This window comes from Pieris brassicae, chromosome 2 (genome assembly GCF_905147105.1).
Source record: "Pieris brassicae chromosome 2, ilPieBrab1.1, whole genome shotgun sequence".
Classification (NCBI taxonomy): Eukaryota; Metazoa; Arthropoda; class Insecta; order Lepidoptera; family Pieridae; genus Pieris; species Pieris brassicae.
Window position 1 is genome coordinate 17,286,196 of NC_059666.1, and position 112,246 is coordinate 17,398,441.

The 112,246-nt window shown below is 32.7% G+C and overlaps 3 protein-coding genes across 4 annotated transcripts; 2 read left to right on the forward strand and 1 right to left on the reverse strand.

Moving 5' to 3' along the window:
- Positions 1–2,076: 2,076 nt before the first annotated feature.
- Positions 2,077–33,333, forward strand: LOC123720257. The gene is made up of 7 exons (XM_045676796.1): positions 2,077–2,087; positions 9,598–9,727; positions 11,303–11,398; positions 22,867–23,002; positions 25,627–25,760; positions 32,156–32,372; positions 32,584–33,333. The coding sequence occupies exons 1-7, from the start codon at positions 2,077–2,079 to the stop codon at positions 32,712–32,714; spliced, it is 855 nt and encodes a 284-aa protein (XP_045532752.1). The 3' UTR covers positions 32,715–33,333.
- A 25,980-nt stretch (positions 33,334–59,313) lies between these two features.
- LOC123719115 (neuroendocrine protein 7B2) lies at positions 59,314–74,030 on the forward strand. 2 transcript variants are annotated; one of them, XM_045676155.1, is made up of 6 exons: positions 59,314–59,430; positions 66,039–66,129; positions 66,386–66,609; positions 66,721–66,848; positions 67,188–67,366; positions 67,607–74,030. In XM_045676155.1, exons 2-6 carry the CDS (start codon positions 66,046–66,048, stop codon positions 67,679–67,681), a joined length of 690 nt encoding a protein of 229 aa, XP_045532111.1. In that variant the 5' UTR covers positions 59,314–59,430; positions 66,039–66,045; the 3' UTR covers positions 67,682–74,030. The 2 variants fall into 2 exon arrangements, with proteins under 2 accessions (XP_045532111.1, XP_045532110.1); XM_045676154.1 differs by having other exon boundaries at positions 67,188–74,030.
- Positions 74,031–74,453: 423 nt separating this feature from the next.
- LOC123720768 (gremlin-1-like) lies at positions 74,454–76,821 on the reverse strand. The gene is made up of 2 exons (XM_045677527.1): positions 76,733–76,821; positions 74,454–76,638 (listed from the first exon to the last, which is right to left on the reverse strand). The coding sequence occupies exons 1-2, from the start codon at positions 76,757–76,759 to the stop codon at positions 75,976–75,978; spliced, it is 690 nt and encodes a 229-aa protein (XP_045533483.1). The 5' UTR covers positions 76,760–76,821; the 3' UTR covers positions 74,454–75,975.
- Between the last annotated feature and the right edge of the window lie 35,425 nt (positions 76,822–112,246).

Sequence of the window (112,246 nt, forward strand, 5' to 3'; positions counted from 1 at the left end):
CGTTCAAATCCCGCCTTTAGTTTAAATTGCGTTCATCGGTTTGTAACCAACATGTCTTAATCAAGGACACGTACATATCAGTTAAAATTATTATCAACTCAACTGCAGTAATCTAAGGCAAACCAATTTTTTGATAAAGATTACGTAATCATCCACTGTGCTGGTCAAGTACGGGTAAAATATTTTTATTGAAAAATGGTTGTAATATAGATGCTTTAAGTATTCATCTCGTAGCCAGAGATAGCACAATGTATTGTGATGTTTTGCAAACTTTCTTTGTCCGTAAGGGTCGGAACCCTTTCAGGTTACGAATGATAAATGAGGCTTGATTACACCGTATTCTAAGTGATAGTACTATGTTAGCTGCCTTACACTGCGTTATTTAGAACATTTTTTCAATTCATATATGAGCTGTGAGGGCGTGATGCTATCGTTTACAAAACTACACGAGTCATGTTAACATAGGTTTTCTGAGACCACTTTTCATCGTAATTTTATGGACGAAACCATAATTACAACCACTTATATACATACCACTATAAAATATATCATTTTAATAAATATAATTTTCTATTAAAACTATTTGGTGATTTTCTATTTGGTGCCATTGTGCTACGGAAGCAGTGACGTCTACTCCCCAACCGAACCCAGTACCTCATTGTGATTTGCAAACAATGTGCGTTAACAACTAAACCTAAGGCACTAGCAATGCAGCTTAATGGCCGCAAAATGTTACATAATAATAAATCATTTGTTTCTTGACTCTATGGTAATGGTAGGACGGACCTATACGCATCTTATTCTTACAAGGAAATTTGTATGAAACGGTGTTAAAAATTATTACTATGAAAGGAGTTGTTGGCTCCAAGTCAGCAGCAGTCCTCCTAAAAATATATTGAAATCGTGCTTCGATAGTTCGTATTTTAATCCACTCAAATGCTTCGCTTTTGTCATAGATTGTCAGTTATGCAAATCGTATTCAAATTGGTATTCAAAAGCAATAACGATATAGTTTAAAGCGCAGACTACTACAGGATACTTAACATACACTATTGACCCAGAAATTAGATTGATTTTTTTTAAACTAAACCTGGACTGAATTAATAATTATAAACTACATAGTTGTACAAAAATATTAATTTCCTTGGACACCCAATTTGTAATTTTAAACTTTCAGCCCTGAGGTCGTCGGTTGGATCGACGGCTATGCACCAATAGACTTTCTTTCAATATGCGCATTAACATTAGCTCGAACGGTGAAGGAAAATATCGTGAGGAAACTGGTCTGATTTAGACCCAAATAGTCAACGCCGTCCGTCAGGTACAGAAGGCTGATCGCATACTTGCCTATTAGATTAACAAATGATCATGAAACAGATACAATAATAATATAAATCCGACGCCCAGACCTAAAAATGTTGAATTGATTTATTTATTTATTAAACGACTTTTTCCCGAAGTGGTAGGCAAAGACAACGGACTACATACCTCATCCGCCTTCATGACATTCACCGTACATGCTCTTGACCCTTTTCTAGTACTTCCTGGATTTGGTCCAAGTTTGTCCGTCAGGGGCTACCCAACCCGACTTCATCGTCTACGGTTGTCTTACATATAGCGTAGCCGTTTCTCATTCATCCATTCCACATGGTTATTATCATATAAAGACTTATCACATTGTAGCTTAGATAAACGGATTTTAATGCGGTAAAGCGGGTTTTAGTAGAAAACATTATAACAAAAAGTTAGGTTGAAGCAAAACTCTATACAGTAATTTGACAGAGAAACTTTTTGAAATGCCTCTAGGTAGTTAGGGACCTTGCCCATTTAATTGACGCTCACGCGCTGAGGCCCTTACTTTGTAGAGATTACCGCTTGTAATTAGATTTTAGACTTACTTTTGCTGCCTTTGAAGTTTTTTTTCTAAATTAAAACGAAAGACTTTGACAAAACTTTTGCTCGGATAAAGGGAGCATTTTTAAAAGACTCTTTCCATGAGGAATACAATTATTTCATTTTTTGCTGTCCCTTAGCATGAACTATACAATTAAATCTTAATGTTCGGTCATAGCAATGATGGCGGATAGGTAATCCTACCCTCACTTTGTTGCGAATCAATTGCTACCGAGACATCGTGGGCACTGGCGCGGTGAATCCGTGGGAAGGGAAGACTAACCGTATTATAAAACGTCACGTATACTTAAAGTTTAGTTTCAGGACTTACCAAACTGTTCTCTTCTATTTGCGTTTGGAATGCCTACGCCTAAGTCATTAATTATTGTACGTGACAATTTAGTACCCTGCCACCATGTGAGTAGTCGAATATTTAGAAAAGAGTTATGAATAGTAAGTGAAAAACTTTGTATTTAGGATAACGTACTTCTGGATTGTAGACTATATGGTATTATTTGTATATATTGTATTGTATATAAAATAATACAAACGCAACATATTAATCTATTTACATCAACTCCTCAACGAAAGGATATAAAAATTTGGACAGGGGTCTTGATTGCTGCTTTATTCCCGGATTTATTTTTTTTTAACTTTGAAAATTATAAATTTTAATAGAATGACAATATCACTAGCGTTTTTCTCCAGTAAATTATATTGGAGACCCCAATTTTGTACTTTAATGAAATTTTGTATTTAAAATGTTTTATAATATATACTTTATCATTGGGATGTTAAATTAATTTAATTACGTATTCTAATGACTATATATATGCTAAAAATTTGTAGTAAACAGTAAATATAAAAAAAAACAATATTGTAATTAAATACATATATATATATATATATCTGTAAGAGCTGGGAAACTAGACAGGTATTTTATACTTAATAGTGTACCCAAATTTTACACATTGTAATGCATATCTACTTATAATGATACACACAGATGCTGTTCATCACAATGCACAGGGCGCCGCGTCGTTTCGTCTCCTGTTATATAAATTCTCACCCTCACTTTTAATTATTGCTAATATTCGAAACTGAATTATTTACCATTCGTAACTTTAATGTGTGCCGCACGCGATAAAAAAGTCTAGACTATATTTCTAGTCCTAACCATAATTTTACACTAATCATGAAAACTCTAAATTTAACAAATAATAAAGAATGGTTATTGATGTATTCTTGACAGAAGCTTAGTAATCTAAAAATGACGTATAAAGTGTATTAAATCTACATAAAGCCTGCGTTGGAGGTCTTAAATGCTGATAAGATTTCATATCACTTATTCAACAGCGTGTCAGCTATGTAGGGAGGGCGTAATGTGCTTTATACACGCAACGACATAGAGTATATATCCCAGGTATTTTTTGTTGAGCATGAGGTTTTATAGAGCGCGGGAACGTAGTTGGAAAGTATTTTTTTAAACAAGTGCCGACATGCGAATTCTATATTCAATATATCAGTGTTAATTGTTACTATGAAACGTCAACACAATGACCCATTGAAATATTGATTGAATATATAAATTAAACGGAACAACAACATTTCTAACAGAATGTTAAAATCAAATCTCAAAAGTGGTAAATGGTAAAAGCATAATATATTTTATATACAATATGTTTTTATATACAAAGTGTTTAAGACGAAAATATCTCTTAAGATACTACGTAGCATTGCAGCTGGAATGGCATTTAATTACGATAAATCAAAATATAACATCACATTATTAAGTTTACTCTAATTTAGATGAATTTATTCTTATCGTTGTGTATTCCATTTTTGGGTATAAGTGTAATTGTTATTCGTTATATAAATTAAACATACTTACTATAAATTGCGCTCATTATTCAATATCAATATTATATAAAAGACACAAAAACGCCAATATTACATATTTCAATCCGTAAATTTGTCAGAATCCTATCCAAATATAAAAATTTAATAAAAAGATCACTCCATAGCGTATTGAGCTTGTTATGTCAACAATTTCCTTCCATGTTCCATTTATTTGCACACTTCATATGGTTTCGAGGCGTTATCCCATTTGAAAGAAATGTATTTCGTCAATCTCCTTTATTGCTTTGGTAAAAGCATTTTAATAATCATAACAAACCGCTTCTTTTATTTACGCATGCATTTTTATCTTAGTTTATATTCGAATAAATAAGTGACGTGTAATGCTGTGTATTTCACAGCATCCTTAGCTTTTTTTATTTGATTTAAAGTTGCGTTTGTGTTGATGAGCTTATAAGCTAAACAATTATGTTACACAGAAGGATGAAAACGCAAGGAAGGTGGCTATTTAATATCTTCCTCGTTCCTTGCATCCTTGTAGCTTGTTACATTAACAAAACTTGTTACAATACAAGTTTTTCAATTGTTATTAATTATATAAAGCAAGTGAAAACATTAATTTATCAAATGTTTGACGTCCAATATAACCTGGAGTTTCAGTTCACAGCATCCTTAGTTTGAAATATAGTGCGTGGATCACAGATTCGATTTTTGGCAAAAGTTATGTGTTTCAAGTTCTCAAACCTATGGCTGGGTATGGAGCTGTCCTAAATATAATCAATAAAAGCAAATACTTAATATAAATAATGCGAAAGAAATTGTACAAAGCCTGCAGGTCAATTACTATTACAATATATAATAGTAGTATAACTAGTAAATACTTTTGTGATAGAACCATATTTTGTTATTCACAATGCATATTCTTAAACTTATTTAGAAGTCGCGGATATCATCTAAAAATAAATATGATAACGTAATACGAACTCTGCTTTGCATTTAAAACTAAGAACAAAGTAGAAAACGAATTTCATGACTGAAAATCTACTAGTGCATCTTAGATAATGTTACCGTACAAATGTTTGATTCACTCACCAAAAAGGTTAAAAAGAATTACCTCCTATTCAAGGATAGGTCTCAAATTGAGTCCAACGTCTACATAGATTTCCTGCGATTTATCGAAATTCAATAGAATGTAGGTTCTATTGATTTGGGTACTCTCAGAAAATGCTATTAGCTAACACTGTTTGTTTGAAGGGGACAAAGAGGGTTGGGGAAAACCGATAGAGATGTAAATTTAAGACTACGGTTTCTTGTCTAGGGATACGGATTCACAGAGTATAATTTCGGGAATGTAGTCTAGTATGATAAATTAAGATCTGAGAATTTTATTTTTAAGAGAATAACTCCAACTCTAATAAAATTAATCAAAATATTTGTTGTACTTTAATCGTTTTGCTAATTGAATTGAATATTTGATTGGATTGTTACCAAAGTTAATAACAATAAATCAATGTTTGAGTCTATTTACTTAAACTTGTACATGTAATAAGTACCGGCGTACATTATAAATGCGTGTTTGACCATTAGCTTTAAAGAATATCATGTCAACCTGCCCTATGTTGATACAGAAAATATTGTTATTGTGCAAAAATAGTTTAAATAACGATTAAAAAAACATGTGATATTAGTAAATAAGTATAGGTTTCTTAAGGTGTACGGTGTTCCGCTTCGCTGCATCTTTGGAATCAAAAATTGTGTCCAAAGATGAATGAATTTTGCGAACAGAATATTTAAATTAAGAATCATTTTTCTGTTAAAGTCGGACACATTCAATAGGTTTTGTAAATGTGAATTAAATGATTGATTTGCTTCGAAAAAACGAACGAACGAATAAGTATCACAATACAGCGAGGAAATGCTGCCAGCATTAAAAGTACACAACTTTTTAAATATCTTTTAATTTTCTATTTATAAAATTTTAGTAATTTATTATTACTGAAGGTTAAGAATATTGTAAATACTGTGTTTTGTAAATGAATATGAATGACTCAATTAATAAATGATATAGGTAGTAGTCTGAAAGTATTTTAGTTCTTTGAAGGCATTACAAAAATATCTGAGAAGCCTATTAAATATTACATGCATTCTCGTTTCCACGTGATCATATACTCCTATATAAAAAGTATTATCTTTTACGTAGTTATTGTCCATTTCAATAACAAGATTCACGTAGATGCCATTTCTTAGAACGTAGATTGGATATTTTTAATGTTTTAAAGTAATGAAGTCACGTCCGCAACGTAATAAGCCTTTGAACTAAAATACAGTGTTGAGCTTTTAAACGGAAGCTTATTATAAGCTTAGAGATAATATTAACAAGTTTTACGTCTTATAAAAATTGTTACATTGCGATACATTCTCCTTGAGAAGGAAAAAAATACTATGAGGCGCACACATTAGATATAATTATCATAAAAAAGCAACATTAAGGAGTTCATGCAAGTTCATATTCTACGGTTGCGCGTTGAGGTGCTGAGTTCAAGCGAGAAAGAACTCATTAACGACGACCAACTCACGGGTCGCCCTACATTGTTTGTGACTGAAGAAATTATTAGCAAAGTTGAAAAAAATATCTTAGCGGATCTTTGTGACGGTAACAATATTCGATTGTTATATTGCAGAAGAAATGACAATTTCTATAATATAAATATAAAAGACTGAGAATTTCACAAAGCTGTCACTGCAGGATCTTGACCAACTATTGGCTCGATAAACAAATATAGACGAAACATGGAAACAATAAAACAGTCTGTAACATGGAAGACACTATCATCACCAAATCCGAAGAAACTTAAGGCGATTCCATCCGCCGGTAAGGTCATGGGCTGTTTTTTTGTTTTAATAATCGAATACCTACGCCTCTATTACGGAGCCTCTTTTTATCAAACACCCCTACTGCAACCGGCCTCTGGACTACAGATGTTTTCGATGACATGGCAACAATGTTTTTGTCCATTCATAGTAATATAACCCAACGTATTTTATACAACTAATAAAATCTATACTAATAATATAAAGTTAAAGAGTTTATTTTGTTCTCAGGAACTAATAGTTCGAAAAGAAAAGTTATTTTTGTCTTCAATCCACTTATCTAAATAGGCTATATAGCATTACGCTACCTCTAAACGCGAGTTTGTGTTAAAAATAAATTTCTAGTTAATTTGTATACTTACAAATTAATTTATGTTATACAATATTGTTTATATTAAGATAAACCTAAAGCACTCCTTAATAGCTAACACAGCATGGATTATGTACCTAGCTGTATTAAATATTTATTAAACGTTATTATTATTAAGGTTCTTTTGTATTTAAGATATAGTTTATATACTACATTATATTCCTTGAAACTCTGCACGTATATTCATAAATATATAACTATATCCAGATGTTCTCTAAGCGCAAAGTTATTGCAGCACGGAAGATTAACTCATAAAGCAAGCAACTGCTTCCTCAAGTGTCGCACGGTTTAATAACATTGTCAACTTCGGTTATATTATAACCATTAGTTGATTAAAGCTGTTTATCTATTTGTTAATAGGTTTGCTTTAAATACTAAGCTTTGTTTATACAAATCAATGAATCGGTAAGTTAAAATGCTGTAAAAATATCCAATCCAGAGAATAGGTGTCCATCAATATAGCAGAGCACTTGTAAAAAAATCATTATTTGTTAATTTAAGTAAAGAATTAAAATTGTATTAATTATGAAAGAATTATTTGTCCTGATAACCATGCGCCGCGCCTTGGAATTGTTAATTCGGTTGAAGCGGCCTATTTCTTACTACAAATGCACCATTTAACAAAATAAATATTTGTTCAATTTGAGTGACTAGTAAACTAATGACTGAAATTCGTTTTCTACCAAACGAACAAAGTCTTTGACATAGATCTAAATAATTGTTAAAACAGTTCAATGACCCTCATTTATTTTTTATAAATAAGGAGGACATTAATATATTTAAAATAGCTTTCCAAGCATATTTGTAATTTTTTAACCATGTTCCGGTATTAAACCTAAAATACGTGCATAGAACAATATATCAAATAACTAAAAAAGACAATTTAATTGATTTATTGTAACCCAATAATAAAAATAAATTCATAGAAAAAACATGTCATTTGTAGCCAAGTTTGAACGACTATTTAGACTTGTTAAACTTGTTATCATCAGATGATACGCAGACGCGTATGATATAATAATCCTTTTTACATAACGAACAAGCTTCGATATACAATTTATATAAAGCTTAATTATATTGTAATTTATATGGGATACATATGTCGTGACGAAGTCGAGTATTCAATTTTGCGATTCAACTCGCACTACTTTAGGGTTGAAAGTTTGACTCTCGAGGCATCACTGCTTATGCGACACTTTACGACGAAATGTATGCGCACGATGACTAGTAGCTACGGATTTCTTTTTTTTGCTCCGCTGAGGTTAAGTGCAGCCCTTGGACATTCAGGGCCAGAGGGCTTGCGTGTGTGTGCCTCTTAGGAATTAGAACGCTCTTTTTTTTGAAGGAGCCTAAGTCGAAATTGTTCGGAAATACTTCAGTGGGTAGCTGGTTCCACTAATAGAGCACAAACTGCCTTAAATAACGCTTAGTTTGGAATGACGGACATCGTGGTGTACGGGTGGAATTTCTTATTCTGCCTCAACGTCCGATCTGTTTGAAACTCTGCTGCAGGTACTAATACGCTGACAACTCTCCATTGTAAAGGCGGTAGAAGATACGGAGAGACCTTTTGAAATAAAATTCGCGAAACGTAACTCTCACTAATCGTAATCGATAGCTATACTTTCCTATAAAAATAAATTGTTATAATTAAAATACGCTGATTGCAAATACATAGCCTCTGCCCTTATTTAGGGCAATATGTGCCTTATCTGATAATTTATGGCAACCCTAAACCATTACGGCCCCGTCTTGTCCCTTGCTTAGTACGAATAATCGTAATGTCTTTACTTACGGGGTCCTCAATTTCTAAACGGGAACTTGGACTAAACTTTTTATATTACTAGATAATCATTTTCGACGTCGAAGTACTCATAATAAAAAAGCGAATCTTAAATTAAAAAAAAAATATTCATAATCAAGGTTAAGGTCCGTCGATCCTAATTACCGTAGATGACACGGGTAACAGATACACATATTACTTATTTTACATGAAAAAATATTATGTTGAAAATATTTTTTGCAATCAATCATGTTATAGACATTGTGGAAAGTGTTTTGTCCAATATTGAGCGAGGTATGAAATATTATGGGTGAATTTATATACGGGAAATATACCTTTTATTATTTTATACATATACTATCAGCCGTTGGGATTGCACTTTACCTTGATTTTACGTATACTATCAAGATAAGGTGCAACTAAACGCAATATGTCCAGCAGACTCAATGTGCTCATTGAGTCTGCTGGACATATTGCGTTTAGTTTGCCCTATGTAAGACAGTCGCAATCCAATTGGAGGCAGTGCATAAACATCTTAAACACTCGGGCTCACAACAAATTCCATAACTGCAAAGTCATACAAATAAAAAAGTTTGAAAAACTAGCACAGAACACCGATAGACACCTGTCAAACATCGCGTTCATTAGTTTAAATTTTTTTCTGTCTTTAATAATAACAAACAAATAAAAGTGTCCTCTTCTTTTAGTATAGCTCCGACAGGGTTAGGTTACTTTTATGCATTGTTAAATGGTAACTCTTATACTCTCTACAATATTTTATATATATACACATTTAATGCCTAAACTTTCTTACTAAACCAAGTTATTTTATTGTTATAGTAACAGGTATGTCCGAAGTGTGGGTCGAGCTTCGGGCGCCCCGATTTGTCGTACATGGACACAGCGCACAAGTCCGATGCGAGCATAATGTTGACCCAGGAACTATATACAAGGTATGTGAATTTATCAAGACATATTGCCGTGATCTATAAAATCTAGGAAGGTAAATATTAATGAAGCATAAAGAATCACTGTATGTTCTACTTCTAAAAGTCAAATGCTATTTAAAAAGTACAAGTTGGACCGTTGTTTAGTTATTGTGCTAATGTCTGAGATCCTAAAAATAGTTAATACAAATTATATAGTAATAATAATAATAGCCTTTATTAATGATTCAATTAATCGAACAAGTGCTTTTGACATGATGAGGGCCAGATCGAGCTCTCTTTCTACGCCTACTTCCTCTCATAAAAGACCATAGCAACTATATGTTGGTAAGCAAAGAAAGCAACTGAACCAGAAAACAAATAATATAGTAAAAATCATCTCCCGCAATACGCCTTGTCCCCGTGGGGGCAATAGACCACTAATCTACTTTTAAACATACGTGACGCTGACAACGGCTGGTAGACAATTTAAATTGCATCTAAATCAAATCTAATATAAGAAAAGTATATCAAAGGCGCATTTACAAATCCTATTTTAATTAATGTTTTGTCTTTCATAAACTGTAAAGCGGTCACATTTAGTTACACCTAGGCAAAGAATATAGAAAGATTAGAATATATATCAAAGTGACACAATGATTTTTGTATGCTTAGAATCTTTTAGGTCTGTTGCTCAGATTTGTGTATCTGTTTCGTAATATTTTTTTTCTCTAATAGGAAAGTAGGTGACCAGCCTTCTGTGCCTGACACTCGCAGTTGACTTACTGCCACAATGTAGCTAATAATAAATATATTAGAATATTGGTGGCGTGTTGTTTGATTAATTTTTCATTTAGGTATTCTTATGACGACTTTCTGTATTAATTTTAATACTATGCCATAAATGTATTGCCGCGTTTTTCGAGATAGATAATTTTGGTTGCCGAATTAAAATGTAAGTTGACTAAGAGTATTTTAAAATTTAATCAATGGATTTCTAAGGGTGATATTTATTCGTATCAAGTCACCATCTCGTCTTGAGCGTTGTCAAATATGTCAATCTTTTTATACTGAAAAATGATCTCTTGGAGATAGATTTAAAATCGATTGACGTTCAACTTAAATCGATCGGCCTTAGAGTTTTTATAAGTGAAAAACTGTTAAAACGACACGATTTTCAGTATATCTAAAGAAACTTATCATATATTTTGACATTAAACAAGTGGTACTGGCATACCGTCCACGTTTCCAGTTCACATTCCGATTTATTATATTACATTATATTCATTAAAATTATATATTTTGTTTTTATATATTGTCTTTTCACTGAGACATCATCAAACATGGCACTTTAGACTAATAAGTAGTTAAAGTTTAACTTAAGACTAATAAGTAGTCTAACTTAATTTACTAAAGATATTTAAGAAAGTGTCCAACACAAACAGTCTCTATTAAGACAGCCTGTTCTTGTGTTCCTTCACTTACCACTGTTTTGCACTTAAGGCCAACGTGCACAACATTAAAGTTTAAAAATTATAATACTATTAACGAGATTAAGTAGTCGCCAGACATCGTATATTAAAAATTAAAATTTTCCATTAGGTTGTCTTCTTCAAGAACAGCCATCGAATTATGCAGTACGTGCGAGGAAGAGATCCGCCGTACGAGTTCTATAATTTCTCTGGAGCTGATATAAATGTAAGTAAAAATTGTTAAAATTGATTATAACAATACAAAGTAGTAAGTACGTATTATTTTACGTTTTTGTTATAAGTTTGACATGTATGTATAGGATTTTATTGAAATTGGGAAATATTGAAGTATTATGCTTGTGAACTAAACTTTTTTTTGGGTGTTTATATGTCATACAAAAAATATTTTATTTTATTTAAGATAAGAATCTTAGAGAACAATCTAAGTTTCATAAAAATTAGTTGGGTACTTTTAGTTTCATGCTTTCTTGTTCAATGATATATTTTAAGAACATTAAATATGTTGACAGGTAGGTATCATTATATATCATCGAGTCATAAAAAATTCGGTGTTAAATTTTGGGCTAACATTTTAATACACCAAGCCGGCTAATGTCCTGACGCGAGACATGTCCTTAGCCAATATACACGATATAGAGCGTGAATTGTCTGATTTATATGGTATACTAAGCTATGTAACGTGTGCCATATATTGAGAAAATGTAATGGAAATCTAAGAGAAATATTGATAAGCAGTATCAGATTTTTCGAGCCGCAAAGTTAACCCCGTACCTGCTACACAAGCCAATATCCGCGAATGTTCGTTATCTTATTGTGTATGTCGTCGGCCGATCACAGACTTGCGCATAACAAACCTTGGCTAGGTAATAATTTTCAGTCTATATTTAACGACAGATTCATTTAACCATAGGTATTATTAATCGTATACCTATATATTGAGAGCAGTGTTGGTCTAGCGGCTTCAGCGTGCGACTCTCATCCCTGAGGTCGTAGGTTCTATCCCCGGCTGGGCACCAATGGACTTTTTTTCTATGTGCTCATTTAATATTAGCTCGAACGGTGAAGGAAAACATCGTAATGAAACCAGATTGCCTTAGACCCAAAAAGTCGACGGCGTGCGTCACTCACAGAATGCTGATCACCTACTTGCCTATTAGATTTACAAATGATCATGAAACAGATACAGAAATCTGAGGCCCAGACCTAAAAAGGTTGTAGCGCCATTGATTTTATATACCTATATACTAAAGAGATCCTAACACTGGTAAGGGTAGTTTTTTATAATCTCAGTCAAACTTCTGTGGCTACCGACCTGAAACAGTTATTGTTTCGCTGGGAATCAAACTTTGGACCGTTAAATTCTATACCACGAATCCATAAGTTACGGAGTCTGTAGTTTTTGAACTATATCTAGTTACTAAAAAATCATATCTCCTAGGCTTATTAAACTTTGTCTAATTTATTGTTGAACTACAACATTTACATTACAACTGAAGCTAGCGGGGTGTAAAATCTATTATAACTTGAAATTTTTCTGCTCAGAACTTTAATAACTATTAAAGTTAGTAGAATAATGTTACATAGAACGAATATTTACAGAGTTATTTTATGTTAATTTTCTTGGTGTCTCGCAATATCGTGTCTAAGTACAACTCCGGATTCTATGTTCAAACTATTTTATATTTATATAATAATAATCCAGTGGTGCTACACAACCCTACATGGGTATAGGATTCAGACGTCAGCAGTTCGTAAATTTTTAGATGCCGGTTATCACGATATTTTCCTTCATCGTACGTACGAGTGTTAGATGCACATAAAGACAATAAATACCATTAGGGCTCAGCCGGTCTTGTTACAAGCTCAAAAATAAGAGTCTCACGCTGAACTGGTGGCTTCAGCCAATACTGCCTTTACTAATGTTATGTAATGTTTTTGTAATTCATTCGTATTATAATGGTTTCTTTTAGATGGATGTTATTGTGTCGAACTATTGACTGTATGGCCAAAAATAATATATACGTATTTAAGACAACAAATAATAATAATACGTTATATTATCTTATAAATATCACTTTATTTATTGCTATATTATCTAAGTCTAACAGTGAGACTCACATACTTATGCAAATTTACATACAAATAATTAATTATGCATCGCATATTCGTGGCTTGCAACGTTTGAAATTGTTATCGTGGAGGACAATTTAAAACTTTTAATTGTGACGCTTGCTATATTCGCTAACGTTATTGTACAAGGTTAAGTTATGTATTTTTTGTTCGTAGTTGTATAGACCGCTATATATATTCAATACCTCCGTATATAATTTCGCACGGTTATATCCAGGAATCGGGGTTTGATTTTTGGGGATTAATTAGCCTATGTCACATAGGTTGATGTCGAATTATCATCCGTCCGTCTTCCATCATCTGAAATTATTCAGAACAAACAGTTTGTGTGGCAATTATCTTATATATAACTATATATATTATAACTACATTAAAAGAATTAAAATCATTTACCAAAAATATCAAAATATCTCCGAACTAGACTTTCAATGATTATTGGATTGAAACATTGTAATTGATATTAATTTAATAAAGTGTTGCCGTAGTAATAAAATAATTGATAATTTAATACGTAATTCAAAATTCAACCAAATTACCTAAAACATTGCAGACTGTGAATGTGCAAAGGAAATCAGATTATATTATCATATTTTTGTACGTGAACCATATTATTGCAAATGAAATATTATTATTATAAAGTTATACTGTATCTACTTATGTCAAAATCACGTCACGAGTCAGTCAACCAAGAACTACATTTTAAATATTTAGGAAATAATTCGTCTAAATTTTGGGTTTCAAAAATCAATGCCATAAAATAACATGTACGTTCAATATTGTTTAAGTTTAGTACACGCTTCGAAAACACCTGCAGTCTTTCGTAGATAACTTCCGGAAGTTATGTTCAAAAGTCGAACAGTATCGATTGAAAGTTATGCTGCGAGGCACTATGAAAATTACGGACCGTTATGTTATAAGCAATTTGAAAGTCTTGACCTACAAAGTCAATTATATTTGTTCACCTTACAGAAAAAGTTTTCATGTATTTCTGTAATAAGTGTCTAAATTATTTGTCTTAAAAATAGTCTATACGGATTCTTTCATTCTTAATTTAATACTATTACTAGTCGTGTCGGACGTCAGTCACATCGGAGTATGAGAGTACTTCACATACACTCGTGCGTGATGCATGGCCAGTTTTAATAGAGATTACACGCTGTCATGTCGACCTGGAAAACATAAAAATTTAAGGTTATCGTTTATTTCTAATAATTTCTTGATGAAGTTTATATTAATTTCAAACATAATCAAAGTTTATTGTTTAATTTCGGGGCTTATTAAACTAAAGCTAAAACTAAAGTTTCATTGCAAGCTTGTTGACTTTGAGACCAAAGCTTTTTAATCGATAAAACTTGCAGTTTGAATATTCGGCAGCACGCCGTTATAAAACAATTAGTAGCACGCAATTGCTATTTGCATAATTATTAATAACTTTACGTGAGTTTATTTTTGAGTTAATTCGTGGATAAGCATAGTTAATCGTTGGATGTTTTTATAAAAGTGTATTGCGCAATTCTTTTTTAATAAGGCAATTGATGATATACATGACCGTGATAAGAGTTATGACGATATTTGAACATATTGGAAATAATGCCATCATGACATTGTCTCGTCCTGGGGGTCGGCTCACTTTGGACCACTTTGCCAGTGGAGTCATTAACTAAGTTTTATTTGAATACAAAGATTTCCGTGTTATTTTTGTATTCTAGTATACGATAATTCAAAGTTTTTTAAACAAAGCCTACACTTTAACTTATCAAAATTCCTGTAAAATACAATTGGAAAATTAACATGCAGAAAGGGATATCTGTTTGTTATGCTGCATTATCATCTGTTTTTATTTTTCAAAAGTAATTGGCGTTTATTCTTCTTATAATAAGGGTAGGTATACATAATTATAGCTTATTTACATATCCTCTGATTGTTTGCCCACAGCTGAGGGTGCGAGGCTGTCTTGATTTTCCGTCGATGTTCAACTTAGTAAATGGCGTCCAATATATATTATGATACTTTGCGTTTGTGTTCCCTTCGTATTTTTCCATCTGTTATCATGATTATTATAACTTTTTCTAGGTGGTCATAAAGTTTCCGGGATTTTAACTACTATATATTAATAGTATAATACCGGAAACTATTGTTAGGTTAGTATTTCTACAAGTAGCAGGGGAAACAGAAGCTTAACTGGATAATAGTAATTACCATAATACAATAATTATTTTTGATTATTAAGAAAAACGTTACTACTCGTAATGGAAAGAAACCCACTAGTCCACAATAAAACTTAGTGTATACTTCACTGTAAAACCAGGACATTAACGTAATATTATGCAAACCCGATCCGAGGACTTACGATCCAGAAGTAAAGGTATTTTACAAAGGAAAAATACAAGTTTAAAACACAAAGCTGTTTGGTGGATAGTGGAGCATTCATTGACTTTTGACTGACTATTTTTATCTTATACTTAGAATAATCATTTTCCAAGAATTATTTCTTGCTTGATATTTTAAGGAAAATAAAGTTTACTTTTTAAAATACACATGTTCAAACTGAAAATGTATGCTTTAATTATGTATTACTGAAGGGAATATATAGAATACGCGATGGGCTTTTGACTAGATTTTAACAACTTTTTCAAATTATTCATAATGCCTATAGAAACAAGTTGCTCTTTGTCGTTTAAACATTTAAACAAACAAAGATTTTTACGTGTTGATTATCATTCGTAATTTACATGAACACACTATGTTTTTATTTAATCATAAACAGCCTCTAACGAAATTAAACTCTTAAGATTTAGAATACCATTAATTCGGATTAGACAGACAAAATCTTACATATTTATCCGTTCAAATTGATTTTGACGTTTTTTTCACGTGACTGACGTGATAATCTCTACAATACTATTTTTCGTATTGTCAAATTGACAATTCTAATACGTTTCTTTACATTTCTAATATTTTTTAATTATCCATTACGTGTCTTTTATACTGACTATTTATTTTTGACTGAATGTCGAATCATTAAGGCGACAATCTCATATAAACTGATACACAGCTGTTTAAAGAGTCAATTCTTACTTACGCCACTTAGTTTAAATAAATGCACCATAGATATTAGACGCAAGTTAAAAAACTTTTCTCACTGGCCTGCCTCCTAAAATCTGTCGTTATAATTTAGTCTATGGCTCGAAGGAGAGAGGTAAAACGAAGTAGGTACTTAAATAAAAGTTAAAATAAAAGTGATACAACTGGTGTCTTGTGGCGAGGACGATAATCATATAAAATGAAAGAAAAGAGACGTTTGTCCTCCGTTTTAAAATAATATTGTCGGATCGGGAGTGAAAATCATTCTAGCAATATATCTAGTTGTCACTTTGATAAATAGTTAAATAAAGTTTAACTCGTACAAAACACCCACGTCTCGTCTTGCGACAAATGAGAATGTATTATTTATTAGAATTATAAATATGTTCTTGCAAAGCAAAGGTTATCTTTGTAGCTTCAACAATCTTTTGACTTTTCCCGATATATAGAAATCGAGATAATAGTATAAAACACATTACAAACGGGATGTCAGTAAGAAATGTCTAGTAATGTATTAATAAATGTTACACAAATGCTATCGCAAACTTTTGGTGAGGTCTATGATTATAATATTCCCACCATACATTGAGACAATTGGCAAGTCATAAGTTTTGTGATATGTCAAAAGGCAACCATTGCTAAAAAAGCTAAATTACAGAAATTTGCTAAATAATTTAAAAAATGTAGGGTTAGGTATTTAAAAGAAATGCCACTACTGCTACTAGAAGATTATAGTATCAATATCAAGAATAAAAATGAGTTCAGTAATTCTAGAGGAACACACAAGCTTTCGCCTATTTGGATAGTTGATAACGCTTAAGTACCTACTGTTTTAAATAAAAAAGATAGATAGAAACAATACACGCCATAATATTGAACTGCCTTGACAAGATATTCAATAAATTATTTTTTAGTGCCATGTCATAATGTGATCAGCCGTTTATATAATTAAATGTTAACTATTTTATATATGGATGTTGACAGCGTATCGCACCTTCGCACTCTTTTGTTTCACGGGGAGGTTTCATTTATTCTCACCGCAATAAGGATAACACCTGCAGAGAGGTTTTGTTTATGGGTAAGGAACTGTCATATATACGGGCTTTAATAAAATATATTTTTGTGTAACTTAATGCATTGGTGTTAATATCTTACACCGTTTTTTCAATGAGCCCTCGTCTGCACACCATAAAGTACAGTTATAAATAAGAGGGTTACATTTTTTAAATTATGTTTGACAGGTTAGATAATATAACATTATTATAAATTTGTCATTTCATCATTTGAGACGAAGAGACACTTTCGATATTTGCAAGATATATACAATATAAATATAAATGTATTGAGGGTTTTTTTTTATTATTACAATATAATATATGCCTCATTATTGTCTAACGTTAATTACATTATAAATATGTACATAGAAATAGATAAATAAAAATAATGTATATTAATTAGATTACAATTTTTGTATGAATTTGAAAACCTCTGAAGGTTATCCATATGACGATGTTCTATGGTTTGATGCTGGTAATGATGCTGCATTAAAGGATGAATAGAATTAAGAGTATTTTACATATTAAAGCCCCCCGACCTTGTTTGGCAGGTATTTCTCAAGCAGATGTCGATGAATAACGGAACAAACAAAAGTGTCTAACGTCGAAACTCTACTATGTGGAGTCTCGGACTGGATAGACTAAATCTAGTCCAATTTAAACCCAATAAGATATCTAATAGCGCGTTTTCCGTTAAAAAAACAACCTTTGTCACTACACCTCATTTCGAAGACATTCTTCTTAAAGCCACTGCCAGCATCGGAATACTTGGCATTGGCACATCAAACGACGTTTAGTTTCGCGGTCATAAAGCGCAAATTCGGCCCCGCATGCAGTACTGTTCTCACCTCTATGCGGGAGCTCCCCAGTACCAGCTCCTCCGACTTGAATCACGTATTCAACGAAGAGCGGTTCGTAGCGTCAACGACTAATCGCTTTCCGAGCGGCTTGATCGTTTGGCGTTGCGTAGAGATGTGGGGTCACTTTGCATCTTCTACCGCATTTACCATGGAGTGTGTTCAGAGGAGTTGTTCGGATTAATATCTGCAGCTGAGTTTCATAATACGACGTCGAGGCGGAACACGAAATTCCACCTGCATCGCCTTGACGACCGTCGTTCCACAACTGAGCGCTTTTTAAGGCAATTTTTGTCGCGCACCACCACTATGTGAAACCAGCAGAAATACATGAGCTACACTGAAGTATTTCCGAATCAATTGGACTTAGGGTCCTTCGAGAAATAAGAGTACCAATTCTTAAATGGCAATGTACTCGCGAGTACTCTGGCATTGAGTGTTCTTGGGCGGCGGTGTAACTTAATGTCTGGTGAGCCTGCTGCCCTTTTGCCCCTATTCTAAAAAAATAATAATAATATTATGTTCACAACATTGTTCTTGCGTAATGTGAAACTCGAACGAGCAAACTTATAAGTAATAAGTCAAATAAACGGGATATTTTCTATGCAACATTCCGTTTATATCACATACATTTTCTTAGCGATGTGGATAGTTATTAATGACTTCAGAACCGAAATATATTTCGATAAATAATAAGTTGAAATGACTTTTGGCTAAAATATACGTATATTTATAAAATAGCAGCATTATACATCTTCATTTCCCATTTCTAATATTAGGTATTTAGTATCTAGTTATGAAATCATAGAAATTGTCCACAACGCAATATCGTTCCTAACAATATTCAACTACGCCGCAATGAGCGTTTGTGGAAGCCAAATTTAATTTTCAATAGTGCACGCTAACGTATCATTTTCACCTAATTATAAACTTCGAGAGGCTAAAATTAACCATTAAAATTTACTTTCACGGATGTAAATGTTTTATTTAAACATATAATAAAAATAATTTGGAGTTATGTACATGTCCGAGCAATGGAGCGATTCATTATATATAGGATATAAAATCAACATTCGGCATTCTAGATCACTACCGCTGCTAGTTGTGCTAACCGATAAGGAGGGGTGTCCTATGTCTTAATAACAGAGATAATGTTATTAAGACATCTAGACACACAAAAATTCCCTAATACGCAGAGAATGATTTCTCACCCCCTGAGAACTGGGATCATTAATTCAGTTGACGACTCAGATCATCAATTGTCTAAAGGAATTTAACAGTTAATATATATGGGCATTGATTTTTTTAAGTAAGACCTCATTTATGTTTCGTATTTCTTAAACGTTAATTGTGCATGTTGTTACAACTGTCGTCTTATTTTAACAAAGTGTAAATGTAAACTCTGTTACAGTAATAGAAGTAATATATTTTATAAATATTTTATTAATTTTTTGTTCACATTAAAATAATGAAACCTTTTTAATAAAGGCATTAAGACATTAAGCATAATGTTTTTTTTTAAATTTGAAAAAAAATCAATGGCGCTAAAACCCTTTTAGGTCTGGACCTCAGATTTCTGTATCTGTTTCATGATCGTTTGTGAATTGAATAGGCAAGTAGAACCTACGCAGTAGTACCTACGACCTCAGGGATGAGAGCCACACGCTGAAGCCACTAGGCCAACACTGCTATAAATTTGCTTTCTTTTAAATTAGTATATGTAGTAATATATATAATGGGAGTAAATTAATAAAATATTAATTAAGACCTGTCTTGTAAAGGCCATAATTATTTCTTCTTCTTTAAATCTTCTACTGCCTAATGAAAATTGAATATAATTATTAACAAACAAAAAGAGTTTATTGTTAACTAGCGAAGTGAGGAAAGTCACTTGTCTACCATACAGACGTGCATACGAAAAATACAATTTTGGTTTTTTTACCGATTGATTTTTACTAAATATTTTTTTTAAATCTTAGACACCTCCCAAATAAGTTCACTTTAAAAAAACTTCAGGTATATTAAAATTTTGACGTAATATGAATTACACAATAATAATATTCTTCATAATAAAGCTTCTTCGGTTTATTTATCTTGCGATCTAAAAAAAATAATATTTTAAAATCCATGATTTTGTAGAAAAAATATATTAAACAATGTTGGAATCAAATAGCACACAAAAACTTTTAAAGAAGAGAAGTTAATAATGTATTAATAATAAATACACGATATACATCCGTCAGATTTAAACTGAGGTTACAGACCGCTATTTAATCACTAAGAAACCGCAAACCATCACAGACCAGCTATTATTGGAACCAATAGATATTTCAATGAGTGCTTTCGAATAATTTGTTGATATGACCACTCCCTAACAAATAAAAAGGTCATTTAATGGAACCCGAGCTTGATGTAATCTTTTCAATTCAATACGATAAACTTGGAATTACGTGGTTCCAAACCCAATTAACGTAATAGACCAGCAGTGTTCGTCAAAACAATTAAAGTAAATAGACAAGCCATTGCTTCTATCTTAAGTGTCACACATTTCATATCATTATTATATTTGCGAGGTTACCACGATTGCTTTTAGCCGTCGTTGTTTAAAAATTGGCAACCTCGCCTAGGCGTGGTTAGGAAAGATTTTTAAAGCGATATCATGCGGTGGGTTTTTCAATTTTTTAAATAATTTGGTATGTGACATTCCTTATTTTGGACAGCTGGTTGCATTCAACGTTAAATTTTGTAATACCTAGGTAACACTGAAAATTTTTAGAAAATGAAAAAAGGGTTAGTTTAGACAGTTGCCAATACTTTTATTGTTTTTCAAAGAAATCTCCGTTCCTCTCTACACATCGTCGCATTCGATGGAACCATTGAGGAAAGCAGTGGGCCCATTCTTCCTTTGGGGTCATTAAAGCTTTGTTGTTGAGCGAAAGTCATAATAAAGCATTCAACGAAAATTTTCTGGCGTTGGTTGATTTTAACATGTAACAAGACTTTTAGATTTGCCGCCAATTCACAAAAACAAATGCAATATACTACTTTAGGTTACTAAAGAGTTCTAAAATTTAAATTCAAAAAAGTTTTCATTAGCAATGCTTCTAACTGGCCAGTTCTAAATATTTTCAGTGTTACCCACGTAACATCGAGAATTTACTTTAATTTTCTTTGGTTGTAGCAATACTGAAACGATCGGGACTCCACTATGTATGTATATATAAATATTGGGTACATGGATATTTTTGAAGGTGTATATTTTATATCTATTTCTCGAATATCTGTTTAATTGCCCATATTGCCATAAAAGTCGTTACCCCGCAGTCCCGACGTCTGCGACAGGTTAGAAAGTTAACACACTGTCAATAATATGTTTTATAAATATAATAAAGGAACGTTATACTACAAAATGGCTAAGCAAGGCAGCTAAAGTACAAATCTCAGTTCGCATATTTCCTATTTTCTTTGAAGTTCGCATACTCCAAAGCTTTGAATAGAAAGCTAATAAGATATGGGAGCCATTGTGCATTGCTCAATACATTATTGAGTTTATCGAAGATCGGAAATTCTCAAGAGTACAATATAAAGCTTCTGCTTTCGAAGATATCTTATGATTGTTTTATCTTTTGTTTCTTAATAAGTCTAGTAACAAGACTTAGTATAAAATGAATATATGGTAAATAATTGAAGTTGCAACTGGTCAATGTCAAAATGCTAATTAATGAATTCCTGGTAAAAAAACATCAAATCAATAAATCCTTAAACTACATTAATTTCCATTAAGTATCCTTTGACAATAATGATAGTGATAGTTCTGACATTAAGTTAATGTTATTTTACTGATATATCTATAATTATTGAAGCTTATATAAGGATTATTAGAGACTGGGTTTTTTATTTAGTGCAATTACGAACTATTCAGTATAGCTAATATTAATGTGAATATTTTTTAAATTAAACTTTTGTGGTGAACAGGACCATACTCAACCAAACTCGTTCCTGTATTAATTTTATTTAACGTAAATTAGACCCTAAGCCAGGGTTCTTAAAAGTTTAATTAAAGTTAATAATGTATTTGACTGTAATGAAGTCAACTAGAAAGCGTGCGTCACGTAACAGCCTTTTTACAAGGAGTTATTCTATTTAAAATACCAAGATAGGAATCTGCTATATTTAAAACTGCTTTATGGTAATTGAAGGTCTTATCTTTCGAAGGTTTCGTATAAGATTAGCCGTTTTAATAAACAAACTAAAATTAACAAGCAATATATTGTATAAAACATTCTACAAACATGTAGCAGTAGAACCTTTTGAAATACTGTGATGTACCGTTGTATTTAATGCAATTCCCTTCATGACGAATATATGGTACTGGTCAATTTCTGATGAATCCTAGTTATTTTTAATAAAAAATTACTTTAATACCCCAAATAGATTTGTTCCATGCCCTAAATAGCATTAGCGACCTAAAAAATATGCCATATTGTAATGTTTATTATTCTGTGGTTCTTTTATAAACAAAAACATGTAATTTTTCATTTTTTCAGTTAATAAAAGTGACACCGACATCGCTTACACTAGACAGAATGGATTTTAACGCTGCTGGGACCTACGCCTGTGAAATTGCGATGGAAATTCCTTTGTACTCGAAACTCTCAAAAATAAACGAAATCAATGTTATAGGTAAGTGATATAGACGATTTTCTGTATTATACATGTAGAGGATTGCATTCTCTGGCCTACTAAAAAAATATATACAGTTATTTGAGCTAAAGAAAAAATAATCCGATTTTTTTAACATAGTAATTAAGTTTGTTTCTAAATAACGGTCAGGGAATACAGGCTTTATTTATTATCTATGTTATTGGAGTCGTGTTAGCATAGCTTTCGAACCCTCGCTGAATTGACGGGATATTTTTCTACTTCTTTATTTTATTTTTTATTTTAACTCGACGTACCTACCAAACTTACTTAGATACAACCAAAACGTAGCTCCAGTAAGCAGTCAACTATTCTGTTTATAATATTAGTATAGATTACAATTATATTTTACATAACAATTATTAACAATGTATGTTTGTATTTAAGATAATATTTTAATCATTAAATTTTAATATTAAATTACTGAGGTCACTCTCACAAATTTAACTGTCAGTTTGACAGATATAAATCACTTTCAAATTGAACAATATTGACTGCAAAGCCTTTTAGTGCTAAAGTAAACTGACACTAGTGAGATCAAAGCCTTTTAGAGTAAAGTAATTAAGAGCGGGATTCGTTAACGTTCTGTTTGAATTTTTAATGCACATTGTATATACTGTATGTATAACATTATATACAGATAACATGAAAGAGCCGTAGAACTTTGCCTTGAACTGGGTAGAAAAGTGGAATCTGTAAATTCGTGACTGCGTTTGTGTGATAGAACTGCCGGCGGAGCTCGGAACTTAGCCATTGTTGGGCTATATTTTCTAGTAAAAGGGTAAATGTCGGAGTTCTAAGTATTAAAACTGAAAAAATATCGAATACACATTATCAGTCTTAGTAAAACGTGTTAATACATCTTTAAACGTTGCGTTTCCTAATTATTTTTGACCGTGTGGTATTATTATGCAATGAACTCTAAAATAAAAAAATAAAAAATTGACAATAACCACGGTCTTCTTAAAGATTATATATATATGTAGTCACTCTACAGCGATTCATTACCTAATAAAATTAGTTTAAGGACACCCAAAATCACTACTCTGTATTAATTTGACAGAGAGAAACAAATAAGATTTAGTTACTCTATGTTAGTTATAAATGTGAATTATTTACCATTCCAGATCTGTCTCAATTCTTTCCGTCATCTGTCTGTTACAAGGATTATATTCTACGGAATTATTTCTAAAGTACCGGTTGCTACCAATTTACAAACGGAATACAAATAATAATATAATATAAAATAAATAATAATAGAATAAAGATTGCGTGTTATCTTTACACTCAAGTAAATTTGACGTTCCATTACAAAACCACATTTCTATGATATGCGACGTGAACCTTTGGCCGTCTCAGTTTTGATTCCATTATAGCATAGTAAATAAACAGATGGAGCTCAAGATTTAATGTTTTTGTATTATCTCCTACCCGCGTTCGCAATCGTTATACTTTAATAATATCAAATATGATATATTTACGGAATAAATATTATTATATTTTTCTTTACAAACTTACTTTTCATTTATTAGACTACAAAGTCAACATTATTTATTCATATAGGTAACACAAGGTACACTTATGAACGTCAAAAAAGAAATACATAGTAAATGCTTTTAATTTTACTCCTAGTTCTCAAATCAAGGGCGAAGAACAGAAGAGAACTGTCAAGAAACTCTCTGCCACTCTTTTGAATCGCTTAAAATTAATTGTTTTTACATGACCCAGCATTCAAGTATTTTTTTTAAATTTATTAATTGAGTAGTCTTTATAATATTTACATTATTTCGTAAAATATTAAGTGCATTTCAATCACCTAGTTGCACTCTAAAAAATATATTTGTGCTGGAGAAATCTCCTACACTATCCTCTAACATTAGTAAGACGATATGTTTCCCATATCAATTTTCCTGATATAAGGAAACCTACACAACGCATTATCACAAAGAGAAAACATTACATCAGACAATATTATGATTCCTTTGATGTGTTTTGAAATAGGTTAGTATATGTTTTCGGTACGCGTGAATTTAAAAGAAAATATTGTACAAATTTAACGTCGACAAAAGTTGTAAGCCGTATAAAAGAATTATTGTTACATACAATTTACATTTAACTAATATACTCAAGTAATCTGTTACATCCTATCTATGAACATTTTCTCTAATAGAAATAGAGAATTTTCTGGAATGGGTACTATCTCTATTACACACACAAAAATGCAGATGTTAGGACGAAGATTGCCCGACTTGAAAATGTATATATGTTTTGTATTACCAAAAAAATACTTTAATTCTATGAATCACTGGAGCTATAACCAGATTGCAGCTGTCTGTAATCTATAATATTACCTGTGTACCTGACTTATGTCGATATTTGGGTCTAGATTATTGCGGTTAATTAGCGCGCGTATTAATATAAATTACTAGGGCACAGCGGGGATTCGAACTCATTGTCTTAGGGTTGACAGACCCACGCTTAAGCATCATGCTAACATTGCATTTCAGTTTCAACAAAAATGAAACTTGATAAGTTATTAAATACAATATTTTTAGATTTTTTGATTGAGATTTAATTAGTAAGACTAATTTTTATTGTATTTGCAGTTCGCCAAAAACACCGTCCAAAAATAAAGATTAGACAAGAGAAATTATCACCAAATGGTGACTTGGAGGCCACCTGTCACAGTTCAGCTGCCTATCCAGCACCACATCTCACATGGCTGGTGAATAATGTTAAGGTAAGTAAAAATAATCGCAAATAATAACATTTATTATTATCATGCATTGTAAAAATAATCATAAATACAGAATTTGTTATTATTTGTTGTTGGGAACGATTAAAAAATCATGTACAAAGGTACAAGAAAACTGATTGAAACTTTCCGTTTCCGCTCGAACGACGTCCCGAGGGCAACCGGCAGTAATTGATAAAATACAATATAATAATACCTCATACTTAACGGTGAAGGTCTCCTAAAGATACCTCTGTAGGTTTCATTTATAAGTATTTTCCAGGTCATTAAACTAATGCGATAATGCTATTTTTTACCCTTGTTTGAAGTAAGCAGTGCAATAATAGTGTGGTTTGGAAAAAGCTGTAGGAGGCCTTTACCCGAGATGGCTTCCCGATCAATAGGATTCTTCCGAAGGCAATTGTGACAACGAGTAATAAAAAAAACATATAACTATAATAAATGTAAATTATATATTTACGCGATTTAAGTTTGGTGGCGGATGTTGTATGTATATGTTTAAATAAAACACTTTGTTTGAAGCTGGGTAACAACAGGCTTTAATTGTTTAAAACATGAGCTTATAACGAATATAACATTAGGGGCATAACGGTGTTACTACGCTGAATGAAAAAAAACTAACTTATTGAAGAGTTCGTAAATCTAAGTGACACTTATGTTATAGGACATTATCGGAAACGAGAATGTTAAATTACAATTTATGAGTGTGGCTTCAAGTGTGTGAAATTCTTTACATTTTGTTAACGCTGTTAATTATTAACTGAAATATATATATCTATATCTAACTTAACGAATGTTAGGTTACATAACTCGCGACTTGCAAATAATGTGATAGCAATATTGGTATTAACCATTACACTATAGTAAGTATACAAAATATTTTTTTGGTTATTCGCCATAGTAAAACTCTTGGTCAATTTGACAGAAACAGCAACTGTGTTTAATAACGGCAGATTAAGCAACTGCAACAATGAAACTTCAACTTCAATATTATGTTTACAGATAAACAAATTGATTATGTAGTTATTGTAGATTTCAAATATTGCACAACTTTAAAATTGCTTTACCAAAAAGCATTATTAATAATCGTATGTGAAGCCAAATCTAAATAAAAATTTATCATGCGCACTTGGCTCTAGTAATTACGGTCTTATTAGCGATACTATTTATAATAGTCCAAACAGTCGTCAAATGTTCATAAATAAACCATTCAGTTGTTTTAAATGGATCGGTCCGAAGGCTATTTGCCAGTTTCATAGTTAATTAAACAGATGAATATCGATAATCCATTACTTTATCCCATACACCACGAATCCACAACTCGTGATTGCTAATGTTTGGAGTCATTATTTGAAGTGACAATAGACAAAACTACATAAATTACAAAAGTTGTTTATTTTTGTCCCAAATCACTTTAGTTTGTTTCGCTTTTGATTCTTTTATAATCTCAGAGCAAATCGATGGAGCTTTTCGTTTAATTTTGATCGATCCCGTGTATCACGTATCGTGATCACGTAACCTCTTAGGTCAACTGTTGTACACTTATCACAATGCGAAACGCGAATTGTCGCGTTTGTCTATTGTTTTAGATTTCTCCTAGATTAATCGTACGATATTTTTACTATCGACGATCGCACTCTACCGACCACTCCATTTATACTATTTATATATTTGTACTATTCATTAATATATGCTTACATGTTAAATAAAGTTAAGTTATTTCTCCGTAAATTAATAAGAACACAGTGAGTTTGTCACTTATATAAATATTTATTGCAATCGTGGTCATGTACTAGTCGAGCAAATCTTTATATAGAAATAATGGAAATTTTACTAAAATCTATGATAAATTAAAAAAAATAATAATACGCATTTTTCTTGCTATATGTGTGCCGTACGCTGATGAAAAATAGTACAGTTTCTAAAAAGAAAATATTTTTGTTTATATCGTTCAATAAAGAATTAGTTTAACAAAAAGGTTTTCCAATTAAAGTCTGTTCATAAAATCCTTTTAATACGCGGCAGTTGTGGTAAACCTTTTCATAAGCAAAACAGGAAGTTATAAAATTTTTACGTTCAGACCCACTGAGCATTGAGCAAACAAGGGATATTACAATTTTTTTTTGTTCAGTTCAATTATTTATTTAGAGTAGATACGTTCAAAGTACTACGTTATTCATAATATGTACATTTGCTATATAATAATAAATATGTTAATATCAGTAAGGTTTAATTACAAATTTTTTTCAATTTCTTTTTTTAAGAATTTATTGATTTTCTATCAATTCAATTTATTTTACTTATTCAGAAGGTTGTGTTATATCGTAGAATTTTGATTCTATTGTCACTATAGATCTTTTGTTGTTATTGTTCTACGTGTATTTTAGATTCTAATGATTGGGCATAAAAAATATACATTTTTTTTGGACTATAAGCTTTAGTACCTTGAATTGAATTCTAATTATCGCTTATCTTAATAACCCGATTGGTGAAAAATATATAACCTTTTTATTTAAACCTCTTTAGGTCTAAATATCAGCGGTCTACTATAATATACAAATTAATTTATCTCTTAACACAATTGTGCTTCGAAAACAATGAGAAATCGAGCGCTAAGTACTAACACAGAAATACAAGAACTTAAAGAGGAAAGAATTCACAAGCAAAATACATGCTTAAATAGTAAAGTAGCTCAGTCATTTTATACATCCCAAAATAGACTTTCAACATGAAGGTAACAAATACAATGTGCCAGAAAAAAATATATACACTATATATATTTTATAAAACACATACTCTATAAACAACATATTATAGTAATCAAATACCCACCGTGCACTTAGTCAAGGTACTTTTTAATTACTCTACAATAGTATTTTCTTACGAAAAAAACAGTTCGGTGTATAATCTCTGTTAGATTATACAGCTAAAACAAATTAAAATTTGGATCATTTTGTAAGCCGTTACGATGTAGCTCTACAAAACTACAAATAATGGCGAAACTGCTATAATCACCACATTTCATCATTTAAAATTACTACACTACTCTTTATATGGAATTTTCTATTAAAATTTCGACGTTTTATCAACATATGATATAGCATAATTTTAGGCTAAGGTATAACTAACCTAAAATTAGAAGCTATTTCAATAAAAGTAAAAATCCAGAACTGCACATTGTTTGTGCCCGATAAACATAATTAGAAATCGGATAGGTTGATAGAGATTGCTTTTCATTTTCAATAGATTTAATGTAAAATAGTGTTTTGATGTACATCATTATTATACCGATGTAGTAGTGTTAACCCAGTTGTTAAGCGTCCAAATCTCATCACGAATATCATGTTTGCGCAATTAATATGCAATAAAAGATATTATTTTGTTACTTGCACTTTGTTTACTTTTTTATGTAACGGGGGGCAATTGGTTCGGCTCTCTGATGTTAAGTGATACCGCCGCTCATGGACACTCTTAATGCCTCTGGCATTCTGGGTTTGCGAGTGCGTTGCCGGCTTTTTAAGAATTAACACGCTTAATTTTCTTGAAGGACCCTAAGTCTAATTGGTTGGAAATACTTTGGGTGGCAGTTGTTGGTGCGCGGTAAATCCGCCTTAGAAAACGCTCATTTGTGGAACGACGCAGGTCGAAGTAATACAGCTGGAATTTCGTATTCTTCCTCGACATCCGATCAGGAAACTCAGGTATACGACAATCCAATCAAATCGAAACAACTCCTCTGAACACTCTCCATAGAAAACCTGGTAAAAGACGTAGTGTCTCCACATCTCCGATCGTCGTCGACGATCCAAACCGCTCTTCGTATACGGTCAAGTATAAAGTGCTGAGAATAGGGAGCTACCGCCCGGAGGTGGGAACACTACTCTCAGTACAGTAGTGTGGGGCCGAATTTGCGCTTTATACAGCTGTGGCCCGGAGTGAAGTACCGTCTTACCTTGCTGAGCACACCAAGATTCCTGGAAGCAAATTTAGCATTTTCTTCCAAATAATCGCGAAACTGAACGCCGTTCAATTTATTCCGAGTATTTCGGTGTTGGCTGTGGCTTTAAGAAGAGTTTCTTCGAAAAGAGGAGTAGCGACAAAGGATAGCGGAAATCTCGCAAACTTGTGTCTTCTTCGTGTTAAATTGAACCAGTATGAGACTACATTATAGAGTTTGGACTTCAGTTCACAAATTTGTTCCAGTACTCATCGACAACTAGCCGAGAAAGATCTTCATGGCCAGTGTAAAAAGTATCCCCTGTGCTGGCGCCCGTTAAGATCAAGTTGCAACATGCCATTGATATGCAGAAGCAACAGGGTCGGCGATTATTACCCTTAGGTTACGTGGGACTACTTTTATCCATCCCCAAGGTGCCCCCAATAATCGCCCTCGCCGGCATGCGTTATGAGCAGAGCCTTATCCGTTTCTCGACACGATACCATGGTAACGACCGTCTCTCCACGAGACCACATCTTTAGCCCTACCCCTAATTAAAGAGATTTACACATTCTGTACTAGTACTTGTAAGTATATATCGTAAATTAAAAGGCAAGAAATATAAACTGTAAATCGTCCTACATAATCACCATAGCTTCAGGAAATCTGGATTTGAATATTTTACAATTTACTCAATACCTCTAGGTATAGTTACATTTCTCAGTAGATAATTAAATTCCGCAATATCAAACATGGTTCCAGTGGGGACACGGAGTGTTGTAATTGACTTGCCGTTCATGTGTAAACTGTTTGAGAGGAAAGCTAGGTTACTCGGTTAAATATTTAAACAACTTTATCGAATGTATTGGAATACTAAGGAAACGAATTTAATATTTTTCTTTTTTAGGCTCGTCCCAATTTACCTGTGTCAAAATCCATTTGTTTTGGTTGGTCTAGCTTGTCTTCCATACAATGATACATGCTACATAGCATTACACCCACTCTCAATAACGACAACAATTGAGTAATAAAAGACTTTTTAAGTTGCTAAAATTAGTAAAAACTACGCAGCTGTGTACGTTTTTTTGTCGCTTCAATATCATAGTTCGTAGGCATCATGTATACGAATTTTCTAAGAAATATTCGTTCGTTAAGAAGAATTCATTCATTCACAAATAGGAATTGCTTGCACGTGTAGATTGTTGTTGACCACTTATAAGTAGGAGTCATGGCTTATATATATACGTGTTTCTTCTCGATCACACGACTACTCTCTTTAACGCCATAAAGTCAATTCAGTGTCGTTACATAGAGTTGACACTGTATTTACAAAAGCGACTTTAAATTATAAACATAATTAGAGTACCTATTGGTAAAGTAATCACTTTATGGCACTAAATATCAAATGTTCCCCAACCATAATCTATAATTAGGAAGTATACGAATACTAGATTGGTGTACTGCGTCCGTAGTTGAGGAAGCTATGTATCTTCATTTACCCTGATTTTAATGGAGATGCATGGTAATAGTCTTGCTATAGTTAAACATTTATTTCAATATATTTATATCGATGTTTGTCATAGTATAACATAATTTAGGTTTGTGTTTAGAGATTATGGAATAATAATAACATACACAAACAAAACAAAGCCAAAGCGAATATTTTAACAATAAGTTTGCTAAAATATACGTAATATTGTATATTGACGTGTATTATTGTATATGTGAAGATGTATCACTTAGTCTTTTCGAAATATAAGACGATGGCTCACCATTACTTTGTATATTATTTAAACAACATGACTTGGAGTCGTACATTATTGCATTAGGAAATCGTTCCACCTGAAGCATTTGTTTTGTTTCAAATTTTAAATTTTATAGCAATTTTATGCAATATTAAACATAAATACATTTATGTTTAATATTGAATACCTTCGATGTATAATTCATCTAAGATATTTTTATAACATGAATTAAACAACGATACCTTCTGGACTGGTGAATGAATGACTGGTCTCCGTAAAATAAAATCGCATCAAATTTTGAGCCTCAGAAAAGCTGAAAGTGCCCATAATATGTTATTTCTTCGTTATATACTATTTTTGGATTTATAAGCAAAAACACGTAACAATAGAAGTAGATTGCACAGATTATAACTCTTGAAATAACAGCTGTCAAATGCAGTGGGTAAATCTTTTTGACAGCTGAAAATATTATTACAAAATATAACTTATCAAACTGTTTATTTAAAGGTAAAATTGTCGGAAATGTTCACGACTGTCATAATATCCATATTCTTTTAATATTTTCTTTAATCCATTAATTGACGAGTTTAATTATTTTATCAATTTTTCTCTTAATATTTCTCTTAGCGCTGACCTTTTATTTATTAGTTAAAACCTCACTTTGAAAGATGAAGTATAAGTTCCATGAATTATTTCAGGTCGATGAAAGGTTAACAATTCCTCATGGCACAGTCAATGTCCACCGATACCATCATGGAATGCCACTCTCCCTCACCAACTCGTCTTTGCGCTTCCCCCTTTCAAGCCTACAACTACGTCCGAACCAGACTGTCGATATCACATGCCTAAGCACCATACCTAGTTATCCAACAGTGGGGGAAGGTTATGCTGACTTACAGAATCAGACTATCACAGGTAAGATAATCCTGTGTATTGTTAATATAGTAAAACTATCGTTGGTAGTAAGTATAATGACTGGTCTTTTAGGTGTTATTTTTTATTACTGCTATACGATTTTTTAATTATTATTTGTTGTTTATAATATATCAAAGTTTCTATTTTACTCTTTGTTGAATTTAACTGAAAGATAATAGTTTGACTTATTAGATCATGTTTATCTTTGCAGTAAACCTAGTTCGATTGGAGCCGTCGCCCACTCAACTCCCTGTCAAAATATTAAGCAGCGAAGAGAATCAATCGGAACGACTTAAAATATACAATTATCTTATTTTTATTATGATATGCATAATATACTAGGCTATTGGGTGTTTAATGTATACTGAAAAAACATTTACGAATTCTGAACTCGAGTTCTGAAATAACGAAGTATTTCGTACGAAATCTAATTATTCATTTGTGATAAATTATATTATGCTGTACTTGAGTTTAATGAAGATAATTTACTTACAAAGTTGGCAAGTTAATGTCACCTCTTAAGTAGATAAATTATATAATATTAACTTTGTTAGTTATAACAACTTATTTAATTATTTTAGTCTCTATACACGTGTTCAAACAACTACGAAACAGTGGCAATTATATTGCCAGAAAATAACGGCTTAGTTTACAATATTTTAGAAATAAATTTTAATTTCATCTACGAATGTAGATAGCGCTTCTTTGAATGCTTTGTAACTTTTACAAACTTATGTACGCGAAAATATGAGACTGAATATAAATTAAAATTAGGCTTGTCCTAATTATGCCCCTTTGAATTTCCTATATCCGTTTCGCCTAACCCTTAACAATCTGAATGTATTCATAGATTTTTGTTGTTTAGGTCTTTGGTCTTCGTAAATTTAAATAGATTAGTAAATATATATATTATATTCGGTGTATTGTGTTCGGTGTTTATCCCTTTTTTACGTACGATATAACTAAAGCTTTTGGACATATTTATTATGTAATAGCGATCTATTAAACTTAATATAGTAAATTTCATATAATTGCAACAATCTATTCATGTTTTTTATATGTTACATATACATTTAAGGATATCTATCAGGTATCAGGGGTAGCAATCTCCATACTACAATTGCTTAATCGCGCGTCGAATAACTTTAAAGGCTATTCTTTATAATGTACGAGATTAATAATGATATACATTCCGATTCGGTTCATATATTTTATTTCATTTGCTCATTCTTAAGCTAATATTATTATACCGAAAACTATATATTTTAAATCTAGCAACTATTGCACCATTTAAAACGATAGGTACCAAATGCAACGGTACCAAATAAAACAAGAACTAGGAGACATTTTCTCAGTCTCTTTCAAGTAATATTCTAGCCACTTTTGATTAATTTGAATCATTAGCCGTTAGTCACGGTTTTAATGTTAACACTATCCTGTACTAACTATTATGATTTCTTTAATATTTGAAATTCGTATACTGCAGTACATTGTGTTTTATTTTATTCACTATGTAAATAAGTACCATAGCAGAGGAAATACTCTACCGTATCCGTAGTACGTTATATGCATAATAAATGTATTGGTGGGAAAATAAAGTTTGTGCAAGTTTGTGTAAGGAACAAGTTCGAAACAAAACATATCATGTTAGGGAGTGAGTATATATTTATATAAGTGTTGTGCATAGTTGGTTGTAAAGCTAAAAGCATTTGTGTACTTTTGCTTTTGACGTAGTAGATAAGTCCGAAATTGATACGCTTTTTTAGTTTCTGTACAACTAATGAATGTATTTTTATTCCCATTTTGATATTTAAAGTTTCTACAGCGATTAATAAAACGCAGTGCTTTTTTAGTTTCCATTTCAGAGCTATAAAAATCAATGAAGCTAAATGTATACGTAAACTAATGAATTCTTTAAGATTATGATTTAAAATATAAATATTGATTTACAAATATTTCCTGAAAACTTATATTTACAATTGCTTTCTTTTTTATTTTTATTTGTTTACAACAAATACAGTATAATCACAATATGTTACATAAGAAAACTGCTGTGGTTTATATTAATGTAAGCATAGTAGTCTTGTTAAGGAGCGCGACAATTGCATATAAAAGTAGTTTTTTTAATTTACTGTTTATGTTGGTTATCGTTAGGCTATCCAATATCTGATTGGGTAGACCATTTATTAGCCGTGATAGCAAATACCTCAACGTTCTAGCCACGTTGTTTGCTCTCAATGTTCAGAGCCGAATCTGAGTTACCGCTCGAGTCTGCACATCATGGCTCCACTGGCTTTTTTATGTCATCTCGGTAATTCTGATAAAATCTACTAATTGCCTCCTCGTAATTTAAACAGACTTGCGAAAGCAAATATCATTCAAATATTTTAAAGTTTTCTTGCATGATTTACTTTACCTTTACGCCAAAAATGATTTCTAGATACAACAATATACTAAAATACCAAATTCAGGTGAAATTTATATGCCCAAGCATGACTGTGTCTCAACATATCGTGAGAGAGGTTTGACAAATCATCAATTAAATAACAAATACTTCTGGTAAGAGTCTGGAGTCCGTGATTACCATCTTAGATACGTTCCGAGCGGGTTTAAATCAAATTAGTTAAGCATCCATACAAACGATGCTGATAAAATATTATTGTATAATGTATCGTTTTTAACTGTAGCCCATTTTATATAGATGCCTGCCTTTGTAAACCCCTTCTTATTTAATAGTAGAAACTAGTTTGAGGTTAAAACTGTCTCGATACTATGATTCGTAATATATTTTTGACTACAGTTATTTTACCTGTTACTGCATGACGGTTAACGTATTTCTGTTTGTCAATTCTGATTATTTATTTTTTCAATGAATGCGATAAATACTGATAATATATGAATTTATTACTTGTACGATTTATTTTCATAATTTTCTTAAAATTAATATAATCGGGATATATTCTAGATCAAAGACAGTTTTAACCAATTTCTTATGATTAATGTTTAGAGATGTTTATTGTAAAAAAGTCATCAACTATAATATTCTTTATAACGATAAAAATCATGCAGGCTATCAATGTCTTCCTTATTGCTATACACTCTTTTATACATTAAGTGTAAGGTAATTAAGTCAATGTAATGTAACAAATTTTCATCGCTTCATAGACGTATTCGATGTTAAGATGACCAGGTTATTCTAAGCAGTTGGGACAAACCAAAAACGTCTCAAAGACAGTGTGTCCAGAATAAAAAATATCAGTGCGTAATTTGTACTAATCGATGTAACAAAACTATTTTATATTACTGAAAAATTCAATAATATCAATATTTGCATCTATACTAAATGTTATTAAAAAGCGTACGAATTCTTTAACGGCACACGCGAGGGGTCGCGACATCAATTAGCTGCGGTACCCCTTAACAAACGAGAGCCACTTGCACTTTTGTCCTTTTCGATAAAAAAACTTATATTATTGTTTATATCTACATAGGATGACTAAATATTGTTATCATTACCTTGCCTGAAGTTGACCGGCTAGAACAAAGATTGATTGAAAACCAACTGGAATTAATTAACGCACATATCAACTATGTGTTAGAATATTTTCGATGACATCTGGAATTTAAATTAATATATCTACGTGTTATTATTTGGGGTATCTTAAATGTCTCAACTGCTGACAATAATCTGTGTATTTGTTGTTGTCAATTATGCATAAATCAATTGATATTGGCAAAATATGAATGTAACAAGGTTAACATTACTGTAAACTAAGAAAACTGTAAGCCATATTTTTTCATTTCGCTTGTAAAACTCCTGTAGAATACTCTTATGCCAAACAAATAATCGCGCGGTTTGCAATTAGTTTACAGGATCGAGACCAATCATATGTGACAGCGTCGATTTCATTTTCAAAAGTGTATTCTATTTTCAAAACAGTCGAACGTAGATAGATCCTCGTAACCGTTGGCATTATGTTTAAAAAAAATATATTAAGATCAATATAATTTTGTATTTATGTTTCAAAGCCTTGGGGTTCAGTCATCTAGGTTGACTGTTATTATGTTTGACTTAGTAGCTAATAGTCGTTACAACAGAGTAATTTTTTTCACAACAAATATTTAATATACATTAGATTTCAATTAAAATTATATAATTTATTAAAATTGTACCAAATTCTAAAATATGTTATTTATTTTTATTAGAATATGAAATGTTAATCAAAAAACAGAAAATATTTCAATTTATCAGTAGTCCATAAAATTATTTAAAATATGTCTTCAATGTGTCGGTAGCGAATATATAGGAAAATGTGTTTTATTGCGTATTGATGTACGCGGCTGCTGTGCTGAAATTGTATTAAAAATGTCTAATATTTACAAAATATGTGAAATTTTATCTCTTTATAAAATAAATGTATTACACGTTCAATTTACACAATACTATTGTTTTATTTTTCTCCTCTAATATCTTAGACATGTTTAAACCGCCAGTAATAATTATTATATAATGTTAGATGAAAAGTTTGACTTTAATTTTCTTGGAAAGCCCGAAATCGTTACTCAAAAGTCCAAAGCAAGGCACCTATACAAATGATTGTTTCGTTGTAGCGTTCAAATTGTGCCTCGTGATTTTGTAAGGTATTTTCAGGAAAGTCTGTTGACATATGACTCAGCTGTTCTCTCGAAATATAAGTGTTGAGGTTATAGAAGCTTCTGGCTAATTTAATATGACAGTTCCAGAAACTCTAACTATGTATTTAAAACGCAACAAAAAAGGAATAATACTCACATATATTAAATGCTTACTGCGTCAGCTGGCAAAACAACCGCTACCCGTCCAGCTAATTATTGTTTTCGTATATCTAAATATCAACGCTATCACCCAGTTGAATTTCTTCCGGCGTACAATACATTTATTTTGCATGTCTTTTTATGGACGTTGAACTTGACAAGTTGACTGACGCATAATATTAACTATGTTACTGTCAATTTTTTCCAACATTATGATAAATACATAATTTAAAGGCCGGCAACGTACTCGCGTGTCTCCTGGAAATGTGAATGTCGGACGACAGTATCACTTAACATCACCTGAGGCTCCTGCCTGGTATCTTGTCCTGCTATATAAAAACATCAAAAGCTTCCGCTGGCATAAGTCTTTTTTGTTCTACTACTGTCGTCATCTTTAATACCCACCGCGGGAGTTGAAGATGATGCAATTATTTATTCTCGTTTCCAAATCTTTTTGTTTTTTTTCTATCAGATGTGTTATTTAGTAGTAGTGATGATATTTTTGAATACTTGTTACTTTATTTTAGAACTTCAATAGTAATCAAACCAAATAATACTTAGGTATGCAATATTCATTTTGACTCTGTCACATTTTGATTTTGTTTAGTTTCACGTCACCAATTAACAAACGACAAATTACTGGAGCCTTTATCAAGGAGCCGTGCAAGTTTAATTTGAAACCAGACACGAGGACCGTAATGCTTCACTAGAAGTAAATACCAACTGAAGTGTTCCTTGTTATTTTAAACGTCTAATCCTTCGAGTAAAATGATTCACTAGTAAGTCAAATCTTTTCAATGTTCTGCCTAATTTAAATTTGCATCTGTAAGTGTATATATAAATTATCCTGTGGCTACGTTAATGAATCAAATCAATCAAAATATTATTTATTCATTTAACTTAATAAACAGTTACGAACGTCAGAAAACAATATATTTCTGAATTAACTTTCACTTTCAAATCAAGCGCGTAGAATGGACGAAATTAAATTTAAAACCACCCATTAGGATTTAATTCTTTTTATTTGCCAAATATTGCGACGGTAAAAAGATCAAAAGATAAAATTGTATTCAAAATTGGAATAGCAAAAACAGACAACGCTATGAACTATAAAGTTCGCTGTTTTTACGATAACAACAAATGAACGCGATCGCGTTCTGACAGAACGATATTTTATTTTTCCCTCAAATTGATTCTCTATATAGCGAGAATTCAACAAAATGCAGAGGTAAAACAACTCTATTTTCGCTAGCCACGTTACATCTGTTTCAATAAGAGATTTACACCCACTTTAACTATACATTAAAATTTTATTTAATTACAAAGACAACACCAAAACTTAAACGTATAATTTTCCTGTGATCTTTGTATGATATATAAATAGATATGTATTTTTTACGGGACTTTCAAAATGAGCCAAAAGGAGGAGGAGGTAGACACATAAGTGCGTCTGTTATGATCACTATCAATTCTTCCGTGTAAGATATTAAGTAATCAGCTGGTAACCCCTCGGTTTCATACGCACCTTAACTACTAGGCTTGCGTTGTAAAAAAGCTGGGTAAAACAAGCCAATGCTAATAAGTTTGTTGCAAAAAATTTATTAGTTAACAAAGCGGATAGATTAGATTTGTTTTGCTTAAAGAAATATCCAATTAAAAGTTTAATGTAAAAACTTTCAATTTTAAAAAGTAATTAGTAATTTTTAACTTTTAAATTGTTATTGGTTTCATATAAAATAACCGATCAATGAATTTTGTCTAGTTTACTTGGATATGCTATTTAAATTAATTATTTTCAGTAGTTGTAAGCTATAATTTTAAAAGTAATAAGTTTAATAAAAATCAACCTTTCCAATGTATTACCTTATTGAAATCACCTTACATTTACATATCCTAGAACCCATTTCAAAGTGTAAATTTTCAATATGACATAGGTAAGGCAAATCGATAACCTCTATAGAAACGAGCCGAGAGTGTCGAATTCATTCCCTGCACGCGGCCAATCTCGACGAACAGAACAACGTACAAACAGTCTTTGACGTGTTGTTTGTGTAGCCTGTACATTTATGACAGTTCACGCAGATGTAGCATTTATGATATTGTATTTCAGTAATTATACATACTGTGGATAAGACTCATAGTCGTTAAATAAATATTTGTAATCAAAAAATTAATTAAATATATAGGGTAAAGATTTTCGTATTGGTATTAACATGATTATGAAACTTTCATTCTGCTGTTTCATTCAGTGTCATATTAGTTAATTTTTTCGTACATTGTGACTAATAAATAAGTGCATATATGTGACTGCGCAGCTACTAAAATCCGTTTATTATTTCACTATTAATAGTTATCTATGAAGGCGGCACTGTGCAATGTCAACGTGTGTATGTCATGTTACCTGTGTTTCAGTTAACCTCAGTAAATTATCAAATAGTTCCAACAGCGGTTTATAAATTGACCCAGAACCTTCATAATAGCTATAGTACATACCAAGTTAAATTATTTCAAGAATATATCTCAATTTACCCCTTCAAACCATTTCTCATCATTCAACAGCAAAGTTGTCGATAAATTCTTAAAGCGGAGGATTGTTTATTATTTATAAAGCTCTCATTTGTCACAGACGAAAATATTTACTATCTCGGCTGCATTCAAAGGCTGTTTAAATTGCGATATTGAGCCAAAGCTGCACAAATGAAGTATTTGTTTAGCAAACACAAATTTAGTTTTATTATGAGAGAACGGTGTTGGCCAAGTCAATCGTGACTCTCATCACTGAGATCGTAAGTTCAATCCATGCCTTGTGTCTTTTTTTTCTGTCTTTGTCGGCATTGAACACGCTTTTTTACGGTGATGGAAAACATTCTTAGGAAACCGGCATTCTTTGCTTTGCCGGCCGACCAAACAATATCGACGGCGTGTGTCAGGCACAAGGCTGATATCACTCACTTGCATATCAGAAAACAATAGCCAAATACATACATAAATCTGAGGCCCAATTTTTTTCTTTGAGAAACTTATATGCTTGACATTTGAATACGAGTCCGTGACAACTCAAGCCACGAAGGCAGATCAGTATGGTAATATAAATATATGAAATACACAAGCACGATGAGCAGGTGTTGCGAGGACAGCTGTTGTAGAACAATGAAATATTGAAATTTACGCTTCACTAGAATATCTGAGCAAATTTTTCACCAAAAACATTGACTTTTTAATTGAGATATATGACAAACTATTTTTGGAGCTTTGGTAATAAAATATTCTGTATAGAGATTTGTTGAAATTAAATTATAAACTTCTTGTTGTTAAAATATACATATTCAAATGTGTATGTTTTACAGGTGTCTGAATGAAAAGCAACTTTAATAGTAGATGCGTTTTACTAAACATAAATCCACTATTAAAGGTCGCTCAAAAGCGATAAGGCCGCCAGTTGCCCTCCTTTTGATTTAATTATTTTCAATTAATGTAACGAAGTGTTAATAAATAAATAAATAAAATAAAACTAAATTTTAACGTGCACTTCTGTTTCCTCCAATTTTGTTTCCTTCGGCTACTGCTTTTCTTGCTCAACAAAATGTTGCAGTTCCACAGTTTATATTTATACATTTTTATATTAAATATTGTCTTGACTACCTGTTTGAACGAAACTTCTTCAGTTTTAAGGATTATATAACTTCCTTTTAAGCTGCCTTTGCATTATTTATTATAATTTCAGTTCTTTCACCATTCAAGAATGATTCCCAATTTTTGTAATTTTGTATTTAAAAACATTCGCTAAATCTCTGTTCTGTATGTAAAACAAAACATCGTTGTAATGTCTTCTTTGTCAAATAACAGTGGAATTTGCCAGTTACGTTGACATTACTCGGTGCAGGTGGAATCGAATGTGTGGAACAATGTTGAATAATGTTCATCGCTCAAATTCAGAATGCGCTGATGCAACCAACAATTTACGCCATGTAAATACTAAAATCCTGTTGAATTTGAATCAATATTTAGCACACTATGACTATAGTTTTATTCTTATCACTTAAATCACAATCACATAAATCTTAAAATCCCTTATTCATTAAAATAAACTTATTTTTATTAACAATTGTCTCTTTTCATTACAGCGAAAATACAATATGATAAGAAGGGACAAATGAGTGTTTTAGTATAAAATAGTATTACTTGACTTACTTGACTTAATGTCCTATAACCCCTAGGTGGGGCAGAGGGCGTCCACAGTGAGTCTCCATCGTGTTCGGTCTTGAGCCTCGTGTTTCACCTCACTCCAGGTCTTTCCGGCTCTCTTTGCCTCGTCCGCAACTGTTCGGCGCCAGGTTTGTTTGGGACGGCCACGCTTCCGCTTTCCTTGCGGATTCCAATCAAGCGCCTGCTTGGGAATATGATTGAGATCCCTTCGGAGTGTATGGCCTATCCAATTCCATTTGCGTCGCTTGATCTGCTGGCTGATCGGGGTTTCTCGACAGCGCTCCCAAAGTTGCTCGTTAGAGAACTTTTCAGGCCAGTAGATGTTCAGAATACGGCGAAGACAGCGGTTAACGAAGACTTGGAGTCGGTGCGAGATGTGTTTGGTGACCTTACACCCATAGAGCAGCACAGATTTGACGTTGGATCCGAATATTTTAACCTTGATTCGACGCGTCAACATCCGTGACTGCCATATAGGCTGAAGTTGTGCAAAGGTTGCTCTGGCCTTGGCAATGCGCGAAGTGATGTCCTCTTCTGTACCTCCAGTTTCAGACACGACGCTTCCGAGGTAAACAAATTGTTGAACGCTTTCTATGTCCTCTGCACCCACCCGCATTGGGGTGCGATTCTCAACTCCAACACGCATTTCTTTCGTTTTCCGGGTGTTGATTTTGAGTCCCGCAAATCCCGCCTCGCGTTCCAGGTCGTCCAACTTAGATTGCATGTCGCGGTGCGTGTGACTCAGCAGACAGAGGTCATCGGCGTAATCCAAATCTTCTAAGATGTTGGTTAATCCCCACTCTATTCCGCGACGCTGGTTCTGATGTATGCGATCCATAATCCCGTCGAGAACAACCAGGAAAAGTAGTGGCGAGAGTAAGCAGCCTTGCCGGACGCCTGCGTGCACTTGAATATCGTCTGAGACGAGACCATCGTAAATCACTCTACAAGAATAGTTCCTATAGCTGGCCTTAACTAGGTTAATTATCTTTGGCGGGACACCAATGTTAGAGAGTCGCGACCATATGCTGCTCCATCTCAACGTATCGAAAGCTTTTTCGAAGTCAACAAAAGTAAGATAAATCTCTCTCTGCCATTCTGATGCCTGTTCGAGAATGATACGAAGAGTGTTAATTTGGTCGGTACACGAGTGGTTAGGCCGGAAGCCAGCTTGTTCTATGCGAAGGATAGGTTCAACGGCTGCAGACAACCTGTCAAAGATAATTCTGCAGAAAACCTTGGAAGGGGCCGAGAGAAAGGTGATACCTCTCCAATTGCTGCATTGGCTTAGATCACCTTTTTTGGGCACAGTAATAAGAAGGCCCCTATTCCAGTCCTCCGGAAGCTTCTCGCTGGCCCAGATTTTCCCAATCAAAGGTGTCAGCGTGTCGACGGTAGTAGCCAAGTCCGCTTTTAACATTTCTGCGGCTATTAAATCAAGCCCTGGTGCTTTACCAGTCTTAAGACCCATGACCGCTCTCTCCACTTCATCACGTGTAGGTGGTTCGATATCGATGTCTAGTGGCCTGGGTGGTGGAAATGTGTCTTGCATGCCTCCATGCGTAGCTGTGGGACGAAAGGTTTCCTCGAAGTGTTCACGCCAGCGTCGTAGTTGCCCTTCTGCTGTTACGATAAGTTGACCGTCTTTTGATTTTAGAGGCTTTTTATGCTGACTTATCTTTCCTGCCAAGATTTTAGTCGCTTTATACAGTTCTCCCATGTTGCCGGTGTTAGCGGCAATTTGAGCGTGGTCAGCAATACCGTCAACCCACAACCTTCTGTCCTTTCGCGAGCTGCGATAGATCTTCTTACGAATCTCCCGATACTGCTGTCTGAGGTCGGCTTGTAGTAGTTCGTCGTTGGTTCCGAGCAGTTTTAGGTGGAGTTCCCTACGGTCGTTTATCAGCTGCCAAGTAGCTTGTGACATCCAATCCACGCGCGAGTGCTTAGTATGACCTAAGACAGAAGAGATGGTCTCTGTGTAGGCCACTTTGATGCGTTTCCACTCTCCGTCTATTGAGTCATCGTCGGCGTGAAGTCCGGTGAAGCGGTTACCAAGTTCAAGCCTGAACCTGTTCAAAATTTCAGGATCTCGCAGTTTAGTGACGTCAAACCTTCTTCCAGCTCTACCAGGGGCACCAGCTAGTCGCGCAACTGCAATCTTGAGTCGCATTTCGGCTACAACCAGATGGTGGTCGCTGTCAATATCAGCGCCTCTTCGGTTTCGGACATCGAGGAGTGACGAGCGGCACTTCGAACTGATCGCAAGGTGGTCAATTTGGTTTTTCGTGGAGCCATCAGGGGAGTTCCATGTGTACTTATGTACATCTCTATGAATAAAAAGTGTTCCACCGATGGTCAGGTCATGGTGTTGGCAAAACTCTATAAACCGTTCACCATTCTCGTTCCGTACTCCGAGTCCATGTTTGCCCATGTTGCGCTCACAGTTACTGTTTTCGCTTCCCACTTTTGCGTTAAGGTCTCCCATGACGATCACAATATCTTGTTTCTTAATACCTTTAAGTGTGGCATTTAGAGCGTTGTAAAAGTCATCCTTGATGTCCTCCGCAGACGTGTTGGTGGGAGCGCAACACTGCACAATGGAGATCTTCCGTGCTCTTGAGTTGAAGCGGGCCCAAATGATTCGGTCTGAGATCGGTTTCCAGTCCAAAAGACTTTTCTTTGCGGAGTTAGAGAGGAGGAAAGCGACGCCATATTCAAGGTCGTCATCCTCATTTTCCTTCCCGGAGTATAGAAGAGTTAGGCCTTTGGACGTTCTCAGTTCGCTAAAACCATTTCTACGCACTTCACTTAAACCAAGTATTTGTAGATTATATCTTATCATTTCAGCTTCTGCTTGTGCTAGTCGAGTGTCGTTACTTAGCGTTTTTATATTCCAAAAAGCAATTCGTGTCCGTGATTTAATGCCAAAGGTCGTCGGTAAAAGATCGGTCCGGTTTCTCACTGTTTCGGTTTCTTGAATCGTTGGTTTTTCAGGCAAGCAGGAGATTAACCCACTGTGCCCTAGTCTGATAGTGGGGCTGCCACTTTAGAGCATCTAGACATGCTCGGTTTTATACGGGTTACCTCCCTAGTGAGTGGATTCTGTTTTAAGGCGCAGAATATTCGCCTTCGGCCCTGCATCCTCAGCTCATCTGCAGCTCTAGGTAGTGGGCACGCGTGAGCGTGGCTGCAGTAGGTCCCAGGGTGGACGACTAGGACGTGGATGACTCGGACTGGTCGGGGTTCTGCTTATACTAGTGTTCCACTACGTAACACAGCAGAAGGTTTTTTTTGGCTTTTTCTAGGCAATGCTGACCTCACTCCATCAGCGATTCCCACCAACACCAACCCCAACTTCCCACCCCAAAATAGTATTACTTACGCCTGATTTATGCTATAGATTATCAATTATTACTTTCGTATGTCTTAATAAAATATTAAGTTGTTATTGTAGATGGCTGTTATTAAATAGTGAAAAATCGCATGGAAATAAAACTACAAGTTTTACATTTCGTACTGTAAACAACATACGTTGTAAACGTAAACTGTCATAAACTTACACAATATTTAAAGTACAGACATGTTTATTTTATCCCAACAAAAAGGTAAAAAGTAAAGAACTGGATTTGCAGCTACGAAAAACCATTCGTGGCTTTATAATTAAATACATTTTACGTCTAAGAATACGCCCGTTATACTTTCTAAAATATTCATCTCACAAAAATACCTATGGAATCACGAGTTCCTCAATTTTACGATAAAATTCCCCCATTTGCATTGCATATTTCCAGCTCATGGAAAGCAAATTGAATTTTATTCCCGTCCTTCACTTTCTCATAACAAAATTGTGATGAAAATAATCATTGATTGTATAATATCGGAGACCGGAGTGTCTTTGTAATTTTTTAACAATATAACTTTTTTATTAAGGCGTATAATGGTCAGGTATTGTGATAGTATAATTTGAAATTCATGTCATGTTCTAGAGAATTTAATAATGTATATCACTCAAATTGGGAGAAGTTTTTCATAACATAATTTAGTCGAGTTATAATTGTTGTAGTTTTTATAGATATGATAATATTACCTAGGATATAGAAAGCAAGGCAAAAGATGGAATGATACCGTGTCTAGGCGGTAAGATTAATTGGTTACTGTGATCAATCGCCATCTCAAGCTCGTAGAAGTCTTTTTATTAAATTCTTATCTTTTTAATCTAGCGGTACATTATATTAAGAAAATCTATTCCTTGTTAGTAATGAGACCAACAAGTCTGTGTATAAAACGTTCGATGTGTTAGCAAACCTACCTATATGGCAATAAAATTATTAATAAAACATTTTGTGTAATGAGGTTTCAGGATTGCGTATTTAAGCGATGAAGCGCCACGAAATGTATATATTAAACATCATGACACCTCGTGTCGTGACAATCGTGTTGTCAAACCAAACCATTCTGACATTATGGTATGTCAAAATGTAAAATTTTTTTGACAAACGGGATTCATCGTTAGCGTTTACACGTCACAGTCACTTAAATAATTAAACTTTCGTAAAGTGGCAAATTGCATCTTAGCACCATTGATTTTCAAGAAATGTAGTTTCAAAGTAGGAAAGGAGTGAGCGCAAAACTTAAATTCCTTTAGTCGGAGTTCCATTTCGTATGAGAAAAATTCTTCTTTGAGTGTGAAACGTTGTATGAATGTTACATATTGCTAGGTGAAAATTGAAAACTACCAACTAGTTTTCTCGATTTACACGTTATCTTGAATTGGATTTACAATTAAAGTGTTATAAAAAGATATATAGAGCGTTAACGTAGATAAAATTGAAAGTATCTTACATATATGTTACAAAGTTTGATGAGTCGTGTTTTGTGTATGAAATTTATATTTTTTACAATACAGGTATATAAACATTACATGGCGTTACAGCCCCTTATGGGGGCTTTATCCTCCGGATGTATCCTTCGTCTCGATATCTCGTGCTTCTTGTGTTAATTTCGAATATCTATTGTTTCGACTTGACTACTACATCCAACCAACTCAACCCCGATCTACCGGGTTTTATGTTGCTAGATAATAGGGTCAATGCATTATTTATGTATACTCTGTCCAAGCTGTGTGGCAAAAAAGCAAGTCATACAATGATTCCTCGAAATGCACAATTATTTATGTAACGAAACAATTACGCTTAGAATTTAGTTTTATGAGTAATTTTACACCGGTTATCATACTACATATCCTATTTGTTTGAGAAAAAATGGACTCAGACAAAAAACATGTTTTTATGTAAACTTAGGAAATGCATATTAGAAATGTTTCAAAATATGCGGTATTTACAAACAGACCAGTAGTGAAAGTATAGGTTTATTTATTTAATTATGTACACTTCGTTGCACATAATATAAATAGTGAACATAATTAAATTAAAAGGAATGCAACTGGCGGCCTTATCGCTTTCGAGCGATCTCTTCCAGGCAACCACTGTGAGAAGAGAAAAAGAAATGTGTGCGTGTACTAGTGTACACACGTATGTAGTGAAACTTCTTTATGACCTTATTTTTTTAAAAATTATCTACTATATGCAACTTTACTGAAATTAGTTAAATAAAGTTAAATTAGATAAAGTTTAACAAAAGGCTTTTATTATCATAGACAAATAATACATTTCTTTCATTTCACCTTATAACTATTAGATTTTTATAGAATTTCAATAATTGTAATAGAATAATTACTATCATTGTTATCGTTATTGTATATTTTTGTTAATAATGGCTTCGAATCCCTTCGAATCAACCGTGGTAGGGATAAGAAAAAGATGGCACGTAACAGAAAATGTGACGCGTAACCCAAAAATAGGACGGTAAATTTTTTTTCAACGCCGATAAAGAAGTTTCACTTCAAAAAAAGGATACATTAAAAACAAAAAGTAAAAAGTGCATATGAATCACGATAATTTAAGATCAGTCTCACGTCAGTTAGTAGTTAGTAAGAAAGTTAGGGATACGATGTGGACAGGTAATGTTTGTACAGAAGAAATTTAAAAGAAGATAGAGAAGGAGACAAGCGAATAGGGACGGGAAGTGAATTCCATAGCCTAACTGCAGAGACCTTAAAGGAATCGCCAAGAAAGGAGGAGTTATGAGATGGGACTTCAATTTATCATTCAAGACATTAAAAGCCTAATATTTTCCCGTTATTCATTCACTGGAGGTCGTGTCTAACTTTTCAGAGACACTCAAAGTAATAGATTAAAATTCTATAAAAGACAAGTTTTACTTCGTACAATTTAAACCTTTGTTCATTTCAGAAATTGAATTTGAGACTACCTTAAAAACATGAATACTTGCTTTAGCAACTTTAGTTCCTGGTCACAAAAAATATAATTATGGAAGTTTATCAATGTTGTCATAATGTAAGTACAACATTCTAAGCTTTTAAGTATAGTCGTAATGGGGTAATTTATAAAAATCTGTTCTCTTCTGAATGTGAAACTTGATATATTTTGGGTTGCTAAATTATATACACATTAAAATACTTAAAAAAACTAATAAAGTTGTACATCATAATATCTGCTAGCCTTGGTCTAAGTTTCAAATGCTAAAAGTGTGGTTAAACAAGCTACAAGTATATATACAATTAAACACACAATAATGCTTAACCATTTATAAATTCAAACCGATAATTTTGTATAACCCTCACAAGCTAAAGGGGTTGAATAATTTTGTGTTCACAATACACTTAAGGGTAACAAATAAGGCTTTATTTACTGTAGTAACATATTTACTTACGTTTACGCAGGTACGTAGGGGCTTACACATAATTACTTGCTTTGTAAGAAAATTTGTTTTAACAAAATCGCAAAACGCGTCGTCCTAATTTGTAACTTGTCGTCAATAGGTTATTGCCTAAATTAATATAAACTTTAGAGTTTCGTGATTTAATAGGCGCTAGAAGCATTTGATATTTTATTATTGCTTGGTATAGGCCAGCCTATATATCCAGAAGGTCTCTAAGGAAAAAGTTCTTATTCGAGTTGGAATCTTCAAAAACATCGAAAAGTTGAGTACCTGGGCCACGTATTGAACCATGAACGCCACCACCTCCTTCAATTAATTATAATCGCTATAATACGGCGTGTTGGTACAAGTAAAAAATCGTGGGTTTTCAACGTTAGGGAGTGGACGCGTACTGCGACATCGGAAGAGTTGCCCAGGACAAGACTCGCTTTACAACATTGAGCTCCAGTAAAGAAGCGGCACCAAAAGAAGAATTTAATAGTGATTTTCTTATTTAGGAATATACAATGTGAAATTTCATTGTTAATTACTGTGTAACTTTTAAATTATAACATGTATTAATTAAAAAATTATACTTTTTGTATCTCAAATTCAGAAATATTTTCTGGTAAATTTGTTATTATTTAACAAAAATCCCGTACTGCAAACAACTTTGCCTTACAGCGTTCAAAGTAAAAAGTACAAAAAAGGTGAGAGTTCTGAGAAATAACCTATTAGTCAGGATTTCATTTGCTTGTTGAACACCTTTTTCATTGGAATGTAGCACTCATTGTAGTAGTAAAACTCGGGTTATACAAAGCATATGTTCCTTACGAACTATTGTCAAGTAGGACATAATATAACGCAAATGACTGGATAGCGACAAGTGTTGGAGCGCTCTCAACCCTCTCTACGTTTAATGGAATGACGCTCCTCGCTCCAAATTTATATTCTAAAGAGTACCGAAAGATAAGTAAATAATTGTGTCTAAATTATCAATTCTTACTTAAAAGGGACTATTATTTTAAAAAAACACTTTTTTACCGGATTGAAGCTATGTATTCTTATAAACTTATAATTATTTTACATAATTTTAAATTCTTCCGAACTTTATAATAATACATAGCTTCAATTCGGTAACAAAGTGTTTTCTTTAAATTTGTAACAGCTATGTTAACAAAAGACAATACTATAGGGACTATTATTGTATAATCGTATCAGACATGACTTTTAATTTTATACATAGGTTGGAATATTTAATATTCTTTTACATACTCCGAGAGCCTGGTAATAGGAGAGCAAGATACTTTTAGATCGATTCTAATATAAAAATGACTATGCAATTCAACCACAGCCAAACTCACAATTTTATATCAAATATAAAAAAATCGGAATGTAGGATTCTCTCGCGACCACAAGGTTTTTATGGGTTACGACTCGTGTCTATTTAATCGCTCAATTATAATAAAGGAATAGGCTGCCTCTTAAATAGGACGCCACGAAAGAGTTAGACCTACTTTTATATATTACTGAAATGTATTTTATAATTAAATAATTATGTACTACACTGTTTACCAAACTATATTTAATATCTCTATCTATTGATCACGAAATCCTATATCAATTTATAGTTTATGCCTTCATTTTATAGCCCTGTCCCCGGTAACGAACCCTATAAAGCAGTTTGGGTATGGCACACAGATAAAACATAAAATTCGTTATTTGTATGAATTTTAGCTATAAACTTTTGAAGCTATTCATAAAATCAACGATCTTTTTTATTATTTATATTTGCTCTTTCTAGGACTTTATATAGCCCTTGTATGTTTCCACTTATAAGGAAATCTTATACATCATCTAGTTCATTATGTTTTATATTCATCTCATACGAGGCGCGAATTCTGTATGAAGTTTTTGATCTATGTCTCCTTTAATCTTGCAAATTTTGTAAGGAAAATTGTAGGGGTGTGAATTGAGTTTCACATGGTAGTAGCTTAATATTAGGTCAATGGCACTGTGGTTTAATATTCCAAATAATAACAATAATCAATGTATATATTAACAAATTATATAGACACTGTAGTAGGAAAACAATAATATTGCGAAAGCGACCACGAGGCCGTCTGTGCTCTGCTTGAAGCTTCTCCTCAGCCTAATTAAGGATTAGAGAGCCTAAACCAAGACGACTTCCATATAACCCTGTTTGTTTTATTGGTAGTATAAGGAATATGGGAATTCAGAAGATAATGAGGCAAAAAAAATATTTAATTTTATCAAATAAGTAGTCTAGCCTATTAACCAACATCATTCAGTAATTCACACGTTATTGAAAGGGTTTAATTTCAGGTCTCAAAGTATCACACCGCAATAATGTCGTTAGTGCCTTCCCTGGTCATCCAAAGTCGAGTTTGATCCGAAGAGAGAGCCTGATCTCGAAAGACTTTCAAGATCGGCATTTCCTTCGCGGTGTGGGCCAGCGAGTCATCTTCCTTGTAATGAAGTAGAAAGGAGTGGTGGAGTGGAGGTCTGACAGAAATTTCCTTGGTTAGCTTTGGCAAGAGACCAGAAGGCTCGAGTGCCTGAAGGAACCCGAAGGTCGCAAGCCAGTCTCACGCTAAAACTAGCAATGTGTTCTGCAAAGTTAGAGCGATATCCCGTTTAAAAGACCTGGAAGCTGGACCTGGATCTGTTTTAAAGTTGCCGATTGTCACATCACAAGAATTCGCCGCTTCTGCCTAGACTATAAAGCATTCTAACTTTCAACACAAGGACTCCTTGCCACTGATCAGCACCACAGTGAATAGAATAAAAGTTTCATACTCTACTGGACCACCTGGACGACAGACAGAAACGGCATCCGGAGATTCCGACGAAAATCAAATAGGCAATTAAATCCTTCTAATAATAATAATTAAATTACATCTTTTAAATATTTACGAATTTTTATTATTGAAAATTATTATGAACTTTTTGTATCGTGTATCTATATATACTATCTTTATATATTTATAAAGGCTCACTAAATTTTATGCGCTGCATAATGATTGTAAATTGAGACTGCATATTTCATTTAAAAAACATGATAAATTCGTTATAATTTGTTAGCGAAATCCATTTTGATTGCGTTAAATATTACAAGGTTTGACCCTCAAAGCCTCAACTAACCTTATTATCCTCGTTAGAAGCTAAACCTCTCAATTCGTTATCTTTATCATATTTATACAATTCGGTTCTATTGAGTTTTGGAAAGATTTATCAAATTGATCAATTATAACGGTAACCTTCCTTCCAATTACAAGAATTGTCAATTACATTGGCATGGCTTGGTTTAAACCGTCCTTTATAACATCCGTTATAAAGGACGGTTTAAAAAGTGTATATTCCAACTATACTTCGATTAGTTTTATGTTACACAAATGACGTATGTTTAAAATGAATGTTGTAAATTTTATTGGTCATATTTAGAAATCGTACGTAAAAACTATTGTTATCTAGTAGGTCTTGTTCCTCATGTATGTGGAATGGAACCCGAACATGAAACAACATGTAATTATGATCAGACCAGACTCAGATATTTTGAGATGAGTAGTTTTTTTTATATTATACTATGATTAATATCTTATGTATATTAATTTTTACTTTATAAATGTGAAATTATGTACATTTGTAATATTACAGTCATTACATCATCACATAGGGAACTTATATAATAGTTGACATGAATCGGTGTTGTTGTTATCTGTTACACCTCTGAAACACACAGATTTTGATCATATTTAATTATAATTTTACGTCTACGAGATAACTTTTAAAATAAATAATTGTTATGTATGTGGAAATATTGAAAAATATTTAGGCAAGTAAAACCTTCGTTTTCCTGGTAGGGTCCAGAACTAACAAGTATAACAAAAGGTCAAGCCCGAGGCGGAATTCCACCTCAACGGGTTTTTTCCCGGGTTACACGTTGTTTAAAAGCAAAAATAAAGGTATATTATTGTTCTTCTCTCGCTTCGGGGCTCAAAATGTGTTTTTATTTAATCATCATCAAACACGACGTTCATTTGATGCCAACACGGAAGAGGACTTATTCTTAGATTTATTATTGGATAATTGCCTTCATATTATCTTTAAAATAAACCTTTATACATAGGACAGCCTATTAACCATGCGATCAGGCAGATCTATAGCCGAGAAGCTAAACAGCAGGGGAGTGCCAAATCTCCACTTTCCTAAAAAGGAAAGTCCCTTTAGAAATAGAGAATATTATATATAAGAATATTATAAGATTTACTAGGTCTGATGGGCTTGACGTCTTCTCCCGGGTTTAGGCGATGATTACTCTGAAAATATCCCTTTGTTCTAAAGGCAACATGGTATATTTTATCCAATAAGGTTGTGTTTCACGTACGACCTGTTTCAAATGTCAAATAGTATATGATTATTATTTGGACAGCACAAAGCGTATCAAACTTCATACCTAAAAAAAATGTGTGCGTATACCAGTGTACACACGTAAGAAGTGAAACTTCTTAATAACCTTATTTTTCGAAAAATAATTTACTATATATGCAACTTTACAGAAATTGGTTAAATAAAGTTAAATTAGATAAAGTTTCACAAAGGGCTTATATTATCATATACATAAATACAAATTTTAGTGTACCTTATAACTACTAAGATTATTACAGAATTTCATTAATTGTAATAGAATTATTACTATCATTGTTAAACGACATGCTATCCCCACTCCGCTAGAGAAAGTGCTCTTCGAATCAACCGTGGTAGGGATAAGAAACGGATGACGCCTAACCGAAAAATATGACGGTAATTTTTTTTACAACGCCGATAAAAAAGTTTCACTTCAAAAAAAATTGCCAACTCCTGAACTAGATTGAGTGACGGGCTGGCTTAGTTGTACACTCATCTTCAATGGCATCCCTAATGCGTAAAGACATCTTTGTATTAATAATCTAGTAGCTCTACAACTCACACTTTGTCTAAGGCTACCCGATTCTGGATTATATTTTGATAAAGAAAAATCGGTTACTCAAAAAATAATATTGCCAATTATTCCGCTATACGTAGAACATTGAGCAATTCCGCAAAGCTTAGAATTCATGATATCTTACCAAGGGTCCGTTAGAAACTATCTCCAAAACAGACCAACTTAATTATTATTCAATAATACAATCAGATCATCAAATTTATACGAGATAAATATTTTAAGTGGACATGAAGTAATGAATTATGGAAAGCCAATTTCACTCGTGGCCAAACAACTTTGCATAAAAGACGGGTTTACAGTGAGAGATGTATAACGCGTAGTTAAAACAAAGAAACATGAAAGCTCGTAGCTTAGCTTAGCCCTGATTTCCGTTAAATGTATTATTATAATATATGTGTACATTAATAATACAGATATTAAATTGACATTAATAATTATCTCTTAAAGTTAATGTAATCCTCTGAAAACAACAACTTTTGCCTTTTTACCTTACGCACTAGCTGCCAGCGTTTTATGAATTGGTATCTTCTTCTCTTGAAAGACCCTAAGTCGAATGGGTTTTGAAATACAAATTGGCGGCAAAAACTGCCCCTAAAAGCGCTCAGATTTAGATATTTTAAAATCCCTATGAATGAGAACCTGGGTTTGATATTCGTTTCTCATTCAATTGTTTTTTTTTTCTTAATTTAATAAAAATATAGTACTTCATTCTAACCTTTATAATATTTTTGCCTTGAATCAATGACACCTCCCGAGTTAAAAACTCTAATGGGAGTTACGGTAGCGATCTGTGAGTACTAATATCGATTATTTTTTCTACGAGTCTAATACGAAATATTTCTACAGAGAGTTGAAGCAATAAAACGTTTACTCTGCGTCACCTATGAAGCATTTAATAGTTGTATAAAATTTTTACGGTAGCCATAAACGCGAGCGGAACAGTTGAACTCACTTTGGTTTCCCCAAGATCTAAGGAAAATCAACGTTTCTCGAGAAATTCAATCTAATAATCTGTAAGGCTTATCTGGTAGGTTCCTTAATTTTTTTTTCTTCGAAATATTATTTTAATAAAACCGACTTCATCTGTAACAGGAAAATGAGTTTATATTATCTTTCATTTAAATAAAGCATTTACCACACATTGAAGTGGTAAAAGTCACTTACTTTAATGTGTTTTTTAGAAGTAGATACGGTTGAACCGTATCGGTGAGCATCAAGTATACTAGACTGTGTAGCCAGATTAAATTACATAAAAACCCTACCATCATTTTCTCTCGAAATTGCTACCAAAGTAACACGAGTACGCTCGCCGTTTCAACCTCCTCGTCCATCCATCATCCACACATTCTGAAGTTTCCATCGCTCGTGAAGCTGGACACCTGAAGATCAGTATCAGTATATCAGTACAGAAGAGTAAATATCTTCTAATAGTGATTTCATGTATTTTTTATCCATTCCTGTCTATATATCACCGACCACAGCTCTGATGCAAAATCTGTAAGTTATATATATTGTAATCCTTATACAAAGACAGAAACGCGTGCAGAGCTTGTTATAAAAAGAATCGTACATGTTATGAATGAATAACGCGGTCGGCACGCGTGTAACATAATGTTGAAGAGTTCGCAATTTTATTCAGTCTTTTGATCTGTAATTTTCAGCCAACTTCAAAATGTACCCCAAGAGTAATTCAAAGCTTATTTACCTAATTATTCAATCACTACGTACATACAGTTTTAGGGGGTACTACTATGTTTTTTATTTAGTGCTTGAATGTTTAATTATTTACACATAGACGGATAGATGTACATAGATTTTAAAGGTTATGCAACACAATGAATTCGTTGTAATTTTCATCCTTGGGTCTTGCGGTCTTTTCAATACGCCGACGAAAGACGTGTGGATACCCGATACAGCATGGCTGAGACCCAAAAATGTTTTGTATCAAGCCCACAAATGATAATTGAGTTGCCTATGAAGAAAAAATTACAGTAAACAGGTTTTTTGTTAATTAAATTATGGTACATTACAACTTATCTGATATTTTTTTAACATAATGAGAATAACATTCCTTTCCGAGTATTTAGAATTTTTAAGTGTAACAAAGTAAGTCTTATTATAAACGCGAAAAGAAACTCTAACAAATTAAAAGTTGTAAGAAAGTCATGTTATTTTTCTGAAAATATTTTTGTTAAGCTCGTAATTCAAACTTTTCCAACGGTATACATTCTAATGCACGCTCTTTAGAATTTTTCCTTCTTCACGAAGGCACTTTTATAAATCCTGCGTCATACAAATAGCCTTTGTTTGTGAGATACAATGCAAACTTTCGCACTACGTCTACGCAGGTAATGAAGAAAGACTTAACTGTGCACAAACAACAAGTAACGATCCTTTTATAACGGAGGGATTGAATAAAGAAATTGTTAGTATAGTATGATCTATGTTCTATGTTAGAGGCCGTATAAATTGAAAAACTCTATAACTTATTAACGTATTATATAAAATGTATATAAAAACGCTGTTAAAATGTTAATAACTAATATTATTAACCGAAGAGAATATTTGGTTTTTGTGTTGTATAGTCTATACACTACCGGATAAAACCACAGAATTGTTAGTTAAGTGATTTAAACCCGGCTGTGCCAATAAAATATTTTATGCACGCAAACATGAAACACAATCCCGTCCTAACATCACACCTGTGATCAAGTTATAACAAGTTACACACAAAATAAAAATAAAAAACCATAGAAAATTAATTAGCATGTACTCAAAGAAATACATAATTAAAAAATTAACTTATTAATAGGCACTAACAAATAGTAAAATAAATAAAAACGGTCCGTTAACCTATCTAGTTCGTTGACTAATATAACACAGCAAATACTATGTGTCGATTTCAGAAACTTGCTGTAAGCACATGAAGTATCGGCGGCGTCACCTTCTGAAGTAATAATAATAATAATTTATTGCAAGAATATGAAACAAAAAGGTGGTCCAATAGTAAATTCGCATATTCTGCCACACACAATGGCGCGCAAATTTGTCTTTAAAGGAGTTTTACATTATTAGTCATATGAAGTCATACGTTACATCCTTACATATTTTTGTGTACAAAGAATGTAAACAATTAAGTATAATTGCTATTGTTATTTGCAAAATCGATATACAGAAGAGGAAGGAGCAAAGTTGAGGCGATCTCTAATCGTAACTAAACTAACGAACCCTGTCGAAGGCCATTATCCCTAAACTTAGACAATATCGCTTTAAGAACATTGATCGACCTTCCTTTCAATGTTCAGATGAGGCAGTGTGTAGTTAAGGTAAGAAAGAGCACGCCAATTTTCAAAATACCGACAAAGTATCCATCCTCCTGTCAGTGAGAATATCCATGGCGGCGGTATCACTTAATATTAATGTTGCTGGTTCCCCTGAAGAAAATATAATACACGATATAATACGTCAATTGGGAACACACAAATAAACAGTATTTACAATATCGTAAACCTATATAGTAATAATAATAATTTGATAAATAGCAAACTAAAAAAACAGTTGGGTGTGGCAATGTAAAACTTATGTGCTGCCATTTCCTCACTATATAGTTATACTTACCTATTCGATAAACGAGAAAAGCAGCTTCGCGAGCTTAAATCTGTCATTAGCGCCTGTCCTCTTGAACCCAACAGCCCAAGAGTCTCCAAAGGCTACAAAATCAAATAGCTATATCATTTATTTGTCTATATATTTTACGAGAAAATACTACGGAATAATAATCAAACAAATTAAATTTGGCTACATATCGCTAACCTATAAGATTACAAAAATATTCATTCTGTATTATAGTAGATAAAATTTTATTTTGTTCTACTTAGAATAGTTAAATAGAATTATTAAGATTGATCTTACAAAATAGAAGTATATCGAGTAAAAGCGGACTTCTGACGGCCACAACGTTCCGTACGTCGTCTTTTACGATAAACATTTTATGCGATACCACAAGAATACTTGATGTGGCGTATTTCGTTATAAATCTTTATCTTATGATTTCATATTCCTAAGTCAACGTTAGTTGTAATATGATATTATACAATTTCTAAAGAAGAAAATTTAATGAAGTCTGTGTTTTGTTCGGTTCAATTACTTTCATAACCGTCAAGCTATTGTTTAGATTTCACGCCTTTCAACTAATATGATGTTTAATAAATCAAGCCTGGCAAAGTCTACGGCATGATTTCCGTTTAAGCGTAACTAAGTAATAATAATACGTTCTTAATTATTAAAATCGTTATTAATATTTATATTATTATACATAAAAAACATTAAAAGAAAGTGTTCAATAATAGCTATATTTTTTTGATTGCTAATATTAACGCCATCTCTTGGAAATTTTAAAACCTCTAGCAATGCAGAAAAGCAATCTATAAAATACAATTACTGATACTTTTTACTTTACAGTCAACACAATAATAACAAACTAAAATAATATTTATTTACTCTAAATAGTGAATGGTAATTATCACAAAATTATTGAACATTTTATTTAAACAAATACGCTACCTAAGTTGTCAAAGCGACATCTAGCATGTTCTAACAACATTAATAAGGTGTTAGAGTTTTATTTGACTCTTTGTAGTTTCAGTATGCTTTCAAAGATGGCATTGGATTTCAATAATACTTAAAAAGCGATTAAACTTGATGATAATTAATTAGCAACCAAGAAAGTTATTTTTATTTGAATAATTTTTAAAGTTAATTCATTTTTGTTACTTGTCCTAATTTTAATATAAATATTTATCAGATTTTTAATTTCACTTCATTGTTATTACCCTACGCACCTAACTACCCTACGTTTATGTATATAAATTCTAAAGCCGGCTCCAGACTCGCGAGGCGCCTCGTTGCGGCCCTCAGCTCAGATCTTGGTGAGTGGAGGCTACACGAGTGGTAGTCATTTATTTAGTTGCTCGCTTGTAGATGACAAGATGGACGTTATTTGAGTGAAAACGTTAGGTACTTTATGTGCCTTTCAATATTATATTGCCTTGCGTTTATATCATAAATAAATATAAAAATTACCAGACCATACCGATAGAAATATAATTAATTTTAAGCTTATATGTTTAAGGTCAGCATTAATGCTCCTTAGTGTTAAACTTTTGTAAAGGTATATTTAATTCGATGCTATTTTTCGATTTCAAATGATTGAAAATATAAAATGGAATGAAAGCCATTCATAACTCGTTACTCCTAACAACAAATAGAGCGAGCGCGAGCGATCCTCTCGCCTTGTTCTCACACATCCTTTGACTCGAGCCCCAAATACCTCGCGAAAACGGAGCGGTAGTGTGGCGAAGGGAGGCCACACGAAAGAGCACGAGCGCACTACAGCGCTCACGTCTTTACGCTTTGGTGAGAGTGTGGATGGAGGTTGATTATTAAGCTTAATCTAAAAATACATATAATTTCCACTACTGCAGTTTCTAAAAAAAATTATTTCTTCTTTTTCATTTAATAAGCAATTAGGAACCATCATCTACTAAACATGTTTCTTTATCATTTTTTTGGTTAGTGTCCATATTCTAAACTTTTTTAGTAATTAATTTGGTTACGTAGGTAACTTAATAGCTTAATAAACTTTCCAACTGTAAATAAATCTTAACACTATCTGGAATAATAGGAAATAATGAACTAGATAGAACATTTTTGACAACAATTTTCTGACACCACATCCTTTCATATGCGGAACTGCGATATAGTCAAAAGCATACAGTGTTGACTTAATAGTACGTAGGTGATTTTCAACTATGAGAGTATGCGTTCAAACCTCGGTTGGGAACCGAATTTTAATATATCTATGTGGTAAGTGATAACACTTTAACGGCGTTACACCAAATAGACAACGGCGTATGATAAGCATGGCTGATCACCTACTTACCGTTAAGGAATATCCAGAAAACAGTACTTTGAGCGTAGCATTTCTATTTTTATCACAACTGCCATGGTAACTCGCTTTTCGCTATCGATTATCGTAGTAGTGGTAAAGGACAAAGGTGACAGAAATTCTGCGTAGTTACAGGAGAGCGCATGCGTGCCACCATCGATCCATCGGACCCTCCAACGAAACAGATCACTTTACTTCGCGACCACCAACTGGTGAGTATCACCGCGTAGACCCGGATCATTCTCATATCGTTCATAAAAAAAAGGTGCATGTACCTCGCTGTGGCGCTAATCATTATAATTGCGAGTTTGGTCAAACTCCAAGTAAGTCTTTTTTTATAATACCCCAATCCTGCATCTGTGTGTTCAAATCCGTAGCAAACAAAGTACTTACCAATACCTCATAACTTCCATTCTTTGTTTAAATTTCTATCGCTTTTTATAACACAGACAACATTGAATTTCTATGCTCTCTGTTCTGTTTTGAACTTCTATTTTCAAAATATTTCGACCTTAAAAAACGTACATTTAACTATTTACGCATTTTATTGTGCTATTCCACACCTTCTAAAATCTCTTTCAATTTCCTATAAAAAATCTTTACACGTCACTTGGAACGTATGTTTGTATAAACTAAGCAACAAGTGATCATTTCATGACTGGACACGTTAATCTACAGAAGATTCTCACTGTCTATATTTTTATGTAATATATATACATATTTATTGAAACAAAGACAATTCCCATAAATGTTTTATAATTATTATTTTGCTATTTCCGGACCGACATAACTTCATTATATGTGCGTGTATGTTTGTATGCTGAGTAATAATTTTAAATGTATGTACTTGTCCTTGTGTATTTAATCGATAAAACTTTGATGTTATTGCGCAAGTCTTGGTGCCTTGGCAACCTAGCTGAGCCTAGATTTTCTAGGATCAGGGCTTGCGCTGTGCACTATCCCAGACTTGCATACAGCGCAGGCCCGATTATTGATTTTGATGCAAGTGTACTTCGTGGCGTGGCGTGGCGTATGTGGCATTATTTATAGGTACCTATGCATAATGCCACGTAAGCAGAAATGCTTAGGTAACATAAAGTATAAATACATTATGATCAATGTTTAGTCAATTCTAGACGAATATTATGAAGCTTTCTAAATTTTTTTTATGTTTCTAACGAATAAATTTCAAAACTAGTATATCGATTCCAAAAAAAATAGTACGTGAATTCTATACGCAAAAATCCTATTTTAAAAAAAGTTGTCCGTAAACCAAAATGTATTTAAAATTCTATATTATGCTAAGTAATCGTTAGTATCAGCTCATTAGTAAAACATTCGCGATCGTAGGTACGGTAGAATCGATACCTCATTTCTATTTTTACACCAATCATTACTCAGAACAAACATTAAAAGTAAAGGAATTACTTTTGAACTTATCGTACAATCTATACAGTTTCAGTAAAGTTTCAGGCTTGTAACGAATAACTCTGAGGCCCCGCAAACGTTTTATCAAGCTTTAAGCTCACGTGTCACAAATAATTGCATAAAATATTAATGTTTTTATACAACACAGGAGGTATCGAGAAGAGATATCGGGTGTATGCATCTATAGCGATAGATTACCCGAAAAAAACCTTTGCTTTGCTTTTAATCGAATGATCATATCCGACTAAACTGTCGGTAGTGTGCGGCCCCAGCATCCGCGCATTTGGCCGAAAATTTGTTTAAAGACAATCTTCCTCCAACTTATTTGTCAATTAATTTGATACCAAGTAACCGGTGTAATATGTGAACTTTTATATACATTCATACTCATTATCAGCCCGATTTTATGGGCTATAAAAAATTCAGTTAGCGGGGCCTCTGAATATACGGAGCCGATTTCAAAAGTTCTTTGACCATATGCTAATGGTACATAATTCCTTAGAAGTCTAAATATATTTCCTTAATTTAAAAAATAGCCTCGCGAACCGTGATATAAAAAAATAACGATTTTTAAAAATAATTTATAAATAGATCTTAATTCATTTTTTAAATGTGCAGGAAATTTACGCTTCACACCATCATATCTTTTGTTAATTATTTCAAATGTCGAGTTTATTTACTTTTTGTGCTTTAAAATGTAATTTGTAAAATAATGAGGTTCTACCTCCGTCTTCTCAGTTTTCGAATAGAATATATACGTTTAATTGCTATTAATAGTAGATTTATATACGGTTATATATATATACCAAATAATTGATGTAAAATTCCCCGCTTTTTTTATAAATTGAAAATATCAAATTATGATAGAGAATTTGAGATAGGGTGTATCGATTTTCGATAAAAGTTATCGAGTCGACTAGCGTAATGGGAGGACGCACAGCCCGTCCGCCTACGGGCGGCGCCCGCGCAGGTGTCCCACTCAGAAGTCGTACTCACATTACCTTACACTACTTTGACTCGTACTTTTAGTAACCGTAAAGGTTTTGTAAAACTTAATTTTTTAATGCAATTTGAGTTAATCCGTTTGATACGAAAATAAATTCTTTTTTTTTATACATTAAAAAAATAATCAGTCCAAATATAAAAATATTCAAATCTAAATATATTTTATACATATACATAATATGAGCCTTCGATAATAAAAACTAACTTTATGTTTGCTGCCAGTTCTCAAATAAACATTTCTAACTACACGTAAACACATTTCACTGGGAATGGATTAAACAGTAAAAGTACGGTAAAATATACATATCAAACGAACTACATTTATCCTAATGAAAATGCAAGTTCAATTTTATTTAATTGACTAACTCAGGTATACGAAAGAAAACTGCTCACATTTGAATTTGCGATAAAGCTTCTGCTTGGCGAACTGGACTCTAATTGTTATATTTATTACTTTAATCATATTTACTACTTAAGAGCAGAGGCCAAATCGTTGAAGCATGCTCGCGATCTCAACCCGTATGTCGAGCGTTCGAAACACTGTATCCCATTTTTCTATTCCCTTGGGATTGTTAGTTATTAAAAGTTATTAATATTTTTTATAGAACGAAAATGTCAAATGCATCGCAAATAATTTGACACAGATAAGTTAATAACAAAAACTTAAATTTAATTAGTAATCTTAATTGGTCTACACTTTTACACTATTTCAATTTATTTTTAATTAATTACCGATTGCATTGACTTTTCATTAGCATATAAATAAAAAAGCTTTTAACCGCTGAAGATATTGAATACTCAAATTAATAAAACAATATCGTAAATTATATATATATACGTCAATTAACTTAATTATAAAAAAATATAGGTCTCTTATGTTAATAAAATTAATATATATATATTTTTATTTTTAATCTCATATCATATTTTCTAATTCTACTTATACATTACTCACGATCCTAGGCCAATTTAAAAAATGCGCTTTATAACGAAAAAGCTGTAAACAACTCGTATTTGTCTATACAAAGTGAGTGTTATTAACACTCAAACATTACTTAATTGAAACTCTACATAACCAAGAGGAACACAATGTAAAAATTTATGGTATTTAAATTTATTCGTAAACATTACACATAGTACAATTATTGTTTATTTACCGTGCCATAATTTCAATTTGCTTCACTAATTAATTATTGTACGCGTAGTATGAACTATGAGGTCACCAACCACCATACAGGCACCTACGTAATGACAATATATTTGGTTACTGTGTAATAGTTTCATCGTAATATATTTTTTAATATAATTTGAAGAAATGCTTAAGTATATTGAAGTAATTAAATAACTTAGAAGCATTATGATTTTGTTTGAAGACATTTTTTAAAATTTGTCTCTGACGTTAATAAATGATTTTAGGGTTTTCTGATGACGTGCATATAGTCTGCATATTTAAGAAAATTTTAACCAAAAATTACATAGTTTAAAATTAAATTTAAACCATAGCAATGTGATAATTGTGATGACCAATGGTAGCAAAAACAAGCGAACGATGTAAATTATCTTTTGTAATTCTTACTCGCCAGTTCTGAGTGTGATAGTACAAGTCAACCAAATGACAGGGTTGTGATATCTAATGAAGGAATTTAAACGGTTTTAAATTAAATTTACCTTATCATAACAAGTTAACACAAATTCGATAGGATTTGATTCAAAAATTAACTTACGAGATATAATTTAGCACCTTTTTATAGCAAACAATGTAAACTTGTCCATGAAGAAATTTGTCGGGAATGTATAAATATAGTAGTTGACTATATCATCGATCATCAATTTATATTTATTTTTATATATATTATATATTTATTTACTCGCCTTAATGAGTGAGGGATTAATTTCGTTACATATACTGATAGATATTGTATTACAGAGGCCTTAGTAGAGTAGTGTCATCAAGTATTCGTAAATATTAACTAGCCGCCTCAGCACGAGCATACGTGACCCGACATTGAGAAATTATATACTAAGCCTTCATCATAAATCATTATAAAATTCCGTGCAGAAAGTAGCCTTTGAGATGTTTTTATTTAATATAAAAGTAAATTTACGTTTGGTTACTTTTTGGTAGACATCATAGAGCTGTAGACGTACATTCTCTAAAATTTATTTAAAGCGAAATTTTCACGTTACATCTTCTTCGTTGTTTTAAAAAATACGTTGACTTGCTGCTGCCATAGCACTCTATCAACAGTTTGTCTCAAGCCATTAGGGATGTTGAAAACCATAATTATCTTAATTTGGTCCGTGGCGATCGATCGCCTATCGATCGCCTACCAGAATTTGGAGTCGACCCCAACTTCTCCTGTCATCAATCCTCTCTACGATTACCAGCTTGTCGAGACTATTCGGTCCTCTCCTGGCAATATGGACAAAGCTGCTAGCTAGTAAGCGTTAAAATATAGCTTATAACGAGTCTTTCTAATGGTAAAAGTATTTTTAATATCATTTCAGTAGATCCAGCGATTGTCAGTTTATGACAGCTTGAAAGTATACAATTTTTATAGGTTACAATATTTAGTTTAATATAATATAATACATGTGAGTACAGCTATTCAGTTTCAAATATCCGACCGGTAGTGAGTTTTTATACAAATCCTCTCTTTACTTTTCCATATTGATACAAAGGTATTTCATTTTCGCCTATATATTGCATACGCCAGTAGGTATAGAAATAACACCATAATCACCAATGACTGTGCAGCCCCTTGTGGGCTTTAGCCTCCGTACACATCGCCATCGCAATCTATCCAGTGCGTCCCGCGTCCAACTTCAAACCGCTATTGTTTCGAGGAGTCCGCCATTCGGTTCACATGTCCCAACCAGTTGAGCCTGTTGCACTTTATGAATTGAACGATGTTGGCGTCGTCTAGAATGTTATAAAGTATGCTATAAAGTTCTTGACGGTCGCGAATACGCCAAACACCGTTGTCGCAAACAGGATCAAAGATTTTTCGAAGAATCTTCCGCTTGAAAATAAAGAGAGAAATCTCGTCTTTCTTGCTAAGGGGTCAAGTTTCAGAACAATAAAAGAGCACTGGTTGCAGCAGAGTTTTTATAGACCAAAGAGGCTTAACACAGTTTACCTAAATAGTACTAGTGACATAATATGTCAAAGCTAAAACGTGTCCCAATTAAAAGTACGATTCAATTAATGTAATAACAATATCAAAAGACGCCGAAGGAAACGAATCTCTTGATAGCATCTAAATCGCACAACCTACACGTCAAAATACAATAGGTTAATTTTTTGTACAAATAAAAACAATATTGTTATGTCATGTTTGGACGGTTCGTTTGATAGATTTGCATGATGATTTTTTATAGTTACGATTGTAAAGACCACCGCGAACATTCCAAGTTTAAATTTGATGTGCGTCGAAGGAGGTTTAAATCTGCGCGAGTTTTTAATGCTTCCCTACATTTTATAGATTTTCTTTCTTCTAATCGTAGCTATGCTCGATATGCCTTTCGTATTCTGTATAAATACACTAATCAAGAATACGATTTAATAGTTTCTAAAAATGAGAATCATTGTTATTAGTATTGGTGTAGGTTACATTTGTTTAAACAAATGTTTAACATTATCAGTCGAATTTTAATAAAAAAATGTAGTCATGATCTTTAAATATCTTGGTTTTCCGCCAATTAAAATAAAGTATATGAAAATGTAATCACCGTCCTCGGTTCTCGGTATGCGGTTACCTTTAACAAAACGATTCCATGGCAACAAGTATCATAAGTTATCATTTGTCTTCAATTAATCCTAATGACTCATTTATCATATAAAATCTGAGCGATGTTAAATTATTGTAAATTCGAATAATTCATGTCACTCCCTTATTTCAAACAATTTTGCGAGCCGCACCTCCTTTTGCACTACATTTATTTAAACTATATATATTCAGAGCAGTGTTGATTAGCCTTAGCGTGCGACTCTCGTCCTTGAGGTCGCAGGTTGATCCCCGGCTGAGCACCAATGGACTCTTGCTAAGTGTCCGCTATAGGTGTCTGCGCTTGTACGGTGAAGGAAATCAGTGTGAGGAAACCGGCTTGCCTTAGACCCAAGTCGATGGCGTGTGTCAGGCACAGAAAGCTGGTTACCGACTTGCCTATAAAATACATTTGGTCACGAAGTAGATACAGAAATCTGAGGCCCAGACCTGAGAAGGTTGTACCGCCACTAATTTATTGATAAACATAAATATTTGTTATTGATTAAGACCGTGCGACATTTTGGGTTTAGAATTCAGTGCAGTGGTATCACCAATTTAGAGTCAATACTTGAACTACTCCTATGTGTCTAGATTCTTATTATTGTGTTCTTAACGCTTCGTGCAGTTCTATTAGATTTTTTTTCAAATTCGTATCAGTAGCGGAAATTTAAGAATTATATTCGTTCAATTCCTTTACGTCTTTGTTGAAATGGTATATATTGTTCCAGTGCCGCGATGCTCCACCTAAAGGCTATATTGTGTCTGATAAGCGTCGTCGGGACCATGGGAACCCGCCCCCCTGGTTCTTTTGGGGGAGAGGTAAGCGCACGCCTTACTCCTATACTAAAAATTTAACATGTCAGTGTCTAGACAGAGCATATTTACCTATCCCGAGGGCTACCCAATATTTCTAAGTTGATCTTTGTAAACAATAATAGTTTATAAATATGCCTTTATTACAAAGAGTATTGGTATAAATAGATGGAATATTTTTTAAATAGATGGAAAATCTTTCCTGACTTATACAAGTCCATAAAAGTATAATCTGTGCATTTACGCTTACACCTGTCTATAGGACCGCTACATGCTTACCGAAGCGTGCCTACATGAGGTCGTAGACCGCATGGGGAGGGACATCAAAGACGCCGCTACCTCCTTCCTTGATTACAGCCCTCGCCAGCGTCACTACAGTCTACTAACCGCCAACGACGACGATGATCAGGAGCAAATTGACTACGATTCCCTTATTGATAGCAACCCTAGTCCCAGCCTACGCGATCAAGAGCTTTTGCAACACAGGTAATATTGTGTATCCATTCCTTGATAAATTTCAAAAATAAACGATTAATATTTAATTAATATTATCTTTTTCCCGTTACTCGACCATTAAATATGCTAATGTCCTTTTAGTTCTCTCTGGGGCCACCAATTTGTAACTGGTGGCGCTGGTGAAGGTGTCAACCGCCAAATGATTAAAACGGACGCAGTGCTGCCCGCTTATTGCAATCCACCTAATCCTTGCCCTGTTGGTTACAATGGTAAGTATAGACAAATAAAAGAAGATTTTTCTAGAACCTTTTTTCATATCACATTTACAATGTTTGTTTTAAAAAAATCTACTTCTAGTATTCTAAAATGTCATATTATACATTACGTTCAATACTTTAAATAGCATTACATCAGATTAAATAAAGTATTTTGGTTTTAAAAAGAGCATACTTCCCCAGTCCTAGGTATAAGAATAAGAAATCATGATCACCATCACAGTAATCTCCTAACCTAATTTTATCGAGCCAGGCTCGTAATTTTTTGATCATAGGCAGCAGTTTAAACTTTAAGAATGATATTTACTTATACCATGTAAATTTTGTATGTAGAAGAACAGGGCTGCATAAAAAAATTTGAGAACACAGCAGTCTTCAGCCGTGAATACCAACTATCACAGCGATGCATGTGCGATGGTGAACACATGTTCAGCTGCCCTAACGAGCCACCAGACTTGGATATCCACTTTCCTGACCATAAGAACCTCGTCGCGAAAAAATTCAGCGAGGAAGTTAGTGTATCCTATTTATTTCAACAATTAAAAGCCTTTTTTCAATATCTGGGTGAATTAATGGCGTCCCGTCGTAAACACCCAGGCTGTCATTGCGCCTATTAAACTCAATTTGCTTTTATTTTAGCTATTTATATAATGTTAATTTTCTTTATTAGATTTATTTTAATCAATTTGTTTACATTTAGGCCAAACCTGGTAGCATAAGGGTCTTTATTCCTAATACTCATAATCTTTTAGGTGGAGAATCCTTTTTTATTTGGTGAACGTCTACCTATAGCTGCGAAAAAGGGATTCGATGTACATGTCTACTAATATAACTTTTATAGGAATTTTCGTACTCCTGATATATTTCTGTGAGTTGTTCAAACAAAATATCGGTTAAATATATGAAAGTTAAGTTCAATGTTTCTGTTTAATTTATAAATTTAATTTACCAGTTTAAATTTGGTGATGCTTCCTAATTACATATGTTTTAGAGCACTTTAGACGCTGCTCCAGCTGTTCCTGTTATATATGCGAAACAGAGAAACAAATCACTTCCGTTGCTTGGTATTTATTGTACTTAATATTGTTTAATTAATCCATGGAAATATATCAAGGAGTCACACTTAGTGTTTCTATTAGTGTTTACAGTCTTTAGATAAGATATAAAATTTTATTGATGTCTATAAAAGTCCTAGCAACCTCATGAAAAAAAAAATCATTTATATTATCATCATCTTTACGGAAGCTTTTTACGTTATAATTTGACCATAAGATATAGTTAATTTTTAATCGCTGACATTTACTTTAAGGTTCTATTTCAAACTATATACACAGCCCACATAATAAACTAATTTTCGTTTTTTTTAATTCTTAACTAGATTGTAATATGTAAATATGCTGCGATAAACCTTTAGCACTATAAGTAGGTTTAAGAAAACTCTAGGCCACAGCTGAGCGAAACGATGAAGTCATAAATTAATATAAATGGGCGTTCTCAATTATTGTACAGGATATCATAATGCCACCCCATGGTAGTTTAGGTTAAGAAAATTGTATATTTTGAATACTCTAATTAATTATAAAATAATAAAATTATAAGTAGGTGGTAAGAAAAAACCAAGCTGTTTGATTGATATAAATAGAAAAATAATAAGTACTCATAGTTTTACGGACAATTCTTATTGATAGAACAAATTATTCTTATTGAAAGGAGTTATCCGTAAAATTACACACGTACCTGTAGTAGTTTTAACGAGTTTAAATGCGTTTAATTATAACCACTTAAACCTTAATTAAATGCCGGAACGTTTGCGTCTGACGTTTAAATAAATATTTAATTGCAAGTAATTAAACGTGCTTAAATATGTTTATAATCTTAAATAATTTTATGGTTCTATAGTTCATGTGTCATTTTTCTAGTCCTCTTTGACTTAGCTGAATATTTGTCAGTATGTAAGCGATAAAATAACAATACATATGTAACGCAAATGATGAATACATTTTCTAAAATCTATCATTATAATGCTATTGCGATCTTTAACGGTGAGCTCATTTTATATTCGTCACTATATTCAACTAAATATTAAAAAAAAAATGGAAAAGAGGCTAAGTCAAAGTGTGAGGCCTTTCTTCTACAACCTTACTCTTTACATAAATTCTAGCTTATTGAATGATATACGCACATACAATAATTAAGTTATATATAAGTAGAACAGTTATAAAAATATAATCAGTGATTCGAAATTTAAAAAAAAAACAGTATGTAATACTATTATAAAATAATATATAAATATATAATACCCATACAATGGGCGTAAACCAATGGACGGCATTAGTTAAGGAAAATATGGGAGGAACTAACTATAATGTATAGGAAAACGTCATTTTACCCCATTTATTTTAAACCTAGAATTAAGTTAGTAATAATAAAATTAGGGCTTCGGAAACTGATTTGATATAACGTGGAATAGACGTATATTGAACCTTACTGCTTTGTTATAAGGTGCAGTACACGCTACTCATTGTATATCAAATACAGTGTGAAGCTTACTCTCGTGCAATATCCACATCAGGTAGGTATAAAAGTAATATAAGCCTCGAAATGTAACATAGATACTTTAATGTTAACAAAATAATACAGTATATATCAATCAGTAGCCTCGAAAAGCTCGTTCTATTAGGTTATATCAGTTTTTTAGAATTCAATTTCGTTCTTTCATAATAATTTAATCTCATTTCGTTGAGTATATATATTGTTCCGTTTTTTGAAAAATATATTTTTTTAATAAAAGGAAAATAAGTACGATTGAAGGGTTTATCAACTGAAACGACAATGTACATAACATTGTGCTGAATAACATTAATATTTTGTGGACTACTTACAAAATACGAGATACGCTGTACAAAAATGGTGATGCATTAGTATTTATGGACTTAATTTCTTAATATTTATGAATAAATGTTTAATTTGTAATATAATTAAGGCGCGAGGCAGCACACCGTAAATTATATTAACTAATAAATAATAATATTGATTAACCTACGTATTCACAAAGCTATATCTATGTTAGACTCGGGATAGAGTGGCATAAAGTAGTTCATATAATGTATAATATGTAGAAATATATAATATAATGTATAGAAATATTTCTAGTTATAAAACTCTGAATATGTTCTATATTAAGTTCTTTTTTCATTCCATTATTGGAAAAAATATGAATATAAATTATTTATTTTTAAAATAAAATAAAAAAATAAATAAAAAAAAGAATATTAAGTACTATTAGAGGGTTTATCAACTGAAACGACAATTCTTTATGCTGAATAACTTTTATATACTGGACTGCTTTAAAAAAACACAAGAACGCTGTACAAAAATTTTGATTCATTAGGATTTATTAACTTTATTTCGTAATATTTATCAATTAATTTATAGTCTAATTATAGCTAAAGGCCGTACACTGCAAAAGGTATTAACTAATAAATATTAATTATCCTACGTATTCACAAAGCTATATGTATGTTAGACTCGGGGTAGAGTGGAGTATAGTAGTTCATATAATGTAAATAGAAACTATTCCTAGTAATAAACAGTAAAAATTTGCATTATATTTAGTAATGTTATATAATTTATTTATTTATGTTTATTTTTTATATTACCCTGGATATGTGTCTTCCTTAGTGTTAACAAGAATATAGCTAGATTATAACAGATTTCTACAAATGGTATAATCTGACACTTATTGAATTTAGGTAATATTCATTGTAGGTCATCCAGGGACACTACATTTTTCTTATATAGAACTTTGATTTTATCTTTCTCAAATGGAAATTGGTATATTTGGGGCCGTTTAAGTATTACGTAAGCACTTAGAAGGGGGGTCTTTAATTTTCTTATTTCGGGATTTGTCAACAGTAATTATATACATTTTTATACAGATGACCCACACATTGTCTATGCTTGAAAACGAAGCGTATTTTCGAGGATTGCAACAAAAAAAAATACGTTTATGTACTATTACTTTTTCCTTACTTTTTCTGACAAGAGGAAGGGGGGGGGGTTCAGTAAACCTGCTTATGTAATTCTTGAACAGCCCCTGTGAACTAATTGGTTACTTTATGTCATAATATTAAATGTTTAATTTTTACTGCGCTACGTTCATCATTCTCGTTCCTCGTTTATACTCATGTCTACATGATATTATGAAAATTCTCTTGATGATATCGGGAATTCGAACGCATTGAACGAAGCTTATGAAAAAAACTACATCTGGTCTAACATTTTTTGTGAGATACACAGAGCAGTGCGTTTGAAAATGAACTATTACATCCACTTTCATGATTTTTTAAAAGTATTTAAGCTTTACTAAAGTTCATTTACGAACAACTAAACAATTCTTGCTATCAGTATTGACTAGCCTCTATGTCACGTATGTCATGTGTCAATAAGTGTCAGAATGTGCGATGTATGTAAATAATACCAAATCAAGTACATTACTTAGGTGTTGTCAAAAGTAAAGCCGTGATAATATATAGCATGCATATCGGAACCTTTAACATTTCGGGCTATTGTTGCCAATTCTGTCTCTTGTCTATGTAATTGCTATGTATCTCTCTTAAAATGTAATTGTTGTTAATCTAATAACATCTCTGTTATTCTCTTTCATCTTATCTTCGTCAGTTGTCTATTGTATCCTTCTATTAATAATTTCTTCTTATCTTCCTTCAAATTATCTTTAAAAAATATTTATCTTGTTACTTCAAATCGTAAGATATTTCGAGAAATCGTTACCTTTTGATATACATCTTGAACTCATATATTTGATCTAAGTTATATCGAATTTTATCTATCTACTTGTTAGTGTAAGTTAATCCACCCGCGGCAAAAACATCATATTAAAGTAGTCATTATGATCATAATAAGTTCTGTACATATGCAAAATGATCGGTCGATGAAAATCTAGTCAAAACTGTAGTGTGTATATAAGTAGTAGATGTCTATATACAATCAATATAAGCTTAAATATAAGGTTGCTTACTTAGATAAGATTTTTTTGCAAGTACAAATTTGCTTACCCAAAGAATACAATTATTTTTTAAAATAAAAGTAAATATTTGGAAGTACAATAATATTTTTTATGGTTATGAATATGACAAACTAAATAACTAAAATATATAAATCGATTAAATTTAAAACAAAAATTAGTTATAAGATCAAAAAACCTCACCTCAAGTTTCAGAGTCACCTAGTTCCTACAAATGGTCAAACAAAACAGTAATCACAACCCAGTAATTAGTATAAAGATGAAAGTACAATTTAAAGTGTCACACTGTAAGGTATTATAGGATAAACGTCGAAATTTTTCAATAGTATAAGCGTGCGTTTAGCAAAAATATTTAGGCATTCTTTCGTAAACGTTTAATTATGGCATGTATGCTTTTGCGTGTCATGTAGTATTTGTGTAATCGATAATTATTCGTAATTTAAAAAATTGTATACTTAGTCTTGAATGATAATTTTTATCACAATTTATGTATTGCCGCTAATGCCTTTGCTCGTATATATTTTAAGCAATTATATAAGATATCAATCATACAAACCAAAATACCTCTAAGGGATGAACATTAAACTATAAAAAAATCTACACATTCGGTCATAATTAAACTTCAAGGCTCCACATAGGACAGGATAAAGTTATTTTATATAATAAGTAATTAAATATGTGTACATTACATAGGACACGCCAAGTCTTACAAATATGTAGTTAATCCAAAGGATAGTATGTTAACTGTATGATATTTGCATTCTTTAGATAATAGAAATAAAATATGATAAACTGTATATTAAAAAGAAAAAGAAGGCAGTTACCAAAGAATTTTAATTTGCGAGGGTTGAACGAGCAAAAGTATATCTCTTATGTTAAGTAACCCTAACCAACTTCAAATAATATATATTGCTTTAAACATTATTAAGTATATCCTGTTTATAATTTTGCATAGGTTTCGCAAGAAAACGAAAGCTTTATCGGGATGTCGGTTTCGTGTTTTCCTAGTCCTCGATTTTTCTATAATAAGAGCTGTACTTTTTGTGAAGGACGTCTTTCATCCCTCGTTTGAATGTAGTCGTTTTGTAGAGTTAGATTAATGAGAGAACTTAGACAAACATCTTTTACCGCAGATGCGACGCGTCGCCAACCAAAGTCACATCACAGGTCACCCATTGCACAAACTTTACGACAGTTGATTCAAATATCCGTATATATGTTTATGAAAGGTTTAACGCATAAATTCCATATAATTTGCGATAAAGCTACGCTGAACTCCAAAGGGCGGTTTTGAGTATTATTTATATATGCGTCACTGCAATGGTAAGAGGTTTTTGTCTCGGTTTCGTAGGTTTGAAGGTATTAAGAACACTGTCAGTAAATATTGTTTATAGGTAAAAAAATAAATTATATTTTTTGCCTATAAAAATATTTTGTTTGACTACCTTGAGCTCTTAGTGTATATAGTTTATCTTATAGTATAAGTGCCCGTCAAACTCAGACACATACAAATGATCATAATAATAATATTGATACATTCCATAGCATTTCTGTCTGAGATTTACCACCAATTTAACTCTGTATTCAAAATTGAAATTATTAAGGGCAGTTTAACATTTTGTAAATTAGATATAAGCACGTAATGTTTATAAATTGATACCAAATATAACATTTTCCCACTAAAAAGCATCACAATAGCATTGGTGACTGATGAAATCGTGGTTTTAAAATTGGAACTTTAACAGTGTCTATTGTACAGCGCAAAAATATCCATAAGGATTGTTTTATTTACTTTCCATCTGCGCTTTTGAATAGTCACAGACATCAATGAAGCCTGGAATTTACCTAAATCAATTCTTATATATGAAAAACTACAATTTATAAATATCTGTATTCAATAATCAGGTCTTAGGTCTCATTCTTTAATAATGAATTACGATATATTAAATACTTAATTAATATTTTGATCATCGGTCGTTTATTCATCATTACTTTTTGTTATTTTTTTGCTATTTAACATAATAACATGTTAACAATGACGCACATATATTCAGTGAAAAATCAACAAAATGTAAAATGTTTCATGAGGTTGCAAGGAATATTAATCTTTCGAAATAAACTATTATTATATCTATCGATAGTTTTATTTTTATCCTTTAATGCTTATGATAATTTTATTTGGGCATAATTTTAAAACTGAAGACATAATATAGCGATCCCAAGGCAATGCCTTAAATTTTGTCGTAATCGATGTGAGGCCTTGGCTGTATCACACAGACGCGAAATAGAGATTTTTCTTCATTAATTTCATAACGTTTTTGTCATTTTGTTACCTCAAGCTTTTCGTTATTTTTCTTAATTATTACATGTGATACAACATTTTTCATAATAACACTGTATAAAATATCATTGACTGGCAAGTATATACCGTTACTGTCTTAAACAAAAACATATTTTTATTATTTCAAAACGTCGCCATTAATCCTTCAAAATGTTTCCACGTTAGGCCATTTCGATTCAACAGCAAGGGCATAATAAAAATCATTATGAACATATTAGCAGTTTATTTTTATTATTCTAGTAATATAAATATCAGTCCGAATTATTATGTGGAAATGTACAATACTAGGATATAATATTATTTTAGTTAAACATTTAATTCATAAAATAAACCCAATGTTGGTAATAATTTAGTTTTCGTACACTTAATTGTGATATATTCTAATTATTTATACAATAAATTATTAGTTTGTTATCGGTTAATCAGCTGAGTAGGATGTATGGCAAGAAAACCACTCACTTAAGAATAACGAGTACTACTCAAACTATAATTTTTAAAAGCATAAGTAATACTGGGTTAGACATAGAACAGTATACACTTATCAAAAGCTTAATATCTTCTTGGTAGACATCAAAGCGTGCTGCAAAATCGGCTTTTATGTTCTGTATATTTGTAACGTATCAAAAACTGCTGGACCGATTTTGAAAAATTATTTCACCATTAGAATGCATTTCACTGAATACATTTTCTTTACGTCATAAAAAATAATTGTCCAGCCAAAAGACACCAGGATATGTTTGTAATAAATAAACAGATGTGCTTTCGCTTGATGTTACTCATTTTCATACCATAACATGCAAAACTTGAAATTAACCATAAAATAACAATTATTTTTCCTGGCAGAATTTTCCAGGAAAATGTAATTTAGTTATGGATAAATAATATCCATTGCTCTTGAACGACATTATAATCGATTGATTATCCTAATAATTACGTTGATTATATGTGAAATAATTACAATAAAAGTCACCAATACGTATTGTCAGAACATATTTCTTGATTCTAGACAGTATTAAAAATCTTGTAGAAATTAGCTGTTTTTTTTTAAACTCATTATTCACTCGATTCGTTTTTATTAATTTGAGAGCAATAAGAGATCATAAATATAATTAATGTTTCTAATTACATAGATTTGATTAAAATCTATTCAAACAAGTTATAAATCGAAACTTGCCTTGCTTGAAAAAGAATCAACGTCCCATTTTCACTTTTATTATATCCTACTACTAATATCACATGATTAATTAAAAGTAGTTGCTCTGTATACGTTATAGTTTCCATTCTATTAACGCAATGAACACAGATTTCCACTGTTCGTTTGCACTTATTAATTGCTGTCAAACATTTACAAGGTCACATGTATTGTAGTGTCCAATTAAATAGTATCACTAAAGACAATTAAAACTGCTTGACGACTTGCAATCACAGTATTACAAAATTTATCGCCTAATATATGCATCACATGACGTCATCCCTGTTGACGTATGTGAGCGTATGCGAATAGAATGCTTATGCTGGCCTGTATGCCTACCGCTTGCTGGCTCCTATTCGTTAAACGGGCGTTAATTATCGAAGCATCAGGTAATAATATCATTATTCCACACGTCACCGTCATATTTGTGTATCGATTCCCATTTACTCCTTTCAGATGTCCTCATGTACTTGGCGCACCTGAGACGTTGGACTGGACGGATGGGCCGCCTCTGTTGTGGAGGGTCTGACGTACACTGCATCTATCAGTTCACGCCGACCGGTAGACACTTGCACTGTTTGATCTTTTGTAAACGCTTTCGTTTATATGGTGGGTTCTGACTTGGACAACGAAGCGTGACAGTGATCCAAGTAAACTTTTTCGGCTTACAAAATGAGCAAGACTTGAACGCGGGCCGATGGCGCTCGTCGTTGCTCTCCCGGTGCCGCGGACTCTTCGGAATGTAAAACGAATTGCACTGGCCATAACAGAAATTATTTATCACTGTCGCTTGCAAACAACCCGGTTCACGGATTTTTTGTATTAATTGTTCGGTTTTACACCAATCTTCCTTGAGATACTCCTTTTTAGTGACGACGAGCGCGTTTTTTGATGACTTCAAAATTTTTCGAAACGCAGCGCCTTTGGGTATTTCGGTAGCCTCTTCTTGATCCGGCATAGAGACCACCATAGTCTCCGAACTTCCTTCGCCTAGTTCATTTCTTTGAACGTAGGAAGCGGAAGATCCGGTGGCTTCTTCCGTTCGTCGTCGAGCTGCTAGCATCCTTTCGACTTGTTCGGTGTCGATTATATCCAAAATCGAATCAGTCGGTGTGAAGGGCCGCTTACTTCCTACGCCTGCACTTACGCCGCAAGCGGCTAAAAGAGCCGCTGCGACGAGCCAGATACACGACTTCGAAACCATCTCCTGCAATAAAATGAATTACGAAATGTAAATATGGCCTGTGCTATTTAAAAACCTGTATAATAGGCTTCGAGAGGAAGTTGTGGGTTTAACTTACGTTGTAACGAGAGATGAGAGGCAACATCGTAGGTAGTGCGTCGGTGTACTTGTTCGCGTTAGGAGCGCGAGTTGCGTGCGCAGGGCCGGCCGGCGGAACAGTAATGAGCGCGAGCGCCCCTCAATGGACCACTGCTCAATGAACAAGATGACTCACACACCGCGCCTCCATATCATAGAACCGTTACTATCAGACATATTTACAGATGCGACACTACGCACGTGATTCTACTTACGTGATTGCCTGCATCTTACAATAGACAAATACCTTATTGTCTGATGCTTCTAATACAACAGAGACGATTGTAACAAGCTTTATAATTAAGTTAACTGTTATTTACCTAATCGCTGTTCTCTATAAATCAATGTCAGATGCTTTTTTCCTTTCATTTTACTTAGTATTTTTGATTTAAAAAGAAAATAAGTCAAGCCTTGTTAAAGTATCTTTTTATTGTTGTTTTGGAACTGTTACATTAAATTGAATATTTAATTACTTTGTTTGAGTAACTAAAATTTCGTATAGGTTTTAAAACATTTCTTAAGTGACAGTAATAGGAACGATATTATAATTAATATATTTATGAAGCCTCACAGAGTAAACACACACATTGGCACGACATAGCGTAAGAGAAGAGGATCTGTTTGAGACAAAATATTCGGCGATATTTTCTCACCTATCCGTTCGGCGCCGGCGCAAGTCCCAGGCGCCGCCACAGATGCTGCCTTACAATAGATTCGCTAAAGTCAGTGTGATTCTAAAGGTAAAACCTGATTTTTTTATACAAGCTTTCTGCTGTAGGAGAAATTTTGTACGGCTCTTTTAAGATCATTTTTACTCGTTTTAACTATTTAAATAAAAATTTTAATATTATTGATACTGATAATTTGTTGGTCAATCGTCTTCATCGCTGTGATGTCTTTAACTTTAAAGCAACTCGAGACTGCGATATTTTTTATGAAGGCGCCCTAGGGGTACCGTAGTGTGACTAAGATTTTTTAAACGTATACTTTGACCTTCTCTGACATCAAGTTACGATTTTGATTGGCAATAAGTAGTAAGCCTTTTTGTTTATCTGGTCGCTAGTTTTAATAAATGTCACTTACTAACTTCGCTCAATGTTTCTGTGTAGTAAAGGAGGTAACCTTTTTTCCACAAGTTTTTAAAAATCAGAATCTCCTTAACCGCGAAGACGGTAAACATTCAATTTGGTTTTGTAAACGTTTCATCGATCATCTTCAAATATCCGCCCATTTGCGCTTCCCACCGGCACAATTGTGAATGGGCATAGACAAGACCATAGAGTATCACTATAGAAGCTTACATCCGAGCCTTCCGCGAAACGTAGGCGCAGGCGTGGGTGTCATGCTATTGCATTTTTAACTATCCCAAACAATCATTACTACTATGTGAATTGTCTGTTACTATACGAAGACATTGTAGGTACATAGTTCTAAGTGGTTAATTCTTAGATGAGTTTCAGTCAAGCATCTTTACAAATAATATTGACCATTTAAGCTAATACTAGACATTTAGAGAGGTTTTTTATGGCTAATAAGCCATATTAACAACATAAATTTATTTCTACATTAAATTTTACTAAAACTTGATTTTAGTTTTTAATATAACGGAAATATGGTTGATATTTAAATATAATACATAGTAAAGTGAATCAAAACATCGGACTCGGATTACAAATGTATATTTGGATGATATTTTCGGTTACTATAGTTTTAAGTTTTAAAATCGGTTCGAATCCCGAGTACAAAAGTCGTTTGTCTTCTTTCTTATCTTAATTCAATAAATATATATTTATATACATTATATATATATACATATAATAATATCATCATCTACGAGTACTTTTCGCGGCGGTGAAAAAATTCCACGCATCATCCACTTTTTAACTCAACAGTCCACAATCGTTTAGAAAAGTTCTGCTCTGTCGCCCATAGATACTCAATGCCAGAGGGATCGCGAGTACCTTGCCGACCTTTTAAAGAATTAGTATTTTCTTTTCTTAAAAGAAATACTTCAATGGGTAGCTGGTTCCACATAGTGGTGGTATTGCTCTATAAAGTTCAAAAAAAATATGCAGATATAGTATATTATTAACATATTTAGTATATATAAAATTATATTTAAACCCATAGCGAGTCAATAAAACGTTTATAGTCGAACATTTAAATGCATCGATATGAAACTGGACCACATCCAAACGTATTGATAATACCCAAACAGAGTATTTCAATTTAACACGTGCGATTCTTCTATGCTCATATATTGATGATTCATTTACAGCTAGATAGCATTTATTGCTTCCGTAACATTGGTGTACTGTATAAGCTATTGCTCTCCAAGGTTCGAAATTAGAACATGAATTTAATCCTAATTTTACAAACTATTTAACAAAATGGTGTCGCCGAGTACGTTGGTAGATAACTCATTTTCTTTACGTCAGCCATATCTTGGAAACCGTAAATCAAATATGGAACTTATATAACAAAGCTTTATCCAATTAAGACCGTAATAAAAATATTTGTTAGTAACTTTCCAGCATTTTAGATTAACCAATTCTAATGTATATTAATATTTTTTTTAAAGATAACATTCAAATACCAAAAAAATGATCATATGCAAAGGAACCGCTAGCGGAAATGAAAACAGTAGGCGTTTTTGGAAGTATAAGGACCACCTAAAACCTCTAATATCTTAAATACTATTTATTGTTACGGGCGGCTTAAATCACACCAAATAGTTTAACTATATAGATACATTTTACGGTTGTTTGGGAATACTATGAGAAAAGGAAGTCTATTCAATTTTTTATGTCCAGGCGCTAAGTAACGTTGGAATTTCATTCAACGAAATGTTCATTCATCGTTTTGTCGTACAATTGAGGAAAAAAATAAGTCCCTAAAGAGACCCTTTAGCGACGCGCGGTCTGCTTTGTTATGCGATGTATAGGATGTTATATAAAATAAAAATTCTTGACAAGCAGTATTGTAATACATAAGGAAAAATATACCTAGTGTTATGATTAACCTACATATTACCTCGTTCGTAAAAATATTTTAAGTATACGCGATAAGCCATATAGTGTATGGTACCTATTACATCTCAATTACATGTTATAAATTCTTCCAATTGAAATATATGAATGTACTAAATATGTACCTATATATTAAATTTGTATTATATATAAACTGTACAATACACAGTGTAGATAAAATAGTAGAATCACGTTTGACTGGTAAAGAAGTTTTATGTAAATCACTATACAACCAGACAGTAATATTATATACAGTTATCAATAATAAATATCTTATATATACTATATACATATTATTATATGGTTCATTTGTTATTGTGATTGCAAAAATTTGTTACAAACTTTGGGATTTTAGTAGTTTGACTATATATATGAGGATAGATATATCGAAATAACATAATTATTGTGTCACTTAAGCTTAAGCAGTGTTTTTATAGTAACTAGACTCTAGTGGCTTCAGCGTGCAACTCATCCCTGTGGACCAATGGACTTTCTGTCTATGTCTGTATCACTCGCTCGTACGGTGAAAACATGAACAAAACCTATGTGCTAAATAATAATAACCTTAGACGCAAAAAAACAACTCATTAAAACACATTTTCTAACAGAACAAAATCTTCGCCAGATGAGGTTGACATTTTGCGTGCTGCTCAGAGAGACTGGTAGTCGGCTTCTGTCTGCTTTCTTTATGTAGCAGTTATCTGAGCCGGCCAGCTCCGATAAGGGCAAGCCGATTTGCACCGGTATCCAGCATTCTACGTGTATACGCACTTAGGCGCAGTCATGATTTGAGTGATGTCAGTGATGATGATGAGATTACCTTGCCTTTTAGCAAAAACAAATGATCCCGAAATAGATACAGAAATAAGAGCGAGCCCCACACTTAAAATGTTTTAGCGCCACTGACTTTCGTAAATAATCGAAATGAAACATCATAAACAATATACATGATACTTAGGTTAAGTAAGCTTCAAGAATTCTAAACATCTATTAGTACTATCGATTACCAGACGTAAACAATTGCATATCCTTCAATGACGTGGACTTTTGTTTAAACATTTATTTTGGCTACGAGCTTTGGTGTTAGTATTTTAAATTACTGTCACCTACTCGTTAAGATGTTAATCTAAATTGTTTTGGAACCTAATATGACGCCCGTAAATGAGGAGTCATCAAAGATTGCATCTTAAGGGGAACATAGAGTTTTTTTTATTGCCCTAATTATGTTTTTATTACGTACTTATCGAAATAGTCATTGATGTTGTTCCAGTTATTTATTTATTTTGAATAATTTTGGCGATCTTATAGACAAGCTGCCCGCGCGAACTTTGTTTCGCCTTAATATGATGTTTTTACTTAGCCTACCTTTTTGGTAGCTACATACCTTCATATGGAACATTTTGCTATGCTACCACACAGAAAATATTTTCGGAAATAAAAATGTTAGTACTAAATAAAACTAAATTCTTTATTTCTCTCAGAGTTGAAAAGTAGTTAGTCGTAAAGGCCTATACGGTCGCTCAACTCCAAAAACGTACATTGTTTCTTTCCATTTTTTGTCATCGTTTCTTGAAGTATGGCGAATGAAAAAAATATATGGTGGAATTAAGTACTTTATGTATCCATTTTGAAAGATCCATACATGATTAAAATAACTTCGCTCGATTGAAAAAAAATCCAAACATAGCCAATTTATGACAGTTTGAATTCATTTTATGACGAAAATGTTTATAGAACATGATTTTGAAATTTACACTATATATTTAAGTGCAAGCCAAAAATTTGATAAAATTACATTAATTTAATGTTTTACATAACTAATTGTTATTACGGGCTTCAGCGCTCTAGCTGTCCATTGCATGCCGTAATCCCCCCGAGACACTGACACAGCAATTTGTGCTGGAATCCCTATCCTTTAAGAACCGTCAACCATTCGTCTTCGCTAACCGTTAACCTCAAGCTTTGCGCATCGCAACAAATTTTGCGATTCATTTTTATTCATATAAATAGTTATTGTGCCTAGATATAGGCTTGTATGTAAATTTATTAGCCAATTAAATAAAACGTATATTAGTCTAACTCGTAAATTTTATCTAAAATCTACTCAAAAAAAGATTACAACGAACCGCGGCATTGGTGACTTACATGAATTTGCCTTCTATTGCTGCTACTTATTTTTGATGAGCGTTAAAATTACTTTTAACCACACTTTGAACATCCTGTATCACTACGCGTGCGCCCTAACAATAAAATATGTCGCAGCAACACAGGAATGCGTAAAAACGCTTGTGATTCTGGGAACAATCGAAACGCGCCGCACTTTATTCAACGAGCTGACAATTCTGTCGCCTACATAGTTAAATGTTGTTTAATGGTATGTGCGAAGATTCATACATTTAGTTAATACATAATTAATATAAAATATGGGCAATAAATTTTTAGAAAATAAATTTACGTCTGTAGGAAAGATGTCAATGTCAATAATTTGTTTGTTGTAGTTAAAACTAATAAATTACTTGTGTTAATATATGTCTATATTTCGATTAAACATTGTATTTCATTTATACGAGTACGTTTGAATCAAATTTCTTCAATGAATATAAATACGGTCTATAAAAAAAAATATTAGATTGCCAGAGAGAGAGGTCAAATAAAAGACACGTCTGCTGAAAATGCACTCGATCATGGAGTTATGTTAATGTCATAAATTGTTATTTAAATCAAACACGCTAAAAAAGTAGGCTCAAACATACTACGAGAGTCTACCTTATTGTCATATCCAGGAAACCAGGAACACCTCTAATTTTTGTTTACCGCCGCCCATGGACACTCTCAATGTCAGAGGGCTAGCGAGTGTGTTGCCGGCCATTTAAGAATTTATTCGCTTCGCTCTTTTCTTGAAGAACCCTAAGTCAAATTGGTTCGGAAATATTTCAGTACTAAATAAGGTTCACAAAGGTTCTTCCAAAAAAGTATAATATGAAGCTCACAAAATCTAGTTTGTTAATAATTTAATAGAGAACGAATGAAATATTTTGGCTTTAGTGTTCGCACCTATATACATTACACGAATGCAAATATTATTGTATTATTACAATAATGGCAATGTTGGCGCCACAGGTCAGACATATGGAGTGTTGTGGAGCCAAAACAATTTATGTATGTCTTAGCAACTTCTATAAAAGTATTGTCATACTTTTTATGACTAGTTTTTTTGTAGTTAGTAATTTATATATATGATGTATGATACTCCAATGTGTTACTGAAATAATTATAGATTTATTTTTAGTTTTTTTTTAACAATCTTAAAAATAATAACGAACCAAAAACCAATTATGTGTGACAAAGAACAACTTTTAGTGAATAAAATGAGTTTCTATAGTATAAATACAAGATTTTGATATACTCGTATACGTATACATTAATGTATATATCGTAAACAAGCCAAGTTATGAATAATTAATCAATAGAAAAAACATTTAGAGTTTGTTATTTCATAAAAATTCTTCAAAACAATTAATTTAACCAATTGCTAATTAAAATCCGCAAATGTTGATGTTCTGACAAAAATTCTTCTTGTGATTCAAATGACGAGACAAAACTCGCGTCATTTTCCACAGACTAAAAAACTCTTTGTCAGCTTAACGAATTCATGAGGATTAACGATCCAAAAGAAATATAATTATTTACTTACATATATGTAATAATTGCCTCGTTGAATTACAACCATTTACAATTTCAGTTTTTTATAGACAAGTTTGCGATCAGCTTTCAGTGCCCGAAACGAAAGTTTTTGGCCCAAAAACATAAAATCGACACGCTTTCCAATGATTTCCTTCATCGTTGGAATATTTATAACATAAGTCTAAAAGATCTAAAAGACAATAATATAATTTTAACTCTTGTATACAATGAAATTACGCCGTCTAAGCCAAGTTATGTCCAAGTATCGCGATGTTGTTTACTTCTACGCCAATACGGCCGCCATATATTATATGATGTACCCATAGAGTATAGATGAAATTATATGACGTCATAACTCATTCAAAAAACCTATTAGCATAGAGCTATAAACACTTTACGCCTGTATAATAGTGATTTATTTGTACATATATCTTAACATTTGATCAATATTGTAAAAAGCCAACAATCTGAATATATTGTAACAAAATACGGGGCAGTTCGTTGTAATTCGATCGATTTGTACTTGATCAGTTTTTGTATGCGGGTGATGCGCTGGCGCCGTCTGTGCAGCGCTGATGATCAAGTTTATAGACAAATAAACTTAGTTCTAACGTAACAACAACCTGGCGCCTGTTCGTCGCGTTTCAAATTGACGAATGACAATGCTCCTTCACTGATTAAAGCTTTCGCTTGATAGCTAGATACACAAGCTATATTTTTTTGTAACCAGAAAGAGGGTTTATATTAAAATATACATAGAGTAGGCAAAACTTGCCCTTGTCTGATATTTTATGATTTTTAGACAAATGGTCAATAGCTTTCAGAATTCTTTTTCACACGATTTCAGTTATTTGAAGCTTACTATGGCGTAGTCTTGGCCAGCAACGCACTTGCGAACCTTCTGGCAATGTGAGTGTCCATGGGCGGCGGTATCACTTAACATCCGATGCGCCTCCTGCCCTTTTGCCGCCTATTACATAAAAAAGCGAAGTTCTATTTTCGAATCAATAAAAGTCTGATCGGCAGATATATAAATAGGTATATCCGAAAGAACATGTGGGCTGGAAAAGTCATTCTTTTAAAAGAGATTTTTTTTATAATCATAGCACGCGGGCAAATAGCTTATTGTCTGATTATCGCCTAATCCTACAAACTGTGTAGCATTCCGCTCTGCAAGTGATAGTGTGAATAGCTCTCAAAATAGACGACATTCCTTGAAGAAATATAAATGTTTTATTGTTTTGTTTGCATTTTATGCTAAGCGTTATTATCTATATAAAATAAATAACATATGAATATATAACCGCAAAACTCGAAAACGGGTAGACTAATTCTAATATTTTTAATTCATTCCTTGATCTCTGAGAAAGGGTTTCATTCAGAGAAAAATTGGGAAATATAAAAAAATATAGTACCTACTGAGGTTTTTATTCCGAAAAGCGTTTCTGTGAGATAATTTTGTAAATAATTGTTCAGTATTACAATATTTGTTCAGTAAAAAAAAATTACATCATCTTGACGCAATTGTCGAATGATTTTATTAAACATAATATTCCCGCGTCATTATTTTTACCTGGTCAGTGGTTAAAATTTGGGTAAATACGTAAGTTATAATTACGTCAATTGCGAGTTTCTAACAGTAATTTTATACGGGAAAATGGGATAAAATTATTATAATAATTACATTTCAGCTTCAGGGAAAATAACTATTGGAAATAAACAATATGTAGTTATAGCATCTACTTAATTATTTTTAGCTTGGAATACAGCTGAAAAATTTAATATCTGTGCCCAGCACAAAAGGTCATCAATAACAGACGTAGAAATGGGTTTACTCCATGTGTCCCATTAGGGTTTACTCGTCTTTACTGGCTACTTACTTCAATGTTAAATTTTCGTTTACTTCAATGTTAAAGTTGTTAAAACAAAATTCTTAAATGTTACGTACTAGGCTACAGAGATGTATGTAAACTAATTTTATAAACAGGTACAGTTGCGAGGTTGTAGAAGGTTAACTCTGCATCTACTAAACCGATTTCGAAAATTATTACAGGCTTATATTAATCTGAAAAATATTTTATCGTGACACTCGGATTGAAAAAGTCCGTCAGTTGGGTCCGAGATAAACGGTCGAACGAAAACGTTTCTTACGAACGCCGCCTTAACGATGAGAGATATATGATTGACTTCTAGAGAAAAGTTGTAGAGAATAAATATATATATATGGCAAAATAACGTTTGACATCTCATAGTACTATTTAGAATAGTATTTATATTACTCAAAATAATTTCTTCGATACATGCACATTTATGAACATAATCTTGTTATACAATAAAACATGTTGTAAATCAACCAAAGGATACATTAAATATGTCCTATATCCTGCGATCCCCTCGAATTGTTCGTGTGAATAACGAACACCAATAAAAAGCTTAGAGTTGAATGGTGATGCTGGCTTTAGGGCTGGCAATATTGATTTATTTCCTGATTAATATACCTGCATTAATATTAGTTAAATTAAAGCAAATGTACATATTTGTAATAGATTTTAAGAAATAGATAGGTATTTATTTATTTATGATCTATCTGTAGACTAAGCATTGGCTTACTACGTATTGACAATAGTGTCAAATACTAAAGAAGACTTATAAATACAATATTTCAATCTGAGTATGTATACATACCACGATATACAGACAGCACCTGTGAGACAATCTGTAAAATTGATTACACTATACTAATGTATATTGTTGTACACATATTGCAATCGAAACTATATATAACTATGTATTTTTAGATTTAGACAATTTCGATATATGAAAGCATAATATTTTTGACGATCAATAAAATTCTACCCTTGCTCAAAAAAGCTTAGTCATAGTAATAAGCAGCATTTCCTTTTATTTATACTTCGTAATGCCGCGCAATGCCGGTGTAAGGTGAATGAAGGGATCCAAAATAATGCTTACTGAAAGAAAAAATACTTTGAAAACATAGATTATGGATTATGCGATAGCTAGATTAAAAGCGTATGTCGTAGCGAATATAAAAATATTTTTTTGTATAATCTGTGTACAACATGCGTAATTTTATAATCTTCGTAATTCAAACTTTACGAGACATTATATCAAAACACGTTTCAGCTGCCGATTTATTTCATTATTTACTTAAAGTGGCAACCCTATCCATATTCAACGCATCAAATTTCATTATTGGATTATCCGTACTCTTGGTTTCTTTAAAAACCGAACAATTAAGAAACGTGATAGACGCGACAAAAAATATCTTTAATTTTTTGTGTTATTAATTCGCTGAGACGCCGCAGCGCTTAAATATTTCTGAGAATTTATGCGAAAAAGTATTGTTTTGTGGACGTTTTGCAGCTTAGGTGTGATATGGGTGTGTTTTTTGTCCTAAACGTCCATAGACTATAAATTTATAGAAGGTTACATAATTGAAGGACTTTCCTTCGATTCTTAATATTTCGTTATTCCAACCAAAACTTTGATAATAATTTAAGCCGTTAAATATAAAATAAATACTTTTAATGCCTTTATTGCTATTTATAAAGTAAATCGTGACTAACCGGCTAGCTTATACCCAAACAGTCGACGCCGTATTTGCCCAGAAAGCTCACTTACTTGCCTAATAGAACGAATGATCAAGGAACAGATACAGAAATCTGACGTCAAGACCAAAAAGGATTTGCCGCTATAAAAAATCAAATCAAAAGTTTCCTCGGCTGCATAATCTATGACACCGCATAGTCTAGACGGGAAGTCGTATTTAAACCGTAACTGATCACTTAAGAGGTAATAATCGTTTATTTTTTAAACGTGTGAAAAATCATTTAACAGTGCATTGACGCTAAATAATGGATTTAAAAGCCGGCAACGCACTCGCGAGCCATTTGCCCATTGAGTGTCCATGTGCGGCGGTATAACTTAACATCAGGTGAGCCTCCTGCCCGTTTGCACCCTGTTCTATAAAAAAAAGTCTCACTGCATTATCAGAATTCTAATTATATAGATGGTATATATCCGCAAATTTATTCTGATAAGGTCAAAGTGCAGCTGCTGTTTGCTGCAGCGATGTCTTTCTTCAGAGATTTTAATTTTGTTTACCCTTATTAAATTCTCAGACCAAGGCTTGATACCATTCGACAATTGACTATAGGAGAATGAATACCATTTCCAATAGAACATGACCTTCCATCGACTAGACATAAACCTAAGAAAAATCTACGTGCTCCTTATCGGATACACTAGAATTAACAACACGTTTAAACCAATCTAATGACTAACCGAATGATATCATAAATAGTGACGCAAATTAAAACACTATCAGGTGCTAACATAGATTTTAAGCGTCATAGTAATAGTGCATTGTTGGTTCTAAAAGGGCTACAGTAATTAATGCATTTGAAACCAGCTGTAGCGACACCTACATACCTACAATCACTTGGATGACGTCATACTTTGTAACGCTCTAATGAATTTATTCCGGCCGCTAAGGATATATACAACTTCTTTAACTTAGCGACTGGGGGAACCGTCCACACGGCTATGTCTGTTCAGATTAGGGTAAAAACACGTCTTTCAATCAAAGAAGTAAGGGTAAGTACTAGTGAACTGTGGAATCGACTTCCCTGGAAGATAAGATTTCCAATTGTTTACCGGAGAGAGCTCCTCCCTCACAGTCCGGCAACGCAATCACAATGAGTGTCTATGGACTGTGATGACGGCCCTATTTGTTTGCCATAAAAAAAGGACCTTAGGTAAGGGACCTCACCCTCTACCTCGCTGGCGGCGTGCGGCCCAGGGACCGCATAATTCTATCATAAGGTATTTGATGAGAGTGGAAGGCATATGATTACTTTTATTAATATTAACTTTACAATTGCGGAATCCTCTCCTTCCTTTAAGAGATGCGACCTTTTCTTCTAATTAAACCAGGTAATACACCAGGTCGTGGTGAAGATCGACGACCTGGAGTTCCCTACCATGGCCCAATGGATGTTAGTCTCCACACACCACTTCGACAAGGTCTCCCCAAACCGTTGGTGCGTAAAAGCCTCAATTATTAACAACCTTTCCCGAACAAGAAGGCCCGAAGGAGGCCCCGACGGTGTACTAACGGTATTAAAAGCCGCCTGCACAGCAAATAATAAAAGTCTAAAACAGATAAAGGGTAAAAAACCGCCTTCACAGGGAAAGGCATACACCTTAACTTCACACTTCAGTGAGCTTCCGTCCTGCCCTTCAGGCGAATGAAAACCCCGCGACGGCCCAAGCCGTGGTCCGAGTCTCGCAGAAGATGCCCTTGCGCTAGTCGCGGGAACAATGGCTATTCCAGCCGCTAAGCTAAGCTCGCCAAAACATCCCCAGCAGAGCTGTAAAGGACATTAAGGCCAACAGCGATATTTCATTTAAAAAATGCTAACTCAAGAAAAAATTCGATACAAGATTTTAGCTGAGAACGAAAAGTGTTGGACTAAGTATTTGAAAGCAATCTCGTATAACTCGTATAACATGTAGTCTCGTATACAACCTTTTTCCCTAATTCATAGGTAATGTAGACCTGGACCCCTAACAGCGCCGCGAGATTCTGGTGTAGGGCGCGCGACAGCTAGTATTTTATATATGTGTGACAAATGTTTCTTCTCAATAATCTATGCCATAAATCTTATTGCGTTTATTGTAGACTGATAGACCGCATTATTTGCAAATCTCATGCATACTCAATTGATTCAACGCCAACATTGTAGCATGGTGCGATTATTTTTTTAATTAACCACCAATTTAACGCGACTTAAAATGCATAATTTCAAATATCAATACTGTAGGGATTAATTTGAGAAATGTGCCTGTGATAATTATGCAACAACTTCTCACAAAATACGTATTCTATTACCTTGTTTTTTATAATAATCTGAAGACTGCAATAGTAAAAGTAATATGAATATAATTACAACGTTAACGTTAGTCGACATCACAGAAGACCGAAGAGCTGGCAGCTACCTCGGGCAAAGAATTAGCCAAGCTATTCAAAGAGGGAACGCTCCCAGTATCTTCGGAACATTGCCTAAAGGGACCTAAAGGGTCCTTTTAATAATATATTTTAGTTATTATATTTTAATGTTAGTTACTGTTTCTTATTGTGTTATGTTATATTAATATATATTAACATAAGTTAACAGTAGTATATTTACAAACGCTTTATTTCTATACAAATATATAATCATAAATATATCATTTTGCGAGTCAGGCTATTCCTGCTCCAATGAACAAGGTGCACTCTTACTTTAACAAGGTCTAACTTTAACACCAACTTCGAATAAATCTAAATAGCAGTAACATTTATTGATGTAATTAAATATAACAAAAATAAAACCAGTCATTCAAGCAAGACACGGTGAACTAGAAGAATGAGAATTTACTTCATTTGCTTCAATCACAGTCCCTCCCTTGGACAAGCACCAAAGTTTGCGCGGCTGGAAGAGGCCGGAGAATAAACGGGTAAAATTCTGGCTTTCAAATAAAGACTCTTGGGCCGTCTGGTTTACAAAGGCCTTAATTAAAGATTTAGATTCGCGCACCGGCTAGTACCGGTGAATTATTATATTAGGTCCTTACATATGAAATTGGCGTTTTGTCGTACTGCCTACTTTGAGCTCAAATACCTCCTCTTTGGTTAGGGATTTCAAATTCAAATTTTACAGCTATTTACTCATGTATTTGTGCTTCGATGACCGTCATTCATTTGTTTTTTCTTCTGTCTTTTTTTCTGTTTGCGTCACTCATTTTACAAAATGGAAAACTTAAAGTATCGCATTATTTACAAGTACGAGTTCCGCCGTGGCACTAGTGCTGCGGAAACGACTCGAAGGGTAAATTATGTGTATGGCGGTCATGTTGCATAAGAAAACACAGTCCGTTTTTGGTTCCAACGTTTTCGTTCTGGAAATTTCGACCTGCAGAACAAGCCCCGTGGACGGCCTGAGACCCAAGTTGATAATGAAATATTGAAGGCGCTTGTAGAAGCGGATCCATCGCAAACCACGTCCGAGTTAGCTGCAGGCTGCGGTGTTAGTGATAAAACTGTTTTAATTCACTTGAAGCAAATTGGGAAGATTAAAAAGCTTGAAAGGTGGGTACCTCACGAATTGACTGAAGCAAACCGGCAAACGCGCGTCGACTGCTGCGTTACATTACTGAACCGGCACAATAATGAAGGTATTTTAAACCGAATAATTACCTGTGATGAAAAATGGATTCTTTACGATAATCGGAAGCGCTCAGTGCAATGGTTGGATCCTGGCCTGCCAGCCAAATCCTGCCCCAAGCAAAAATTAAGCCAAAAAAGTTACTTGTAAGTGTTTGGTGGACTAGTGCCGGTATTGTTCATTGCAGTTTTCTCAAATCTGGCCAGACTATTACGGCTGGTGTCTATTGTCAGCAATTGCAAACCATGATGGAAAAGCTAGCGGCTCAACAACCTAGGCTGGTCAATCGCTCCACGCCACTGCTACTTCACGACAACGCTAGACCACACACTGCACAACAGACGGTTACCAAATTAGAAGAGCTTCAATTGGAATGTCTAAGACATCCTCCGTACTCCCCGGACCTTGCTCCAACAGATTACCATTTTTTTGAAATTTGGACAACTTCTTGCAAGGGAAAAAATTTAACTCTGATGGGGCAGTCCAAATCGCCTTCACAGATTTTATTGATTCCCATCTGACTGGTTTTTTTAGTAAAGGGGTCAATGAACTACCTATGAGATGGCAAAAGTGCATAGAAAACAATGGTTCATACTTTGATTAATTAAATACCTTATATTTAAAAATATTCGACTTTTTGTTCATCCCATACAAAACGCCAATTTCATAAGTAAGGACCTAATATATATACTAATCAATACTAGAAAAATAGTACAGTCCCCATAATAGACTGTAAGTATTATTGGACATTTTCTTATATTAAATTAGGTTAGATATAAATTTCTTATTAGTCTTAACTTAGGCTACATCGTAATATTCCATAATGTCTCAGTCCAGCGACAATATTTTTTAGACCGTCCTGGTAAGGAAAATTGTAAATACTCTAGTTTTGTCTGTTGTTACATATATTTCCATATTACAATGAGTCATAAAGTTATCATATGAACAGAAGTTTAAGTATTAATACTGGTACACTTTCTTGCAGTAACATTCTCATGTATGTATTTTACATTATTGAAGTGAAACTTTATCGGCGTTGGAAAAATATTACCGTCACATTTTTTCGTTACGTGCAATCTTTTTCTTGTCTTCATTAATAACAAAAATATATAATAATGATAACAATTATAGTAATAAATCTATTACAATTAAGGGAATAATCTTAGTAGTAATAAGGTAAAATGAAATAATTGTATTATTTGTATTCATGTTTATGATAATAAAAGCCTTTTGTTAAACTTTATTTTATTTAACCAATTTCTGTAAAGTTGCATATAGTAGATCATTTTTCGTAAAATAAGGTCATAAAGAAGTTTCACTTATTACGTGTGTTCCCTAGTACATGCACCCTTTTTTTAACTAAACTTCCATTTATAATTATTTTACATGCAGTGAAGGAAATAAAGCCTATTTTATATTGATTTTTAATCACAAAATGTAATTATGTATATTAACGTGTCAGTTGGTTTTAGATAAGGTATCTTTTTACATTCAGAATCATTTATTCAATCCCAAATATTTTAAATTGTTTTATATAATGAAACGGCCTGTAACAAAAATCATAATAAACCACATTACCTCATAAGTTATTCTTAACAATGTTTGTAAGAAAATCTACATAATGAATAGTTCTTATTAATTCATTATATACAGTTCTCGGCTGAACTACATCGGCAATTAGTTTAGTAAGACATAAGTTCTAGCAGAAACCATTATTATCTCACTTTTAATGTTCAGTTGTGTCGATTTTGCATAACAAATGACAGATATATGACATTTAAGTGATGCTTAAGTATATGCATGGAATGTTTCCCTCTAAGTGATTTATGGTTTGCATATTATTGATAAGTACAGCGTTATCGTCGTATGCAAATAGTACCTTGTTGTAAAAGCATTATATACGGTAGTAGGTGCCAAAACATTTATACCAAAATTATCATTTTTGATTTACATGTAGGATATATATCAATTTTAATAACTTTGGGTTTTCATAAGAATCTTGTTGCTGCAAAACTAGTTTACAAGAATTAAGTTTGCATCACTGTATTTGACAATATACAGCATTTGTTTACGGTATAAGGCCAACAAAACTTGTAAATCAGTGAGTTAAGATGGAGTGTTGGAGCTGGTAGTTAGTACTGGTGACCCCAAAGCTAGTTCTTCGCTCCACGAATAAACATCGCAATACAGCGAGAAAATACTGCCAACATTATAGGTTCCACATGGACCAAATTATTACATTTATTTTAGTTTCCTATTCATTATTATTACTATTTTGGATAAGAATATTGGAAAAACTCTATTACGTATTATTTAAAGAACATTAATATGATTATATCTCAATCTACACTAATATTATGAAGAGGTAAGAATTGATTGTTATTTTAATTTTAATAGGCTACAAAAATATTTATTTTAAGTCCTGTAATCACTGATATTTTCAAAAGTTAGTGGGATATGAAAGCACGATATTGTAAAAGGTGTGGAAATGACTAATGAACATTCCTAAAACGACTAAGTCGCGGTAACTATTAACAATAAAGCAAAGTGATATACTCCATGGACAAAAATATCCGCGATACAATATGTCTATAAATTTTCTATTTGCATTTAATACTCTTTTTACCGAGTAAGTTTAAGGGTATCGCTAGAACATCGTGCATCGACCGAATGAATGCGTCTGGAACCTCAGAGCACAGCCAGTTAAATAAAGTTGTTATAATTTCTATTTTACATAATAAGTAATTAAAAGTAAAAAACTGTATATCAAATTCCAAACGTGTTAAAAATATAACCTGTTTATTTTATAGAACGAGCAGGAGGCTCATCTGATGTTAAGTGATACCGCCGCCCATGGACTCTCTCAATGGCACAGGGCTCGCGATTGCGTTGCCGGCCTTTTAAGAATTGGTACGCTCTTTTCTGGAAGGTCCCTAAGTCAAATTGATTCAGGAAATATTTCAGTGTGCAGCTGGTTCGACGACACAAACTGCCTTAAAACCGCTCACTTGTGGAACGACGGACGTCTAGGTGATACGGGTGGAATTTCGTAATCTGCCTCGACGTGATGAAACTTAGCTGCATTAATTGGTACAACTCCTCTGAACACTCATCACGTTTAGCAACTGCGCCCGAACTCCGTAACTGCCGTTTTGTATGCAATTTCAAAGTTGTTGTCTTGATATCCGTAGCGCTGATGTAGCAACATTAGGTTCACTCGGTATAAAACCCATGATTGCTGTCGGTATCGCTATTACTACAGAGTGAGGGCTCTGATTAATCTAGTCAAACCATACGTGGTAACGATTACTGGCGGAGGACATTTCCTGAACTCCACTCTGAACCCTGCTTAGGGCATAGAGATCCATGCAATTTGTCCAACGTGTAAAGAAAAATCGAAAATAAAGTTTTAGGGTACACAAATAAAAAACGTTTTCACAACCGAAAGTTCTTAGGGAATACTGCATTCTAGAAGCAACGATAGTAAACAGCGTCGTTATTGCCTTTCTTCTAATTGATTTTAACAGTTTATCAACTTTATGTAATAATAATTGCATATTTATGTCAAACTTCAACACAATTGGCCCCGTAGTAAGATCACGCAATTATTTTAGTAACTACGAATATAGCTTGTAAATGATGTTTGCATTGACGTCTTAATCGAGTCTCTTTAGAATATCGGGTATTTCCATATTAGGTTTTAAAAAGGCTTCAAAAAACCGAAGGTACTTCGAAGTCTATTTTTGTTTGTTCAGAAAAATGGCCTTTGAGAATATGAAGTTCCTACTAAAATTGTTACTAATTATTTAAAAGATCTTTCTCCATTTTTTTAATTTTAGAAGACAATTAACAGCTTTTTTTATTTATCATGTTAAATCAAACCTAGTCCGTTCATAGACTTTCAAATTTATGAGTAGTGCATTTTGGAGCCGGTTTGTTTTACTGTAGTCCGTATAAAAACTGTTACGTTTAAAAGTTAACCCTTGTTCGTAAGTTTATTTTTATCTTTAATAATTAAAGTTAGGATGCTGTGTTTGCCTGTTAAAGGGTATGCATTTTTTTGTCTGTTTCTACATGTAATATTTAATTGTAAAGCCCATTTTCAAACTCTTTCAATAAATTAGACAATTAACAGCTTTTTTTATTTATCATGTTAAATCAAATCTAGTCCGTTCATAGACTTTCAAATTTATGAGTAGTGCATTTTGGAGCCGGTTTGTTTTACTGTAGTCCGTATAAAAACTGTTACGTTTAAAAGTTAACTCTTGTTCGTAAGTTTATTTTTATCTTTAATAATTAAAGTTAGGATGCTGTGTTTGCCTGTTAAAGGGTATGCATTTTTTTGTCTGTTTCTACATGTAATATTTAATTGTAAAGCCCATTTTCAAACTCTTTCAATAAATTAGTATAAAATTACAAAAACAAGCTATTTGTACATTATAGATTGCAGACCATTTACTATAAATGAAGAGAAGAGCGGACTTTATCCCAAATGCCGGCAACGCACTCACAAACCTCCTGGTGTCGCACTTAATTTTAACTTGCCTCCTAAAAATACTGAACACAATGAACTCGAATAATGACTTTGAACTCATCCAAAAAAAATTGTAAATATATGAAAAAATCCGCAGATCCTAAAACTTAGAGTGAGCTATTTAACCGACTTAGGAACATAAGGAGGTTATCTGTTCGACCCATTTTCGTGTATACTGTATGATATACCATGAATGACTACAGTATAATGTTTTCCTTAGCATTGGACCGTATATTGTACAATGTATATATTTTGAATAAACAAACATACCTTTTCCGGTATAATATTATTACGGAATTGCTTTCATGACTCCGATAAACATTGATGGCACAGTAAAAAAACAGTATTTCGCTTATAATAAGTCAAACTTTCTTCTTCAATAATTTTTATATAATCTAGCTCCGATCGCTATTCTAAATTATTATGGCATAGAAGAATCAATATCAATTATAAAAATTACGAAATCCATGTCATAAAAATCTTTAGGATTCATAAAAATTCTCATTCCCATCCACAATCTTGCAACTGTTTTAATCATTCTATGGTAGTGCGCAGGGGCAGTAAATCGCGGTCACTGATAACCACGGCTCCTCTGCCAAATTTCATTGCGCCGACTGCGCTGAATGACGTCCGTCCGCTTTGTTTCCACTGTCACACGGTTATGTTAAATTGATCTATATGTAATATGTATATATGTATGCATGATGTGTTCTTCCTCCAGCCTTGTCCTGCAACCAATGTACCTTGGTAGGAGGATCCTCGACTACTCTAACCACTGACTGGCTTAAAACCCTAGTGGGTGAGGTTGAAAAGTTGTATATCCTTAGCGGTACCAATAACTTTAATAGCGCGATTCAGTTGACGACATAATAATAAGAGTCTCAACAGCCAGCCAGTAATACTTTCAAAGGCAGCTGTCGATTGTCAGAGGTAGGGGTCCAGGAGATGTACAGTAGATCGGAAGTATGAGATCTATAAAGCAAGTAATAATTAAGAAATGAAAACAAAATTAAAGGGACATCGTTAAGGAATAAATAAGTTATTTTTTCGATTCTCACCTCCCCTTTCCCCCCAGCTCCCTCTGGCCCTTATAGATTTAGACAAATTTGTAAATAAGTGGTACCAACTTTCTATATATAGATAACCTATAACATTGAATAGTTAGTTTAATAGTCATTTAAGTCTTTTAAACATAGAACTCTCAATAGAGCCTTAAATATACATTATCGCGAAATAAAATATCGGAAGTCGCTTTGATTTTTTTATATAATTTGTTTGATCTCTAATAGGTGAAGTTAATAAGTTAACGTATGAAAATGGAAACAATTCATCCAATCACCATCGAAGCGGTGCGCGTGCGCATAAATAATATATGTAGAGAGTACACAAAGATGACTCAGAGCGTGGATTATCTGCTATTGAGTTTTAACTCTCAATACGTCTGATAGATAGCTAGTGTTGCTAGATGCAAGGTTATAGATTTCCTCAATTTTGCATACAGTAGAAATGTCAGCTGAAAGATCTGCTATTACTCGAATTAAAATTGCCGTCGGAACCTCTGAACTAAATCTAGGGGGCCCTGTACATCATAGTATGTACTACTCATCCAACGGTTAAATGAAATTGAGAGTTTCTAAAATATGATATAAAACTGAGAGTTACTACTAAGACAAAGATACAGGTTTACTGCGTTACAACGTTTGTACACACCAGAGTGAATGACTGTGATAATGTTTGGGAAGGGATGGATGGAATGCGAGGTGGAGAGTGCTAGTGTTATAGAGAGTAAAAGTATTGTGATATGTGTGTATTCATGTACTAGTAATTCAGTTTCTTCATAGTTTATAATTGTAATAATTCCTTAACTGAACCTTTAATGAATTGCGACGTATAAATATAATAAAGCTAGAAAGACTCACTGATAAATATTTAAGAGTATGTATCATGCTGAAAGGGACAAACAGAACATACCTACGTTGTTTCGCTTGTCAAACTCAAGGTAACAAATTATATAGAGAGAATATTATAATTTACTAGCGGCCTGTTTCGTCATCGCACAGGTGAAGCTTCAAACTATCACTTTTCGACAGTCGTGATCCGTTAAAGCTAATCAAATTTTTATAAGAAGACATAAGCTCACATGCTGGAACTTTAGTGACCCTTTAACAATATTTTGGAAAAGTTATCGAAATACAATAAAACATATCTTTCTTCTTCATAATATTATACTTGCACTGAGTAGCAATGGTGATGTTTCACTAAATTAGAGAGTGGATATTTCAGAGTATGACCTTGGATCAAAGTTGTAGAAATAGACACGATGTCTCTTAATCCCATTTGAAAATGTATTACTAGATCCGGTTTTAACTGGTGCAGCATAAATCACTTGGTCACTTAGTATGCCAGATAGAGACGATCTGGTCTCCCACTCGTCTAATTAGCCACCCGTAGAGAACTCAACAGCCTACTTCAACGGCTTCAAGGGTTTATGTTAAAAAAAACCAGAAGCGCTACTTTAAGATTAGGGCTTAAGATCTGTCTGTTTTGAGATCATATGTTTTTCTTGGTGATCAGCCTTCTGTGACTGACACACGTCGTTGACATTTATTGATTTTAAAGCATGGTTTTCTCACTATGTATTCCTTCACCGTACGACTGAGTGTGTACATAGACAGACCATTGGTGCGCGACGGGATTCGAGCTCAAACTCAAAAATGAGATTCGCTTGATTAGAAATTAGACAGGTGATCCCTGCTCGAACTTAAACATTAAATTTAAAAACGAATAAAAATAGTTAAGTTCACGTAATTCATCAATTCAATAATGTTTTAGGGCTCAGCTAAAACTAGCGTTTTATTTTGTACTAATAACGAGACAAAATGATCTAAAGAAAACGTCTAAAGTTCGTGCTAGGTAATATTCAAATAAATATTTTTCTTAAACATTAATGACAGTGTTAAACAATTTTTCTTCCCACGTTACAAGACGCAAAACAGGAATTAAAACTATATTGAATTCATCATACATTGAGTTATTAGTTAATACATAATTCATCTGAGCGAGTCGAGAACAATTTATGGCGGCAGGCAGGTGTAGTGTTATTGTTGCATAAGTATTGGATCTGCGAATTCGTTTGATCTTTCCTACGTTTAAAGACACGATAAGACGCATTTAAACAGATTGTAACATTAACTATCAAAATTCAATAGATTTTAAACAAACAGGAGTCCCTGAATCTTAGCACTATATATGTCTTTTTCAGCATCCTGCATGCAAATAGGGTATCAGCCTGAGACATCGTAATAAATAACATAGTATTTTTAAATGGTATTTTATTTTATTTACATTTTTTTCATTGCTTTTACTAGTATTATTATTATTATTTGTTTCTACTGAGTATTAAATTCTTATTATTTTTTGCAACTGAGACGCAAACTAGCTGCTGTGGTCTCTGGCAGAATGACCAGCGCTATGGAACAACTCTGCTTCTCAGCATAATGCTGAGCCAGGGCCAATTACAGCACACACGTATTACACAATTAAACCTTTTTCTTAAAATAAATTGTTATCTCTCTATTATTATTATTTTTTATTCATTTTTATTTTTGATTATTGTTATTTTATGGGTTTCTGTGCGTGTGTTTTGTTAGTAATAAATGTTATGTTTATGTCTAATGTTTCCAGATGTTACGAGGTGGGGGAAAATTTGCGTATGTAATTCTCTATAATGATACCATTTTAAAGTTTGAAAATTAATCGGCAATCAACATTTCTTTGATATGTTTTTACTAACAAGGACTCGACCAACACGTCGCGTCACGTCAATCAATCGATTGTCGAAGTATTTTTTGTGCAATGAAGTCATGTTCTACAATAGATGCTGGCTGACCTTTAGTTACTGGTCAACATTTTATTTCAACACAATAATATTTTTGACAATAAACCGAATGGTGTTGTCAAAAAAATATTCGGAATTAAATCGGCCTTAATTTAATTAAGATCTTAGAATTAGACAAACTAATATTGCATCTAAATTCCCATGACTGTAATGCTCCTATACACTTAATTATAATACTGGCGCTTAAAAACGTACGAATACAGTATTATTAAACGAATTTTAGAATATTGCGATATGAAAGAAGCACCATTTATTCCAATATACACAATATTTAATTTCATATTCTTAGTTCAAGTTTTTTGGTCCGAAAACAAACGAGCAAGCGACAGTTGCTGCGATATAAGCACAATTTCATTGCTCCTCAATTGATATGTTTCTTCTAGCGTGATATAGAGGTACAATTGTACTCTTACACACATTTGCGGTGCTACACAATATCAACCAAAACTGGATTAGGCAGAACCAATTTGCCATTGCCTTATATTAGATCACACTATCATATTCGGCAATGACATCAGCCATCGTTTTTTCATCACACACGTGGTCCATCAAAAAGAGAGTATTTTTTGCGAGAGAATTAAACACTGACTTGGTTGCGAAAAAAGTGCCTCCTAGGGCTGTTCATACAGTTTCAATTACTTTATAATGAAACATCTTATTAGGAATTAATTTCTGTGCCTTCTGATCAAAAACTAGAATAATGGGATGTACTTATATTGAATTTGCACACACTCTGGGTTGCCGTTTTATCACATATAAATTTTGCTATTTTAAATTTATGTTGCAATCATGTCTTGATTTGATGGATATTGAATGGAAGTCATTTAAGTAGACAAGAAGACAAGCTAAACCAACCAAATTACTTCTATTTGCTATTTGGTTATTTAGTCCATTTTTTTTATTCTCTGTCCACTTGGATGGAAGAGACCGCTTGTTAATGATAAAGTCGCCCATGGCCTCCTTAATATTCATGTTATCTGATTGTACTCTTAATGCAACGAAGTGTTAATATTTATAAACAAATAAAATCAGATAGATGGTACCGGAATGACAAAAGTGAAATGTTTACAATCAATGAACAGGAGTACAAACAACATAAAACGCCGACATTTTTGTATTGTTACTTAAAAATTTATAAATTATGGCTCAGCCCTAAATGAAATTCGAATAATATCAGTACACAGTAATTTGCCACCCGACTTTATGAATATTGATTGATTAATTTTAACACAACTATAATTACTATTTACATATTAAAAATACTATTTGTGGACATGACTAATCCTTATAAATATCATATATGACATAATTTAAATGTTACGCTAATTTTTAATTAAATATATATCACACACAAACACTAATTGAGATGTATTAACTCTTTTGCAAAAACACGGGCAACTAAGGAAATTTATATTCTAAAGTCGATTTCAGATTATTTTTGATTGTCTGACGTGGTCTGTATACTTAAAATCCTAAAAATTAATACGCGTGAAGCAATTCTGAAGAAATTCTGGCAATTTATATTAATTTTTGCATTTTTTTGTAACTCGCTGTACACAGCCAAACAATAAGTGGTCGGTAATAAAGACAAAAATATTATTTTACTTTTTACTTTATAACTTACACGATTATATTTTATTTAATTAACTAATATCAACCTTAGAACCTAAAGTTCCTTAGGTACAGTTATTCTTAGCAAAACAGTTTAGTTGGTTTTAATTTTACACGTTGAACACGTTTTAATTTGAAAATTGTGTTTAATGTGCGCAAAGTAATTTAACTAAATTATTAAATTACTTTGCTTTGCTTTAGCTGACTTAAAAATCAATTTGACGTGTAATCTTTTCGTCTCGATGGTCGACGTATCTGTGGTATGGTAAATGATTCGAATTTGGAGCGCAGAGCCCACCATTTTGTAATCAGAATATTAACTTTTCATGAAAAATCGAAACCTCGCACTGCTGCGTTTTGCTTAGAAGCTTATTTTACGTATTTCGATGGTTTATTAATTTATATATGTAAATGAAACTGTTTTAGCTACCAAGTTAATACATTTCTGAACCCCTTCTTTATCAACCCAAATAGTCCAATTAACCGTAACTCCTATACGTCAACGTATAGGTACTTATTTTATTGTTTAATATGTTCAGGTATTTTTGACAAAGTTTTATGAAGTTCCGAGCTATACTTCCAATGTTTGAGCAGAAAACGTCTCTGACGTCATCCGTATTAAAGGCGTACGCTGCCTAAAACATTGTGAAGCAAATAAGCTTATTATTTTACAGAGATGTTCTAAGTAAATGACTTTCTACTGCGCCTACAGATACCGGCAATTTTTTTGAGCTTTACAAGGGAGTGAGGAATGTTTGCGCAACGTACACAGCGCGCGATTTGTTCAAGATGTTTGCCGGTATCTTTATCAATCTTCCATTTCTCCAAATGACGAAAATTCCAAATTAAGGGATCCCTTAATTAACTCGTAAGTTGTGATTCCAAATCAGGGGCTATGGAACTAAATTAAAGAATTTAAATAAGAATCAGAGAATCGCAAAATCGCTGAATCCTATAAAATAAAATCTTGTACTCCACTTTGAAGTAATTGATGGCGACAAGTTCCTCAATACATATTGATTTATTGCAGACATAAAACACCGTTCAATTAAAAGGAACGTCTTCAATTAAAGTTATCGGAAAAATTGGGAAGAACTTTGATTTGTTTAGTTTCAATTAAGAGTGAAAACCATCCAAATAAGCAAGCAAATAAGACAAGTCAAAGTATCAAAACTTTAAGGCAATTTGAGGGACAAAAATAATTAAAAATGATTAAAAAGGAAAAGTAGTAATAAGAAAATCTAAATAAGATATAGATACCATTCATTAAATGTAATAAAATTGTTAGATATTGTAATATTTAACTAAAAGTCTAAAAACTAAGTAGTCTAAAAACAACTTTATCAAAGTCTAGCTGTAGTTATTGTATATCTTTACAAAGTTTTCGTTCAGACCAAAGATAGAGTACATATTTCATGCTAATTTATATTTTTTTGAATAGGCCAGTAGGGGTTCAGCCATTTGTGCCTGACACACGCCGTCAACTTTTGGGTCTCAAACATTCATACGATGTTTTCCTTGACCGTACGAGCGAGTTTTAATATAGATAATCAATATGTGCAGTCGGGGATAAAACCTACAACCTAAATAATGAGAGTCTCGCCCAGATAGGTCACTATAGGTCAACAATGAATTAGTTATTACTGCATAATTCAGAATAATATACGTGTAATAGATTTAATGGCAAACTCGTTAATTCAAAAAAGGAGACAACATCACGCAGACCACCCACTACGTAGTGGTTTTTGGGTCTTTACTACTAAAGTCCTATGACAATTACGTCATACAGGATTTCCAGAGAAAACAAATTTATTATGATTTAACAGCGTACTTTTAAATTATATCAAGTGATTCACATATTTCTAGCGTCGGAGTTGCAAGTTTCTGTAAAGTGCCACTCCAATTTGTGTATATGTCGCAGCCAACTAGCTTAATCAGACGTTCAATTAACAGCCTAGCCGTAAAACTTAAAAGCGCCGTTTAACTAGCGGCCTGAAAGATGTTCACCCAGTTGATCAAACTGCTAGGCAAATGATAGAAATAGACTTGGACTAATGACGTTTCATTACATGCCTAGTCTGTTGACTGTTAATTTAACGGCGTTGGCAAACCACAACGTTGATGGTGTTGTCCAAAGTTTCATGAATGTCAACAAGCACATTGCAAGAGTGTTAACAATAATAATGTGAATTTGACAAAAGAAATTTTAATTTTAAAAGAAATATATTTTATGTTATATACGTTTCATCTTTTTTTTATTTCTGCTAAATAATGACTACGAATGGCCCAAGCATTAGCCAGCCAGTTTATTAAATGTTGTAACAAACGCTACAGCTGATCATCTTTCAGGCCGTTAGTTGAACGGCGCCTTTTAGTTAAAAGGCTAGTCTGTTAATTGAACGGCTAATTAAGCTAGTTGGCTGCGACATATATATACGTAGTTCTTATTCTTCATTTTTTTAAGAATATGAACACACTTTACACAGTTCTTGCGAGTACTTTGATACGTCAATATCGAAACATACCAATTTAGTTGCCTATTTATTCAAAAAATTATATTTTGCTATAATAATAACAATATATATTATATATTCAATATATTTTCTGAAAGTCTTTAACCTTTATTTATACAAGTTATGGTTACTCTTTGAGACAACATGAAAATATATTAATAGTTATAAAACTTTATTACACCACGCTAAAAAGCTGCAAAAACTAAGATGAATATTCCTACCAAGTGTGGGTGCAGATTTTATGCTCAACAAAATGCAGCATGCCCTTGCAAAAATACAGCTAAAGTGACAGTAGTACATGTTCAGACTGACTGACCGCACAAATTATACGAATAAACATATGGTTCCTTAAATTTGCTGTAAATATAATACAAAAATATGTTAACATAAATAAGTATATTACTTAACAATAATAATACTGTTATGCTAATGTTTATATATACGCATACGTTATTTAATACTTCTGATGACAAGTTGGGGAATTTCCAAAGAAAATATATTTTAAAATAAAAAAATAGTAATTAGACTCGTATTCATACATACGTTATGGTTCCTCTATGAGATAGCATAAAAATACTATTAATACCAATGTAACTTGAGTATACACGCGGGAATTAAAACTTAAGACATTCATAACACAATTACAAAATACATAAATAAATAATCGTTATAGATATGTTCATGATCTCACTAACTTATCTGTCTATATCTACTCCCAACAATAACGGGTCAACAGATACGGACTTTCAATAAATCCGTTAAATACTTCGAAAGCGTGTATATTTCCCGATGAAATCGTCGAGATTTATCAATATAATAAATAATATGATGTTGACTTAATTTTCTATATAGTAAATAGTTTAAACTAAGATAATGTTCATTAACAGTCTTAGTGTTCTGTAATGTTTTGGCACTATGTTCGTGTGTCCGAGATACTGAACTACACTACACTAGTTTTAGAAAAGGTTAAAAGTCAAAAGGTTCTCTTTAGGCGTGTTGTTCCCGTTTTAGCAAAAAGTTTGACTCACGCGAGAATGTAGCCTGTTTAAGTGAGCTTAGGCAATACTTTCCTCCGTATTTAGGACTGTATCCAAATTAAAATCATCATTGATTCTTATACGAGTTTTAAAACCCACTCTTAATTAATTTAATATTTTAGAGTGACTTAAAGTAACCTTTTTATAAATTAATGTATCCCAATTTAAAGCATTGTCACAATTTCCAGTTTAAGTCGTAGTTCAGAAGAAATGATGTTCAGAATTACCTGTCATTTCTTTAGACATTGTTTAGTTTAGATTATGAAAAAAGAAAATAATTACATATAGGAATCCATTATTGTAATTGCAAATGTGATTCCAGAAGCTTATGTTTTATATAAACAATTAAGTTCGACCCTGTGTAGCTGGCGGATAGACAGGCGGAGATAATAATTAGAAGCCAATCAGAATGGCACTGTCCCGATCCTGCCTCAATCAAGTGGCAATTACGTCATCTTTAATGGACTCGTGACAATCTATTCGTATTTTTAGGATTATAACCTTTAGTAACTAATCGTAGATATTTAATTAGTCTGATCATTGATATTAAAATTTCTATTACGAGCCTAGTCCTACGATACATAACAAGTATCGAAGTACCTATTTCTATATCAATTCGACTTAGCTTCCTTCAAGAAAAGATCTGCATCTTAGTCGCCAACACACTCGTGAGCTTTTTGGAATTGATCCATACCATATTGATACTAGATCTTATTAATTATACTTATCTCGTGATCGTTACTCCTTAATGAAGCAATTCCGGATTATATGTCATGAATAAAAACGATAACTATAGCTCTTAAAAATATATCTTTAACATAAGTTCAGATATAAAAGAATTCGTATCTCAAGTGAGTATCATAGGTGACTGATTTTGCTCTTCAAACTAAATTTGAGTTAGATTGACCTAGATAGAACACGAGCCTAAGGTGATGATATCATTTTAACAGTTCAAAACGGATACAAAAATAAACGTCTCGAAGTTTCCGCGTGATATATATTAAAAATTTAAATTGATTGCGAAATATGTTGATAAGCGCAACTCGAAGATGACTGGACCAATTCGAGTTTTTTTTTATTTATTCCATGAACTCTGACGAAGGGTTTTGTTTAGAGAAAAATTGCACGGAGAAACCTAAAAATCAGTTTTCTTTTTCTGTAATTATGTATGCGAACAGTCGTTATGTGGTAGCATAACAAAATGTTTCAAATTATGGTATGTAGCTACTAAAAAGGTATGTTTAGCAAAAAAATTATATTAAGGTGAAACTAAATTCGCGGGGGCAGCTAAATTATAATAAATATGTACTTCGGGTCACGTACATATTACACCGGCTGTTCACAAATGTTATCTTTTTCTATGTTTTAATTAAGCGCGCCTAACACATGCTCGATCATAGAAAAAAAGCTAATCTCTATGACACAGATCCATGTGTCAAAACTCATAAGGGTTTTAGACTGTATTATTTTTAGAAGGAACACGAGTATTTATAATTGGTTAAAACAAATAAATCAATTAGGCTTATTAACACAGAGTTTCAACGAATAGAGATATTATCTGTATCGTCACAATGAATGACAAAATAAATCATAATTATTGTGTATTCCCTATTAGTCATAATAATATCAACAGATACTTTTAAAGTTCCGCCTGTCACCGCAAAACGTCACTGAGAAGTTATTATTATCCATCAAAGCAAAACCCACAATTGAATCCGGAAAAGCGCTGAAATGGGCTTTTTAATAATTTAACATGGTATGGTTCATTTAAAAAAATTTAACATTTATAATAGCTACATAAATTATGGATGTTGAAGTTTTTCGATAAGTACTTGTATAGTAGTTTTTATATGCCAATCAGCTTTCGTGCTTACTTTTATAATTTAGAATTTTGTTATAAGTGGAATACGCAATTAGTTTATAAGTTAGCCTAATGTATTATAGAATTACTAGTTATATCTTCGCATGTAACTGAATGTTGAAATTTTTAATGAGAAATAAATATCGATATTTTTATTATTGATGTATTTTAAGGTTCAATTTAAAATGGTTATACTTAATATATTTCGAATGTACTAAAAATATAATCAGAGTTAAATAAAGTAATAATTTTAAAACTGAAAGTTTTTACAACAACAACATATAAAAGTTTCTGAAATTTAAAATTTTGTTTTTTTCAATTTGACTATTAATTAATAACAATAATAGGGAATAACTATATAGCTTTAGAGAAATAGCTTTATTGTTTAGCTAGAACAGGAGTTAGTAGAAGAACCTATAATAATAATTTATTGCCATAAACAATATACATGTATCCCAGGCTCCCGTCCCGATATATAATATGGGTATTAACTGGGGCTACAGGTATTGTTTAGCAAAATAAACAAACATTCTCTAATAACTCGAGAATAGTTGGACTGATTTTCATGGTGGGTGTTAGTTAGTAATTAGTTGTATTTTTCTCTATCTTGTATAACTATTAAACATAGTACAATAGACGAAACAAAAATAAAATATAAATAAATTCCTTGGGTTTATGTAACTGTCGAATATTTAATGTTCATACGGTAAACTCTTCACTCAAATTAAAGAAAGGTTTCGAATCGACAAGATATATCCATAATATTCGGATAATGGCCTACTTTAGATTTAAAAAAATTAAATAATACACATGGATTGACATATATATTGGTTGACAAATATTCATGAATGATGTCAGACAATTATTTTATGTAAAGGAAGGAAAATATATCAAGACACTTAAACAAATCCCTAAAACGCGAACTCTGTTAGGCAAATTGAATTAATGTTTGAATAAATTCTAATATACAGCCCGCACTTAATTATTCGCACTTTATACAGCGTAGTAATGGTATTACTATAACTTTGATTTTATAATTAGACACTTTGTATAATAATACAAGGATAAATGTAGTAAGTATTTCTCTTTAGCGCAATAAATCAAACGGGCAGGTTTGATTAATAATGGAGATTAAGGATAATCGCACGTCGTAAATTTAATTATATCAATGGAAAACACAATTGCAGAAATTATTATCCCTTTAGTGACGAGTAACGATTGAAGTCGAACGTCGAATTTTATGACTCCGGTATGGCAAACTTGAAATATTTTGCATACGGAAGACATACTTAGCGCTTAACCTTTTATTTAATAACAGAAACTACGTTCCAACAGTTAATATTTTTTTGCTATTAGAAGTTGGAGTTTTCAAGTAGAATTTGTTAGTCGGGATTCCAATTGGGATATATGTGTAATATTTCATATCTATTTTAAACCTAACTACATTACATCTAGTTTAATTATATAAAGTTAGCAAGATAACTATATTTAAAATGTATATAATAGTATTTAAATTACCTTAATAGTTAAACCATGGTGGTTTAGTAGCTTCAGCGTGCGATTCTCATCTCTGAGATCAGCTTTGCCCCATTGGACTTTCTATGTGTGCATTTAACACTCGGCTGTGGAAAAAAACCATGAGAAAACCTGCATGCCTTAGACACAAAACATTTACGGCGTGTGTCGGAAAGCTGATCACTTACCTATGATAAACACACAAATGATCACAAACACATACAGAAATCTGAGAATATTGAAGGTTGTATTGCCACTGGTTATTTTAATAGTATAATCACATTCATCACATATATTGTTTATATATTGGAATATACTGAGAATAAAATAATAAATCTAAATGAACATAACTTAAATTGGTAATTTTAGTGGACGACAAAAAAGATATTTTTCCCGACTAAGTTTCGTAAATGTTTGAACCTTATATGTAAGGTGTTCCATCTTTGGCTATATCTTTAGTTTACGTGTGTTCGTACGAAGTAAATAACACAATTATAAGATTAAAAGAAACTACCTAGACTAAAACGAGGAAAGCAAAACTTTATATAGCTTTCATATTATCATCTACAATCTTAGAAACCTACAATAAACATTGTTACTAAAGATGTTTTATTTGCAAATTACAAAATTTTTGCTAAACATTGTTAATTTTGGGTTGGATTGTTTAGTTCATTATAGTTATAGTCCTATTGGTTAATATGGCTCCGTGACATGTGGACCTACCTTGGTGTTTAACACATATGTACCGATATATGTGTTAAACTCTACACATCGAACATTTTCTAGAGCAATTGAAATGTATATTTAATGAATGTGACAATTCTTATATGAAATGGATTGCAATTATATTGGAGGCACCACAGCATTTTATTTTTGGCTCTGAATTGCGATTTAATTTACTTTACATTGTTTCGTTGTTGCTTTTAGTTAAATGAAGCTTTAAGTAGCCGCTTTGAAACCAAAGTATTTTGACCATGATTCACGACAAGGCGTGGGTGTGGTTGGTACCTACCCACGAAATAAAAAGTAAAAAGAATTGTTTAATCGTAAATTTCGTTGATTTATTCGATAAATAATTATTCTTCTTTATATATTTGTAAAGTGATATGGAAGAGGCAAAGTTGAAACACATTTCTAAAGGTATGTTAAGGTTGTCAGTTTTTTAGTGCGTTTCATAGTTATGTTCACGCTATATAGGAATTGTGATCGGCATGCCAGGTGTGTGACGGTCAGGCTTGGAAGGCTGATTACGTAGTTGCCTATTAGGAAAAAAACTCATCACGAAACAGATGGAAAAAGGAGCATAAGACCAAAGGTTGTAGTGAATTTTTTTTACATATTTGATTAGGATATTTTGATAGGATCTAAATGTTCATTTTTCATTATTAATTTGACATATCTAAAAGTCGTAAAGTCTATATAAATTATAGGTCTAAGTAATAATAAAGAGATATATATTTTAGTAATCTATAGATTTTCTTAAAGACTATTCTTTTCTCGTAAAAATATCTATCTCAATGCATCTTCATATTTCACACTAATACTAAGTTTTAATTAAATTTGGTATAAGTTTATTAGGATACAATCATTTTGTTACCGGTCTTTATTTAAAAATACCCTCTTTATAATTAAAAAAAGTATTTAAAAATATATGAACGTGCGTCATGTGAACATTAATTTACGATTTTTTATCGCTGAAATCTGTGAGTCAGATCAGTAATAATAATTATCGTAGTACCAACGTGTCGTAATTGAAATGTCCAATACAAATGTATCAGAGCTATCATCAAACCATTAACTACTGTACCAAATGACAGGCTGTTAAAACCTGATGACTTGATCACTAGATGAGGTCAAACTTTAACATTTGTTACATAAATCACTCACTACTTATAGCGGAGTACTTCTAAGAGTAAATCTAATATTACGTTTACTTTGGAATCAATAAAACTATTATTTTATTTACTTTTTGCAAAAATCTGTTAGTTGTACCAGAGGATTGTCCTTTGGTCAGGACTCCTATTTATTTCGCATGTACCGAGGTGAGGTTTTTCTGGTTACTGTGAATGCAATAAGAATCTTATTTCAGTGATCAGATAATATTTGCCACTCCGATGGAACTAAAAAAAATAATACAACCACGAGGAAAAATCAAATAAGAAATATAACAAAAAATCTTGTAGGGATGCCTGGCATTTTCCATTTATCCCTCGCTACACGAAGCGAGGGCATCTATTTTTGGGACAATACTGAAAGTGAAACCATAACAACTTAACTTTAAGAACACGACAATGGTCGTCGTCGTCACACTTCTTATTTCTGAAGGTTGTGGAAGTGTCGCCACATAATTACTTACACTCCCTTCGACAAGCTTTAGCGCCTGGGTGATGGTATGACTTGTAAGGGCCTGTTCTTGATTTGTACCTCTAGTAGGGGGTGTAGTATGCCCCACTCTGCCAGTCATAATAATTTCTTCTAAATGTATCAAAAGATACCTAATGATGTCTCAAAAGAGTTTTGTATTCTTAGCTGTTCTAGCATAGGATTTGGTATATATCCTATGCATCCGCCTACAATAGACATTTCCAGAACATAAATTTTGTCTCCGTTTGTTTTGTCCATTCAATGTCATATAGGAAAATCATAAATATTTTCAATTTATTTTTGGTTTTAAATTTAAGCAATTTTGTCATTGCGTCATTGCTATATCATATTCCGATTTCGCTTCCTCCTTGACTGCTCATCGGATCTCAGGTTTATATGAATATTTAGTTATAAAAACCCTGTATATAATAAACCGAATGATCATGTAAAAAACACTGGGAGTCTGATATTGATAATTTCGGCACTACATATAACTAAACAAAAAGTCATAAAAATACAAGCGCGAATCAATCAAAACAGTACATCTTAGGTATTTTATGTCATTTATTTCTTGGAAGCCAAATCAATTAATTTTATTGTACAGATCGTAAATATTGCATTCGATTGATATTTACCGAAGTGTATATTTTTATCTAGATTGTGAGTCATAATAATTGATGCTGAAGTTTAATTGTCTAATGGTCTATAAAATCAAATAACAGCATATTTCTGAGCTGTTCCATTGCAATTTGATTCCAAAATATAAACATACATCTATTACAATCACTCAATGAGTCGTAACTTCAAATTGTAATGTACAACTCTTACGAAAAACCTATATCATTAACCGACATGAAACATATATTGTTTTGCCAATAAAATTGAGACTCACTGAAATATAGATTAACAAATATACTTAAATGCGGAAAGCTAACATCACATGCGAGGTCCGAATCACCATCAACTTCCTAACTTTGGCTGCTATCAATATTGATGTTTCGTTACAAAATAAACTACGCATAGCGTTTTTATGTTTCAACCCGGGGATTACACCCCCAGACTTCGTGATGCCCCGTCGATCATGCCACAAGGATAAACAATCATTTAGCATCTTTTCACGAGATTCTTTACGAACATGAACCTAAAATTAACTAAAATATTATTAGATATTTACATTGTGCTACTATGTGAGTTACGTTTTACAACCTTATAGGTATGTATTACTGTTTCATACCTTCTCAGAATGCGTAAATGTAATAAGGTGTCTATTTACTCACATTATTGATTTTCTCATTTGCATTTAGACGCCAGGCGCCAACTCCTACACTATGATATGTTCACCAATATTACAATGATAATATTGTAATTACGAACAATACAAGCAAAACGTGTCTCTATTAAAATATTATCGGCTCAAAGTTTACGCAATTTATTTAAGCATTTATTGATACTACACAGCATCTAAGATACCTACGTAACAAAAATATGTTTTAAGTTTTAAGGCAAATTATATAAAAGTTAGGAGTTAGTGTTAATAAGAATATTTTCAATAGAGCATCAACGCACAAGTATGTGCTGCGTGCTGTTGAGGTGAGCAGAGTTAGGCGATACCTAGATTTAAAAACATTCTACGTCAGTATAAGTTTGATAAAAATTTCAGCAACAATTTTACGGCAGTTTTTTCTTAGTTCCTAAATAAGTCTTCTTCGATTCAATGGTTTACTTAATATATAATCGTATGGGTTATATATACAGAAAGAGATGTTGTATTTCTTTTCTTGCTTAGATTTAATTATTTATGTTTTTTTTAACTAGTAGTAATTAGTTACTGATTCTTCAAATGTTTTCTTTATGAAGTTTGAAGACATATTTGACGCCCATCAGATTGTAGATATATCAGTACTGTTATACGGGCATAAACTAGTATACAAAGCATAATTTACAATTAATTACTATCGTAGGTACATCGAAAGATGTTCATAAAATACACACATTTACAAATTAATTCACATTTTTATGCGGCAAATAATTAAAATAACGCTAAACACATATTACACGATTTAAGAAACGTATTATATTATGTCGGCTAAATTGCCGTTATCTGTTGGCGAGATACAGCAATGAAGCGTATAAACACAATGGGCTAATAAAAATGATTGATTGGACGTTTCAACATGAGCTTTCTCTATTTTTGCATCGACCGCAGAATATCATTTCCATTT

Bases quoted from the DNA above. Each gene is read 5' to 3' on its own strand.
- LOC123719115 (XM_045676154.1), top strand. From the start codon at position 66,046: ATGCTCCACCTAAAGGCTATATTGTGTCTGATAAGCGTCGTCGGGACC. The intron at 66,610-66,720 runs GTAATATTGTGT...ATGTCCTTTTAG, and splicing joins CAAGAGCTTTTGCAACACAG to TTCTCTCTGGGGCCACCAAT. The intron at 66,849-67,187 runs GTAAGTATAGAC...TTTTGTATGTAG, and splicing joins TTGCCCTGTTGGTTACAATG to AAGAACAGGGCTGCATAAAA.
- LOC123720768 (XM_045677527.1), bottom strand. From the start codon at position 76,759: ATGTTGCCTCTCATCTCTCGTTACAAC. The intron at 76,639-76,732 runs GTAAGTTAAACC...ATTTTATTGCAG, and splicing joins CTCTCATCTCTCGTTACAAC to GAGATGGTTTCGAAGTCGTG.
- LOC123720257 (XM_045676796.1), top strand. The intron at 11,399-22,866 runs GTAAGTAAAAAT...TCATTTTTTCAG, and splicing joins TCTCTGGAGCTGATATAAAT to TTAATAAAAGTGACACCGAC. The intron at 25,761-32,155 runs GTAAGTAAAAAT...GAATTATTTCAG, and splicing joins GGCTGGTGAATAATGTTAAG to GTCGATGAAAGGTTAACAAT.